This window comes from Rhinichthys klamathensis, unplaced genomic scaffold (genome assembly GCF_029890125.1).
Source record: "Rhinichthys klamathensis goyatoka isolate OS25496 unplaced genomic scaffold, OSU_Roscu_1.1 h1tg000209l_1, whole genome shotgun sequence".
Taxonomy (NCBI): domain Eukaryota; kingdom Metazoa; phylum Chordata; class Actinopteri; order Cypriniformes; family Leuciscidae; genus Rhinichthys; species Rhinichthys klamathensis.
This window is the reverse complement of record NW_026606734.1, coordinates 649,601-772,500: the sequence shown is the minus strand read 5'-3', so window position 1 is coordinate 772,500 and position 122,900 is coordinate 649,601. Positions and strand designations below refer to the sequence as shown.

At 37.7% G+C, this 122,900-nt stretch overlaps 3 protein-coding genes and 1 long non-coding RNA gene across 6 annotated transcripts in view; 3 read left to right on the top strand and 1 right to left on the bottom strand.

The window, feature by feature from the left end:
• Positions 1-1,735: 1,735 nt before the first annotated feature.
• On the top strand, positions 1,736-60,875 carry acvr2ba (activin A receptor type 2Ba). Its single transcript, XM_056263629.1, has 11 exons — positions 1,736-2,193; positions 39,852-40,059; positions 46,414-46,520; positions 47,644-47,792; positions 47,979-48,122; positions 49,082-49,225; positions 52,142-52,290; positions 53,845-53,959; positions 57,277-57,415; positions 58,211-58,341; positions 59,660-60,875. Exons 1-11 carry the CDS (start codon positions 2,142-2,144, stop codon positions 59,831-59,833), a joined length of 1,512 nt encoding a protein of 503 aa, XP_056119604.1. The 5' UTR covers positions 1,736-2,141; the 3' UTR covers positions 59,834-60,875.
• Positions 60,876-66,710: 5,835 nt separating this feature from the next.
• LOC130097077 (uncharacterized) lies at positions 66,711-68,412 on the top strand. Its single transcript, XR_008808255.1, has 2 exons — positions 66,711-66,815; positions 67,881-68,412. It is a non-coding gene; the product is annotated as an uncharacterized LOC130097077 (long non-coding RNA).
• Positions 68,413-73,423: 5,011 nt separating this feature from the next.
• Positions 73,424-84,345, top strand: LOC130096931 (nuclease EXOG, mitochondrial-like). The gene is made up of 6 exons (XM_056263628.1): positions 73,424-73,541; positions 74,464-74,613; positions 77,948-78,087; positions 78,913-78,989; positions 80,218-80,332; positions 83,886-84,345. Exons 1-6 carry the CDS (start codon positions 73,439-73,441, stop codon positions 84,336-84,338), a joined length of 1,038 nt encoding a protein of 345 aa, XP_056119603.1. The 5' UTR covers positions 73,424-73,438; the 3' UTR covers positions 84,339-84,345.
• A 19,049-nt stretch (positions 84,346-103,394) lies between these two features.
• Positions 103,395-122,900, bottom strand: part of scn5lab (sodium channel, voltage gated, type V-like, alpha b) — a 186,570-nt gene continuing 167,064 nt past the window's right edge. For all 3 annotated transcript variants that reach the window (XM_056263626.1, XM_056263625.1, XM_056263624.1), the window contains 8 exons: positions 122,708-122,881; positions 119,537-119,659; positions 113,901-114,173; positions 110,847-110,900; positions 110,623-110,764; positions 110,440-110,540; positions 108,403-108,673; positions 103,395-104,863 (listed from right to left, as the gene is read on the bottom strand). In XM_056263626.1, coding sequence (XP_056119601.1) covers positions 103,626-104,863; positions 108,403-108,673; positions 110,440-110,540; positions 110,623-110,764; positions 110,847-110,900; positions 113,901-114,173; positions 119,537-119,659; positions 122,708-122,881 — 2,376 coding nt within the window. In that variant the 3' untranslated portion in view covers positions 103,395-103,625. The remainder of the gene's footprint in view (positions 104,864-108,402; positions 108,674-110,439; positions 110,541-110,622; positions 110,765-110,846; positions 110,901-113,900; positions 114,174-119,536; positions 119,660-122,707; positions 122,882-122,900) is intronic.

Below are 122,900 nucleotides of genomic sequence, written 5' to 3'. Positions count from 1 at the left end.
TTATAACTTTATGAAAGGAAAAAATGTTTTTTTTTTATTGTTATTTCTAATGAGCTGAGAGCTTTGAGAGCCACAGTTTTGTAACCTTATCTCACCAATGACTACAATAAACTGAAGTGAAATATATATATATATATTTTTTTTAAATACCATCATTCCTGTAAAAGGTTTTAGATGCATTGCAGCAAAACATGATCCCATATGTTTTTAGAACGTTTCCATTAGGTTTTTAGAACATTCCAAACGTCACATTCCATTTTATCATCTTCAAACATAATGGGAATGTTACATTTGAAGGTTCTCTGAATATTTCGAAACAAGTAACATTTAAAAAATGACGAACGTCCAATTAAAACGTTTCAGAAAAGGTTCCACAAACGATGTATAAATAAAGTTTGTGCTGTTTTCAGACATTATTAAAAACCAGATCATTTTGATGAACATTCTAACGTTACTGGAAGAACGTTTTTCTGTAACTTTGAGAGAACCTTGCCAGAAAATTCCTCTATTATTTACCAGTCCCCTATACCCAAACTGTTTACCCAACCTTGTAAAATATTTATAAAAAGCATTAAAATCAGGAAAAAGCTTAAAACATATTTTTTTCAATGGATGCACATTTTTTATAACAAAGTATCACTTAAAGAAAAATGCTGTTTCTATCACACAGTATTAAAAAATCCACTAGTGTATTACAGTAAGAACATGATCAACTCTTTATTCCATGTGATGAGCTACTTAAAACATAGTTAAAGAAGTTTCATATCTTTCAAGATTTTAAGTAGTAATATATATGCTCTTGACGGAAGAATCATCATTTTAATGTTCTTCCATCTCCTAAAAAGTATACGGATCCACAAGCTTGTTGTTTAAATTAATTGAGAATTAGTAGTTTTAGAGACCTGCATTTAAGCAGTTTTACTGTCAAACTCAGTACAAGTCGTTTCTCAAGGATGCTATTGTCATCTGGCTCACAGTGTGTGAAGGTGAAGTGTTTTTTACACAGAGCATTACATTCTGTGATTATTAAAGCTCCAGATATTTCATTTTTAATATTAAACTCTAGGCACTTTGCCCAGTTTAATTTTGAGATTATTATCTTGAAATATGATCTTACGTTCTCTATTAATGTAACAGCAATATGATTTAGCTGCTTTGTTGTTCTTTTATGTTTAATTGTATACTATTTATCAGTTATTTTTATTTATTTGCCAATTTAGTTTGGAATTATGCTTCCAAAGGGCATTAGTTTTATCTCAGTAACTAATGTTCAGGTGAATCAATCAATTCACCCCAAATCAAAACAGTAAGAAATTTTGCAAGACAAAAATAAAGCACTTTCCTGTTCATATTCGCACCAAAATACCGCAGTGTTGGCCTTTAAAACAGGCGTGACGAGCAGTATGTGTGTGTATATTGTGTAGCCTCAGCATATGGACTCAAAGGCTTTGCATTTCTCTCTTTGTGTTTCAACATCCGGGTTTTCCTGCTGCGAAATTCCCAATCCTACTACGGAGAGGCCCGGCTCCTGAATATTAATTAGACCTTGATGACGTTTCTCGCCAACATTCCAAGAGCGTCCAGTCATGTGATTGATTAATATTCATGAGCCAGGGATTCTCAGCAGGCTCAGCCAATGAGGGAGCGCTGCTGGACGAGCGTCACGGTGCGTAGTTAATATTCATGAGCCGAGCCTTCGACTTAGTAGAACTGGAAAATTGGTTTCCCTGCTGGCTGTGTTTCGCTCTCCGAAGCCATTTTGGACTCAGTTCAGTTTCGTGCATGTCAGAATCGGACCCTGTCCAGCCATTCTCACTCTGAACAGGAGAAGCTTCACACACGGACTGGCTTTTGGGTGGAAATCACTCATTGTTTCATGCTGGAAGGCGTTTCTGTTGGAATAGCCGCTTTTCCTGATGGATTTCTGCATATGTTAAAGTTTGATTGGGTGGACATCAGGCCGACGGTCACTCGGGCTCGTGTGTGTGTGTGTGTGTGAGAGAGAGGGAGAGAGAGAGAGAGAGTGTGTGAGTGTGTGCATGAATGTGTGTGTGTGTTTCCACCGATCGTTTTAAATGTGTGCAAAGCAGAAGACACTAAAAAGGAGAAAACCTGGGGTGTTTTTGTGCCAGTAGAGGAATATGTTCGCTTCCTGGCTGACTTTTGCACTTCTTCTGGGAACTTTTTGTGCAGGTAAGCGCTCATTTATTCTTCTGACAAGACTTGGGTGAGATTTGCATGAATGCAGTTCTTACTTTCTCTAAACCATGCATTGGACATTTATTGCTAAAGCGCTTCTGTCGTTGTATTTGCATTAGGAAACCTGTTTGAGTTCCATCAGCGTTTGATGAAAAATTATAGTAGTGACAGATAATGTATCTCCGTTTTAGTGGTCGCATTCATTCATAACTACAAATACTACTCACTGTCCTTAACAATAACACAAGGACAGCCAACTCAGTCCAAGGATTTATAATACTTGTTACATAGTTGCATTTATGAATCAAGTGCATGCACGGTCATATTGGTGTAAATGATTTTTGCATCCATGTTAAATATGGATGGGATAGTGCGTGCTTTTATAGTGAGTGTAGTGATTTGTGGTAGTGTTCCTCAACCCATCCCACAGAAAGTCCTCTGAATGCAGTAAATGTGTGTTTGGCTGCTTCTGGACTGTGGCTTTGTTGTGTTGTGTTGGAGGGTTTGGGGGGAGGGGTGGATCTATACAGCTCAATATCATGCTGAATTCACATTAAATAACATCTAACATCACAGTGCACTTTAATAAACGATCTCAGATGAAATATATATATACGGATGCATTGTTTTCATTTCAGGGACAGATTTCCCAGTGTTTTACCTCCAGGAATGGCCTTGTTGGGTAAATACTGGGAATTTTGGAAGAAGAAAAAAACTTAGTTTATATATTGAGGTTTTGTGCCTCAGATTCAGTGTTATTATTATTTTTTATTAATATTGGAAACCTGTAGTAGCTTTTAATTGTTTTAGTTTTCATGTTAATTTCTAGTAATTTTATTATTTTTATAATTTTATTATGTGGTTTAGTCATTTTGTAAAGTATTTTGCTCTTTAAGTTTAATTTATTTTTTAATTAATTCTAGTCTTAGTTTAGTTTTATTTGATTTATTTCCAGTTAATCATTTTATGGTTCAACTTATTTCAGTTTATTACCAGGCAACATTTCTAAGTTTCATTTGGTTTTCCCCTAGTAATTCTATTTTATTCTATTTCAGCTTTATTCCAATTAAGATAAATGCTTGAATAGTTTTAGTTGACGATAATAACCCTGCTCTGAAGTTTCTGTTTCGTGAACATGAGTGTTTGAGTTCCCTGTTGAACAGACCAGCATATGTTGTGTCGTGTTCATAACTAGCTTAACCCACAAGCCTCCTGGTTTAGCAGACAGACAACACCTGGGCTCTTTCTGGTTGTTGTTTTTCCTCCAAAAGCAACTTTGGTATACGCTTCATACTCATAGAGTGAAAAGACACAAGAAGTTGTTAGAAATTTAGGTAAAAAGCAACTTGAGACGTGCATTCAAACGTCACATGATGCGTGTTTTTGGTTCAATAGAAGTTGGTCTTCAAGGATGTTTATTGTCTTCTATGGAGACTCACATGACAGAAGAAAGTTGGTGTTTTGTAGCTGTTTTACCCGGAACAGAAAATGTTCTTGCATTGGTTTAAATGAGATCCAGTAGATATGCTGGTGAATCTCACAAAACCTGTCTAAAACTTGTCCAACTTCGATGAATCGCTTGTTGTATTCCTGATTTGTAAGTCGCTTTGGATAAATCCGTCTGCTAAATGAATATGCAACACATTTCCCCCTAAAATTCTCATTAATATCATGCTGTATGCATTGTAATGCAGAATATGTGGCTGATATTTTATATTTTTTAATTAAATAAAAACATTTTCTATGGACAGAATGATTTTCATTATCCTATTACACTGTAAAAATTACTTTTCAAAGTTGTAAATAAAAAAGTTTGACAAGAAAATACTATTTCAGTCTTTCTAGTTCAAGCGTTACTTGTCATTTATTTGTTAAATTTGCTATCAGTTTCAGAGTGAAAATCGATTCAAAGTAAATCCTACACCATTGTATAGAAATAAGAATAGAATAGAAATAAAACATTACAATCATTAGAATTTTGGTTAAATTATCTTGTAAATAGTTACAATGCAAACAATCCTATTATCCCTTAATTTTCTTAATGCAAAATATAATTTCTTGATTGTTCCATCTGATTTCTTGGTGAAATGTGTCCCTGGTGTGTCTTTCTGTCATTGTTCAATGCTTTTTGCGATGCCGCGAGGGCTCATAAAGCCTGATGTTTTGTGTGTGTGTGTGTGTTGTGTAATAGTCTTTGCGTAGAGCATTCCAAGATTCCCCTGGCTGAGCAGAGGGTGCCGTAAAAAGAAAAGCAGGGCGGTGTGGCTTTTAAACACCCTTCTATTGGAGGAAACAAATGACTCTTGATGCTCCGTTTACTGCTCATATCTGCTTGAGTTTTGGGATGGGTTGTCAGTTTCCATCCGTGTGTTTCTGCTGAACGGTTCCCCTCGGATGGCCGCTGCATTACTGACCGCGAGATTCTTGTATGTGGTGTGTGTGTGTCGGGTTTGTTCAAAGGATTGACCACATGGTTGGACGGGGGGAGGGTGAAGTGAAATTCCTCTCTGGACTGAAATGGCCACCATATAGTCCATCAGCACTCCAATCAGAGGAGCTGTAGAACTGCCATGGGATCATCCAGAGGGACATACGGTGGTTTGCATGTTGCGTTATGGATGCAAGCTGTGGCGCATGGGTGGGGGGGCTAGTTTAGAGAGAGAGAGAGAGAGAGTGTGTGAGAAATGGGGGATGGGTCGCCTGAAGCAAGAACTGGGATTTAAAGCAACAGTATGTGTTTTTCTTGTGGTCTTTACCAAGTCAATCAACACTACACTGGAAAGAAATTTGGTGTAAAAACAGCTTTCACTCAGAAATGAGTAAATATCGCAAACATTTACAAAGAAACTGCAAGTAACACATTGAACGTGAAATTTTGATTAAAAAAACTGAAATGGTATTTTCTTATAAAACACACTCCAAAAATGTTTGTTTTATTATACAAAGACAAATTGGCATAGGATTTATTTTGAATACAATTTTACTAAGTAAACTACTAAGTAAAATTTTGGAGAAAAAAACGTGTTTTACAGTGTAGTACTGCTGCGCACGTAGTCATGTGATGTTTCCTCCAACACTGAGCATTGTGTGTGCTTCGTGAAATCATGTCTTGTTGAGGATAAGTGTGTAGTTTTTGCCTGGTGTACAAATAAATGGGTAAATAGATTAACTTTTACATATTGTGGCGTTGACATGTAGGAAATGTTGGTGTAGGTTATCCTTTGAAACAATTTTCACTGGTAAATTTCACAAATAATTATTAAATTATTACAAATAACAACTTAGATTTTCTGCAAAGCTTCTTTGAAACAATGTGTTTTGCAAAAATGCATCATTTAAGTAAATTTGACTAGATTTGAATTACAAAGAAATGGCAAGTAACCCATTAAAATTTTGAAGTAGAAAGAGTGAAGTATTGAAAAATGAACAATCAAGAAGTACTTGAATAATCTTATAGTTTACAACTTTGAAAAATCTTTTTTTTTTTACATGCATAAGTAGTTTGTAAACATTCATGTTATCCTGTGGAGAACAGCAGTAACGCAAGCAATGGCTTTGATTAATGTGCACACAGAGGTTGGGGTTGATATGAATATACTTGGGGTTGGGGTTGATATATCAGATAAGGACCCTGCGAATGAGGTTGTAAGTTGTTTTTATGGAATTTAATCCCAAACTGTCTGAAATGAAGTGTTGATCCCTCAGGAATATTCTGTTGAGCTTCTTACGAATTAATGTCCAGAAACCTGTTTGTCTCATGAGTGTTTTTCAAGATTTGTTTTGACAGTCAGTCATCACATTTTTATAGCGCTAGAACGTTTATATTTAGTAGGCCTGTAGCGGCGCGTCGATGACGTCGACGCTTCGACGTCAAAAATTCGTCGACGTCATATTTTTTTGTCGACGCTTCTTTATTTATTTATGTATTTATTTTTTTGCACCGTTCCCGGCGGTACAGCACACGTGGGAGACCGAAACATTGCAGAATCGAGGACGAAACAGCAACCTCTTCACAGAATTCACAACAAAGCCATGCAAAAGTCCCAACAAAAGAAAAAGTCCTAAAAAACCCCAGCTCGCACTAAATCATCGAAGGTATGGGAATACTTCAAATTTAGTCCCAAACGTAAAGGTGTCGTTATTTGCGCTCTTTGTCAAATGGAGTTGACATCCCAAGTCTCCCGCATAGTGATAGCGGCTCCCTGATGACCGCAAATTAGTTAAAATCTCCCGGAATCTAGAGCTCGCGAGCTCCAAACCGTGTAGCGCGCGGCAGCGAGGGAGAGAGCGAGAGACCTTGCGCGTGTGTGTGCAAATGTGCGTGTGTGCCTTATGAAGCGCATGTAAACCCCACCCCCGTCAACAAAACCGAAAAATCAGTCCGGATGTTTTTTATGAGCACTGAAAACATTTAAATGAGCACCACATCCAAGTGTGATAGGGCTCATTTGAGTAGACTACCAAACATTTTACAGTGTAGATACTCTGTAAGAACCAGATCAAAATTGTTGTGCATTGAATGTGCACTCCTGCAATTTCCATGTTACAAAAAAGAATCGTTCAATTAGTCGTTAGATTAGTCGACTAATCGATAAAATAATCGACAGACTAATCGTTTAATTAATAATCGTTTACCCCAGCCCTAATATTTATCCTACATACACATATGACATATGTTCCAGTTTATAGGAAGAAATGTGAATTTAAACTCATGTTGGCCCAAATGAATTTGTCCAAATTTCATATTGAACAATATTGATGGAATGTTAGGAATTCTGTTACTTACAGAAAATGGATCATGTTGCATTGAAGTTTTCTTGCATAATTTTTACTGTGTAGAGTAAAATTGAGTATTGCGTTTAAATATGCACTCTTGAATCTAGGCTTTTGTTAATTGGGAAGTGGTCATAATATCAAAGGCCAAACAATGAGCGTTTAATCCATCATCTGTCATAATTACTATTGGGAAGTTTAAGTTTTTCTTTGAGCCACAACTGTTGGAATCGTGTCAATTGAAGAAGCACAGTGGAAGTTAGCAATTGTTGAACATTAAGTTTCATTGCAAATATTTAAGGCACAGATTGTTTGAGGACGTGTTTGAGCCCGTAACATAGTTTGTGATTATGTAAAACAGCCGTATGCATGCTGAGAGAATCACATTGAGGTAGGGCCCTATGATTTCCGCGATTACGGAATCGCGGACGGAATTACGGAATTGGCAAATTAACGCGGAATCTAGTGTTAACGCGGAATTTTGTGGAATTTTACATATTTGGATTGAAATTCTGTTTTTGTGTGGGAGAAGAACGTATGTCTGGTGAAAATGCAGACCGGGGGAAGCAAATCTGGGCGACACAACCCCTCCCGTCATTTCAGCTCCAATGACGGCATCAAAACAATGAAAGCATGGCGAAGCGGCTCTCCACGACTCTGCTTTCCTCGGCGAAAAAGTTAAGAAACTCGACGCTATAAGCCCTCAGTACCGAGCCGAGCAGTTTGCACGTGACTTTTATGCAGTGTTTCCCACACATAGACTAATTCGCGGCCACAAAATCAACTCCGGCCGCCACATATTCCGTTTCGTCTCTCTAACACTCACGCGTCTCTCTCACATACACACACGCGCACACACACACACACACCGCGTCTGTCTATGAGGCGCCGGACTGGACAAAAGCGAAGCGAACTCCGCGAACGACACTGGGCGAGAGAGAGACAGAGTGTGACTTTTATTTAAACTAATATAATTTATTTTACTGGACAGTTTAAAGCTCATAACCATATTTTGTTGTTACTTGAAGAGTGCAGTACCATGTTGCATCATGCAGTATTTGTCCTGAAAAGGCTACTGAGTAAATGTCTGTAATTTAAGGTCATTCCTATTTTATTTGTATACATTTTAATCATTAACTTTAAAAGCACACTCTTTTTATGACTAAAATAACAGTAAAGGGTAAAAAAAAATGAATTCCCAAAAATTTAAACGGAAAAAACGGAATTTGGGAAAAAATAAAACGGAATTTGGGAAAAAATAAAACGGATTTCATAGGGCCCTACATTGAGGCCTTTATACAAATCTGTGTTAAACTGAACCGTATTCAAACCGTGTGTATTGAGTGCACTTCCATTAGCAATGCACTAAAAGCAAAGTCTGCTAGACCCTTGACAATCTCTCTATTGTGTTTTCCATTTACTGTGGCAGATCTTTGCGTCAGAACGTGAAATGTTATCCAAACACAAAGATGGTATGCTGGGATTTTCTCAAATTGTCCGTGATTGACTTTCGGTGTGAAGAATCGTGGAATTCCTGAATGTATTTTTCTTCTGATCCGTTGCTGAGACACCCGAAACTAAATTTGATAAGTGAAGATCAAAATGGTTGCATTCAGACAGAATATCTTCGGCTGTCTAGATTATTACCCATAATGCACTACTACACAAAGTCATTTTGGGCCACAGAAGATCAATATGAGCAATAACAAAGAGATTTATTTAAAGCATCATTCTCACTGTAGAAACCATTGGACAGCAGTTTTGCAGAAGCTTGTTCTAGGAATGATGGATCATCCTGTAACAAGATTAAACATTTGTAATGATTGATTGTGCCAGAGATTAAGCATAATCAAAATAACATTTTTGTGTGTTTAAGTCTCTAAGGTATTCTGGCATCTAAACATTGCTCTGGGATTTCAAGTCTTTGGCATTTTATCGTCGGTCCAGTGCGATTTTGTGTGATGAAGTTTAATACTAGTGTTGCAAGTTTGGTTACAGTGAGGACATTGCTGTGGCAAACAAAACTCACTACTGTGATTAATTGTGCCAGATATTTATAATCAAGTTTTTTTTTAGGTATGTTAGAACTTTTTTGTGTTGTCTGAAGTGTTTCTATGGCCAACTGCATGGTGAACTTTGTTTTTCAAGGTAAAGTGTCTCTTTTTATTCTTTTATTTAGGGACTCTCTTTTGGGAATAAAGAAAAAGCCAGCTGGCAATCATTCAGGCCTCAATTAAAATGTGTATTATTAGGTGATAATTTTTATATATTAGGTGCATGTAGTCCATAAGAATGTGACCTTTAAAGACGATAAACCTTCATTTAGCAGACGGAGAGTATAGGTGTTATTGAGTTAAAAGCAGTTTTTGTGAGGAATTCCTCTCGGATGAATCTGCGTGCTCATCTTCCTCTCCATCACGTGTCGTCGTTCTCTGAGGGACGTTTTCAGGGTCTCGTCTTTCACTCCGAGTCCACAGAGTGTCATGTACATTTCCAGAAACGCTCTGTAATTGCAAATGAAACGCTTGCTTGGCAAGTCTTGGATAATTTCCCAGGTTTGTTATTGTTGCACATCCAATTCTATTATTTTCTGAAATGAGGCAACCGTGTTTGAAGAGAGCGAGTCTCGTGCTGCAGAGAAGTCTTGCGTTCTCGCCGTGTCGTGTGTTTATCTTCACAGATAAGGCTTATCTGGGCTCGAGCTGCATGGTCAGAACGCCGTACGTAAACACTGATATTCTGCAGGCCTTATCTCTCGCACGGGACTGTCGTACATCACATGGTGTGTGGCGCTCGTGAACACACACAGGGTTCGGTTTAGCTCTGGGGTTGTTCAGCTCAGATATTCCACGAAATTATTGGTCTACGAATGTTTACAGTGCGACGACATGCTAATAGACTATTACAGTTCCTCACGTACTGAACACTAAATCTGCATGTGGGGTAGGGCGGTTGGAGCGAATACCGAAATTCAAATATAATTCGAATATTTAAAAAATCGATACTATTCGAATGCTGAAGTTACAATTCGAATATTGCTTTATGTATATTTAAAAAAAAATTAATGCAATCTTGCCTTTCTCGGCACCTCGGCTTACACGCATGTGAAAATGAAATGCTTTTGTTTCGTCTGATGAACAATATAAAGTTTTTGAATCGTAACACAATTGTGCACGTTATCCACATCAAAAATGGTAAATGTTTAAAAAAGCGACGTAAAAAAGCGCCCGCGAAGCTTTCAGGATTTTTGGTGGTGTTTTCGCGGAGATATTAGCCGAAAACCATCGAAAGCGCTTCAACCATATTCAGCACGAATAAAATGTTTATTGCAATGTTAGATGTCCCTCTAGAGGACAGAACGTGTAACAACAACCACATGCTATAGTGGCATTGGCGATCCATAAGCCTGAGTAATGTCGTAAATAGTAATAATAGGATGAATTTGAGCATATAATATTCAAATATTATTTGAATATTAAATAAAATAAGGAAATTGAATTTGAATAGTATTGTAGAGGAAGATTGACAGCCCTAATGTGGGGGTTATATTACAATTATAGATTAAAGGTGCTCTAAGCGATGTCGGGTGACGTCACTTCTTGTTAACGTTTAAAGTATTGTCAAACAAAATGGAGGCTAGCTCGACCCTCCCTCCTCCTCATCCGCGCACTAACCCCCCAACCCCCAGATCCTTCTAGTCGGTGATTGGCTGGAACTGTTTGTTTTGTTTCGTGGGGCGGGTTGGCCCAGTTTGTTGCTGTTTGTGGAGCCTGGGCTGTCTACAGAGACCCCGTTTCTTTACAGTGTGTTCAGGGGACCGGCAGCTAGCGGATAGTAAGGAGATGTTTGCTGTATGTGACAAAAATGTTTTGGCCTAAAAACGCTAGCCGCTCTGCTGAAAACGCCTAGCTGTGGGCGCTTGAGCGTTTTGGCAGCGCAGCGTTTTTTCAGTTGAGACGTTTTGTTGCTATGATACAGAATATCCGCAGCACAGTTTTCTTTTCGCAGATAATTTGTTTCATACTAAAAATTAATTTTTCATCCATTTTGTTCGGTTAGCTCTGCTGGTTGATGTCGTTGTACAGAAAGAATGTTGTGGCAGTTGGTCGGTGTGGCATTAGCCCCGCCCCTCCTCCACTGTGATTCGACGGCTGGGTAAAAAGTGACAGTGATGAGCGCTGCGTTTTACCCAAAGTTCAACATTCTTCAACTCTCGACGACCAGTATAAAACGCCGAGCGCTTCAGCGTGGAAAAACCACTCAGCGCCTCGTTACGCTCACTCCCATTGAAAAACGCGGCGCTCCCATTGAAAACAATTAAAAAAATACGCCAGGCGTGTGAAAAAAACGCTTTGGTGGACACACGGCCTTAGAGCACCTTGTATTAGAATGTTTATATATAAATATTCTAATGTATTTAATAAATGCGCATGCAAGTTCCTTTAATCACGTGAGTGAGTCATTGAAATATTAATTCAACCGATTTTAGCTCAAATGAATTAAATATTTAACATTTAGTCAGAAATTCTTGTAATAAATTGTTATTTTATTTGTCTATTCAGAATCGTGATCTCTATTTTAAACGAAAATCATGATTCTCTATTTATCCAGAATTGTGCAACTAGTTCCAGTGTTTTCTTTATTATATTTCCTCTATTTGTAAGGCGAAGGTTAGAACGTTCTCAGGTGTTGGTCTGTTATCGGTTTAGTTGTTGTGTGTGTGTGTGTGTGTCTCTTCACTTCACCCTGACATGGAGCTGATGTCTCAATGGCTGCGTCGTCGCGACTGACCTTGTTTGTCGCAGAAGTTTCTTTTACTCGCAGAGAAAAGCCTAGTGAGGGAGGCCGGGTCGCGGCGGCTTCATTCAGCAGCGATTGATGGCTCTTACGCTCCGCTCTGCTGAGAAGCAAGCAGTCTGGGTGTGTGTGTGTGTGTGTGTGTGTCTGTCTGTGTATTTGTGTCCCTTTCCCTGTGTGTTTGTTTCTTGCCTTTGGAAGGCATTTGTCGCGGGGCCGGGGCCCGTCTGCTTTGTGTGTGTGTGTGTGTGTGTGTGTGTCAGGGCTGTTTGTTGAGATCCGTCCTCATGCTGAGCTCTCGCTGCGCTGGACACACGGGGAACGGGAACTGAGTTTGTTTCTTCTTATTGATGAGATGTTTTAAGATTGCGTTGTTCTCTCATGGTAAAAGCGAGTCTGCATTTGTAGTCAACATTTGAAGTGGATCAAAAAAGTTTATCAAAGTTGTCCTAAGACAAGAACGGGTATTGTTCAAAATTGATGTGTAACTTTGATGAAGGGTTTTATCCACTTCACATGTTGACTGCTGTATTTGGCGGCAGTGAAGACGTTCAGTTTTTTAGGAAGCTTTTGTGTGTGCAGCTTTGAGTCAAGTCACATTTATTTCTATAGCGCCTTATACAATACAGATTGTTCAAAGCAGCCATACACTGTAGGGATGCACGATATATCTGCCATCATATCGGTAACGACCGATACATGATCTTTTCATATAACCGATAATGTTATCGTTATCGGCCCGATAAGAAATTTTGGCCGATATATTAAAGCGGATAAATAATGGATTATTTCCTTCAGATGCGCACTGTTCAACATGATGGTTTTAAAATGCTTGAAATATGATTGAAATCACTTCAAAAAACTTGCAGCGCAAGTCTGTCATATCGGCTATAAAATTATTATGAGAGCATTATAATTGAGTGCTTTGGACACGGCTTTTAATGGTGAGACTTGTAATCAGGCTCTCAAAAATTATATAAAACTTTGGATTTAGATTTACGTTCGTAAATGATTTTTAATAGTTTTAGTTAACAATAACAACATTATTATTTTACAATGTTAATCTTACGATGATGTGAATATTGTTAATATTTGAATGCTTTAGCCACTTTCATTCATCCCTGAGTTCACAGATGTGTGTATCTCTTCTCCGCTGTTTGCTTTCTGAAGGTAAATGATTATTTTGAGCACGTGAACACCAGAGGTGTGTGTGTGTGTGTAAAGTGTGCTTGGACCTCTACGATCACTCAAACCGGTTTGGGTTTCCAGCTGAGAGAGCGGATCCACACGCAGCCGTCTCTCCTCTCTGTGTGTGTGTGTGTGAGGAGGAATCATTATTCCGGCTCCGGGGTTTTTGAGATGGAGATGGGCAGATGTTTCCTCGCCGCTCCAGATGGAGGAATGTGTTGGATAATCCTGACTCCCAGGCTCCTCTCCTGACCTCTCCGTCTCCATCTTGACGTCCAGCTGTCGCCAGACTTCAGCTGTGGCTCTGTTCACTCCTGCCTCGAGCGCCCGTGAAAGAGAGAGTAAAAATACCTCGCGCTGGAGGAGCGTGGTCAACACACACACACACACACACTGATGTCTAGAGACGGGAAACGGAAGGAATTTCATGAAATGGTTCCGATTCCACTGAATTAGTCCGTTTCCATTATGATTGTTTTAGTACTTTCGAAGAAACACCAATTAAGAATGGATCCTTTTACAATTTAAACAAAAATGCTTTTTTTGGGCAACTATATTTACAATAAGGTTGTACTTTTTTAAAACACATGTTAATGTTTTGAAAGTTTTTTTTTTACCATTTAAATTTTTGTTTTATGGTTTTTAGTAACAATTTACAACAAGGTTTTAGATTTTAAAACACTTTTTTTTTTTTATACATTTGTTTTTATTTTATTTTTTTGTAACAACTTATCAAAGTTAAACTATTTACAATAAAGTTGTACTTTTTTAAAACACATTTTTAATGTTTTGAAAGATTTTTTACCATTTAAATTTTTGTTTTATGGTTTTTAGTAACAATTTACAACAAGGTTCTACATTTTTAAACACTTTTTTAAATACATTTGTTTTTATTTATTTTTTGTAACAACTTAAATCAAAGTTAAACATCTTTAAAACATTTTTTGTTTTTCAAAAGTTTTTAACACGTTTTTGTTTTATCTTTTTTATGAACAATTTACAGGAAGGTTGTATGTTTTTAAACACTTTGTTTTTAAACAATTAAAAAAAAAACTGTTTTTATATTTTAAACACTTAAACCCATTTTTTTGTTTTTGCTTTAGTAGCAGTTTACAACCATGTTAACCATTATTTATCATAAACATGTCAATTATTGTAACAACTTACAACAAAGGTAAATTTTAAAATCTAAGCATTTTTTATTTTATTTTAATAAAAGGTTGTTTGTTTTTGAATACGTTTTTATTTTCCGGTTTTATTTTTAAATACAGATTCAAACACTTTTTTTTTTTTTTTACAACAATTTACAATAAGTTTGAATGTTTTTAAACACAATTTTTATGTTTTTAAACATTGTTTTTCGAAAAAAAAAGAAGTTTTTTATGGTTATCAAATGGTTCATTCTTAGCTGCCGATGTTTGCTAGTCACATGTGCCTGTTGTTCCCTCTTTGGTGACTTTAATTTAGTCATTGATGGAAGTCAGATATGTGGCGTTTGTCTGTTTCGTTCGAGGCCCAGTCCTGAAACGTCGCTCCAGCCGACAGCATAATTAGCTTGTGGAGTGGAGTTTGCAGTCATTGTTGCAGTGACTCTGTGTGAGAAAGGGCGAGAGGACGCGAGACGGTGTGTGACGTGGGATCTCGGGGTGATGAAGGGCAGGCTTTTGTCATGGAAAACCCAGTCGTGACCACCTGCCGCGAGAGGCCGTCAATGACGCCCACGAGTGCGTGGGAAAGTGCTTCTTCCAGCCTCCAGAGACAATCTGCCATTTCTTTTTTTTAGCGTGACAAAATTCGATATTTTGTCTGAACTTGATGTCATTGTTAGTCAAATGTTTTGATGCTGGGTAAAAAGGGGCACAGATTGCTGCTGAAAAACTAATGGAAGTCAGGCTTAATGTGTGTTTTGTGATGAATAACTTTGACTTGACTGGCATCATCAGAACAAAAACAAATGAATTAATGTTCCCGATCTTAGTGTGAATTATTCATCTGTGTGTGTGTCATTCTAAAGTGTACATACTTTGTTTACATACATTGAATATTAGCTGTCAATTTAAAATTAGGGAATATTGTGTATAACGTATATATCGCTAAAATGTTAACGGTTTAGCTTATGAAGACATTTTTGATCATTTGCTTTTAATAACTAGGAGTATTTCCATCATTGTATTAGAAACTGTTATTTTTGTTTTTTCTAATATCAATTATTTGGTATTAATATTTTGAATTAACTGTATTTTCAATTTAAGTTTTAGAATGTTTTAGTTTTAGGTGCTTTTGTCATTTTATTAGTTATTTCTTGGCTTTCATTTATTTTATTTTGGTTTTAATTTGAGCTTAATTTAAACCAATTTCACACCAATTTGTTTTGTCTCATGAGTGGTGTTTCAGACGTTTCTGGATTGACAATTGCGGGATTGAATCTGAAAATTTGATGATGGACAGCGATATCTAATCTGATACTGTATGCTAAAATAGACACATTCTAAATAGACTATAGAATATAGAATCTAAATAGAATAGACTAAGTGATGTGTAATGTGTTATTTTATTGTTCTTCACTTTTTGTATAATTTCCATATTTGTAAATTGGTATTAGTGACGCACGATATATATCGGCCACCATATCAGCATCGTCCGATATATCATTTTTAATGTCATCGTTATCGGCCCGATAAGAAAATTTGGCTAAAATAATGGATACTTTTCTTCAGCCCTGAAATATGAATTGCTTGAAATATGATTGGAATCACTTCAAAAAAGGAAAATAAGGTTCAGTGCAACATGTGCAAGTCTGTCATATCGGCAACATAAATTTATAATCGTAACATTATAATTGTGTGATCGGCGCACGGCTTTTAATGCTGAGACTTTTGTTTTTGTAATCAGGCTCTCAAAAATTATATAACTTGGGTTCAGATTTATCAGCCAATATATCGGTTATCGGCTTTCCAAATATAAAGAATCGGCCAAAATGTTCACATCGGTGCATCCCTAATTGGTATGATAGTGTCTAAGTAAATAATGATTCAAATGTTCCTTTTGTGTTCATTTATTTAAAAAAAAGTGTTGTCACTATGTCTTATTTGTTATTAAGCTGTTCATTTTGCAGTAAACACTTTCTAACAGCAGCTGTTCTATAAAAATAGTCTCTTTTTCATTGGAGACCAAATATCGAGAGCAAATGCAAACATTTTTAGATGTATATTTATTGAATATATCTTCAAGTTTATCGCCAAAATGTAGATTGTTTTTGTCCCGTCCATTGCACTGTCAGTCATTGCAGTTATTATAATGTTTGAAAAAATGGGTTGAAATATTGGTATTGATATTGATTGAAAAAAAGTAAACTTTTAGCTTTTAAAGTCCCCCTGTGGTGAAAATCCAGCTTTTAATGTTGTTTATATGTTGTTTTTAATACGCTTTAAGACACACCATGAGTAAGTTCATAAGTCGACAGCATTGCTGAGTATTTTCTGCTTAAAACTGCAGTGAACCAAAGACAGTCTCAAAAACACGGTTTGAAATCGCTGGTGTTTCTGACGTCACAAACGACCTTGTAACCAATCAGATCAACGTGTGATCGTCAACCAGTGGATCTCTGAGCTGAGGGAGTGAGTGGAGGCGGGGCTCATTTGCATATTCATAGAACCGCGAATACTAAATGAGGCAAGGGTGTCGAGTTACATTCAAGAAATTAAGACATGACGATTTTTTTTCCAAGAAAAAAATGCTTATTTTGGTGATCAAAGATGAGTTTTAAGGGATAAAATGATGGACTACAGGGGACTTTAACTCCAAGCCCTGTCCTTGCATTAAAGTGTTGTTTCCTCCTTCACGTTTGGCTGAAGACGCAGCGCTTCACGAGTGAATGTTGAGGCACAGGAATGAGCTTATGAGCGGAGTGAGTGTGTTTTGGTGGTTGGTATAGCAGTTAATCTGCCTTTTATTCCGGAGAACTTCTCCCTTGTCTGCATGTATATCGTTCTTTATGCCATCAAAACACGTGATGAAACTCCCTCGCGAACGCGGACTCGAAATCCCTCCGTCTGTTGATATCAGGTTCTTCTTGAAGGGATTTTCAGACGCTCGAAATCAAACGCCTTCATGGCGAACTTCCTCTGGGTTTGTTTTTATGGCGATCTGGCTTGATGATGATGATTATTGCTCCTTGTGGTTTTGTGGTTGAGCTGCAGTTTCTCTCTCGCCAGTGGCTATAAATAGATTAGTGTTTGAGCATCTGAACGAGACGGAGCGTCACCAGAAGAAAAACACAAACGCTGGCGATGGAGTAAAGAGAGTTTCATTTATCTATTGTGAAGGAGTTCGCTTGTGTTGTCGTCTATCAGAACCTCTCCAAACCCGCTGAAGAGCATCTGTCGTTCCTCACACCAAAGTACACAAGTGTTTATGAAATAATAACTGAATTTGACATTTGTGCTTCTCAGCAAAGCGACTTGGAAAAGAGGAACAAAAGAAATTCCTCAACCGTATTTATACAATGCCAGGTTTATTAGACGACTGGATTAGGAGATCTTTCACATAATAATCATTTTTTGCAATAGAATATTTGTTTAGATGTTGTTTATGCACGAATAATCGTTAAAAGATCGCAATCTCGAATCAAGCACCCACACGATTTCATTTTCATTTCATTCCCATTGTATTGATTATATTGTTAGGCGACAATGTATTTTTCATTGAATCGTTCATTCAAGAGATTCGCTCAAAAATGCTGATTCGTCCGTCCAGTGATGAAACAAGTGAAGTCTTTATGAGGGAGTCATTGAATCTTTCACTCAACCCCATTTTATTTTTAAATTATTCATTCAGATTAATTTAATTAGATTGCAGCATTTTTTATTGTTGCTTATTCAGAATCGCTGGGCTGAATGGGTCACATGACCATAAATTCATCATTATTTTCCACTTTATCAAACGCCGTCTCGGTGTGGACGGAAGGTCAAATGGAGATTTTTTTTATTTTTTCAAACAAACTTATTTTTATTCCAAAACAGTGGTTTCTGAAAATGAACTAACTCTGTTTCCAACCCTTGCAAAGTTACCGAACTCAGACTTGTTGCAAGAAAAGCATACCAAAAAATACCATGGTATCACCATGTTTTTGCCTTGTATTCATTGAAGCACTTTTTATAGTACATAAATTGCTCAAATGTGAAATTCGATGAAGTCGCGTCAGATAAAAGCGTCTGCTAGAAGCATGAATGTAAATATTGTACTCAACCGGTGTGGTGTAAGAGTACATCAGGCACATGTGTGAGTGTCACTGTATGTGCTAATAGCAGAAGTGTGTGATGTGTGTTACAGTACGGTGTGGCATATGGTGGCTCATCACATCTATATGTCTGGGTCTTGTATTATCATGCAAAACATTGGTGTCTCTATTATTTGCAGGCTTTGTGGTCATCATCAGACACGGTCACATGTCTCATGCAAACGGGGTTTTGTAATGCAAAGGAATCTTCTTCTTCGGGACGTCCATGTTGGAAGATCATGAAGTATAAATGAAATCGGTTGGAAGTTAAGAGATTCTGTGTGTTGAGCTCTGGACAGATTGGGAAATATGCTTTTGGCTGTGAATCATGTTTGAATAATAATCAGTTTAGTCTTTATTCCAGAGATTCGCTGTAGATAAAGGATGAAAGGTTGAAGACCTTGATCTCCTCCAACGTTTCACTGCCGAAGAGCAATCCAAAACTTTCCCTTTTCATCATGACTCAGTTTAATGGCCAGTTACGACTCATATTGCAGATTTGTTTTAAAATGGAGGTGCTTGATGATGGATTATGAATCAGTGCTTCAGACTTCATTAAATGCAGCAATGAATGTACTAATTAAATACTGATACTGACAGTCCAACCAGCTCATAAACGGCCTTTTGTCTGCTTTAGTGGGTTAGCAAAGCATTATCAATTATTTAAAAAAAATATATATATTTTTTTTATGTTAATTTATGTATTTTAACATTATTAAATAATATTAAATATGTTATTATTTTAATAAATATTGTACTTTGTACATCATATTTTTATCTTTAAAATGTTTTTTTGTTTGTTTATTAGTTTAAATTTCAGTATTTATCATTTATATATGTATTTATTTAATTTAATATTTATCGTTTAATATAATGTATTCAAATAATGTGCATATTATATATTTATTATATTTAATTTTGTATGTGTGTGTAATTTTTTACACACACATACAAAATTGTTATTTTATTTTTTTACAATTTTTTGGAGGAGTTTAACCATTTTTGTTTATTAGTTTTTCATTTGATTTTCAGTATTTATTCATTATATTTACATATTATTTATTGAATTTAATATTTATAATTTTAATACTATGTATTAAAATAATATTATATATTTATTCTTATACTTAATATTGTATATATAAATTGCATTTATTTATTTGATATTTTCTTTCATTTTAAAGTTTTTATTTTCTATATTTCGCTTGATATTCATTCTTGTAAGTGATGCATAGAATTATCTTTTTCATTTGAATGTTTTTTGTTTTCACGTTAATTTTATTTGTTAAGGTTTTTGTAATTTCATTGTGCTTTCGTCATTTTGTAGGTTTAAAAAAATAATAATATTGCTTTTTATTTTATTACAGAAATGTTTTAATAGTTTTAGTTAGTGCTAATAAGCCTGGTTTGAGGAAATGCATTAAACACAGATTAGATTCTCCTTCAACATGATATCAAACATTAAACCTCGTAACGGCGTCAGTGAAACATCCTCTGAGAACATCAGTCATCTAGAGGGAAGAACCACTGAAGTTATAGAGGATCTCTGTAATCAGTCACGTGTGTGTGTGTGTGTGTGTGTGTGTGATTGATGGGAATCCAGCAAGTTAGAAGTAATTAGCCAGATGCCCAGTGACCTTTTCTTTCCTTAAAAAAAAAAAATCTCTCTTGAATATTGCGAGGGAAAGAATCGTCCCTGACCTGAATGTGCCTCGGTCACGCCGAGAGATTCCCGGACTCACTCCGGCTCTCACACACACTCCGGCTCTCACACACACACTCCGGCTCTCACACACACACTCCGGCTCTCACACACACCCTCCGGCTCTCACACACACACTCCGGCTCTCACACACACACTCCGGCTCTCACACACAGCGGGATAATGTCAAGCTGAAGTCCGCACGCGGATGCGCTTTAGTGGAGGCTGCTTCTGTACTTTTACACACTCTTTCATTGGTTTAAGTCTTTTCTTCTGTGTCGGATCGTGTGGTGGATGTTTGTGTGCTTCTCCTGGTTAGCCATCGAGGCTGTACTAAAAAAACCTGAAATTTATGGCAAAAAATGGCAGTTGCAAGAACTTTACCGTAAAAATAATACGGTAGCAAACGGATTAAACTTAAAATTTACAGTTGTTAAATTTACATTAAGGTTTTATTTATTAACATTATAGTTAACATGAACTAACAATGAAAAATTCTTCCAAAGCATTTATTAATATTAGTTAATTTCAGCATTTACTAATACATTATTAAAAACAAAATCTGTTAATATTATTTGCGCTAACATGAACTGCAGTTGTATTTTTTTTTATTAACTAATTATTAGTAAATAAGGCAACAATCTAAATGTATGCTTTTTGTTGTTGTTTTTTTTTACTGTAAATTAAGATGGCGTGTTCATTTTCACATCCAAAAACTGTAATCTTAACAGTATTTTACTGTAAAAAATGAAATATCGCACTGGATCTATTACAGTTTTTCACTATAGTAAGGAAACTAACAGTTAACCAGGTAACAGGTTTTTGCCGTAAAATTTTTACCATTAAAGATGGTCATTTTTACACTGCAGAGACAAAGGCCAAAATGAACTGAAGGACGGCATGTTGCTTAATATTCAGATGACGGCATGTTGAACTTGATGCAGGTGAATATAAACAGCAGTAATTAACATGTATTCGAGAACATTTTGTTGAGCACTGTAAAAAGTCTTAAAATCTTAAAAAGCCATTTGCACTTAATTTAAAAATTTATATATATATATATATATATATATATATATATATATATATATAATTTGATGTATTGAGGTTGATTCAGAGATGGTTTGACTTGAATAAAACCAGGTATTTTAGTTTTTTTTTTTTTTTTTTTTTGTGGTACAAGTGAATATAACAAAATGGTGATAAAACAACCCGATTGTTTAGTAACAGTTGCAGTGATGGCTTGTTACTGGCTGTTTTTTGGGGGGAATAAAGTCTATTGGTGAACATATAAAGATCAGAAGAAATACACTTTTTTTTATTTGTATTTTTGAGTGATTGGCTCATGGTTAAAGGCCAATTTATACTTCTGCGTCGGGTGCGCGCAGTAGGTACGGCGTAGCATACGCACAGACGCGTACCATACGCCGTACCCTTCGCCGTAACCTGACGCGCACCTCCTCAAAAATGTAACTACACGTCGCGACGACGCGGACCGCAAGATCTGTGATTGGTCGGCTTGGTAGCATCGCGTTTCCTCCTATGCATTTCCGGCGTGTTCTTCTGCACCGCCCGCCATTTTTAAATTCTAAGTACAGCGAAACTGTTAAAAAAACAAAAAATTTACCTTTTCCACCTCGATAAGCTCCAACTCCAACATGATCTGCTCTCTTTCAGTCGCCATTGCTTGTAGTAACTTAAACTCAAAACAGCCGCGAGGAATCTTCTTCTTCTTGCCGCGAGGAATCTAAACACAGTGGAACATTAAAACCCTCCGCCGCCAACTAGCGTTTCGGCGCTGTACTGCAGAGCAACGCAGACCTAAACGCAGAAGTATAAATGCTCATGACGCCGTCGCCTACGTGCGTAGCCTACGCCGTACACTACGGCGTACACTCGACGCAGAAGTATAAATTGGCCTTAACTCTTGAATATCCCTGAATGTCTCCCTCTGAATAACAGTCTGCCGCCGGAGTGAAGGGAACTCTGGAGAGCCGGTCAGACGTGTGTGATGGGATTCAGATGTGATCTCTGTGAGTGTGTTAATGGAGTCACACAGGGAGAATGCAGAGCAGTGTGTGTGTGTGTGTGTAATCCGTCTGAAACGGCAAAGACAGATGCTGCTAATTAACTTCTGCTGTCTTTTGTGCTAATGTGTGGCTGTGATGAATGGAGATATTGTTTAACTGTGAGGAATTAGGATGAGAGGCTCAGAGGTTATTAAGGGTCTCATTGTGTGTGTGTGGCTTCTGTTCTGTTTGTTGGTGCCGTCCATTCATCCTATCAATCCATCCGTCCATCCATTAATCCTTCTATCATTCCATCCATCCATCCACCCGTCTATCAATCCATGCATCCGTCCATCCCTCCGTCTATCAATCCATTCATCCATCCATCCATCTATCAATCCATCTGTCCATCCATCCGTCTATCAATCCATTCATCCATCCATCCATCTATCAATCCATCTGTCCATCCATCCGTCTATCAATCCATTCGTCCATCCATCCATCTATCAATCCATCTGTCCATCCATCCGTCTATCAATCCTTTCGTCCATCCATCCTTCTATTAATCCATCTGTCCATCCCTCCGTCTATCAATCCATTCATCCATCCATCTATCAATCCATCTGTCCATCCATCCATCTATCAATCCATCTGTCCATCCATCCGTCTATCAATCCATTCGTCCATCCATCCTTCTATCAATCCATCTGTCCATCCATCCGTCTATCAATCCATTCATCCATCCATCCATCTATCAATCCATCTGTCCATCCATCCGTCTATCAATCCATTCATCCATCCATCCTTCTATCAATCCATCTGTCCATCCATCCGTCTATCAATCCATTCATCCATCCATCCATCTATCAATCCATCTGTCCATCCATCCGTCTATCAATCCTTTCGTCCATCCATCCTTCTATCAATCCATCTGTCCATCCATCCGTCTATCAATCCTTTCGTCCATCCATCCTTCTATCAATCCATCTGTCCCTCCATCCGTCTATCAATCCTTTCGTCCATCCATCCTTCTATCAATCCATCTGTCCATCCATCCGTCTATCAATCCTTTCGTCCATCCATCCATCTATCAATCCATCTGTCCATCCATCCATCCATCTATCAATCCATCTGTCCATCCATCCATCCTTCTATCAATCCATCTGTCCATCCATCCGTCTATCAATCCTTTCGTCCATCCATCCTTCTATCAATCCATCTGTCCATCCATCCGTCTATCAATCCATGTATCCGTCTATCCATCCATCCGTCTATCCATCCATCCGTTCGTCCATCAATCACTCCTGAGGAAGACTCTGAGTACTAGCAGCGCTCGTATAATGATGGTTGTGTGTCTGTTTGCTGTAAATTCCCCATGTTTCGTAAATCAAACCGAAGTGACTTTAGTTGCGTCAGAGCAAGAGATGTGTGTTTAATCTGAGGATCTTGAGTAGTTTGAGTCTGCCGTCTTCCCCCTCCCGGTTTGACCCTCTGGATTCAGCAGCGTTGCTAATTGGGATATTTCCGTCCTTCTGTCAGCTAGTAGTTATTCTGCTGGAGCTCCTACACGTCCAGCACAGAAGCAGAAGAGCTGAACTCTGAGTGTTTGGACGAGAGTTCAGGTGAAGCGTCTGCCAAAAACAGCCCAGTGTCTCTGCTGGGACCCGTCCCGCCCGAGGGACTCAACGCTGAGGCTAAGATAAGCAAATACACCCGAACCAGAGCTGGCAGAGGCTCGATGATGACATGTGTTCATAAGCCGAGGGAAGGTGTGTGTGTTTCTCTAGTTCATCGCTGGATTCACTTCTGAAGGGATTCCTAGTCTCGTTCGGTTCTGCAAGCTTATATCGAGGAGTTGCTTTACGGCTACAGTTTGTTCTTGTTTTTGTTTTGTAACACTTTACAATAAGGTCTCGTTTGTTAACATTAGTTAATGCATTAGCTAACTGTGAATTTAATTTCTACAGCATTTATTAATCTTTGGTAATGTTAATGCAAATATATTTGTTCATTATGTTAGTTTACAGTGCATTAACTAATGTTCACAAATATAACTTTTTGTTTTAATAATGTATTATTAAATGTTGAAATTTACCTTAACCAAGATTAATTAGTGCTGGAGAAGTATTGATTATTGTTAACTAATGAAAAACATCTTTTCAACTTTTTTGTAGGGCTTCTTGATTATGGCAAAAATCATAATCCATTGTTTTTGGTCAATATTGAAATCACGGTTATTTAACACTATTATTGGGGAGCGATATGATCAATTATTTCACAATATGAGTCATTTTAAATATCAGTAAAACTTTTCACTTAAACTAATACTAGGTGAACTAATGTAAGAAAAAGATCCTCAAAACAATTACATAAGAGTAAACAATCAGCAATACAATAAGAACAAAGAAACCAATTATAAACAAAACAGACAAATAAATACAACAGAACTAAAATACAAATGAAATAAACAGTTTTAAGTTTTTCAGGAATATGTGCTAATAGTGGTATTCATAAGTAATAGCCCACAGCAAAACATTGAATAATTAAATGTAAAATAATAACACTGTATAGTCTTACAGCACACATTAAATATAGATTAATCCTTATTAAAGCTATAGTTATTCAGTCGAGATCAGCGAGTGATTTTCATTGGTCATTTGTTGTTTGATTATGATTAATGACGGACTGCAGTAGATTTCATAAATCGGATGCCCATAGTTTCTGATGTGTAGATCTTGTGTGTTTATTTATTCTGGTGTCAGAACGAGTTCTTCTGGAGCTTTGAGTCGGAGAGACTGCAATGATTGATTAACGAAATTCACTTTATTCAACTTTATTTTGTGATTGCATGACGTTCACATTGGAATTTTGGTTCTTTGTCGTCCATTAGTTTCAGTGTTACAACTTCCAATGTTATTGTGAACTCTTATCTCAAATGGAAAATAATGGGTCTTTAAAGGATTAGTTCACCTCAAAATGAAAATTTCCTAATAATTTATTCACTCACCCCAATGCCATCCAAGATATCCATGTCTTTCTCTCCTCAGTGGAAGAGAAAATACGTTTCTGAGGAAAACATTTCTGGATTTTTCTCCGAATAATGGACTTCAATGGACACCAACGTTTTGAAGTCCAAATCAATGCAGTTTCAAAGGTTTGTGAAGAGCTTTATTCGAAGAAAAATCCAGAAATGTTTTCCTCAAAAAACGTATTCATTCATTAATAACTTCCTCAGTGGAAGAGAAAATACGTTTTTGAGGAAAACATTTCTAGATTTTTCTTCGAATAATGGACCTTTCAATGTGATGCCGTAGTTCCCGGCGCGTTGCAGATCAGCTCAATCCGAACAATTATAGTTAAAAAGTATATTTTTTTGTTTTTGTTGAAAATGACCAATCGTTTGGCTGGATAAGACCGTTCCTCAGCTGATCGAGCCGGTTGAAGCTCTTCACAAACCTTTGAAACTGCATTGATTTGGACTTCAAAACGTTGGTGTCCATTGAAGTCCATTATTCAAAGAAAAATCCAGAAATGTTTTCCTCAGAAACGTATTTTCTCTTCCACTGAGTAGAGAAAGACATGGATATCTTGGATGGCATTGGGGTGAGTGAATAAATTATTAGGAAATTTTCATTTTGAGGTGAACTAATCCTTTAAAGACCCATTATTTTCCATTTGAGATAAGAGTTCACAATAACATTGGAAGTTGTAACACTGAAACTAATGGACGACAAAGAACCAAAATTCCAATGTGAACGTCATGCAATCACAAAATAAAGTTGAATAAAGTGATTTTCGTTAATCAATCATTGCAGTCTCTCCGACTCAAAGCTCCAGAAGAACTCGTTCTGACACCAGAATAAATAAACACACAAGATCTACACATCAGAAACTATGGGCATCCGATTTATGAAATCTACTGCAGTCCGTCATTAATCATAATCAAACAACAAATGACCAATGAAAATCACTCGCTGATCTCGACTGAATAACTATAGCTTTAATAAGGATTAATCTATATTTAATGTGTGCTGTAAGACTATACAGTGTTATTATTAGGACATTTTCATTTTGAGGTGAACTAATTCTTTAATGCAAAATGTCTTCCCTTTGACCTCTCCCTGAACTGTCGAGTGGAGTCGTGCTGTTCACACACACACACACACACACACACACACACACACACACACACACACACACACACACACACACACACACACACACACACACACACACACACACACCGAGACGGTTCAGGACACACATCGCTTCTCTCTGATCCCACAGATGCTCATTTACGATCCGTCTCACGATCCCACGTCCCTGTGTGTGTCTGTGTGTGTCTGTGTGTGTCTGTGTGTTTCTCTCTGCCAAGCTCTTACTCTGAGCACTCGTGGGAGTTTCCTCTTCACAGCCGGTTCATCAGCGCCGCGCTTCATCCCAAAACACACACGCGACGTGCCTTAAAACACTCTGACCAAAATAACGTGTGGGGTTTTGGAACGGAGCCGGTGTCTCTCTCCACAGCTTTCCTCTCTTCCCTGAGGAGCGATTAAATGCTTTCAAACTCTTGTTTTTTAGATAAAGTGCTGCTTGTGTATTTTTATCTAATTTGTTTGAGAGTGTAAACAGTTTGCCTCGTGTGGGAATAATACACAGTGATGAGGTGAAACTGTTTCTAAATATATCAGGTGTTGTGAGATCATTCCCACAAACTCTTTAGTGAAATGCCTTTTGAGGATTAAATCATTCACTTAGTAATTTTATCTCACAGAAGTTATAAAAACGGAGACGTCATAGAAATCGTTTTAACTGACGTCAGTGATATTGGATCTTTTCAGAAATCAAACATGTATTACAGTTTTCATCTGTCCGTAAAATCATTTATTCTGATGGAGTGATTTAAAGGTTCAGATGATGATGAGATTTTCAAAAGACTCTTGCATGTAAATTAATTGAAATATTTCGATATTTAAAGGGAACAGAGAACTGAATGTCTCTTCATTTTTCCTTTACGTTGACGAAATGTCCTTGTATATTTAGACATGTACTGGTTGGTTTGGGTCATGTTTAAAAAAAAAAAAAAAAAAAAAAGTTTATTCTGCAAGGATGCTTTATATTGATCAAACGTGACGGTTAAGACATTTATAATGTTGCAAATGTCACAAATAAATGCTGTTCTTTTGAACTTTTCTATTCATCAATAAATCCTGGAACATAAAATGTATCATAAGTGTTTCTTGAGCATCAGATCATCATATTAGAGTGATTTCTGAAGGATCATGTGACACTGAAGACTGGAGTAATGATGCTGAAAATACAGCTTTGATCACAGGAATAAATTACACTTTACTGTATATTCACATAGAAAACAGATGATTTACATTGTAAAAAATATTTCACATTTTTTACTGTGTTTTTCATCAAATAAATGCAACGTTGGTGAGCATATAAGAGACTTTTTTCAAAAACCTCAACTTTTTGTGTGTTTTGTCAGTGAAAAATGCCATCCAGAACTCCTAATGAACATGTGATGGAGTTCATCATGTAATCTATATAAAACTTCAGACTGCTGGTTGTGTGTAGGAGACGGACCCGCGGCTGTCGAGATGCAATGAACCCGATACACCCGTCACTGTTAGTTAGTTCGTCTCATCTCCAGACATCACGCCCACTGATGTAGATCACACACGTTTATATCACTCCGGCAGAAAGACAATCACACCTTGATTCAATAAGCACTTTGAGGAAGAACTAATCACTGGATTAGCCAAAGTTTGAGAGGTTAGTGGGATCAAATTGGGTTTGAGGCTGTAAACTAGATTTCCACAGGCACAAACATATTTTTGGATTTGTTTTCCAGGTTAAATATTCAGTGTTTATTGCTTTTATACTGTGATGGAATAAAGCTTCCACACATTACAGATGTGTGATGTATATGGGTGAAACTCGAAAAATTTTAATATCGTGCAAAAGTTCATTTATTTCAGTAATTCAACTTAAAAGGTGAAACTAATATAATATATAGACTCATTACATGCAAAGTGAGATATTTCAAGCCTTTATTTGTTATAGTTTTGATGATCATGGCTTACAGCTTATGAAAACCCCAAATTGAAAACTAGAATATTGTGAAAAGGTCCATAATCATCAAAATTATAACAAATAAAGGCTTGAAATATCTCACTTTGCATGTAATGAGTCTATATTGATTACTTTAATGCGTCTTTGCTGAATAAAAGTTGGCTATTACTTTCTTTAATTTCTTTCAAATGTAGTGTATAATGTTACAAAAGCTTTCTATTTCAGATCAATGCTATTATTTTGAACTATGGTTTGTGTGTAATATGACTTTTTTGTGTGACCTTAAAATTCGTTTTAGAATTAAATTGTAGGCTACATAAATAGTTTAAGCAAAACAAATTTGTTTTTGTCTGAGAACCTTTTAAACACATACGAACCTGAAATTACATTTACAGGTGAAACTCAAAAAATGAGAATATCGTGCAAAAGTTCATTTATTTCAGTAATTCAACTTAAAAGGTGAAACTAATATATTATATAGACTCATTACATGCAAAGTGAGATATTTCAAGGCTTTATTTGTTATAATGTTGATCATTATGGCTTATCTTATGAAAACCCCAAAGTCAAAATTAGAATATTGTGAAAAGTTTTCATAATCTGTAAGCCATAATCATCAAAATTATAACAAGTAAAGGCTTGAAATATCTCACTTTGCATGTAATGAGTCTATATAATATATTAGTTTCACCTTTTAAGTTGAATTACTGAAATAAATGCACGATATTCTAATTTTGAGTTTCACCTGTATGTAATATTATTGTAAACATTTTGCGGTTGTCCTCAAGGTTCGTATGAAGTTCATCACAACGTTCTTGTGGTCTTTTGTCAAGTCCAAAGACCTTATAATACCGATTGTTTCAAAGCAGCTAAACAAGAAAATAATCTTGCTGTTGTTAAATGAACCAGTTTCAGCTGTAAAGCTCGACAGAAGACTAGAGGCGTGATTCTGCTCAGTGTTGATCGATGAACTTTGCGGCATCGACACTGTTAAACTGAACTGAGTCGTGATGTGTGTTGTGCGGCTCAGATTGTGTTGAATGTTTTCTGTGGTTTGTTCACACAGAAGCTTTCAGGCGCCTTGATTTGTTCGCTGTGTTCGGTGGTTTTCCCTCGTCGTCTGGTTTTAATCACTATCCGAGGCCTCGTCAGGAATGTGGAGGTGGTATTTGGGGAGATGTGTGTGTGTGTGTGTGTGTCTGACAGTTAAATCAGATCCAGACCTCTCTTCATAAGAGCCGGTCGAGAGCTCTCTTCACTCCGGAGACGTGTTCGAGTTCAAGTACAAAAACAGCAAATGTTTTGGGGCTTCCACACACATTAGTTCGACTATAAAATCAATGTTTTGCAGCAGTCGCTGTGTTCGTTTGGCTCTGAATATCTTGCTTTCGCCACACAGGTAATTGGTCTTTCTATCCTGTTTGTTGAGACCCGCCGATCTGCCCTCTTACAATCATCATCAATTACACACTAATGAGGAAACAATTACTGTCATCGTTTAATTAAAAGAAGGAAAATGTGAGGCGGCGTTTTGAACGCGTCCCTGTAGGAATATGTTCACGTCTCACTTTCAGGAAAGATTTGTGTGTGTGTGTGTGTGTGTGTGTGTGTGTGTGCCTCTGTTTTGTCGGTTTGATTTAGTGATTAAAACATCTGGTGGAGAAATGTGTGTTTGGGGTTGAAATTATTCCGTTTCGAGCTGCTAAACTCTTGAAATGCATCGAATCTGCACGATATATGTGACCCTGGACCACAAAACCAGTCACGAGTCGCACTGGTATACTTGTGGCAATAGCCAACAATACAGGTGAAACTCGAAAAATTAGAATATCATGCATTTATTTCAGTAATTCAACTTAAAAGGTGAAACTAATAAATTATATAGACTCGTTTTAAGATGGTTTTCATAAGCTGTAAGCCATAATCATCAAAATTATAACAAATAAAGGCTTGAAATATCTCACTTTGCATGTAATGAGTCTATATAATATATTAGTTTCACCTTTTAAGTTGAATTACTGAAATAAATGCACGATATTCTAATTTTTCGAGTTTCACCTCTACATCGTAGGCTATGGGTCAAAATAATCGATTTTTCTTTTATGCCAAAAATCATCAGGATATTAAGTAAAGATCATGTTCCATGAAGATATTTTGTAAATGTCCTACTGTAAATATATAAAAAATGTATTTGTGTGAGTGAATGCATAAAGGAACAACTTTAAAGGCGATTTTCTCAATGTTTTGATTTTTTTGCACCCTCAGATTCCAGATTTTCAAATAGTTGCATCTCGGCCAAGTATTGTCCTATCCTAACAAACCATACATCAATGGAAAGCTTATTTATTCAGCGTGTACATCTCAATTAAAAAAAATTGACCCATGTGACTGGTTTTGTAGTCCAGGGTCACATATAGCTAGTTTTAGCCTTGATATAGCGATGTGTGCATCCTCAATGTCAAGGTCGCTGGTGATCCGTACGGACCAGACACGTCAGTTCGAACTGCATGTGATTCTCGGATTAATTGCAAAGTTTAACCATCAGAGAGTGAAAGATTATCAATTGCACACAATATACACAATATAATTAGCCTGGTTAAAACCAGAGCATTCTCAGTTGTAACTGAGTTATGGTCTGGCGAAGCGTCATAGACAAATCATTTCCAGAGGGGCGTCACCAACGGACGTCGCGGATAGACTTAAACCCAATCAGAGCGATGAAGGAGATGACGTATGCAGAGCGGCGGAGAAACATCTCCGAGTGTTGTTCTTTGCTCGGTTTTTAACTAAAAGGAAACGTTCAAATGGCTTAAAACAGACGCGATAGCTGATTGGAACGAGTGATGTTCGACGGCGGCATCCATCTTTGTAATGTAGGCTACAAAATCTGCTTCAAAATCCCAGCGCTGTCGCCATCGTGTAAACCCCGCCCCAATGCTTCCGATTGGCGCCTCGATTTCGGCGGATTGGAAATGGGCTTGAATGAGCTCTTCGCCAGACTAACTTTCAGAGCAAATCTAAATTTGCCCGAAGTTGTCTGGGTTTTCCCAGGCTACAATATAATGGAAGCGGGAACTTTATTTTATCCATCATGACATCTAATTGGCTGATAATATTTGATCCCGTCCACGAGACATTAGTTTCATCGGTTCATACCATAGATAGACTGTAAAAAAAGATGGACGACGCCCCTTTGCTCTCTTCCATTGGTCAGAAGTGAAGCCGCCAGTGTCCTGATATGGCGCTGACATCGAAATCAAGGCCCCGCCCTCACTCTCGCAGAATCAATCGCAAGCACACGCTCCTGCATATAAAAAAAATTAATTATAGAAATCTATATATTAAATTGAATGCTCCAATCTCCTCAGTCCTCCGAAGATCCCGAAAAAAAGTCTGTTGGTGCTTCAGTGACTACTTCGCTCAGAGAACCTGTCAATCACAGCTGTCAATCATGACGTCACCACCACCGCATCAAATAACTAACTAAAAACAAACTTATTTTAAAAACAAACACTTGAAATTACATCAGCGTGATAAAAACTACCGTTAATGACAGAAACCATATTTGGAAAAACGATATTTGAAGTGTAATTTAATTGTTTAGTTGGTCTCACGTGCCGTTGAATAACACAGGGAGGCGGGGTTTATGAGCAATACTGGGACCGGCCACCGGGGGGCGATCGAGACGCTTGGGCTTCACTTTTCAGGGCTTGTGCGGCACGCTTGGGTAAACCATAGATATCCATAATAAAGGCTAGATGTCTCGTCCGCGCTGCTGGCCAATGGAGGTCGACGTCCGCACCTGGCGGCCATCTTGCCACAGGCAGCTCGCTCACTCGTAACATTGTGTTTTAATGGTGCATGTACTTTTTTAAATAACCATAACTTGCTCAATTTTCTACCGTTTTTCAAATGGTTTGGTTTGTTATAAACGCCAGAGATGTAGTTATGACACTGCACACTTATGAATAATAAGTGTATCAATAAATAATCATCCAGAATTATAGCCACGTTAATAACGTTTGTAAGAAACCAAACCGTTTGTAAATCCGTCAAGATTTCAACGAGATAAGAGTATTTGTGTTTGTGCGGATCACTCATCTTACATCAGGCACCACAGAGCCCGCCAGAAAGCTTGCCTGTGACAAGATGGCCGCCGGTGATGACGATAGAGACTCCGCCGTAAGACATCTAGCCTTTATTATGGATATCTATGGGTAAAACACAATATAATGGAAGCTGGAACTTTATTTTATCCATCATGACATCTAATTGGCTGATAATATTTGATCCCGTCAACGAGACATGAGTCACATCGGTTCATACATGGAGCGAGTCGTTCCGTTCTCCGGTTTCCTCGTTAGCACTAATGAATCTTCTACAGTAAAAGAGCGGGAACATGGGAACTCGTCATTTGGCTCATCCAAACGCCCTCAGTGTTTTCCAGTGAATCCGTGCCAGCTGATGTTCATAAAACGAGAGCAAAAAAAGAACCAGTTACACTAAAATTATATTGCCTACATAATGTTAATATGCTAGCATGCGTCTCAAAGGCTCTCTTCCTGAAGTCGTGTTTTAGTGCGTACTTTCCTTTGTGTCTCTGACATCTGCTGTCGTCCATTAGGTGTAATGTCCCCATGGCAGCCTGTGAATGCTGATGAGTGCGCTTTAGGAGTTTAACACACACGCGGGACGCTGGCATCGTGTGCCCTCGTTTCTCTAGCACTGTCCGCGGTGTGTGTGTGTGTGTGTGTGTGTGTGTGAGGGTTTTGTCTACGGGGACGAGGAAAGGCGCTACTCCCACATTCGCCGTTGCTTAGCAACCGCAATGCACAGATTGGCCAGAACATCTGTCGCGGATGATGTTGCCAAACTCGTGCTGTATAGTAAACAGCAGTGCTGATCTGAGATCAGCCCGAGTGCTCGACTCGTGACCCTGACCGGCCTGTGATGGACTCCTTCTCAAGGACGTCACGTCCTTGTCAGGCGTTATCGCTTTGGCTTAAAAATATGTAAATATAAGAGTGTTATTTTTTTCTTTTCATTTGTAGCTGGATGATCGTCAGCTCATTATCTGATCCTGAAACTCTCGATGAAGAGATGCTTCGATTTACTGCATTGAGTGAAAAGTGTTTCCTAAAGAATCAGTGTTATATTTATATTTCTAGTCCATCGTATACTTTTTACATTGTGTATTGCAAACATTGAGGCTTTTATGATAAATTGTTTGTTGTATTCCTCATTTGTAGCTAAACTGTTTTGGATAAAAGCGTCTGAATAAATGTACAATGGTTAAAGAAAATAAGGCAAATTTAGAAATTCAGGCATATATAGCCTATATTTAATCACAAAAATGTCAATCCAATGAATAAAGGTAATTTAGGAAATAAATCAAGAAATAAATTGTTTTAATTGAAAAATTAATTGCAAATTGTCAAATATATATTTGACAATTTGCATTTCATTTTTCCATTAAATGTATTTCTTGATTTATTTATTTAATCTGAAATATTTCCTGATTTATATATAAAATTCTCTCTATATATATAATTTTGATTTATTTTGATTAATATCTATATATTAAATTCTATTTTAAATATTTTAGTAATTTTTATGAAAACTTTTCCCAGCTGTTAGTAATAAAATATGATTATTTAGTGACAATAAACCTCATATGAATAATAAAGGTAATAAATCAAGCAATAAATTCCTTATAAATTAGTAAAATTAAATTGTATACATATCAAATTCTCTCTCTCTCATATATATATTTATATAATGTATTTTTATTAACTTTTTTTTGGTGAATTATAGTAATAAAATGTGTTTATCATGAAGAATGTCAATCTTAATGAATTTTTCATAATTTTTCATAAGCTCATTTCAGTATGGTCTGAGTTCAAAGGTCGCTGACCTCAAACACACTGTCCTCTCATCTACCCTTGAGCTTTGCTCTGTGATAAACTCTCATCGCTCGTGTGTGTGTGTGTGTGTGTGATGCAATCCCGTCAGACGTTAACGTTCCGGTCACTGACGGTCATCTGTGTGTGTGTGTGTGTGTGTGTGTGTGTGTGTGTAAAGTTCCTGAACCTTCAGCTTTATGCATTACTGTATTCACAAAGAGCTTTTGTGGCATCATTAGTTCCCCGTGTTTGCAGGAACAGGCTCTGTCTGCTGTCCACACACACACACACACACACACACACACACACACACACACACACACACACACATGTTGTGTTTTCATGTTTTATGGGGACTTTCCATAGACATAATGATTTTTATACTGTACAGACTGTATATTCTATTCCCTTACACTAACCCTATCCCTAAACCTACCCATCACAGGAAACATTCTGCATTTTTACATTTTCAAACAACATCACTTAGTATGATTTATAAGCTGATCTCCTCATGGGGACCAAAAAATGTCCCCACACGAACAAGGATTTCGGATATTGCCATCCTTGTGGGGATATCCCCATAACGTAGGGTTTACCAGGCCACACACACACACACACACACACACACACACACACACACACACACACACACTCACTTCTAACACTGCAGATTCCTGAATGAAATGGAACCACAAAAGTGACTGATTTACATAAGTGACTAACATACAATTTCTTAAAAAGATAGTATTGAATTAGGCCAGTTTCAGCATCTCGGATGCGTTTCTTTCATTGCAAAACACTTTTAATTAGTCATTTTTACTTGTTTACCAGTAAAAAAAGATACATTTACTTCAGCAACACTGCATATTAATATATTAAGACTCATTGTGTTTATTATTACTCATACATTAATGTTCCAAAGTTTGGAATACTTCAGTTTCTTATGCTCATAAAGGCTGCATTTATTTGATCAAAAAATACTGTGAAAAAATGTGAAATATTATTACAATTTAAAATATCTGTTTTCTATGTGAATATATATTAAAGTGTAATTTATTCCTGTGATCAAAGCTGAATTTTCAGCATCATTACTCCAGTCTTCAGTGTCACATGATCCTTCAGAAATCATTCTAATATGATGATCTCATGCTCAAGAAACATTTACTATTATTATCAATAAACTGTTAATATTTTTGTGGAAACTGATTAATTTTATTTTTCAGGATTCTTTGATGAATGGAAAGTTCAAAAGAACAGCATTTACTTGAAAAATTATCTCATTATACATGTCTTTACTGTCACTTTTGATCTATTTAATGCATCCTTGCTGAAAAAAAAAAATTCTTTCAACAACAACAAAAAAAAATCTTTCGCCTGCTTTGTCTTGAACTGGCATATTTGTTTTAAATTAGTTTTTAACTTAATTCTCTGAAAATAAGTCTCAATATCGTATCTGTTGCTTTTTTATAGATATTTTACCTGTAAAATGCTCATTAAGAATATGATATTTGTCACTGTTGAGTGGCTGGGAACTCTGGGATTGCCGTCTCTGTGAAGGATGCATGTAGTGATCAGTCTTTGTGTCTATGATGACTTTATGATGCCGGTTTCGGGCCGGAACTGATGTTTTCCTGAACACCTTCTCATCTGGTTGCAGTTTTGCTGCTTTTTTCCGGTGTCATATGTACAGTGATATTTTCTCCACTGCTTTTGCCCGCGTCCGTGACGTGTGAAGTGCTGTTTTGACGGAGTGAGAAACGGTGTGTTTCTGCCTGTATCTGTGGCTCGTGTCCAAATGCAGGCGCTGGCATTGTGTGTGTGTGTGTTTGTGTGTTTGCATGAAAATAAAGTGCACGTACAAACAGCGGGCTGCTGTTATTCAGCTTATATTCCTGTGTTTTCTGTCAAACAATCCCTAACTGCGTGTAAATCTGCTCTTGAAAGCAGCTCATCCGTCATGATGCTGTTCATGAACATTACTGGATCAGGTCAAAGGTCTCAGATGTTCAAATACTGAACTTCAGATTTAAGTCGGTAGTTTGACTTCCTGCAACACTGAAACATACTGACGCTCATTGCTGTTTGTTTGACCAACATGCTAACTTCTGACTAGACCAATGATGCGAGTTTGGGGCGGGACTATCTGTTTAATTGACCAATGAGATGACTCTTGCTTTGATTTAATGCTGTTGATTAATGAACACATTTTTATGTATCGATTTTTACTTTTAGATGGATTACCTTTACTTTTTAAATTTTATACATAGATTTTTTACTTTTTTTGTTCATATTTTCATTCATATACAAATATTGATCTCATCATTACCCATTGCTATGTTTTATAATATGTTAATAATAATAATTATTATTATTATTATTACAATTTATTTAATGCCAATATTATTTATACAATGTTTTAGATTATATATTTAATAATACATTAAAAACATGAACATTATTATGATTAATGTTACAGTAATAATTATTATTATTTATTTCAATGTATTTGATAGTATTTATGTAATGCGTTATATTTAATAATAATAATTATAAGTATAAGTGTGTATATCTATATATCTATATATGTTTAAGATTTGGTATTGTAATAATAATTGATTATTTATTTAATATTATCATTAAATAGAATACAACTACTACTGCTGCTAGTAGTAAGACTACCACTACTAATAATAATTATTAATATTATTAATATGTTATTTAATGTTTTTATTTATTTAATATTGTTATTTTTTTGTTTAGTTTCTTCCTGCTTTAGGCTGTCAGCAACATTCAGACTTTAAATATGACACAAGTGTTTTTGACTCGATGGATGTTCCTTCTGCCGTTAAACAGTAACTTTACCGTCTGTCGTTCTCTTGTGTCAAACAGTAACTTTAACGCTGTCGTTCTCTTGTGTTAAACAGTAACTTTACCGTCTGTCGTTCTCTTGTGTTAAACGGTAACTTTACCGTCGGTCGTTCTCTTATGTTGAACGGTAACTTTACCGTCTGTCGTTCTCTTGTGTTAAACAGTAACTTTACCGTCTGTCGTTCTCTTGTGTTAAACAGTAACTTTACCGTCTGTCGTTCTCTTGTGTTAAACAGTAACTTTACCGTCTGTCGTTCTCTTGTGTTAAACAGTAACTTTACCGTCTGTCGTTCTCTTGTGTTGAACGGTAACTTTAACGCTGTCGTTCTCTTGTGTTGAACGGTAACTTTAACGCTGTCGTTCTCTTGTGTTGAACGGTAACTTTAACGCTGTCGTTCTCTTGTGTTGAACGGTAACTTTAACGCTGTCGTTCTCTTGTGTTGAACGGTAACTTTAACGCTGTCGTTCTCTTGTGTTAAACGGTAACTTTAACGCTGTCGTTCTCTTGTGTTAAACGGTAACTTTAACGCTGTCGTTCTCTTGTGTTAAACGGTAACTTTACCGTCTGTCGTTCTCTTGTGGTAAACGGTAACTTTAACGCTGTCGTTCTCTTTTGTTAAACGGTAACTTTAACGCTGTCGTTCTCTTGTGTTAAACAGTAACTTTACCGTCTGTCGTTCTCTTGTGTTGAACGGTAACTTTAACGCTGTCGTTCTCTTGTGTTGAACGGTAACTTTAACGCTGTCGTTCTCTTGTGTTAAACAGTAACTTTACCGTCTGTCGTTCTCTTGTGTTAAACGGTAACTTTACCGTCGGTCGTTCTCTTGTGTTGAACGGTAACTTTACCGTCTGTCGTTCTCTTGTGTTAAACAGTAACTTTACCGTCTGTCGTTCTCTTGTGTTAAACAGTAACTTTACCGTCTGTCGTTCTCTTGTGTTAAACAGTAACTTTACCGTCTGTCGTTCTCTTGTGTTAAACAGTAACTTTACCGTCTGTCGTTCTCTTGTGTTGAACGGTAACTTTAACGCTGTCGTTCTCTTGTGTTGAACGGTAACTTTAACGCTGTCGTTCTCTTGTGTTGAACGGTAACTTTAACGCTGTCGTTCTCTTGTGTTGAACGGTAACTTTAACGCTGTCGTTCTCTTGTGTTGAACGGTAACTTTAACGCTGTCGTTCTCTTGTGTTAAACGGTAACTTTAACGCTGTCGTTCTCTTGTGTTAAACGGTAACTTTAACGCTGTCGTTCTCTTGTGTTAAACGGTAACTTTACCGTCTGTCGTTCTCTTGTGGTAAACGGTAACTTTAACGCTGTCGTTCTCTTTTGTTAAACGGTAACTTTAACGCTGTCGTTCTCTTGTGTTAAACAGTAACTTTACCGTCTGTCGTTCTCTTTTGTTAAACGGTAACTTTAACGCTGTCGTTCTCTTGTGTTAAACAGTAACTTTACCGTCTGTCGTTCTCTTGTGTTGAACGGTAACTTTAACGCTGTCGTTCTCTTGTGTTGAACGGTAACTTTAACGCTGTCGTTCTCTTGTGTTAAACGGTAACTTTAACGCTGTCGTTCTCTTTTGTTGAACGGTAACTTTAACGCTGACGTTCTCTTTTCTTGAACGGTAACTTTAACGCTGTCGTTCTCTTTTGTTGAACGGTAACTTTAATGCTGTCGTTCTCTTTGGTTGAACGGTAACTTTAACGCTGTAGTTCTCTTTTGTTAAACGGTAACTTTAACGCTGTCGTTCTCTTTTGTTAAACGGTAACTTTAACGCTGTCGTTCTCTTCTGTTAAACGGTAACTTTAATGCTGTCGTTCTCTTGTGTTGAACGGTAACTTTAACGCTGTCGTTCTCTTTTGTTGAACGGTAACTTTAACGCTGTCGTTCTCTTTTGTTAAACGGTAGCTTTAACGCTGTCGTTCTCTTTTGTTGAACGGTAACTTTAATGCTGTCGTTCTCTTTTGTTAAACGGTAACTTTAACGCTGTCGTTCTCTTGTGTTAAACGGTAACTTTAACGCTGTCGTTCTCTTTTGTTGAACGGTAACTTTAACGCTGTCGTTCTCTTTTGTTGAACGGTAACTTTAATGCTGTCGTTCTCTTTGGTTGAACGGTAACTTTAACGCTGTAGTTCTCTTTTGTTAAACGGTAACTTTAACGCTGTCGTTCTGCTGTGTTGAACGGTAACTTTAACGCTGTCGTTCTCTTTTGTTAAACGGTAACTTTAACACTGTCGTTCTCTTTTGTTAAACGGTAACTTTAACGCTGTCGTTCTCTTTGGTTAAACGGTAACTTTAACGCTGTCGTTCTCCTGTGTTGAACGGTAACTTTAACGCTGTAGTTCTCTTTTGTTAAACGGTAACTTTAACGCTGTCGTTCTCTTGTGTTGAACGGTAACTTTAACGCTGTCGTTCTCTTTTGTTGAACGGTAACTTTAACGCTGTCGTTCTCTTTTGTTGAACGGTAACTTTAATGCTGTCGTTCTCTTTGGTTGAACGGTAACTTTAACGCTGTAGTTCTCTTTTGTTAAACGGTAACTTTAACGCTGTCGTTCTCCTGTGTTGAACGGTAACTTTAACGCTGTCGTTCTCTTTTGTTAAATGGTAACTTTAACACTGTCGTTCTCTTTTGTTAAACGGTAACTTTAATGCTGTCGTTCTCTTTGGTTAAACGGTAACTTTAACGCTGTCGTTCTCCTGTGTTGAACGGTAACTTTAACGCTGTAGTTCTCTTTTGTTAAACGGTAACTTTAACGCTGTCGTTCTCTTGTGTTGAACGGTAACTTTAACGCTGTCGTTCTCTTTTGTTAAACGGTAACTTTAACGCTGTCGTTCTCTTTTGTTAAACGGTAACTTTAACGCTGTCGTTCTCTTTTGTTAAACGGTAACTTTAACGCTGTCGTTCTCCTGTGTTGAACGGTAACTTTAACGCTGTAGTTCTCTTTTGTTAAACGGTAACTTTAACGCTGTCGTTTTCTTTTGCTAAACGGTAACTTTAACGCTGTCGTTCTCCTGTGTTGAACGGTAACTTTAACGCTGTCGTTCTCTTTTGTTGAACAGGACCCAGCCATGGAGAGGTGGAGACGCGCGAATGCTTGTACTTCAACATTAACTGGGAGATCGAGAAGACGAACCGCAGTGGTGTGGAGAGATGTGAGGGAGAGAAGGACAAACGCTCGCACTGTTACGCCTCCTGGAGGAACAACTCCGGGAACATCGAGCTGGTGAAGAAGGGATGCTGGTTAGACGACTTCAACTGCTACGACAGGTCAGTCATGTGACACAAACTGCTACGTCAGGTCAGTCATGTGACACGAACTGCTACGTCAGGTCAGTCATGTGACACAAACTGCTACGACAGGTCAGTCATGTGACACAAACTGCTACGACAGGTCAGTCATGTGACACAAACTGCTACGACAGGTCAGTCATGTGACACAAACTGCTACGACAGGTCAGTCATGCGACACAAACTGCTACGACAGGTCAGTCATGTGACACAAACTGCTACGACAGGTCAGTCATGCGACACAAACTGCTATGACAGGTCAGTCATGCGACACAAACTGCTACGACAGGTCAGTCATGTGACACAAACTGCTACGACAGGTCAGTCATGCGACACAAACTGCTACGTCAGGTCAGTCATGCGACACAAACTGCTACGACAGGTCAGTCATGCGACACAAACTGCTACGTCAGGTCAGTCATGCGACACAAACTGCTACGTCAGGTCAGTCATGTGACACAAACTGTACAACAGGTCAGTCATGTGACACAAACTGCTACGTCAGGTCAGTCATGTGACACAAACTGCTACGTCAGGTCAGTCATGTGACACAAACTGTACAACAGGTCAGTCATGTGACACAAACTGCTACGTCAGGTCAGTCATGCGACACAAACTGCTACGTCAGGTCAGTCATGCGACACAAACTGCTACGACAGGTCAGTCATGCGACACAAACTGCTACGTCAGGTCAGTCATGCGACACAAACTGCTACGTCAGGTCAGTCATGCGACACAAACTGCTACGTCAGGTCAGTCATGTGACACAAACTGCTACGTCAGGTCAGTCATGTGACACAAACTGCTACGACAGGTCAGTCATGTGACACAAACTGCTACGACAGGTCAGTCATGTGACACAAACTGCTACGACAGGTCAGTCATGTGACACAAACTGCTACGACAGGTCAGTCATGTGACACAAACTGCTACGACAGGTCAGTCATGCGACACAAACTGCTACGTCAGGTCAGTCATGCGACACAAACTGCTACGACAGGTCAGTCATGCGACACAAACTGCTACGACAGGTCAGTCATGCGACACAAACTGCTACGTCAGGTCAGTCATGCGACACAAACTGCTACGACAGGTCAGTCATGTGACACAAACTGCTACGTCAGGTCAGTCATGTGACACAAACTGCTACGACAGGTCAGTCATGTGACACAAACTGCTACGACAGGTCAGTCATGTGACACAAACTGCTACGACAGGTCAGTCATGTGACACAAACTGCTACGACAGGTCAGTCATGTGACACAAACTGCTACGACAGGTCAGTCATGCGACACAAACTGCTACGACAGGTCAGTCATGCGACACAAACTGCTACGTCAGGTCAGTCATGCGACACAAACTGCTACGACAGGTCAGTCATGCGACACAAACTGCTACGTCAGGTCAGTCATGCGACACAAACTGCTACGTCAGGTCAGTCATGCGACACAAACTGCTACGTCAGGTCAGTCATGTGACACAAACTGCTTCGACAGGTCAGTCATTTTCATGAAGGTGTTTATGACTTGGTGTTTTATTGTGTAGTTTTATCCGTCCCTGATCGGGGTAAGCTGAGCCAGCTTCATGTTTCGGGTCGGTCAGTGGCTTCACCAGCCGAAGCTGCTCATCGTCTTCATTTCAGGAGGTTTATGAGGCCATGCTTGAAAATATTCTTGTTTGCCGTAACCCGACCGACCCTGTCAAATTAGGACCGACCCAATTATTTATTTTTTTCCCCTTTTAGTCCGACCGACTTGCCGGTTGTAAACTTGCATTAAGACCGACCGATTTTTTTTTTACTCTTCAAACAACTAATACAAATGCAATAAAATAATATACATTTATTATAGTAAGTATTGTGAATATAAATTGCGTAGGCTACGTTCTTTCTTTTAAATAAAAACCCGTGGCGTCATCTATTATGATATGGCCTGTGCGTTCGCTTCGTTTCATTCACTGTCAATGGTTCGCGCTCGGTGATGATGGCTGCGGCGCGGCTGCTTGTGAAATACGTCTGTATGAGCCTACATTTAGTCGCTCATTATTCGAAATTCTTAATGGTCAAATAGGGAATCGATGTTAACGGCCTTTTCTCGGAGCCCGTCCAGCTCGTCATGACATGCCCACCGCGAACGCGCGTCACACAGCAACTGCAGGCTCTGACAAACAAACACACATAAGTGTGGGAAGCCAAACACACCGAAAGGGGGACGAAACGGCGCGGTGTGTTACAGAGTTCGCGCTGCGCTGACTTGTAATCTGCGTGGCTCAATGGACCGAGACTCGACAGCGCAGGGAGAAGTGTTTGCTTGCGCCAGCCAATGGTCAGAGCGGCGCGAATTAATCTCACCAGCGCCGCGCTGACCAATAAAACAGCACATCCCATACCGAAATGTACTAAATTGCACAAAAGAAAATCGACCATTCCATAATATGTCAGGACTACTTAATCGGCCTATAGTTTCCTACAATGCGCCTAGCTATTTGACCTCACTGATTTCCGTTAATAATAGCAGATGTTTATGGGTCAAATCTCTCACTCTCTCCCTGCAACTTTTTGTTACCCTCCTTTCCTGCCCCTAGACCAGAAAGGGGGCTTGTAACAGTATGGGTCAAATGTAAACGAATGGTGCCAAACGCGCTGTTTTATTGGTCGGCGCGGCGCTGGTGAGATTAGTCATTTTAATTTATTTGTTTCCCTCTGAAAATCCACTTTCATTGAAATCTAGTGGCTCCTTTTTTTCTTTTGATTCTGCCTATTTTTTTCCAAATGAATGCAGCTGGAATTAATGCAATAAATATGTTTTTTTTTTTACAAAGATTTCAAATTGTTTGTGGTCTATAACCTGTATCAGAATGAGGTTCGCAATGGTGCGCCCGAAAGCATGGGGGTTGAAGACCCAGTCAGTGACGTCACGATATGCAAATTTGTTTAAATTCATACCGACCTAATCACCATGACCAAAATTATCCTTTTTTTTTTACATTGAATCTTGAAAAAAAAAAATATAGACCTACCTACCGACCCTATTTTTTTTTTTTTTTTGCTGTTACTGCAAACCAAAATATTTTTAAGGATGGCCTGAGACACAATTATTCTTCAGATGTCATGCATTCACTCAGTTTGTAAAAGGAGAGGAATCGGTTTTGACCTTCGAGTTGTGTGTGTGTGTGTGTGTGTGTGATTGGAGGGTTGTGTGTTATTGTGCCATTGAGAAAGATCATATATTTCCAGCTCTTGCATTGCAATGAAAAGCGTCTGCTTTAGATTGGATTAGGTCACGGAGTCGGAGGAAGTTTTGCAGCCGTCTTACATCATCATGTAACAGAGCGATTGTTTCTTTCTAAGAAGAACTCGATGAGCGTCTGAAGAGGAGGCGGAGGACGTCTCGGGATGTCTTCTGCTCTGTGCGCAGGTTCAGGCTCATCATTTAATGTTTCTTATCTCCGTTTGTCCTGAATTAATTTCACCGCTGACCTACTTACAGCGTCCCTGAACGCGAGGACTTCCAGAAGCAGATCGCTGCGGATATTGATGAGGCTCTATAGAAATAAAGGGAAGTTGACATTGATTCAATCACTAGTTGACCAGTCATTATTTCAGCCAAATCTTTTATAACGGTATAATTAATTTGATTTAAAATGTTGTTTAATGCAAGTGAATTTAAACCCAGCCATGTTTTCCACACATATTTGGATCTGTTGCCTATTTTTTTTTTTTTTTTTTTTTTTTTTTTTTTTTTTAGATGTTGCATTGATTTTTTACTCTATTATTTCACAAGGTCATTAAGACACTTCAGAGCAAACTGCGAAATATTGAGAAACTTTGCGAATACTGTCAATAGACTGATATACAGTATATGATATCAATATCTGCTTTTATTAATTTAGTTATATAGTCAGTTAGTTGATTAGTTAAACTTGAAAAGTCGTAATTTCAAAGCAAATCAATCTTTATGGCCATTTATTAATATTTAAAATGTTTTAATGCAAGTGAATTAAAGGTCTAGTTTTCCACTCGATTAACATATTTTTACTCTGTTTTGGGTATTTTAGAGCAAATGGAGAAATAGCGAGAAACCGCAGTTGTCCGTTCATGCATTCATTCATGCATTCATTCATGCATTCATTCATTCATTCATGCATTCATTCATGCATTCATTCATTCATTCATTCATTCATTCATGCATTCATTCATTCATGCATTCATTCATTCATGCATTCATTCATTCATGCATTCATTCATTCATTCATGCATTCATTCATGCATTCATTCATGCATTCATTCATGCATTCATTCATGCATTCATTCATGCATTCATTCATGCATTCATTCATGCATTCATTCATGCATGTCATCATTTCAACCAAATCAATCATTATGGCCATTAATTTATCTAAAATGATTTAGATGTTTAATGCAAGTGAATTAAAAATCTATGTTTTCCTCTCAATAAACACAAATGTTAGATTTATTTTAGTTGATTATTTGTTCATTTGATTATTTATGTGGTTATATATTTATGCATTTATTATAATAATAACAATAATAGTAATGAATGAATAATTTTATTTATTTTTTTATTTGTTTTATAATGCCTTTTATTTAATTTAATTTTTATTTATTTATTTAGAATTATTTATTTTATGTTTTTATTTATGATGTTATTTTTAATTTAATTAATTTTTTTTTTTATATATATATATTATATATTTATTTTTACCCAGCCTGCCTTTAGGCAAAGTTCCCTTGAATTATCTTACAGAAATAAGATGATGCTAGTGATCTTATTTAAAGCTGTTTTGCATTGCTACAAACACACATCTGATGTGGTAAATGTTTGTGTGTGGCGTTTCTGTTCTTCTGAATGAGGCTTCATGTTGTGAAGGTCATGGACGCGTCGCTCGGCTCTCCCGAACATCACTTTATTGGCAGAACAGTCTGAGCGATTGCGTTTGAGAAAGTGGGCCAGTCTCTGTATCGGCTGCTTAAAAAAGATTCCCGCAACAATCCTGCGTTATCTAATCTGCAGGGATTTGCTTTTAAAGACGGCCCCAGGTAAACGCTTCAGATTCCCCACATTTCAGAGGCTAAATTGGGATTTTAGAGAAACAGACTGAAGTTGGCAGTGAAACTGGGGTTTTGAGGTTTGCTCACGTTGGACTTTTTGAATTTATTATTATTATTTATTTATTTATAATGTATTATTTACTAGAATAGTTCCAGACTTGTATGACTCACTCTCTTTAGTGGAACAGAAAGAAACCGAGATCACTTCCACACCGGGATCCGAGGCTGTCGAGAAACATTCAGCTCATAAATGCAGTGCTTCTGTTTCTATAATAATACATAAGTTATATAGACTCATTTTATAATTATCTTTATAATAATTGTTTTTGGAGCAGGATAGTCTCGGTCACTCTCAGCTGTTGTTGTATAAAAAGTTGATGTTTTAAAAAGCTTGTTTTTATTGGCATTGGGTATTATGATTTACAGTAGCTTTTTGTCATGTTTTTTATGCAATGTATTTCTCCTTACAACACTTTAGCAGTTTTCAAAGAGCTTTATAAATAACATTGATTGTGCCGAAAGTTGCATAAAGATTTTTCAAATCTTTTCCATTTATGTATTTCCATTCAATAAATGTTAGTTCCAAACAAAGAAACAGGATATTTTTGCGTCTCTGAGTGACACACTGCGGTGTTTCATTACTGAATGAACGAATCGTTTGAATGAATGATTCAATGACTCATTCATTAAGACAGTCAAATGCTTCTTTCCTGAATGATTTAGCTGTTTGAATGAATCGGTTAAATGAATGATTCAATGACTCGCTCATTAAAGGGATAGTTCACTTTGAAATTAATTTTTGGTGTGTTTTAGCTTACCTCAAGGGCATCCAAGATGTAGGTGTCTTTGTTTCCGCAGTAGTTTCAATTTTGATATTTTTAGGTCAAACCGTTCTTGTCTGTCAGTCATATAATGCAGATCTATGGTCACCACCTCAAAGAGCATGCACAGAGAAGTCCAAATTAAACATGATTTAATGACTCGTAAATGTAAGTACACATTGATGGCCTAAGACACGAAACGAGCGGTTTGTGTGAGAAAACGAACAGTATTTATATCATTTTTACCTCTTGTAACGCACAGGCCGAAGCGCCGGCGCCCTCAGATCACTTGGACGTGGCTGTGGTTACAAGAGCTCTGTTCATTAGCGCTGGAGATCTTCCACTCAGCCTCTATAATGAGATGTTGAACTAGACGAGAGGATCTTACACGCGTGTCTGTCCGACTCTCACGAGTGTGTCGTTTGTGTCTCGTCATCGCAGACAGGAGTGTGTGGCCACAGAGGAAAACCCTCAGGTGTTCTTCTGCTGCTGTGAAGGAAACTTCTGCAACGAGAGGTTCACACACCTGCCCGACGTCAGCGGACCAGGTGAGAGACGTCCCTGCTGTTCTGCTGCTCTACCCCTGAGCTTCAGTGTGAACGCCAGGCCATCATGAACATCTCAGTGCTGACATCACTCATTACGCATCATAATCATCCTCAATGATGACATCACTCAATACGCATCATAAACATCCTCAATGCTGACATCACTCAATACACATTCAACTTGTTGTGTCTGAGGGTAATGGTTAATGCACAACAGTTATTTATTCATTTATTTATCATGCATTTATTTTTTATTTGTTTATAATTTATTTATAATTTTATTTTTTATTTTGAATGAATTATTTTTCATTTTTATTTATGTATTATGCATTTATTTATTTCACTATTTATTTATAATTTTTTTGTTTATTTATTTTAATGCATGTATTTATTATTATTTGTTATTTTAGAATGCATAAATAAATGCAAAAAATAAATAAATACATTAAAATAAATATTCATACATTTATTTTTTTTACATTTTATTTATACTTTTTTATTCATTTTTGTGTTAATTTATTTTAATTAATTATTATTTCAAATTTGCTAGTATTTATTTATATTTATTTATTTCTACATTAATTCATGTTTTTAATGCATGCATTTTTAGAATTTGATTATTTTAATTTTTAATTATTTATTTGCTTATTCGTTAATATGTATTTATATTAATTTATTATATATATATATATATATATATATATATATATATATAATTTAATATATATTTTTGATTTATCTATTTTATACATTTATTCGGTCATCATATACAGGTGAAACTCGAAAAATTAGAATATCGTGCAAAAGTTCATTTATTTTTGGTTTGATTATGGTGTACAGCTTATGAAACCTTTTCACAATATTCTAATTTTGAATGTGGGGTTTTCATAAGCTGTAACCCATAATCATCAACAACATTATAACAAATAAAGACTTGAAATATCTCACTTTGCATGTAATGAGTCTATATAATATATTAGTTTCACCTTTTAAGTTGAATTACTGAAATAAATGAACTTTTGCACCATATTCTAATTTTTCGATTTCACCTGTACATTTTTTGACTGGCCTGTGTGTCTGCTCAGAGTTCAGTCTAACGTGTGTGTGTGTGTGTGTCCGTCAGTGATCGAGCCTCCTCCTGCCCCCCCGTCGCTGCTGAACGTGCTGGTCTACTCTCTGCTGCCCGTCACCATGCTCTCCACGGCTCTCCTGCTGGCCTTCTGGATGTACCGGCACCGCAAGCCTCCCTACGGACACGTGGACATCAACGAGGTCGGTCCACCCGCTTTACTCTGATCTCACACACTCCTTACAGTTCGTGTCCTGTGTCAAGCGTTGTTTCCTGTTCTCTGCCGCCACCTAGTGGTGCTCTTCACTGCATTGTTTGATGTCTTCGTTCATGTGTGAAGTGCAGTATTGAGGCGTTGAGATGTTGATGCTGTGTGATGTGTCCTGCAGGACCCTGGCCCGTCTCCTCCTTCACCGCTGGTGGGCCTGAAGCCTCTTCAGCTGCTGGAGGTTAAAGCCAGAGGACGCTTCGGATGCGTGTGGAAGGCACAGATGATGAACGAATATGTAGCCGTCAAGATTTTCCCCATTCAGGTTCAGATTTGTTTCTTTTCTGCCTTTATAAATGCAAGCTAGCTCACTAGGCTTTGAGAGAGTCGCAGAAGGCTTCATGTTAATGCTGAACAGATACAGCAAATGCACTGTTCATTTATTTTAGTGCATTTATTTATTTTTATGCATGTTTATTTATTTTTTAATTAATTAATTTATATTTAATTTTTAATATGCATTTATTTATGAATATGTAGTCTGAACAGTGACACCAAAAGCATTTATTTATTAATGTATTTTATTTAATTAATTAATATTATTTTTTATTTTAGTTTAATTTTTTAATTTTTTAATTTTAATGCATGTTTTTATTCTTTATTTTAATTAATTAATTATGAATTTATTTAACATTTTATTTGTTTATTTGTTTTGATTGTATTAATTTATTTATATTTAAATGCATTTATTTATTTTTAAGAATTTTATAATTTTTCATTTATTTTTATTTGTATTTTATTAATTAATTTGTATTACTTTTTTTACATTTTATTTATTTATTTTAATGCATTTTTTATTTTAATTTTTTTAATGATTTGATTTATTTTTATGTATTTATTTTTTATGGTTTTATTTATTTTTATTGAATTAATTTATGTATAATCATTAATGTATTTATTTATAATTATGTAAATGTGAAGATTTTCAGCATTCAGGTTCATATTAGTTTTGTTTGCTTTTACTTAAAATGCTGCCTATTTATACTACTGTATAGATGCTAGATGGCTGTGTTTGTTTATTTATTTATTTTAATGATTTTATTTAATTTTAAGTATTTATGCATTTTTATGTATTTATTTATTTATAAATATGAAGCTGTGAAGATTTTCAGTCTAAGTTTCACGAAACCAGTGTTGACAGCAGTCACCATCAAATCTGTGTCATTACGTAAAGTTGTTTTTTTACATTACTTTTACATTGACATTACTTTACTGTGTCGACAGGACAAGCAGTCGTGGCAGAACGAGTGGGATATTTTCTCTACGCCGGGCATGAAACATGATAACCTCCTGCGCTACATCGCTGCGGAGAAACGCGGAAGCAACCTGGAGACTGAGTTCTGGCTCATCACAGAGTTTCACGAGAGGGTGAGGGGTCAAAGGTCATGAGACCTTAAACAAAAATATATGCAGGGTAAAAACACACCAGAAATCCCCAACTGACCCATTAGAAGCTTTTATGCATGCAGCCATGGACCTAAACTTAACCCTGTAAAGCTTGATAAATTTTAAAAAAATGGAAATGGAACAGTTTATTGAAACTTTGGACAAAAAAAATAATAAAAAGTGTCCATGTGTTTTTGTATCATATTTGATATATCAGGCTTTTATGGCTCGTATAGTATGATATAGTGAGAATATGAAGCAAAAAAACGCTATTAAGCCCAAACTTTGAAAACTTTGAAAACCTTTCATTTTGTGCAGATGCTAATATTAATATGGCAAAATCGAATTATGAAATTCTGATAGCTTGTAATGTAAAGGTCCTTGCACACTGAGTCCGAAATATTCGCACGTTAAAAAAAAACTTCGGATCGGGTTTGATTTTCTGTGTTTTCCGCTAGGGCTGCACAATATTGAAGAAAAATGAGATAACTCATTAAATAATGCGATACGATGATGCTTAAAGTGTGTAAAATAAACTTAAATGATCTATTATATAACCTACATGCGTGTTTCTCATTCTTTTTGTGACAAGAAAACATCCCTACAACTTCTGAAAGTGAACAGCAGTGTTTTACTGTCGCATAAGACGTGTTATTAACATCAGTGTAAAGCTCGGGTTCAGGTTATCCTACATCAGGGTTATTTAACAACAGAAACTGAATAATCAAATGTAAAAATAAAACACTGCTTAGTTTTCACTGTGTGATTTAAATATATACTGATTCTTATTAAAGCTAGAAAAGTTATTCAGCCAAGAGCAGCGAGTGATTTACTCTCTTTTGTTCATGAACGCAGTTATTGCAAGCCGTTGCGATATGATTATCGCGATATATACATCTGCAATATTTCGATATATTGTGCAGCCCTATTTTACGCATCCGTAGTGAGCGTTCTGAGAGGTGTGTGTGTGACCAATACGAAAAAACACACAAAAATTTCGGACTCAGTGTGCAAGGACCTTAAATCAAATTTTAAAGGTGCAATGTGTAATATTTCTGAGGATCTATTGACAGAAATGCAATATAAGATCCATAACTATGTGTTCAGTGGTGTATAAAGACCTTACTCAATGAACCGTAATGTTTTTATTACCTTAGAATGAGACATTTATATCTACATAACCCCTTCTATGAAGGGCGACATGTTGTGTCGTCATGTTTCTACCGTAGCCGACAGCGAACACACAGCGCTACAGAGCGTGTTTCCTCACTACCTTGAAAGAGAAGCCGCAGAAACCTAGAAGCTAGCCATAGACACCGCGAGTAGTGACTTTTCCCGTGTCAGTGGTGTAAAATATGTAGTTGGACTGTTTCATGTAACTTAGTTCTTCTCCCTCGCTGTGTTATGGCTTTGACAATCAGCTGATCACTACTATTGACCGTAAAACAGTAACGTTACAGGAGTCACCAACCCGTCGATCGCGGTCGACAAGTCCATCTTGGAGGCATTTTAAGTCGATCGCGAAGAGTTTTCAAAACCAGAGGGAAAAAAAACAATATTATTATTTATTAATTTGTGTTTAGTAAATGGTGTCTAGGGGATGCGGAGGCGCACGCGCTGTTACAATCACGTCATTTCTGCCGCGCGGACCGTTGCCAACTTAGCGCCTTTGTCGCTATTTTTAGCGACTTTTCAGACCCCTTCAGCGACATTTTTTCAAAGAAGCGACTAGCGACAATTTTAGCGACTTTTTGGACAAACCTCAGTAACCTCCAAATGTTGCCAGTACTGTCCTGCGAGCGCGAGGCCGTCACTCTCTCTCGCTGCGTCTCCCCTGTTCAGTGACTGGCTGAGAGGAGCGCACGGCCGCTGACAGACGCAAATGAGCAGTGTTTTTCCACGGACTTATCACTTATCTGCTTTTCTTTTGTTTTATATTTAAAGAATTTAGTTTCGACCATTTTCATTTTATTTATTTTCTTGTGCTTATTACTTGTAACACTCACTATCACATAGCTTAGTTCATCCGGTTCCCTAACTCTCTCAATTCAGATAATGTTCCACATAGGCCTATAAAAAATGTAGGCCTAATCATTCACTATATTATAGCTACTCGTTCTATTGTCTGACAACAAAAAAATAGGAAATGAGAACGGCTTTATTTGACATTCGGCTATGTTATATTAAATAGAGCATTAATTTAGAGAGAAAACGCACTAGGCTGACAGAACGCAAGTACGACGCGATGACGTAATTAATATGCTAATTGACGTATGATGTCATCTATTGACATTTAGCGACTTTTAGGGAAGGCGTTAGCTACATTCCTCTGAAAATAGTTGGCAACACTGGCTCAGCCACAGTAACAGCTCATATTAGCCAGCTAAACCTTTACTACCCTGTTAGAAAAAATATATAGTTGCATAGTTTCATGTGGTTCTTCTCCCTCGCTGTATTATGGGTTTGCTATGTGGGGAGAAATGTGCTGGTTACGTTCGTGAGACAATCAGCTGATTACTATTATTATTATGTTATATATTAAGACCCTTGATCCTCACCTGACTATGGCTTTGTAAACTTTATCCATGATGTGGTTTATAATGGACTGTGGTACAGAAACAGTGACGTACACTCTTGGCTTACTCTGGCTATTCTCTGCCGTCTCAGACGACGATACGTTTGTCCCGTTTGAGCCACCGTAGCTTCTTTGAAAGGGAGGGGTGAGCAGTGGGCGGAGCCATTAGTGCAACTCGCAACCGAACCACTAGATGCCGCTAAAATCTACACACTGCACCTTTAAACATTATTACTTCAATATGTTACAATATTGCACTTCATATTTTTCGCATTAGTGCAAGTGTTGAGTGTTTGGATGTGTTTTCCTCCGGCTCTGGTCAGGGTTCGCTGACGGACTATCTGAAGGGGAACGCGCTGAGCTGGAACGACATGTGTCACATCGCAGAAACCATGGCCTGTGGCCTGGCGTACCTTCACGAGGACGTCCCGCGGTTTAAAGGAGAAGGTCCTAAACCTGCGATTGCACACAGGTGAGTTTAACCTCTGATGAAGAAGACATTAATAATCATCTATACACTGTTTTACTATGAACAGTGTTTACAATCATGCACGTCCCTGTAATGCTGATGTTGTTTTTAAAGTACTCTTAGTCCAGTCATTTTAAGCCAAAATGGGGGTCAACCTAGAACAAGTTGCGACAGAAGCAAACTCAACTGATTTTGTATCCTCAATATGTCCTGAGTAAGGGGGAAAAAAGCCCAGAAGAATCCCATTAGGGGAAAGTTTCGAAATAAGTCCCTCCAGAAAAACGTGATTATGCGATCGCATGATTCAGTGCATAATCAGCCAAAGTCTGCATATTTATGCGGGGGCATTTTTTCAAATACGCCGCACTTTCGCCGCATAAATTGCTGATTTCCGTGCAAAATATGCGGGGCTTGCATGATTTCATAATCCTCGCATTTTCATTGCAAAAAAGTCACATATATCTCAGCAGAAAGTTGAAAAATGTTGCGTTTGCGTCACGCAAGAGCCGTTTCCCCCTGTTGCCATGGGAACGTTATGAAGTGACGTAATCACGCAACGTGAACATCATCGAAAAGCTGTAAAACAGGAGCACACTTTATTTTTATATTTTATTTATTCATTTTTACAGAAGTTGTAGCATATTCCTTTAGTAAAGCTACAGAACTCGTTTGACTCAATGTTTTGTAAGTTTGATGTGTTTATTAAGATCTGAAATAAATCAAGATGAACTGAAATATTCCAGCTCTTTCTGTGATGTAGTTATGCTTGCTTATCATAGGAAGGAATAAGAAATGACTCTTCACAGTAAGGTAGGAGCCTAGAGAGAACAGGGTGTTGGGGAATCACTTTATTCTCTCTTTTTCATCAAACCGCAATTTATGTAAGTTCACGCAATTTCATAATAAAATTGCATAAATATCCCGCATATTCCATCGTATTTTTCAAGAAAACGGGCCGCATAATCAAGGATTTTTTCCAGCAACAATCACAAAAAAACTTGCCGTTTTCTGGAAAGACTTCTTTTTCTCACGTGAATAGGGTAAAAATTGTAACCTTTAGATATCACCATGAAAATTTCTGAGTTGATTACTTGCATCAAGACAAACAAAAAATGTATTACAAATTTTTTGAAATTGTTTGTTAATATGGGCAAATGGTGCATAATCTAATTACTTATGTTCTAATTTGCATAAATAACACAACATATCTAAACATTGGGTGAACATGTCTTGTTGAATCTTGTTGACCTCTTACAGCATCTTATCAGTTTGCTTCTGTTGCAATTTGTTCAACCTTTTTTCATAAAATGACTGGACTATCTTGCACTACCTCACTTTAGATAAACACTACACTGTGGTTGCACTACTGTGCATTGTTTAAATTATATTTATATTTTTTATTAGATTCAACTAGTTATTTATCATTACTTTTATGCGTCTTTTTTTTTTTTTTAGAGCTGCAAACTCCATTTCGTTGATGTGTTCTACTGTATGCATACAATCACAATAAAGATTCTTATCTTAAATGGCTCATTATAATGCAAACATCTTCCACAGAGACTTCAAGAGTAAGAATGTGATGCTGAAGACCGATCTCACCGCTGTTGTTGGGGACTTCGGCTTAGCGGTTCGGTTCGAGCCGGGTAAACCACCGGGAGACACACACGGTCAGGTGAGACGCTTCTGCTTATAGGAGTTAAGAGTCGCCCTTATTATGCTTTTTTGTGAAATTGCCTTTCATGTAGTGTGAGATAAAGCTGTTCGTGAAGGTTAAAGGTCTGCAAAGTTTCAAAGATAAATGGAGTTACCATCTCCCAAAACTAAGATTCGATTCTGAACTTCCTGAAGCGATTCGTCTAATTCCAGTCTTACTTCCTGTTCGAATCTGCATAGGTTTGTAACTAATTTGCATAATGCCCGGTCTATGGTTTTCATTGGCTGTCGGCAAACAGCGTCTCTTTGCCCCTCAAACACTCTAGAGCAGGGGTGCCCAACCCTGCTCCTGCCGATCGACTGTCCTGCACAGTTCATCTCCAACCCTAAGTAAACACACCTGCCTTCAATTTTCAAGTGAGCCTGAAGACCTTAATTGGTTGCTTCAGGTGTGTTTGATTAGGGTTGGAGATGAACTGTGCAGGACAGTCGATCGGCAGGAGCAGGGTTGGGCACACCTGCTCTAGTGTATCTGAGACTGAAGAGTTCGGTTCGTGTTGTTCGTGTCGAGAAGTCGCTGTTTTCTGCTGACAAAGCAAATCCACTTTGATGAGATTGATACGGTAAAACCCACGCCATCGTTACTGTTCGAATCACTGTGATCAAGAGCTGAGATTCAGATATGATCATGAGCTTTTGGTTTCTGATATGAGCTGTAAGCGGTCGACCAATCACAACAGACTGGGTCATCTGACCAATCAGAGCAGAGTAGACCAATCACAACAGACTGGGCCATCTGACCAATCAGAGCAGAGTAGACCAATCACAACAGACTGGGCCGTCTGACCAATCAGAGCAGAGTAGACCAATCACAACAGACTGGGCCATCTGACCAATCAGAGCAGAGTAGACCAATCAAAACAGACTGGATCATCTGACCAATCAGAGCAGAGTAGACCAATCACAACAGACTGGACCATCTGACCAATCAGAGCAGAGTAGACCAATCACAACAGACTGGGCCGTCTGACCAATCAGAGCAGAGTAGACCAATCACAACAGACTGGGTCATCTGACCAATCAGAGCAGAGTAGACCAATCACAACAGACTGGGCCATCTGACCAATCAGAGAAGAGTAGACCAATCACAACAGACTGGGCCATCTGACCAATCAGAGCAGAGTAGACCAATCACAACAGACTGGGTCATCTGACCAATCAGAGCAGAGTAGACCAATCACAACAGACTGGGTCATCTGACCAATCAGAGCAGAGTAGACCAATCACAACAGACTGGGCCATCTGACCAATCAGAGCAGAGTAGACCAATCACAACAGACTGGGTCATCTGACCAATCAGAGCAGAGTAGACCAATCACAACAGACTGGGCCATCTGACCAATCAGAGCAGAGTAGACCAATCACAACAGACTGGGCCATCTGACCAATCAGAGCAGAGTAGACCAATCACAACAGACTGGGTCATCTGACCAATCAGAGCAGAGTAGACCAATCACAACAGACTAAGAGAAAAGAGCTGATTCTGCAATGTATATTATGAGAAAATGCATGTTAACCTGTTAAGCTTCAAGCCCACTTTTGAAAAATCCCCAGAAATGACATACCCAAACTAAAACAGATACAGTTCATGAACCCTTTGCACTAAAAGCACAAGTATGATCTCATTTGAAAGCTGACACCTGGTTGTTTATTGTAAATGTAGAATTAATTATTGTCATAATGAAAAAAACAATTTTAAATAGCTTCAAAGTTTTGTAAAGTTATTAGAAATTTATTTTTATGAAACATCTTCATGAAAATAAAATTGAAGTTGGCCCTGGAGCAATCTAGAAATGCACTGCAGCTAAAGCCACATGTCTGACCATTTTATATTTAAAATCTGAAAATGATAAGTATAAAGCTCTGTATTTAGTTCAATGTTTTTCAAGATCATGTCAAATTACTTTATTTTGATTAGACTCTATTAGCAAACTGATGTTTAGTCATCTTCTGAGTCATCTATTCAGTCTATTGTCTCTATTGTTTTGTGGTGCCCCATTCAGTCTCAGTCTCCCCTGCACACATTTACACCTCTCCAGACTGGTTTTTATGGCTCTAAATATGCATTTCTTTTGTCTGCATTATAGCTACTAACGACTGGCTATTCACAAGCTATTCATAGGGTTTCAAACCCTAATTTCTTTTATCAAAGTTCTCACTAAATATTTGAAACTGGTATCAAATGCACTGAAACATTTCAGTAAGCATTCCTATTTAGAAAAAAATCATAAAACAATAACTGCTCGTGGCAGGTGCGCCTGGGCTCGCTAGCATGTTAGCTTAGCACACCATCAATACACGACCATTTATGAGATTAAAACTATGTTTGCGCTCCAAACTCACTATATAACGCAAGTCTAGTGTTTTAAATAATCTTCTGTGATCTAACTTGGCTTCAGATAAAAAAAAAATCAGACAGAAAATGTATTATTTAGTGTTCTGAACGATGATGAAATCTATATCGATTAGCATTACATTATAAATATAATCTATTATTATGAAATACCTGGCATGGCTTGAAGAACACAGGTAACTCAAATATCATTGCAATCATGTTTATTGTCTTCAAAACATCTTTATCTGCATGTTACAGCGATCTCTGTACTTTCTGTATCACTCAGTGACGTCCTGGAATGTCACATGACTATGGGTCTTCTTCATGATCCATATATGGACTTTTATTGGACATAATAGCGCCCCCATGCTATTGGTATGAATGGAAAACACAGCACATCTCAGTAAGAAGCGATCATTATGATTACATCGACGCATTTGGGTATAAATTCAATAAATATTATTCCTGTCTATAGAAATATGATGTGAATCTATGAGAATATATCAATATTTCTCCACATCTGCACATTGTTGAGCTAAAAGCCCTCAGGGACGTTGTTTTGTGAATCGCTATCATGACGACAGCACGGAGTGTTTTTTATGAATGGACCAGCTGACGCTCATAATTCATATTAAAGGTATCGACTCATTTTTTTCATTTCATAACTCCTGACACAAATTAAGACATAACTGTCACTATAAGTTTCTCAGAATACAATAGTGGTCAAATACTGAATCTTGAGTCTTATATCTTTTTAATGATGTATAGTTTGTCAAGGTATAACATTAAATCTGATAGTATATTTGAACTAAATAAAAAAAAAAACGCTTCAGTGCGCCGACGCTCTGGAGAAGGTTAAGAGGTTAACCTTTTAGGAAACAAAATGGTAAACCGCATAATAAGGGCTTGTTCTGTGAAGCTGATCGTGTCTGATCCCTCAGGTCGGCACGCGGAGGTACATGGCGCCGGAGGTTCTGGAGGGAGCGATTAACTTCCAGCGGGATGCGTTTCTGAGGATAGACATGTACGCCATGGGGCTGGTGCTGTGGGAGCTGGTGTCCCGGTGCAAAGCCTCCGACGGTGAGAGCGCTCACACACACTTCCTCACATCTCAGTCTCCAAGTCTACACACACATCGAAACAGCCTCGTTTGTTTTCTGAAATGACACATGAAAACTGAACTATCTTGCCTTAAAATGAATATAAAATTATGTTCTGTAACAAGAAAAATCCATTTTTTTTTTTTAAAATTGCTTGCCAACAATGACGACGAACTTCATTGTCAATAAGTGTAACCATCTCACCTGACCAATCAGAGTCGGTTCTGAGCCACTAAGCTCCGCCTACTTTAGACACGTTGCTGTTCCTTAGTCGAACCAGAAATTATTCAGACTCCAGATATCATTTTTAAAATATTGTTTTACTAGTGGGTGCAGGACACTATAGTTCATTTATGTAAAATAAAGCAAATTGTGACATATTATACCCAAAAATTATTCATACAGTAAAATGTATACAAATTTGGGACCAAAAAATGATTCCTCCACTTTGAGCTGATGATGTTCTGCTGAAGTGTGTTTTCTGTAATTGCTAATGCTCTTTTTACACACAGACTGAACAACATGAAGCATTGCTTGGTCACTGGTTGAGCTAAACTGGTATTATCTAATTGTGTAGTTAAATTTAACAGCTGACAGATATTCAACATAATTCATGAGAGTCTAAGAGAAGGACGGACAAAACCAGTCAAATATCCACTGAGTTCTGCTCATATTTATTACCATTTTCTAAACTATAGTGAATAAACTGTGATAATGTGAGAAATGTTGAAGGTGTCTGAATAAATGTTGGTTTGACTGTGGTGTGCTCCTTCAGGTCCTGTAGACGAGTACATGCTGCCGTTTGAGGAGGAGATCGGCCAGCATCCGTCGCTGGAGGATCTTCAGGATGTGGTGGTGCATAAAAAGATGCGGCCGGTGTTTAAGGACTGCTGGCTCAAGCATTCGGTGAGTGTGTGTGTGTGTGTGTGTGTGTGTGTGTGTTCATGCTGTTTCTCTCCCCGTGTGTGTGTTCATGCTGTTTCTCTCCCCGTGTGTGTGTGTGTGTGTGTGTGTGTGTGTTCATGCTGTTTCTCTCTACAGAACATGATGTTCTCAGTGCTGTGATGTTTCAACCCGTGTGTGTGTGTGTGTGTGTGTGTTTCTGTTTGTGTGTGTTTCTGTTCGTGTGTGTGTGTTTGTTTGTTTGTTTGTTTGTTTGTTTGTGTGTGTGTGTGTGTGTGTTTGTGAGTGCAAATCATGCTTAGGTTTATCAATAAAAGTTTAATAATTCTACAGAACAGATGTTCTCAATGCTGCGATGTTTAAACCCCTGTGTTGTGTGTGTGTGTGTGGGGGGGTGTTTGTTAGTTTGTATGTGTGTGTGTGTGTGTTTGTGAGTGCAAATCATGTTTAGGTTTATCAATAAAAGTTTAATAATTCTAGAGAACAGATGTTCTCAGTGCTACGATGTTTAAACCCGTGTGTGTGTGTGTGTGTGTGTGTGTGTGTGTGTGCGCGTGTGAATGTGTGTGTGTTTCTGTTTGTGTGTGTGTGTGTGTGTTTCTGTTTGTGTGTGTTTCTGTTCATGTGTGTGTGTGTGTGTGTGTGTGTGTTTCTGTTTGTGTGTGTGTTTGTGAGTGCAAATCATGCATTAGGTTTATCAATAAAAGTGTAATAATTCTACAGAACAGAATGATGTTCTCAGTGATGTTTAAACCCCTGTGTGTGTGTGTGTGTGTGTGTGTGTGTGTGTGTGTGTGTGTGTGTGTGTGTGTGTGTGTGTGTGTGTGTGTGTGTGTGTGTGCGCGCGTGTGAATGTGTGTCTGTGTGTTTCTGTTTGTGTGTGTTTCTGTTCGTGTGTTTGTGTGTGTGTGTGTTTCTGTTTGTGTGTGTGTTTGTGAGTGCAAATCATGCTTGGGTTCATCAATAAAAGTGTAATAATTCTACAGAACAGATGATGTTCTCAGTGCTGTTTACACCCCTGTGTGTGTGTGTGTGTGTGTGTGTGTGTGTGTGTGTGTGTGTGTGTGTGTGTGTGTGTGTGTGTGTGTGTGTGTGTGTGTGTGTGTGTGTGTGTGTGTGTGTGTGTGTGTGTGTGTGTGTGTGCGCACGTGTGAATGTGTGTGTGTGTGTTTCTGTTCGTGTGTTTGTTTGTGTGTGTGTGTGTGTTTGTGAGTGCAAATCATGCTTAGGTTCATCAATAAAAGTGTAATAATTCTACAGAACAGATGATGTTCTCAGTGCTGTTTACACCCCTGTGTGTGTTGTGTGTGTGTGTGCTCAGGGTCTGGCTCAGATGTGCGAGTCGATCGAGGAGTGCTGGGATCATGACGCCGAGGCTCGTCTCTCTGCGGGGTGTGTAGAGGAGCGTCTCTCTCAGATCCGCCGGATCTCCAGCTCTTCTACCTCAGACTGTCTTCTGTCCATGACCTCGGTCACCAACGAGTCCAGCATCTGAAACTCCACCGCAAAACACATTCAAGCAGCTGCTATTTTATCACAACGTTTTTTTAACTTTATTATTATTATTATTATTATTTGTATTTTTTTTTTCTGATCGGATCAGTAACTACCAGCACACTTCTCTACTGTATTTTTATCATTAGAGCAAAAACGCGAAAGATTTTTTAAAATACGACGCGCATTCAGGTGCCGACAAATGAATGCTGACCGGTTGCAGGTACCTCAACATTTCACTTGGTTTTTCTCCTCTTTTTTTGCGTTCTGTTCCGTCTGTCGGACAGGATCGTCTGTGAAAAGCAACCGATACATGACGGCTTCATCTTCGCCGTGTCGGATCATTCAACAGTGCTGCAAAACCTGCGAGGATCATTATGACTGTTACACGCGCAATCCAACCTCCTCGCGGGATCTACCTTTTTATTTCTCTCTCTCTCTCTCTCTCTCTCTGTGTCTCTCTCTCTCTCTCTCTCTTTCTGAAAGTGTGCTATTCGAAATTACAGAAAACGTGTCTTTTACGGAACTAACGGGTGTTAAAGAACACGGAAAACGCAACTGGACTAATTTCTTTCTTTCTTTTTTTTTGTGTTTTTATTTTCATTTTTTTCTTCATGCTGTTGAAGTTGGTGACTGTGAAAAGGTTGGTTGGGGATTTTATTGAGTGGATATGAGTGAAATCTCTCGCTGGCTTGCATGTGGAAATGTCGGACGTCATGAGAGCGTTTAGTTTGGTACGGGAATCTTTCTCAGGTATCCAGTGTCAAAGGTCCATGACTGCCTTTCCCACACCATTATAGGACAGAGACAAGTATAACAGTGCCCTGATCAATTTAACACTAGTTACCTACACGAAACATGCAAGGCCGTGTGTGTGTGTGTGTGTGTGTGTGCTGAGAGTTTGATGAAAAAGAGAAAAAAAGACCATAAAAAGTGTTTGTTTCTCCTGTCTAGTTTCTCTTGTAATAATGCAATGTGTTGTGGAGTGAAGGACTCGCACGGCAGAGGCATTCTGGGTCACATTTTACCTCAAAACCCAAAGAAAAAAATAAGAAATGAATTAAAACGCCTTTTTTAAAAATATATATGACAATTAAGCACATTTTCTCTCAAATTCACTCGACCGTTATTATGCGTCCGGATTATTTACCTTTATTTATGGTGTTTTTCATTTTTCTCAATGTTGATTTTATTACTGTAATACAGTGATTTTAATTAAGAAAAAGTTGATGTATAAAACTGTGTTTTCCTCCAAATTCTCATAAAAGTAATGGATCCAGATCCAGATTTAATTTTTTTTATTAATTCTCATCGTTCTAAGTAGATTCTTAATAGTTTAATTTAATAATTTACGCTTGTTTTAATTAATAAACTCAATACAGGTATCCAACAAATAATGAAATGATTGTATTACACCCAATTATCTTGACCAGATTTCATCCAGATTTTTTTTTTTTTTGTGGTAATTCTCATTAATCTTAATGTTGATTCTAATTAACATCTTATAAATCTGTAAAATAATAATTTACACTTGTTTTTATTAATAAAATCAATCCAGGCAGTCCAACAAATAATGAAATCATGTATAAAAAGATGTTTTTCTCCAAATTATCTTGACCGTAATGCATCAGGATAAAAAAAAAATTTATTTGCATTGTTTTCAATGTTGTTTCTAAGTAGATTCTTATTACTGTAATATAAAAATGTATGATTATTTTAATTAAAAAAACGAATACTGCAATAATCTATAAATTGAAATAGTAAAAAAAAAACTGGCAGAAAATGTGCTTTATAGTTGTGTGTGTTAATAAAAAAAATATATAGGGTAAAGCAAAATATTTTTTCTTTGACTTGAGTGTGAAATATGACCCGGTCTTGTGCGCTTCACGCAGGAAGTGTTTAGTTTCGTGTGCTTTTGCTCGGGTCCCTTCATGCATTACCTCTTTCTAACAGGGACCAAATCTGAGATCTGACCGGCGACATTCAGACTTCAGTTTGGGGCTGCAAATTTGAGAACGTCAAACTAGGTGGCGTTTGACTAATTAGCAAAGAAAAGAAGAAAAAAAACACCACAAGAATGATATTTATTTCGTCTTAAAAGTGGCAGACGGTGATCCACATTTCCATATGCCATAATTCAAGAGTGAATTTCCACAGTGCTGCTGCTCGGATGAAAGAAATGTCCCGTATCTTCTCAGTAAAGTTCATCCTCAGATGCAACCGCGCGTCACCAGACATTCAAAAGCTTCCGAGACGAAAGAGCGCAACTCGAAACAATAAAAATTAGTTATGAAAGGACAAAAAAAAAAAAGCATTAAAGATATTGTTCATAAACCACAGACCACCTCAGACCAGAAATACCTCAGATTTTCTACGTGTTTGACTTCTGTTATATATATTTTGTTAGTTGTGTTGACTTGTAGTAAGTATATTTTGATGTAAGTTGACTTTTATGATTAGGGAAGACGTTTTGGAGAAGTAAAAAAAAATACAAAAAATACAAAAAAAGTCAAATCTTTAAAGAAGTGCTACCAAGTTGTGTTGTATAAATGAGAGAACCCATGATGTAAATAGCTGTATACAGTTGTAGAATCGTGCCGATCAGTCAAACAGGGCATTATTCTTCCTTTCTCTTACTTCACGGGACATTGAACCTTATAACTTTTGGCGCTTCTCCCAAAAAAACTTGCCCCGTGTTTACTTGCACAATTTTTTACGCACCCCTCGTTACTCACGAGGGACGAAATTGAACTTGTTAACTTAAGGATTGACTGTGAACCCTCTGCTTACCAAATGATCTCGGCCAAATTAATGCGGCGAATTCGCAAAGATGGAGCTTTTATTTCAGGGCCAAATAAAGGTTTGGTGTCCCGACCGTCTGTGCCATTTCTGCTCCCTCCCATGATGCACTGCAGCGGTTGCTTCGACTTCCTCTCAAGCCCAGCTTTAAGTTATCTTTTATAGTGGCATATATATATAATATTTAATAACAGGAGATCCGTCTTTGCTCTCGCGGCCTGGCGTGTTTCGTCATACTGTGTTGTGAGTGATGTCATAGTGCGTTCTGGTTGGCGACGCCCATTTTTTTTCCACGCTCTTGCCAATTTCTGGCACGTTACGAGTCCGAAAGTGCCAAAGTAGCGCGTTTCCCAGTGGATCGCTTGGTACGCTTTAGCTGACGTGCATCTGCTTTCCATCTCAGACATCGATACTTTCAGGAAACTGCATTTTCTTCAGGTTAACCGGGAAAGTTCGGATGGTTGTGAGTTTCCAACTGGCTCAGACGATGTAGCAAGCAATATCTCCAGCAATAGTCTGTGCAGACTGAACTTTTGGGCATTGATATATCCACATCAGGCGAACTACCAAAATCATGATAAATGCTGTTCGATCACATCGTAGGCCTTCGTGGCGCTTCAATCAGCTGACCTCGTTTTGTTGGGAATAATCAAACGATATGTAGCCAAATTCCTTCGTCGTGAGGATAACCAAAGGCTTTGATTCATTTGAACATTTGTTGATTGTGATTTACAAGTGTCTTTGTAGCTTAGAAAAGCCAGGTTTTATTATCTGTGAATGTTGATGTTCTGTTGCCAGCCTGTGATCAGATGACGTGAAAGCGTTATGGTTTGTTTTATAAAAGCATCATATTGTGGGCGATTTTAAGGACCGTGAGAGATTGTGATTTATGCAATACGCTTCCACGCTTCATTATGCACTAAAGACAGTGTTTCTCTCCTCCGCTGCCTTGCCAATTACACCTGATCTTCAGCCTCGAAATACTTTTGTATCTCATGAAACATTTCACACCAGAACCAAGTACAAAATTATATTTTAATTGTCTATTTTAGAAGCCTATTTTTAGGATAATTAAAGGCACACCATGTACGATTTTGGGTCTTCAAAATATCCAAAAACCACTAGAACATTAACAATGTTATATATTTTGTCGACTTGTGTACTTGCAGTATCTCAAATGTTTCTAAGAATGTTTAAATCCAGAGAAATACGCGGTTTTAACCGTGCGTCGCCTATCAATGACATCACACCCGCGTTACCCTCGATTTCCGGTTTTATTTTGTAGAAACCATGGAAACACCAGAGAATGTCTAATAGAGAGCCTAAGCCCCTCCCCTTCTGGTCGACCACCACGGGACCTTATTTCGGAAAAATATTGTATGGTATTCAATGGCGAGAGACAACAAATATTTTGATCTCGTTTGAATTGTGCCCTGAATTACACATATGATATTTGTCAATTTAAAAGATACATTTTAAAGTCAAGAAAGTCGCAGTTTGATGTGAAACTGTTGAGGTGTAAGACTGTGAAAATTCGTAATTACAAAGACTACAAACCCCAGAGGCGCACATTTTCTCTCAATGAATGAAGCTAACTTTACTGACGCTAACTTTACTGAAGCGTGTTATGGGCAACAACAACTCAACCTGTAAGAAATCGAAAGGACATAAGCACTCCTTCATTCAACTTTCGACCTATAACCCAGCCTTTCTCAAACTTTTTTCAGTCGGGGCACCTTTCAAAAGTGCATAAAATCTCAAGGCACCCCAGTGTAAAATATAAATTAAAAACACTGCATAACCCAAATGTAAATGCAAATGTCCTGTTTATTTAGACAGAACAGTAATGAACAGAGCATAATACGAACTGTAAATAACAATAATAATAACAACTTTACAGGGCTATCACTTTTGTGAAAAAATCCTGATCGATTTTTGAGACATAAACGTGTCTAAAGACGTTTCCATTTTCAGCGCCAAATATAGGCAAATCCACGGACAACTAACAGGCATTAGCACGAGCGAAAGAGTGCGCTTGAGACGCGCACAAGTCAGCAATATTTCTGATGATTTATTGGCATGAAGTTTCGTGCACAATGACAAACAGGAGTGCAAGATTCTCGAAAAACAATAAGCAGAGTGGACTGCCATAACATCAATGAAAAACATTACTGCAGGCTTCGACATGGCTGTGTTTACGATTAGAAATGTCAAACAAATTTCGCCTACGTAGGCGATTGTAGGCCGGATCTGTATCTGTATGCATGGGACTGTCTGAATACCGGCAGAATTCACATTTTTGTTGTAAAAAGAGACACGTTATGCAGAAGTATAGTATAGTTTGTATGTGTGTTTGTCAGAGCCTGCAGTTGCTGTGTGACGCGCGTTCGCGCGGTCGGTGTTGTTGCTATAACGCGGTGCTATGGGTTGCGTCACTTGCGTCAAGTTGTGTGTGTGTGTCTTGCTTCGGTCTTGTGAGACGGATTTTTATGGTTAATTTTATATATATATATATTTATCTAAAATGAATTTACAATTTTATTAATACGTTCATATGTTTAAAAAGAAGAAGAATGTATTTATGTAAATTCAAATATATATATATATATATATATATATATATATATATATATATATATATATATTTAGCCTACGTAATTTTTTGGCGGCACCCCTGACAAAGTCAGGAGGCACCCCAGTGTGCCGCGGCACCCACTTTGAGAAAGGCTGCTATAACCCATGTTGAACTTGCAAAACCTACAATCCAATCTGAGATTTCTCAACGCCAATCGGGTGAAAGAGACATTTAGCCGTCTAGCTCCATAGACTCCCATTCATTCTGCACTCGGGCGATCGCCCCCAGTGGAACTCTGGTGGAACTACAACCACAATTCGGTACAATCGGACTTAATAGGGTTAATAGTCTCTCCGTAGACGAGCTCTGGAAACACCAAAGACGCTAGACAGGTGAGCAACAGAAAACTAATCATTGTTGTACAGCTAAACACAGTTAGTCTTTTAGTTTAAATCTCGTTTTGTTGATTTACCGCGAATACCGTGTTTTACCATGGCTAATATCGATCTAGTTTACTGCAGTGTGCAACAAGAGTCTCGTATAGTAGCCTAGCCGCCGAGCGAACGCACAGAGTAGCATTATAACAACTTTCATAACTAATATGATAAAACAGCGCTGTGTTATTCCACATATGCGGGATATTAAAAGCTCCACCGCTCTCGAGTCGTGTCGCGCTCGTCTCTCATTAGCAATCGCTCCAGCGGCCTTCGTAGCGTTAATAAATTACCGATCATCCATGAATATGATTCGAGTCCCGTCGTATTCTCCACCGCCTTTGTTTTGAATAAACGACCTCTAGTGGCGGAAAATTACATAGTGTGCCTTTAAGACTATGATGCAAAATTATTTACTTTAATAAATATATATAACTTTTTACAGTAAATAATAAAGTGTGTGTATTGGGGCTGTCAATACTTAAATAAATGGTGCTGCATCTGAATTGGTTTTTGGCAAAACCAACATTATTCAAAATAGTGTGTTCCGCAAAAGAAAGAGAGATTTTTAAACGACAGTAAATGTTAATAAACAGAATTAAAATTTTGGGCAAACTATCCCCAAAATATGAAATAATTTTTTTTTAAGTAAGTGATACTCTAAATAAGAAACTAAAACTGCCAGTGTGTGGCGGTAAACGTCTAAATAAGTGAGCCATTGATTCATTTGATTCGTTCACACGGCTGATTCACTCAGGAATGAAGTAAATGACTCTCTTTATGAACGAGTCATTGAATCATTGGTTCTCCCGGTTGATTAGTTCAAACCGCTGATTCACTCAGAAACGAAACAACAGTTCTACTCTGGCTTTGTAGGTAATATTTTCATTGGAAAAATTTAGCAAAAACAGACAATATTGCGTGTAAAACAACACAAAATGAACTTCTTACTTATTGAACTGTTGATATAAAATCAATATCACATTTCGCGTTAAATCGACAGCCCTAATATATAGGCTATATATATTATTATTATTAATATTATATGCACATATAGTATTATATATATATATATGATCTGGATGTGATTTTTTTTATTTTTTGGTTGTTTTGTGTATGTTTTGTGAGATTCCCTCTTAAACGGACCGTGTGTTTGGAGGGTTTTCCCTGAAAAGGTTTGGTTGAGTTGCGGCTGAGTCTCGGTGCGGATGCGGCTGAGTCTCGGTGAGTCTCGGTGCGGATGCGGCTGAGTCTCGGTGAGTCTCGGTGCAGATGCGGCTGAGTCTCGGTGAGTCTCGGTGCAGATGCGGCTGAGTCTCGGTGAGTCTTGGTGCAGATGCGGCTGAGTCTCGGTGCAGATGCCCTTGAGTCTCGGTGAGTCTCGGTGTGGATGCGGCTGAGTCTCGATGCAGATGCGGCTGAGTCTCGGTGAGTCTCGGTGCAGTTGCGGCTGAGTCTCGGTGAGTCTCGGTGCAGATGCGGCTGAGTCTCGGTGCAGATGCGGCTGAGTCTCGGTGAGTCTCGGTGCAGATGCGGCTGAGTCTTGGTGAGTCTCGGTGCAGATGCGGCTGAGTCTCGGTGAGTCTCGGTGCAGTTGCGGCTGAGTCTCGGTGCAGATGCGGCTGAGTCTCGGTGAGTCTCGGTGCAGTTGCGGCTGAGTCTCGGTGCAGATGCGGCTGAGTCTCGGTGAGTCTCGGTGCAGATGCGGCTGAGTCTCGGTGAGTCTCGGTGCAGTTTACGGCTGAGTCTCGGTGAGTCTCGGTGCAGATGCGGCTGAGTCTCGGTGAGTCTCGGTGCAGTTGCGGCTGAGTCTCGGTGAGTCTCGGTGCAGATGCGGCTGAGTCTCGGTGAGTCTCGGTGCAGTTGCGGCTGAGTCTCGGTGCAGATGCGGCTGAGTCTCGGTGAGTCTCGGTGCAGTTGCGGCTGAGTCTCGGTGCAGATGCGGCTGAGTCTCGGTGAGTCTCGGTGCAGTTGCGGCTGAGTCTCGGTGCAGATGCGGCTGAGTCTCGGTGAGTCTCGGTGCAGTTGCGGCTGAGTCTCGGTGAGTCTCGGTGCAGATGCGGCTGAGTCTCGGTGAGTCTCGGTGCAGTTGCGGCTGAGTCTCGGTGCAGATGCGGCTGAGTCTCGGTGAGTCTCGGTGCAGTTGCGGCTGAGTCTCGGTGCAGATGCGGCTGAGTCTCGGTGAGTCTCGGTGCAGTTGCGGCTGAGTCTCGGTGCAGATGCGGCTGAGTCTCGGTGAGTCTCGGTGCAGTTGCGGCTGAGTCTCGGTGCGGATGCGGCTGAGTTTCCCGCTGGTTTGTGAGCGCAAAGACGGCTTGACGTGATTCATACGTGATTTCAGGAGCGACTCTCTCATGTGCCTGTGTTTTCTGACGAATACTGAAGCGACCGCTGCCGTGTTTTCATCATCTCTCTCTCTCTCTCTCTCTCTCTCTCTCTCTCTCTCTCTCTCTCTCTCTCTCTCTCTCTCTCTCTCTCTCTCTCTCTCTCTCTCTCTCTCTCTCTTTCTCTCTCCCCCACTTTCTGTTCTACCTTGCAGAAAAAGCTATAGAAAATATATATGGAAAAAAAAATCTATATAGATATATCAAATATGAAACTCTAAAAGTGACCAGCTGTAACTCTGGATGCAAATCTTTGGTCCAGGTTTTCAGGAAGCCGATACCTCAGAACTCATGTGAATCAGTGTTGCTTAGCTGGACATTCGTGACACGAACGAAACACGAATCACAAACCTCTTTTGTACTGGTGTGACGATGATGATGATGATGATGATGATGATGAAACAAACCCTTGACAAACTCCTCAAGCTCTTTCCTCCGTGTTTCCTGCAGAAGTTAAAACTCAAACAACTACATGAATTATATTTGACTTGAAACTGATCTATGAGTTATCTGTTAAAAAAAACAGTATACAGTAATAAACAAGCAACTACATAATCTGCGAAACTAATTGTGTAAATTAAGGTTTTTTAAAGAAATTGAAATGTAATAACCTGCTTGATCATGTGTCTTTCCTTCTTTATTATCCATAATGATTTTGAAAACGGGGTGAAAGTGTTTGGGAGTTTAAGATCACGTGTCAAAGTCAGCTGTTAATATTTAGTTTTTATTTGTTACTTTATTTTTATGTTTTATAAATTCAGCTGGAGTTATATATTTATATATATATATATATATATATATATATATATATATACATAAAAAAGCTAAATTTAAAAATAAATACAAATAATATATATATATATATATATATATAATTTAGTTTTATTTGTATTTATTTTTACATTTTTATTTATGTGTTCTTTATTTTGTATTTATTTTTAAATTTAGTTTTTTTATAGAATATTTTATTTTTCATAGAAATATAGTAAAATAAAAAATGTTAACAGCTGAGTTAACATTTTATTTTACTGTATTTTTTTCTAGAATAAAATATTTTATTTTTATTTATGAAACCAGCTGTTATTTTTTTTTCTTATTTTTTTTTTTATTTTTGAATACACTTTTATTTTTAAAGTCAGTTGTTAATGTTTTATTTTTTTTTAAATTTTTTTCCTATTTTAAAATATTTCATCTTTATTTATAAAGTCAGCTGTAAATATTTTCATTTTATTTTAATTTGATTTAAAATTTTACTTTTTTTTTTTAACTTTTTTCTCTCACTTTGGCTTAAATTGAATCTTGTCCCCGACCCGGCGAGTGCATGAGTCCAGGAACACGAGATGAGGAGTTTGTCAAGGCTGATGTTTGAAATGCTGTTTCTTTACCAGAATATGTGAACTGTACATGTTGTAGGTTATCTTTCACTATTGTAGCTGAAACTGTAGAACAGACATGGCTTGTACTACTGATTTTAACATAAATATACTAAAAAGATCTGTATAAGACGAGATGTTTAGAGAGAGGAGCTTGTTGCTGTAAATCCCTCTTGGACTGAAGAGTATGTCAAAGTTTTATCTCTATCAATGCCCTGGTGAATCGACATCCATCGTATCGCCGCACCGAACCGAGGATTTTCTTGAACGATCATTGTAACATAGTTCTTTAATTTGCAGTGAATCATTGTTCCTTTTTACTGTGGTAATCTAGACTCGGTATCAGAGTTTGCAGTAGATCTAGATGTCGGGCTGTGGCTGTTTCTCCTCCGCATTGGTGCCAGAATAAACCAGTATGAATGTAGAATTTGCCCAGTGTGAAACAGCGACACCCCGACTGTTAGAGAAAAAACACTAGAAAGGATTATTTCAATTTTATCTTTTTGTATATGAAAGTAACAATAAATACTGATAAAGCATCATTTGATCTTTGTATCGTCTTTGAAATCTGATTTGCCCTCTTTAGCCACAACGTTTCTAATCAAACACCAGTAAAATTATTTTATAATTAGCCTATATATATATATATATATATATATATATATATATATACACTCACCGGCCACTTTATTAGGTACCCCATGCTAGTAACGGGTTGGACCCCCTTTTGCCTTCAGAACTGCCTCAATTCTTCGTGGCATAGATTCAACAAGGTGCTGGAAGCATTCCTCAGGGAGTTTGGTCCATATTGACATGATGGCATCACACAGTTGCCGCAGATTTGTCGGCTGCACATCCATGATGCGAATCTCCCGTTCCACCACATCCCAAAGATGCTCTATTGGGTTGAGATCTGGTGACTGTGGAGGCCATTTTAGTACAGTGAACTCATTGTCATGTTCAAGAAACCAATTTGAAATGATTAGAGCTTTGTGACATGGTGGAAGTAGCCATCAGAGGATGGGTACATGGTGGCCATAAAGGGATGGACATGGTCAGAAACAATGCTCAGGTAGGCCGTGGCATTTAAACGATGCCCAATTGGCACTAAGGGGCCTAAAGTGTGCCAGGAAAACATCCCCCACACCATTACACCACCACCACCAGCCTGCACAGTGGTAACAAGGCATGATGGTTCCATGTTCTCATTCTGTTTACGCCAAATTCTGACTCTAACATCTGAATGTCTCAACAGAAATCGAGACTCATCAGACCAGGCAACATTTTTCCAGTCTTCAACTGTTCAATTTTGGTGAGCTCTTGCAAATTGTAGCCTCTTTTTCCTATTTGTAGTGGAGATGAGTGGTACCCGGTGGAGTCTTCTGCTGTTGTAGCCCATCCGCCTCAAGGTTGTGCGTGTTGTGGCTTCACAAATGCTTTGCTGCATACCTCGGTTGTAACGAGTGGTTATTTCAGTCACTGTTGCCCTTCTATCAGCTCGAACCAGTCTGGCCATTCTCCTCTGACCTCTGGCATCAACAAGGCATTTCCGCCCACAGAACTGCCGCTCACTGGATGTTTTTTCTTTTTCGGACCATTCTCTGTAAACCCTAGAGATGGTTGTGCGTGAAAATCCCAGTAGATTAGCAGTTTCTGAAATACTCAGACCAGCCCTTCTGGCACCAACAATCATGCCACGTTCAAAGTCACTCAAATCACCTTTCTTCCCCATACTGATGCTCGGTTTGAACTGCAGGAGATTGTCTTGACCATGTCTACATGCCTAAATGCACTGAGTTGCCGCCATGTGATTGGCTGCTTAGAAATTAAGTGTTAACGAGCAGTTGGACAGGTGTACCTAATCAAGTGGCCGGTGAGTGTATATATATAATTATTTATAAAATACAATTATTAATTATATATATATATATATATAGCCTATAAATTAATAAATAGGCTATAATACACACATATATACAGGTCCTTCTCAAAAAATTAGCATATTGTGATAAAGTTCATTATTTTCCATAATGTAATGATAAAAATTAAACTTTCATATATTTTAGATTCATTGCACACCAACTGAAATATTTCAGGTCTTTTATTGTTTTAATACTGATGATTTTGGCATACAGCTCATGAAAACCCCAAATTCCTGTCTCAAAAAATTAGCATATCATGAAAAGGGTCTCTAAACGAGCTATTAACCTAATCATCTGAATCAACTAATTAATTCTAAACACCTGCAAAAGATTCCTGAGGCTTTTAAAAACTCCCAGCCTGTTTCATTACTCAAAACCGCAATCATGGGTAAGACTGCCGACCTGACTGCTGTCCAGAAGGCCATCATTGACACCCTCAAGCAAGAGGGTAAGACAGAAAGAAATTTCTGAACAAATAGGCTGTTCCCAGAGTGCTGTATCAAGGCACCTCAGTGGGAAGTCTGTGGGAAGGAAAAAGTGTGGCAAAAAACGCTGCACAACGAGAAGAGGTGACCGGACCCTGAGGAAGATTGTGGAGAAGGACCGATTCCAGACCTTGGGGGACCTGCGGAAGCAGTGGACTGAGTCTGGAGTAGAAACATCCAGAGCCACCGTGCACAGGCGTGTGCAGGAAATGGGCAACAGGTGCCGCATTCCCCAGGTCAAGACACTTTTGAACCAGAAACAGCGGCAGAAGCGCCTGACCTGGGCTACAGAGAAGCAGCACTGGACTGTTGCTCAGTTTTGCATGTCATTCGGAAATCAAGGTGCCAGAGTCTGGAGGAAGACTGGGGAGAAGGAAATGCCAAAATGCCTGAAGTCCAGTGTCAAGTACCCACAGTCAGTGATGGTCTGGGGTGCCATGTCAGCTGCTGGTGTTGGTCCACTGTGTTTTTTCAAGGGCAGGGTCAATGCAGCTAGCTATCAGGAGATTTTGGAGCACTTCATGCTTCCATCTGCTGAAAAGCTTTATGGAGATGAAGATTTAATTTTTCAGCATGACCTGGCACCTGCTTACAGTGCCAAAACCACTGGTAAATGGTTTACTGACCATGGTATTACTGTGCTCAATTGGCCTGCCAACTCTCCTGACCTGAACCCCATAGAGAATCTGTGGGATATTGTGAAGAGAAAGTTGAGAGACGCAAGACCCAACACTCTGGATGAGCTTAAGGCCGCTATCGAAGCATCCTGGGCCTCCATAACACCTCAGCAGTGCCACAGGCTGATTGCCTCCATGCCACGCCGCATTGAAGCAGTCATTTCTGCAAAAGGATTCCCGACCAAGTATTCCCGACTATTGAGTGCATAACTGAACATAATTATTTGAAGGCTGACTTTTTTTTTTGTATTAAAAACACTTCTTTTATTGGTCGGATGAAATATGCTAATTTTTTGAGACAGGAATTTTGGGGTTTCATGAGCTGTATGCCAAAATCATCAGTATTAAAACAATAAAAGACCTGAAATATTTCAGTTGGTGTGCAATGAATCTAAAATATATGAAAGTTTAATTTTTATCATTACATTATGGAAAATAATGAACTTTATCACAATATGCTAATTTTTTGAGAAGGACCTGTGTGTGTATATATATATATAAAATTATAATTTATATATAATGAATTTATATATATTTATATATATTCGTTAAATATAAATTATTTGTGTGTACAGTCAGTGTGTATATGTATATATGTGTATATTCACAGGTCCTCGGATCTGATTGGCTGAGAGGCGATCAGCCCCATGCGAATCACAGCCGTGCTGATAGTTATATCACACGGCTGCTTGTGTGATATTGCTCATATAATAATCTTTATTTAAATGTAAAATATTTAAGTTGTACATTTTCTTCACCCATGCGTGAGTTCTTTCTGATGTAGTTCTGTGTTTCAGCCGCTAGACGGCGGTGTGATGAAACCGGTCTGATGTTCAGCGCTCATGCGCCGCTCTTCACTCACACACACACACACACACTCTCACAAACGCAGCTTGTGTTCGTGTGTATGTGATGTTATATTTCATTTAACGTTAATGTTATTAACCGTCATATATAATGATGGTGTCAGTGAGGTTCATCAGCGGCTTCGTGTTCGGCGCTGGTTCCGGTGTCGCGGCTCTCAAACTATATCAGTATGAAGAAGAGAAAACACACACAGGTAAAACTAACGTTACTCTCAAACTATATCAGTGTGAAGAAGAGAAAACACACAAGTAAACTACTTTATGAATCACAAATACATTACTGATTAATAAAGAGATGCTGAACAGATCAATAGTTCATGTACAATCTCACACAGAGAGAGACGGAGAGAGTGTGTGTGTATATATATATATATATATGAGTGTAAGAGAGAGTGTGTGTGTGTGTATGTATGAGTGTAAGAGAGAGTGTGTGTGTAGGGGAGACCGGGGCAAGTTGTCACACGGTTACTCCAATGATATTTTTGAAGTTTGTTTCTGTACAGGAACAAACATTAAACTCTTTTATTTCCATTCATTGTTGCCCAGGGAAAATAAGTTACCTTTATTTATTTTGTATATTATTTTTATTCAATGCCTACATCATTATTATGTCACTAATAACAACATTAGCTAAGTTACATAAATTCCAGTGCTTTTTTACTTCATTCCAAAAAGGTTTATAGGTATAATTTATAATCTGTAAGTTATTTGGTTTCCACAGATCCCACTTCTTCTTTAAAATGTATATGGTGAATTTCTAATAAAATTAATTATTGCTTAAAGTATTACATTCTGAAAATAATCATATCAAAAACACTCATTTCTGTTGTTTGTCCCATTTAATAAAGATTTCTTAGTTCTTCCAAAATGCTAAATAAAATGCTAAATTGTTTCTTTTTCCCGTCATACAAAATTCTCAGGTAAATAATAATCTCTCCAAAAACATGGATAAATCCTGTGTAGTATTTTCTTCTTTAATTTGTTAGACTGTTTTGCATGTGCTTTAATCAGGGACGTTTAAATACTGTATTAATATTCATGTTGTGACATATCAATGAAAGTTTTGAAATATGTTACTATGTGTAAGTCCTGTGTAAAATCTGCTGTGATCTGCAGGAAGCTCCGCCCATCGCCTGATCGAGCGCTTCGGTCTTCCGCAAACCGGCGCCGAGACCCGGTTCTACATCAACCACGTGTTATCCTACGATCAGAGCCGGCGGACGCCCAGATGGGTGGCAGAACATCTGTCGGGTCAAAGGTTACTGGGTGAGTCGGGTCAAAGGTTACTGGGTGAGTCTGAGGTTACTGGGTGAGTCTGGTCCTGTCGGGTCAGAGGTTACTGGGTGAGTCTGGTCCTGTCGGGTCAAAGTTTACTGGGTGAGTCTGGTCCTGTCGGGTCAGAGGTTACTGGGTGAGTCTGGTCCTGTCGGGTCAAAGTTTACTGGGTGAGTCTGGTCCTGTCGGGTCAGAGGTTACTGGGTGAGTCTGGTCCTGTCGGGTCAAAGTTTACTGGGTGAGTCTGGTCCTGTCGGGTCAGAGGTTACTGGGTGAGTCTGGTCCTGTCGGGTCAAAGTTTACTGGGTGAGTCTGGTCCTGTCGGGTCAGAGGTTACTGGGTGAGTCTGGTCCTGTCGGGTCAGAGGTTACTGGGTGAGTCTGGTCCTGTCGGGTCAAAGTTTACTGGGTGAGTCTGGTCCTGTCGGGTCAGAGGTTACTGGGTGAGTCTGGTCCTGTCGGGTCAGAGGTTACTGGGTGGGTCTGGTCCTGTCGGGTCAGAGGTTACTGGGTGAGTCTGGTCCTGTCGGGTCAGAGGTTACTGGGTGGGTCTGGTCCTGTCGGGTCAGAGGTTACTGGGTGAGTCTGGTCCTGTCGGGTCAGAGGTTACTGGGTGGGTCTGGTCCTGTCGGGTCAAAGGTTACTGGGTGGGTCTGGTCCTGTCGGGTCAGAGGTTACTGGGTGAGTCTGGTCCTGTCGGGTCAGAGGTTACTGGGTGAGTCTGGTCCTGTCGGGTCAGAGGTTACTGGGTGAGTCTGGTCCTTTCGGGTCAGAGGTTACTGGGTGAGTCTGGTCCTTTCGGGTCAGAGGTTACTGGGTGGGTCTGGTCCTGTCGGGTACTGGGTGAGTCTGGTCCTTTCGGGTCAGAGGTTACTGGGTGGGTCTGGTCCTGTCGGGTCAGAGGTTACTGGGTGAGTCTGGTCCTGTCGGGTCAGAGGTTACTGGGTGGGTCTGGTCCTGTCGGGTCAGAGGTTACTGGGTGAGTCTGGTCCTGTCGGGTCAGAGGTTACTGGGTGGGTCTGGTCCTGTCGGGTCAGAGGTTACTGGGTGAGTCTGGTCCTGTCGGGTCAGAGGTTACTGGGTGGGTCTGGTCCTGTCGTGTCAAAGGTTACTGGGTGGGTCTGGTCCTGTCGGGTCAGAGGTTACTGGGTGAGTCTGGTCCTGTCGGGTCAGAGGTTACTGGGTGAGTCTGGTCCTGTCGGGTCAGAGGTTACTGGGTGGGTCTGGTCCTGTCGGGTCAAAGGTTACTGGGTGGGTCTGGTCCTGTCGGGTCAGAGGTTACTGGGTGAGTCTGGTCCTGTCGGGTCAGAGGTTACTGGGTGAGTCTGGTCCTGTCGGGTCAGAGGTTACTGGGTGAGTCTGGTCCTTTCGGGTCAGAGGTTACTGGGTGAGTCTGGTCCTTTCGGGTCAGAGGTTACTGGGTGGGTCTGGTCCTGTCGGGTACTGGGTGAGTCTGGTCCTTTCGGGTCAGAGGTTACTGGGTGGGTCTGGTCCTGTCGGGTCAGAGGTTACTGGGTGGGTCTGGTCCTGTCGGGTCAGAGGTTACTGGGTGAGTCTGGTCCTGTCGGGTCAGAGGTTACTGGGTGAGTCTGGTCCTTTCGGGTCAGAGGTTACTGGGTGAGTCTGGTCCTGTCGGGTCAGAGGTTACTGGGTGGGTCTGGTCCTGTCGGGTCAGAGGTTACTGGGTGAGTCTGGTCCTGTCGGGTCAAGGTTACTGGGTGAGTCTGGTCCTGTCTGGTCCTTTCGGGTCAGAGGTTACTGGGTGAGTCTGGTCCTGTCGGGTCAGAGGTTACTGGGTGGGTCTGGTCCTGTCGGGTCAGAGGTTACTGGGTGGGTCTGGTCCTGTCGGGTCAGAGGTTACTGGGTGAGTCTGGTCCTGTCGGGTCAAGGTTACTGGGTGAGTCTGGTCCTGTCGGGTCAGAGGTTACTGGGTGAGTCTGGTCCTGTCGGGTCAGAGGTTACTGGGTGGGTCTGGCCCTTTCGGGTCAGAGGTTACTCGGTGGGTCTGGTCCTGTCGGGTCAGAGGTTACTGGGTGGGTCTGGTCCTGTCGGGTCAGAGGTTACTGGGTGGGTCTGGTCCTGTCGGGTCAGAGGTTACTGGGTGAGTCTGGTCCTGTCGGGTCAGAGGTTACTGGGTGGGTCTGGTCCTGTCGGGTCAGAGGTTACTGGGTGAGTCTGGTCCTGTCGGGTCAAGGTTACTGGGTGAGTCTGGTCCTGTCGGGTCAAGGTTACTGGGTGGGTCTGGTCCTGTCGGGTCAGAGGTTACTGGGTGAGTCTGGTCCTGTCGGGTCAGAGGTTACTCGGTGAGTCTGGTCCTGTCGGGTCAGAGGTTACTCGGTGAGTCTGGTCCTGTCGGGTCAGAGGTTACTGGGTGAGTCTGGTCCTTTCGGGTCAGAGGTTACTGGGTGGGTCTGGTCCTGTCGGGTCAGAGGTTACTGGGTGGGTCTGGTCCTTTCGGGTCAGAGGTTACTGGGTGAGTCTGGTCCTGTCGGGTCAGAGGTTACTGGGTGAGTCTGGTCCTGTCGGGTCAGAGGTTACTGGGTGAGTCTGGTCCTGTCGGGTCAGAGGTTACTGGGTGGGTCTGGTCCTGTCGGGTCAGAGGTTACTGGGTGAGTCTGGTCCTGTCGGGTCAGAGGTTACTGGGTGGGTCTGGTCCTGTCGGGTCAGAGGTTACTGGGTGGGTCTGGTCCTGTCGGGTCAGAGGTTACTGGGTGGGTCTGGTCCTGTCGGGTCAGAGGTTACTCGGTGAGTCTGGTCCTGTCGGGTCAGAGGTTACTCGGTGAGTCTGGTCCTGTCGGGTCAGAGGTTACTGGGTGAGTCTGGTCCTGTCGGGTCAGAGGTTACTGGGTGAGTCTGGTCCTGTCGGGTCAGAGGTTACTCGGTGAGTCTGGTCCTGTCGGGTCAGAGGTTACTGGGTGGGTCTGGTCCTGTCGGGTCAGAGGTTACTGGGTGGGTCTGGTCCTGTCGGGTCAGAGGTTACTGGGTGGGTCTGGTCCTGTCGGGTCAGAGGTTACTGGTTGGGTCTGGTCCTGTCGGGTCAAAGGTTACCGGGTGAGTCTGGTCCTGTCGGGTCAGAGGTTACTGGTTGGGTCTGGTCCTGTCGGGTCAAAGGTTACTGGGTGAGTCTGGTCCTGTCGGGTCAGAGGTTACTGGTTGGGTCTGGTCCTGTCGGGTCAGAGGTTACTGGTTGGGTCTGGTCCTGTCGGGTCAGAGGTTACTGGTTGGGTCTGGTCCTGTCGGGTCAGAGGTTACTGGTTGGGTCTGGTCCTGTCGGGTCAGAGGCAGAACCATCGCTCTGATTCTGATGCTCTTCATCTCTTTATCAGGTCAAGCCGACAGAAAACACTGCAAATTTAAACCGGATCCCGAGATTCCCGAGGCCTTCACGGCCCGGAACGAGGATTACCTGAGGAGCGGCTGGTCTCGCGGACACATGGCTCCGGCCGGAGACAACAAGATCTCTGAGGTCCAGTTCATTCAGAACAATCAAACAGAATATATATTATTTTAGAGAGTTTAGAGATTAGCGTGATTCAACCCTATGGATATGGAGGGACAATAGTACTCAATTAAATCAATAAATAAATGTTGAGATGTTGTTAAATGCAAAAATATATTGTTAATAAAACATAAAAATCATTTAATTATGAAATCACCAAACAAATTAATAAATATATTTTATTTTAGCATTTTTACACAGCAAAAAAAAAAAGTATTAATTTGTTTGGTGATTGTTTTATTAACATTTTTTATTGTGCATTTAATCATATATTTCTAATGTAGTTCTGTGTTTTGGCCGCTAGATGGCGGTGTGATAAATTATTTTATAAATCCCAGAATATTTATTTTTATACATTTTTTATTTTAATATTATTTATTTAAATATAAATGTACAATGAAATGAGGCATGAAATACATGTATTTGTTTATTTCATGTCAAATGAAAAAGGACATGCAATACCACTAAAGAACTCATGAAGTACAAACTGAAACACCTTGAAATAAAATGTAGTTGATAACAAGACAAATGAGTATATCATGAAATTGAATAAATTATTAAATGTTGCAATTAATATAAGCATAATGAAAAGTGGATACAAATAATTGAAATGTATTTATTTACCTAAAATGAAAAGTGACCTGAAATATGACATGCATTTCATTGTACTTTTAATTATTTATTGCAAGATTCCATTACTTATTTTCATGATTTAATTTAGACTGTATAAATCGCTCCATAAAACAGATTAATTTCTTTCTTATTGAAATATTATCATTATTCTGTCCACAGCAAGCGATGGCAGAGACTTTCTATCTGTCCAACATCGTCCCACAGAACTACGAGAACAACGCAGGCTTCTGGAACAGGTGTGTGTTTCTGTCAGTGTGTGTGTGTGTGTGTCTGTCAGTGTGTGTGTGTGTGTGTCTGTCAGTGTGTGTGTGTGTGTGTGTGTCTGTGTGTGAGAGAGAGAGAGAGAGAGAGAGAGTGTGTGTGTGTGTGTGTGAGAGTGTGTGTCTGTCAGTGTGTGTGTGTGTGTCTGTCTGTCAGTGTGTGTGTGTGTGTGTGTGTGTGTGTGTGAGTGAGTGTGTGTGTCGGTCAGTGTGTGTGTGTGTGTGTCTGTCAGTGTGTGTGTGTGTGTGTGTGTGAGAGAGAGTGTGTGTGTGTGTGTGTGTGTGTGTGTCTGTGTGTGAGAGAGAGAGAGAGAGAGAGAGAGTGTGTGTGTGTGTGTGTGAGAGTGTGTGTCTGTCAGTGTGTGTGTGTGTGTCTGTCTGTCAGTGTGTGTGTGTGTGTGTGTGTGTGAGTGAGTGTGTGTGTCGGTCAGTGTGTGTGTGTGTGTGTCTGTCAGTGTGTGTGTGTGTGTGTGTGTGAGAGAGAGAGTGTGTGTGTGTGTGTGTGTGTGTGTGTGTGTGTGTGTGTGTGTGTGTGTGTGTGTGTGTGTGTGTGTGTGAGTGTGTGTGTCTGTCAGAGTGTGTGTGTCTGTTAGTGAGTGTGTGTGTATGTCTGTCAGTGTGTGTGTGTGTGTCAGTCAGTGTGTGTCTCACGGTGTCTGTTGGGGTGAGTGTGTGTGTCTGTGAGTGTGTGTGTGTGTGTGTGTGTGTGTGTGTGAGTGAGAGAGAGTGTGTGTGTGTGTCTGTCAGTGTGTGTGCGTGAGTGTGTGTGTCTGTCAGTGTGTGTGTGTGTGTGTGTGTGCGTGTGTGTGTGTGAGAGTGAGTGAGTGTGTGTGTCGGTCAGTGTGTGTCTGTCAGTGTCTGTGTTGGGGTGAGTGTGTGTGTCTGTCAGTGAGTGAGTGAGTGTGAGTGTGTCGGTCAGTGTGTGTCTCACGGTGTGTGTGTGAGTGTGTGTGTCGGTCAGTGTGTGTCTCACGGTGTCTGTGTTGGGGTGTGTGTGTGTGTGAGTGTGTGTGTCGGTCAGTGTGTGTGTCTCACGGTGTCTGTGTGTGTGTGTGTGTCGGTCAGTGTGTGTGTCTCACGGTGTCTGTGTTGGTGTGTGTGTGTGTGTGTGTGTGTCGGTCAGTGTGTGTGTCTCACGGTGTCTGTGTGTGTGTGTGTGTGTGTGTGTAGCAGCACTCCTCATGTGCTGGTGTTGTCCTGTCAGGTTGGAGATGTACTGTCGAGATCTGACTCAGAGGTTCAGTGACGTGTGGCTGGTGTCTGGACCGCTGATGCTGCCGCAGGTGCGCGAGGACGGACACAAGAGCGTCTCCTATCAGGTGAGCGGCAAGAACAACACAACAGAAAATACATGGCAGAAAACGTTACACACACATTGATTTGCCACATATCAAAATACCTTTAAAATCATACCTTTTTATCAAATTTTGTCTGGTTTCATAGCATTTTTGTTTTTTTAATAAAGCATATGAAGGATATTAGTGCAAAAATGAGGCAAATAACACACGCATCATTCAGTCCCTCCAGAAAAACGTGATTATGCGATCGCATGATTCAGTGCATAATCAGCCAAAGTCTGCATATTTATGCGGGGGCATTTTTTCAAATACGCCGCACTTTCGCCGCATAAATTGCCGATTTCCGTGCAAAATATGCGGGGCTTGATTTCATAATCCTCGCATTTTCATTGCAAAAAAGTCACATATATCTCAGCAGAAAATTTAAAAATGTTGCGTTCTCGTCACACAAGCCGTTTCCCCCTGTTGCCATGGGAACGTTATGAAGTGACGTAATCACGCAACGTGAACATCATCGAAAAGCTGTAAAACAGGAGCACACTTTATTTTTAAATATTTTATTTATTCATTTTTACAGAAGTTGTAGCATATTCCTTTAGTAAAGCTACAGAACTCGTTTGACTCATCAATGTTTTGTAAGTTTGATGTGTTTATTAAGATCTGAAATAAATCAAGATGAACTGAAATATTCCAGCTCTTTCTGTGATGTAGTTATGCTTGCTTATCATAGGAAGGAATAAGAAATGACTCTTTACAGTAAGGTAGGAGCCTAGAGAGAACAGGGTGTTGGGGAATCACTTTATCCTCTCTTTTTCATCAAACCGCAGTTTATGGAAGTTCCCGCAATTTCATAATAAAATTGCATAAATATCCCGCATATTCCATCGCATTTTTAAAGAAAACGGGCCGCGTAATCAAGGATTTTTGCCCGACACAATCACAAAAAAACTCGGTGTTTGTCTGGAAGGACTGATCATTAGAGAATCTCATTAAGATAATGAACACATCATGGAAAAATTATAATTCTTATTATTATAGCATATACCGAAAATATCTTCAAAATCCTACATTTTTATAGAATTGTCAGATTTTTATATTAATTTATACTCCTAAAGGAAATTCTGAATTCTGTATTTTAGCCATAAACACTTTAGTTTCAGAAAGATGTTTGTTTTCCTCTCTTGATTATTCTGAAAAATATTATAAAAACTGAAACTGTAATGATAACGTTTGTCCAGCAGGTGGCGCTCACGCACCTCACACACACACACACACATCAGCTGACTCCGTCTTAAACTATACGAAGCCTCTCTTTTCAACCTCAAACAGACCTTTAATCGATGATTTCTGCGTGTATCGTCCCTCATCGATGACGCTTTTATGTAATAATATTAACGACTGAATGAAAAGGATGTTTTGCGTAACAGAAATGACTCCAGCTGGCTTCACAGGGACAGATTTGGTTTTGCGCGTGTGTAAATGGACACAGACAGGTTCCCCGAGGCTCTGAACTCTTGCAAATGAGCCGAGACAGAAGCCACGTCACCTCCATCTAAACACACACTGCACTCCGGGGACGTGTGTGTGTGTGTGTGTGTGCCGATCCGCTCCCGTTTCAGGGAATTATGTGCTTATTCAGCGAGCCGTCTGATGGGAATTTGGGTAACCGTGAATGTGCGGGCGGTTCTTTGAGAGGAACTCAGTCTAACCATGACAGCTCCAGTTTTGCTTTGTCATTCTGATCTGTGTAGTTTCATCAGAAATAATAATAATAATAATCGGTCTCATTAACCATCAACTGATGCTTGCTTTCATAGTCCCGCCTCTCCATCAGCTGTCAGAGTAACAAAATACACATTCAAAAAATACATGTTAAAAAGATCATTCTGTCATTATTTACTATGGAGCACAGAAAGCAGATGCTTGGCAGGATGTTCATGCTGCTCTTTTCTTTATAATGAAAGTGAATGAGGACAAAAAATGCCTCTATTAAATATGCTTTTTCACGTTCATCTTTCTTCACTGTGTAATGTTGCTGTTTGAGCATGAAGAAGATCTTCTCTATATCAGTGTCAGTGTTTCTGAACTCCTGAAACGCCTCCATTGTAGTCTTGAGTTTCTTCCGGGAACGAACACGTCACAATATTCCTCATTATAATAATTCATACGCAGAATAAAGGGGCGGGGCCTGGTTGAGTGAGTCAGTAGTGTGTTAAACTGGAGGTTATGGAAAGGGGCGGGGCATTTCCCAAACACACTCGAAGCGCTCGACCAATCACAGCACACTGCTCCAGCCGACCAATCAGAGCACAGTGTGCTTTTCAGGAGGAGGGGCTTCATAGAGACAGGAAGTAAACAGAGCGTTACTGACAGACTGGGAAGAGAGGAGCCGCAACAATGGAGAATATGAGGAGAATAATCAACATTCAAGCAGGAAAACCTGTTCTAGTAGAGCCTGAAACTACATTAAGATTTTGAATAGGGAATAATATGGATCTTTAAGTCATATATAGTGCATAAGTCGTATGGATTACTGTTATGACACATCTATGTTGTCTTTTTTGTTCTTATTAAAGCCTGGCAGTGTTCAAGCCCATTCAGTTTTAAATGTATGGAAAAGACCATCTGGGAAAAATTTTACATAATCATGTTGTATAAATTTAAATCAAAGTTCAGTATGTTGACAGAACTTGCATGCATGAACTAACTCTTTGATTAAATTTTTTTTATTTTTTTTTTATCCCAGAATATTTTTTTTTATAAACACCTTTTTTGAAAGAAATTAAGGCTTTTATTCAGCAAGGATACATTACAGTAAAGACATTTATAAAAGATTCTATTTAAAAATAAATGCTGTTCTTTTCTATTCATCAAAGAATCCTGAAAATAAAATGTATCAGTTTCCACAAAAATTAACATTTCAACACTGATAATAATCATAACGGTTTCTTGAGCATCAGATCAGCATATTAGAGTGATTTCTGAAGGATCATGTGACACTGAAGACTGGAGTAATGATGCTGAAAATACAGCTTTGATCACAGGAATAATTTACACTTTACTGTATATTCACATAGAAAACAGATATTGTAAATTGCAATAATATTTCACATTTTTACTGCATTTTTGATCAAATAAATGCAGCCTTGGTGAGCAGAAGAGACTCTTAAAACACTCACGTCCCCAAACTTGTGAACACTAGAGTATATATTTACCTTTTATTTATTATTATTATAGATATCTGTCCATCTTTATTCTGCCGGAGTGTAAATTGCACCAAGCACTCACATTGATAATCCAGAATGGGAAGGTAGTTAAAAAAAATCAAATAAAAACCTCATATATATATATATATATATTATTATTATTTTTTTCAATAAATATATGATATAAAAAAAATAAAAAAAACATTCATAATCCAGGATGGCAAAGTAGATAAAATATATATAAAATGTATTTTCTTTGGATATTGTCTTATCTTCCTTGTTGTTTTTTCAATAAAAATATGTTATAAGTTAAATATGGTCAGCCTTGGTTGTTGTTATTGTATAATAATCCCTGATTCCTGTGACAGCTGATTGGGAAAGACGACGTTGCGGTTCCCACACACCTCTTCAAGATCGTCCTCGCGCAGAAGGACTTGTCTCCGGACTCTCTGGCTCTCGGGGCGTTCGTGGTCCCGAACTCTCCGATCGGGTTCGAGCGCCCCCTCACAGACTTCCAGGTGAGCCTGACGGACTTACAGCGCATGTCCGGCCTGAGCTTCTTCCCCGCGCTGGAGCGGCTCGAGGAGCCGAGGAACCTGTGTGAGGTGGACTCGTGTCGGCTGATGGACTTCACGCAGTTCTCGCTCTACATCAGCGGGCGGAAGGTCACGAGCGCCAGGACTCTCTCTCGCCTGGAGAAGATCATGGCGGAGCTCACACACGCAGGCATCACACCCGACGAGCATCTCCAGACCCTGTACCTGGAGAAGAGACGAGAGCTGGTGGAGAAGGAGCAGCGCGAGAACAAGCCTGAGCTCTGAGCCGTCCGGGTTTCGTTGTGTTTTACTTGTTAATGTCGTTTAAAAGTTACATTGCAATCTTACTTGAAATCCGTGTGCAACGTTTACACCAATAAAGTGTTTTATTTCTCATTTGCTGTTGTTGTTGTTGTTTTGCTTTCATATTTATCATCCAGGGCTCTGTCATAGTGATTTTAAGACCTAGAACAGTCTTGGAAATTAATATAATCTTTCATTAGTCAATATTAGTGTTATTTTTGTTGATTTAAAAAAAAAAAAAAATTGGCGTTGACCAATAACCACTGCCTAAAAGTGGCTGAATTTTGAGTCAATGTTAATATTTTTTGGGGATTTTATGGATCTTTTTTGCTTCTCGTTGTTTCATAACTGAGGAACTTTGCAAAATTGACACTATTATTGAACGAAGTTGAGCTTAATAATGACCAGTGTTGTTTTAGTATTATTGAGATATTGTTTATATATATATATATACACTACCGTTCAAAAGTTTGGGGTCGGTACGATTTTAAATACTTTTAAAAGAATTCTCTTCTGCTAACCATGGCTGCGCTTATTTGATTAAAAATACAACAAAAATCAGTTATAGTATTAAATATTATTCCAGTGTAAATCAGCTGTTTTCTGTGTGAATATATAGTAAAGTGTAATTTATTCCTGTGATCAAAGCTGAATTTTCAGCATCACCAGTGTCAGTGTCTTCAGTGTCAAATGATCCTTCACAAATCAGTATAATATGAGGATTTGATGCTCAAGAAACATTTATTATTATTATCAATGTTGAAACAGTTGTTGGTCTGTCAGTTGTACAGTTTTTTTTAGTTTTTTTTTTGGATTCTTTGATGAATAGGAAGTTCAAAAGAACAGCATTTGTCTGAAATAGAATCTTTTGTAACATTATAAATGTCTTTACTGTCCTTGATAAATAAAAGTATTGATTTCTTTCCTCCAAAAAATATAAATAAAATTCTCACTGACCCCAAACTTTTGAACGGTAGTGTATATAATTTATTCATTTTTAATTCATTTTTGGTTTGTATTTTCATTTAAATTTTTCTTAAAGTTTGTCATTTTTTTTGTCATTATTATCTTTTTTTTCTCTCTATTATATCTGTATATTTTATTTTATTTTTATTTATTGTTGAATTTTAAATAAATACAAATATTAAATAATAAACATATTATTGTTATATTTATATTGATTCATTTTTATTTTAGTTATATTTTAGTACAAAATTAAACTAAATGAAACGCTGATTTTTAAAAATATTTAATTTTAAATCATTATCTTAATTATATAGTAAATAATTTAATATTTTTAGTTTGTTTTAGTTGACCCTGATTGTCTTCTGCAAATGAATTGAATTTGTTTAATAATTAATGAATTTTACAATATTAACACTGTTATTATCCTGTTCATAAGCAATCAGCATTACATAAAGTGCAGTAGAAATCACTAAACGGTATCTGTATTTGCACTCGCCCACGATCAGTATAAATGTGTCCAGTTGTTCCCCGTCTTTATAAGTGCCTTGCGTGACGATACACTCATTATCGCGTCACAAACGGCTGTAAATGTCACCGGTTTCTTTATGAACATGACTGAGAGTGTTGGCTTTGCGTGAGGGATGTGATGTGATGTTGAGATGGATGTGTTCAGCGCTCATGTCTCTGGTCTGATGAAGGACTCCTCATCAATAACTCCTCAGATGCACTGCACCTCCTGACAGAAGCCGCATGTAATTGCGTTTGACGTCGAGATTGCGGCGCAGTAAAACACAGATGTGTGTGAGTCCGCTGCACTTGTCAGTGTTAGTCTGGGGAAACCTGCCGTTTGACTGATGGAGCATCAGAAGAAATTAACATACTAAGTACAGAAGGATAGGAAGTAAGCACTTATATATATATATATATGCATAATTTAGTGTGTTGTGTTGATTAATATCAAACATCAGATGCATAAACGTGATTTTTTTAATCTTGCAGAAGTGGAGATTGTTTGCTGCATTGTGGCTGACTCCTGTATTCATGTGACCTCTATGTGAAATGCTCATTAAAGGTCAAAGGTCAAGTGAGGCGGGTAAGTGTATCTGACCTTTGACCCCCAGAGCAGCGTCAGAAATCAAATGGGATGTTTTTATCATTGATAATGATCATAAAATGCAAATAAAACAGGAACGTTTATTTTTTTTTATATTTAAGAACATTGCGTACTTTATGAGGAACATTTAATAGCTTCATTAAATCATTTGAGGCAAATGTTCAGACTGAGCCAGTGTGACTTACTATGGCTATCAGTCAGCATCACGGACAAGAATAGCTGTGCTTACATTTAAAATAAGCACTGCTTATTAACAACTTGCATGAGTTTACAGTCAGATTAGGTCTTTAGTCGTTTATTATCTTTACCTCGTCAGAGCTGATTTTATTTTTTTCTATTATTTTTAAAGTAAACATCTATTTATATTAGTTAGCTAAGTAGGTTAGACCTATCTAAGTAGGTTGCTAAGATGTGTTCTAGGTGGTTTCTAGGTGGTAGCTAAGGTGTACTGGGTGGTTGCTAGGAGGTAGCTAAGGTGTTCTGGGTGGTTGTCAGGAGGTTGCTAAGATGATGTTCTGTGTGGTTGAAAGAATAATGCTAAGGTGTTCTGTGTGGTTGCTAGGAGGTTTCTAAGATGTTGTAGGTGGTTGCTATGAGGGGTTTTTTATGATGTAGGTGGTTGCTAAGGTGTTCTAAGTTGATTATAGATTGCTAAGATGATGTCCTGGGTGGTTGCTAAGGGGTTCTGGTTGGTTGCTAGGAGGTTTCTAAGATGTGGCAAAGATGTTCTAAGTGGTTGAATGGAGGTTGCTATGATGTTCTGGGTGGTTGGTAGGAAGATGCTAAGGTGTTTTGAGTGGTTAATAGGAGGTTGCTAAGATTTTTTGAGTAGATGATAGGAGGTTGCTAAGATGCTGTTCTGGGTGGTTGCTAGGAGGTAGCTAAGGTGTTCTGGGTGGTTGTCAGGAGGTTGTTAAGATGATGTTCTGTGTGGTTGAAAGAATAATGCTAAGGTGTTCTGTGTGGTTGCTAGGAGGTTTCTAAGATGTTGTAGGTGGTTGCTATGAGGGTTTTTTTATGATGTAGGTGGTTGCTAAGGTGTTCTAAGTTGATTATAGATTGCTAAGATGATGTCCTGGGTGGTTGCTAAGGGGTTCTGGTTGGTTGCTAGGAGGTTTCTAAGATGTGGCAAAGATGTTCTAAGTGGTTGAATGGAGGTTGCTATGATGTTCTGGGTGGTTGGTAGGAAGATGCTAAGGTGTTTTGAGTGGTTAATAGGAGGTTGCTAAGATTTTTTGAGTAGATGATAGGAGGTTGCTAATATGCTGTTCTGGGTGGTTGCTAGGAAGTTGCTAAGGTGTTTTGAGTAGATTATAGGAGGTTGCTAAGATGATTTTCTGGGTGGTTGCTAGGAGGTTGCTAAGGTGTTCTGAGCAGTTGATAGGAGGTTTCTAAGATGATTTTCTGGGTGGTTGCTAGGAGGTTGCTAAGGTGTTCTGAGCAGTTGATAGGAGGTTTCTAAGATGATTTTCTGGGTGGTTGCTAGGAGGTTGCTAAGGTGTTCTGAGCAGTTGATAGGAGGTTTCTAAGATGATTTTCTGGGTGGTTGCTAGGAGGTTGCTAAGGTGTTCTGAGCAGTTGATGGGAGGTTTCTAAGATGTTGTAGGAGGTTGCTAAGGTGTTCTGGGTCATTGCTAGGAGGTTGCTAAGGTGTTCTGGGTCATTGCTAGGAGGTTGCTAAGGTGTTCTGGTTGGTTGATTGCAGTTTTCTTCCTGTCTTGCACGTCAAGACTACTTCAATTTGCTTCAGTGAGATTTTTTTAATCGGTCTCACTTAATACTTCTGATCTCACAGACCTTCATCAGAGAGAAATGATGAGGATGATGTGTGTTATGCTCTTCATTCACACAAAACCTTTAGACCTTTCAGCTCGGCCAGCGTATAAAAGACTTTAAAGCGTCCTGTTTAACGGTGATATCCACATGAGAATACACTTCTTTATATGAATAAGTGGGTCACGTTGAAGGCCACGGTTATGTAAATGCACAGATAACGGATTTGTTTTTCAGTCCAGATAAATCATGTGTGTGTGGTGAAGAATCGCTGCTGTCTGTGTTCAGATGTGTGTGTTGTTAACCCAGTTACACAGAGAGAAATACAGCTCCCATGATTCCGCTGGGCTATTTTCACGAGTCTCGGCCGGTGTGTTTGCGTCAGCGTTCTGTGAGCGAGACAGTGATCAAGCGCACGACTCTTTCTGCAACACACTCACATTCAAAGTTTGTTTGCCAGCAGGGCAATTTTAGTAATTCCTCTCCCCAACAGAAACCCTTTCTAAAGACTTTTTGCTTTTCTGGAAGTCACCGCTGTTGTGCGGGAACGGCACATTTTTCTCTTGCTTTGCAAATCGGAACTTCGTGTTCCAGAAATTAACATTGATTTTTTTTTTTTTAAACACTGGGAAGTGTTTCAGTCGTGGTGATGATGTTCGGTTAGTAGAAGAAGTCCTGCAGGTCGTGTTTCTCATTTCTTCACAGGAAAGTTGTATTATATAACCTCCGTCCTAAGTATATGTTTTTTGAGATGGGTCCAAGAGATTTTTTTTTGTCTCTTCTGCTCATAAAGGCTGCATTTATTTGATACAGTAAAAACAGTAAAAATATGAAATATTATTACACTTTAAAACAGCTAGGCTGCTGTGAATATACAGTGTAATTTATTCCTGTGATCAAAGGTGAATTTTCAGCATCATTACTCCAGTCTTCAGTGTCACATGATCATTCAGAAATCACTCTAATATGAGGATCTGATGCTCAAGAAACATTTATGATTATTGTTTGAAGGGCGTTGTTTGGCACGAGTCTTCCTTCCGCTGAAAAAAATAGTCCCCGACCGTAAACTGCAACATAAGTTAAATTATTTCGCCAATAGATGGCGGCAAAGGCTGTCTTTATGAGTTAGTCAGTCAGTAGAGAAGACTTTTACATTGAAAGGACTCAAACTTCGAGTTTGAAAAAGATCGACGCAACTGACAGATGACGCACGGGAAAATCCCTTAACTGTTAAAAGGACCAGATATCGCAGCGGACATTCAAACGGATTTTTTTTATTATGAATATAGGACTGACCTGAAGGAAAATGCTACTGTAAATGCAGGTACACTCGCTTACTCGATCTCAATGAGATCAAACATGTGTTTAGTTGCTATAGTGGTTGCTAGGGGTGTTGTACAGTGATACATAGAACCGTTGGGTGAAGCGGCCGTGTTTTATCGTGAATAAAACACAGCTATTGACCAATCAGAATCAAGGATTGAAACTAACCGTTTTATAAATTATAATAATAATTAACCCCTTAAAGGGATAGTTCGGCCAAAAATGATATTTAACACATGCATTACTCACCCTCAAGCCGTTCGAGATGCATATGTCAATCTTGTTTCAGACGAACACATTTTCAGTTATTTTAGAAAATGTCTTAGACCCTTCAGTGGATATAATGTGTCACGACGGTTCCTACGCTACGTCCTACCTCGTGCGCCGAATTCCATCACCCGTGAACGCGCGTCGATTGTTGCCGGAAGTCAGATATTTTCATTTATAAAGTTTCAAATATGTATATTTTTACACAAAACCGCACGGTTTACCCTCAGAAGGCCTTCGTTTATCCCCCTGGAGCCGGATGGATTACTTTTGTGAAGGATGTATGCACATTTTGGGACTTGAAGGAGGTGGACCCCATTGCTTCACATTATATCCACTGAAGGGTCTAAGACATTTTCTAAAATAACTGAAAATGTGTTCGTCTGAAACAAGATTGACACATGCATCTCGAACGGCTTGAGGGTGAGTAATGCATGTGTTAAATATCATTTTTGGCCGAACTATCCCTTTAAGTGTCACCGGCCCACCGGTGGGCCCAAATCCATTACATTTTTAAAACAGTAATATCCTATACTAATCCTAAACTAATCTTGACAAACTATATATCATTTGAAAGCTTACAATCTCTAGTTTCCATATTTGATTTTCAAAATAAATTACAGAGGAGCCGTAATTTATCAATTTGCAACAAGAATATTTTCATACTCCTAAAGCGTGTTTAGACCTTTATTTTGAAATAGTGATGAACATGAAAAATCATGAAAGAAGGGTAGAAACCTCAGTTTGTTTTCATGCCAAGAGTTCAAAAGATAGATCCATTCAATTGTTTTAGAAAAAAAGGTCTGAATTTGTTTTTAACTACATGTATTTATAGGGTTTGGTTTAGGGTTAGTTGCAGGTAATTATGTAAGGAATAATTGACACAGGCCATTGAATTAATAGAAAAAATAATGCACACCTGAGGTAACGTGGTAATGCGGTAGTTTTCCTATAATTAAACGGCCCAGAGCCAATTCTCCCGCTTATAGCCTACTAAAGTTACCACACCTCAAAACATTGTTTAGATGATGTATTTCAAGATGTTTGTCAGGTTTTTGTCCTTAAATACGCTCTTGTGTGTGGGACTAATTTCTTACTCATCTCACCCCAAGCCTCCATTGCTAATACCAAAATGTAATTTTAGAACGAGTAACGGATGCTTGAGCCACTGATAGCAGACCAATGCCGTTATTAGAGAGAGAGAGAGAGAGAGAGAGAGAGAGAGAGAGAGAGAGAGAGAGAGAGAGAGAGAGATGGTTCTGTATGGACCTTTGAAATAACTCAAATCATTTGGTGAAGACAAGTGATATTGAACTGTAATGCGGTCAAAACCAGCCTGGAACTACTTTAGCCGTGCGTTTCCCTGAAAATAATTGCACACCTTAGAACGTTCGTCAACCAATCAAAATCAAGCATTCAACAGCCTTGTAGTAAAAGCATCATTTAAAGTTATTACCACAGTAACTTATGTAACATGTAACAAGCACACTGTAAAGTGTCTCCCAAGCCTCCATAATGTTGCTATAAACCGTTGTTTTCTGTTGAGCTTCCAGATCATCGTTTCTGTCCTTATTTGAGCACATCATGTAAAGCCTGTACAGTCTCCAGTCTCGTGTATTTGTGCTGTTGATCTGATCTCTCTGTTCAGCGGCTCTCTGAGGACAGAGCCTTGATCCTGATGTGTTTCACTGACCTACTGACCTTCATATAGTGACTCCAGCGTCCAGTCTCATTCATCAGCACAGAGCTGAAGCTTATTCACAGCCTTACACACACTGTCCTTTAGTGTACCAGAACAAGCCCAGCACTAAACAGAACATGTGCTCAGGTGTTGTGGATGTTTGCCAGGCTGCTGTTATTTGGTCTCTGGATGTTTTCAGAGCGATGTTATTTGGTCATAGAGATATATAGGCTACATAGATGCCTCATTAGTGTGTGTTTCTATCTATGTGCTGCTGTATGTCATATCGGAACGGGGCAAATCCGGTCTAAGACACTCGAGAGCACGTTGACTGTGTCTGTGCAACCTAGTTATTCACATGTATGAATTACAGTCATGCTCAAAAGTTTACACACCCCTTGCAGAATCTGCAAAATGTGAGGGATCATACAAATCTTATTTTTTATTTAGTACTGTCCTGAATAAGGTATTTTACAAAGATGTTTACATATAGTCCACAGGACAAAAAATAGCTGAATTTATAAAAAAATACCTGTGCAAAAATGTCTGAACCTTTGATTCTTAATACTGTGTGTTGTTTACCTGGATGTTCTGTTCTGATGGCTGTTCTTGCACCCCGCGGCTCTTAATGCATGGCGTTTCCTTCCGGAGCATCAGTGAATGTTTGAACCTTCTTTAATAGTTGTGTTTGAGTCCCTCAATTGTCCTCAGTGTGAAAAGATGGATCTGAAAATCATACAGTCCCTGCTGGAAAGGGTTCAAATATGCAAAAAATGCTGGAAAACCAAAGAATCTTTGGGACCTGGAGGATTTGTCTTAAGAACATTGGCTAGTTTAACGACAAGAACAACCAAATCACAAAACCAAAAAAAAAAAACCCTTGTGGATCATCCAGGGAATGACACACAATATTAAGAATCATGGGTTCATAAACTTTTGAATGGGCTCATTTTTATAAATTCAGCTGTTTTTTTGTAAACATCTTTTATGTCAAATATCTCATTCAGGACGGTACCAAATAAAAAATAGCGGTAACGCTTCCTTTTACAGTACAGTACTTCTGTGTACTTACAGTGTACTTAGAAAGTACTGGCTAATATAAGGTAAGTATGGGTTAGGGGTAGGTTCAGGGTTACTACCTACCTATTACCCAGTAATTATAATTACTTTAATAAGTACATAGTAAGTACATGGGTAACAGGACTGTAAAAGGAAGCGTTACCAAAATAGCATGCATTTTGTATGTCCCCTCTTATGGCTAAAATAATGAACATTTTACAGATTCTGTACGGAGTGTGTTAACTTTTGAGCACAACTATATGCCTGCAAAAGACATTAGCGGATGATTTTCACAGCATTGATCATTTCTGTGATAAATCTGCATAAAAACACCAATCTGTGTACTTATAACATCTACGAATGAGGTTTTGTTTCTGACACTTATTGTGATGGTTATCAATGTTTCCCTGTTTACGAAAAGCAACAAAAAAAAACACCAATCTGCACATTCTCGCCTCTGAAAGGTTGTAACATTTCATCTGGAATTTACAGCTTGTGGTTTTTACAGCCATGTTGTGATATTTGTGATGAACATGCATTGATTTGTAAGTGTGAGTGAGGAACTGCCTCATGTTAACCGATGCATTGAATGTGGATCATATATATCTGTGTTATTAGGATGCTTTCTGGTGTTTCTACAGTGTGTGTTAGTTTGTGTGTTCTGGGTTTTTGCTTTTTGGTTGCTAAAGTGGCATTTCAATGTGGTTTCTTACTGTCTCGCTGATGATCACATCACTTACACTAAATATAAACAATAGGCTAATAATAATGCTTGAAACACAGTGACATTGATCACATGTGGTCATGTAAAGGTCATCTGCTGTGTGTCGAGTTGTTCTGCGTCTTTATTACGTATGTAAAATAGGGCAAAAAAGCTCTTGTTTAGGAACTGCCATCCTTTACCTCTGTTTTTTTTTTTTTTTTGCTGTGCTGGACAGTTTCGCCCAATTAAATTGATGTATGGCGCGCGCACACACACCTGCTAACACTCTCGCTGTGTGTTCTGGTTTTGCAGCTAATGTGGAGTAGCACATCTCTGCTCTTTCTTTCCTCTGAAACGCATGAGTCACTAGAATGACGACTTGTTCTGTGAACGCACGGTTGCTAATGCGTCTTCTCCAAAATACATCTTTCTGAAAAATTGTCTTTGTGGGGTGTAATGCGTCTGGGGTGTAACATTAAAAACGCTGAGCAGGCGCTGGAGACTCAGAAATGACTGGAATGGCTCTTTGATTTCCTCCTGCGATGAATACATATAACAGCAAGAAATCGATTTTATTTTAATTTATTTTTTATTATATTTAATTATGTTTCATATATATATATAGTGTGTATATATGTGTGTGTGTATATAAATTAAAAAATAATAATGAAATACATCAAATAAAATTGTAATACATTTTTATGAATATAATTATGAAATATATATATACACCCTAGCAGAAGATATATATTGGTCAGCAACACAAAAGATTTCTATTTTAAATACATTCTGTTCTCTTTTTTTAAATTTGACTTTTTTTTTCATCAATGAATCCTGAAAAAGTATCAGAAGTTATAAAAAAATATTAAGCAGCACAGCTGTTTCCAACATTGATAATAACAGATCATCATATTAGAGTGATTTCTGAAGGATCATGTGACACTGAAGACTGGAGTAATGATGCTGAGTTTTTTCTGTAGTTTTGATCAAATAAATGCATGCTTTATGAGCATAAGAGACTTCTGTCAAAAACATTTAACATAGTGAATGTGTCCAAACTTTTGACCGGTACTGTATGTAGCCTTTATAATATATATATATATATATATATATATATATATATATATATATATATATATATATATATATATATATATATAATTTTTACAATACACAGTTCAGCATGCATGATAAATAGACTAACGTGTATTTATGACTGTGTGAGATTTGGCTCTAATATGATTGTGCGTGTGTGTGTGTGTGCATGCGCGTGTGTGTGCGCATGTGTGTGCACATGTGTGTGTGTGGGCGTGTGTGTGTGCACGTGCGTGCGTGTGCACGTGTGTGTGTGTGTGCGTGCGTGCGTGTGTGTGTGTGTTCTCCGTCTTCATCCAGAGGGAAACAGGAGGGTGTGTATCGTCGGGTCACTTCTGCCCTCCGGGAGATCGAGCTCATCCTCTCTGGTATCCAGAGACCTCATCAGATCCCGCTGCCATGGCAACCGTACACACACACACACACACATCACAGCGACAGGGAAGATGCAGAGAGACCGAATCATTGTCTCGTGTTATTTCGCATGGCTATGAGTGTGATATTGCTCATAAATATCCAAGTATATGATTCAGCTTTTATTCTTCAGGTCATTCATATATTCATGGGAGAAAAATCAGTTTGAATAAGGAAAGCGATATCTTTATCATAGTGTCCTTTCAGTGGTGAAAGTTTCCAGTCTTTGCATCTGCTGCACTTGATTTCTACCATTTTCTTTTATTGGTTTATTTTTATTTATACCTTTTTTAGAATTTGAAAGATAATATAGATATTGTTTGATAAGTGAGATCTCTAATTTGAAGTCCTGGAAAACCCAAAAAGTAGTGCTTAAAGTCCTGGGATTTCATTTTCCAGTGTCTGTACGAACCCTGATGCTTTCCCGGCTCCATAAACAGGGGTTTACATTACTGAAGCATCGATAAACATTACACATCACACACACACACACACTCATCCATTTCCTGAAGAGTGATGCTAATCGCAGTGAGTGCTCATGGGAAAGACTGGCCTGAGATCAGACGTGACCAAACGCCAGATGAGATTCACCTTCCTCCATCTGTCCCTCGCTCTTCCTCTCACATCACTTTCATTTAATAAAAGTTTTCTCTGACACATTCAGGCTTTTAAATGCTTTGAAATGTGACTTTACAGTTACAGAAAGTCCAGATACTGTTAAGTTTATAAGTGTGCTATCAGCCTTGGCTCTCATCTTGTTATTATAATTGCAAAACTGATTTCTTTTTGTGTTTGTGAACTTTGTCCTCCTGTTCACGGATCATCTAATGCATGTTGCGCAAGAAATGGCAGCGCTGAGAGAAAATCTGAAGTTTACAGGTCAGTGAAATAAAAGTAGATGTAAATCCTTAGTAAAAGTGAACGTGAGTCCGAAAGACAAAAATGGCGTACGGCAAAAATATTCAGACTTACACTACCAGTCAAACGTTTTGGATCGGTAAGATTTTTTATGTTTTTAAAAGAAGTCTCTTCTGCTCACCGAAGCTGTGTTTATTTGATTTTTAAAAAAAAAAGATAAATACAGATAGGAGCCATCTTTGGAAAACAGTCTCGACTAATCAAACCACGAACGACGTGCTAAGCTGAACTGTTTGAAGTTCATTGAACTTCTGAACTGTATGAATGGCGTTCGTGGTTTGATTAGTCGAGTCTGTTTTCCAAAGATGGCTGCTGTCTGTATACACGAAGTGGACTGTCTTTATCTTTATCTTCTTATTAAACGGTCTGTACACTTACAAAGTTCTCAATGCTTCGTTTTGCATGTAGAGACCCTCATTATGTTACTGTGTTAGTGTGGGGCTATTTTGAGTCTTGTTAGTGGTATAAACTAGCGATTTATTTTTACTTATTAAATGCCCCCATTACTAGCGTTATACGCTAAACAGTTTTTAGAGATAAAACTCTTTACATTCCATTATCATGAAAACAAATCTCAGAGAACGGTCGACTAGGTACCAATGTTTTATTAGACCAAAGGTTCATTTTGCGCTGGAGTTCTCCTTTAAAGGGATAGTTCGGCCAAAAATGATATTTAACATTCGAGTTTTTGTTTTGCTCTGCTCTCTGCATAGCTCTCTGGCTGCGCGGGCGCGTTCGTTCTACGTCACGACGCTACGTCCTACCTCGTACGCCGAATTCCATCACCCGTGAACGCGCGTCGATCGTTGCCGGAAGTCAGATATTTTCATTTATAAAGTTTTAAATATGTATATATTTACGACAAAACCGCACGGATTACCCTCATAAGGCCTTCGTTTATCCCCCTGGAGCCGGATGGATTACTTTTGTGAAGGATATATGCACATTTTGGGACTTGAAGGAGGTGGACCCCATTGCTTCACATTATATCCACTGAAGGGTCTAAGACATTTTCTAAAATAACTGAAAATGTGTTCGTCTGAAACAAGATTGACATATGCATCTCGAACGGCTTGAGGGTGAGTAATGCATGTGTAAAATATCATTTTTGGCCGAACTATCCCTCTAAGCGAGTTGCTTTCAAGCTCTTCCCATTTATGCTTTTATGGATAGTGTGTCAATCATATCAGTCATGTTAGATGGAATAAACAGCTCATGATATCTCTCACACTAACAGTACATTACAGTTCATACATGAGCTATGAAAGCATCGCATCAATTACATCCTCATCATCACGAGAGAAGAGAACTGAGCAGAGAGCATCATGGGAAGAGCTGGCTGATGGCGAGCAAGAAAGCAGAAAGTAGGCTAGGAGTGCGTGATAAATATCGTAATTGTTGTTTTAACGATGTGCGATCTGACATTATTGAGTATAATCCCTCACACACATCCAGAGAGCGCATTCATAGGCTACTCTACGTGATTTAGTCTATATTTATATCATTTAATATAGTTAGTAAATATCACACGAAGAGTGCTGTTTTTCTCCAGATATATTGATTTTATACATGTTTAACAATAAGTTAATAAGCGGCCTTACATTTTAGACACAGTATTGCATGTTTGCTCTATTTCGCCAATGAAAATAGTCATTAGTAATTGCGTCTCTGAGCAACACACGGCTGTGTTGTGTGTGTGTCTGTGAGAGAGTGTGTGTGTGTCTCTCTGTGTTTGTGTGTGTCTGTGTTTAATTACATGAGCCAGTGTGTGTGAGCTCATATGATATGTCATGTTTTAATTACATTCAGTACAATCTCACATGAGATTTTCCTCATGCACATAAATATGATTTAAGATTGTAACTTGTTTGCAAAATGTGCACTGTGAAAAATGGATATTTTCATGTATAACCCCTTGATCATATTCTGTGTTGCTCCAGCGCACACGCTGAACGGGCCTGAATCCACAGAACTGACATCAGCACTCATTTATTTGACTTTTTTACATGTTTGCTTTCAAGTTTGTGGTAAGAAATTAATACTTTTATTCTGCAAGAACACATTAAACTGATCAGAAGTGACAGTAAAGACATTTATAATGTTACAAAAGATTATATTTCAGATAAATGCTGTTCTTTTGAAATTTCTATTCATCTCTCAATCCTGAGAGATAAAATGTATCAGTTTCCACAAAAATATGAACTTTTTCAACATTGATAATAATCATAAATGTTTCTTGAGCATCAGATCAGCATATTAGAGTGATTTCTGAAGGATCATGTGACACTGAAGACTGGAGTAATGATGCTGAAAATACAGCTTTGATCACAGGAATAAATTACACTTTACTGTATATTCACATAGAAAACATATGATTTAAATTGTAATAATATTTCACATTTTTTACTGTAGTTTTGATCAAATAATAAAAATGTGTATATTATTTATATATTAGTGTTTTTATTAGTGTAAGACGTTTAAAAACCGCATGAAATCAAAGTTTTGGTGATTTGACTCACAAAAGAAAAGTACTTGTCAAACTATTTGATGGTTTAATGTGTTTATTCCAGAGGGACTGATCCGGAAAGCTGTTTTGGATAAAAGCATCTGCGAAAATAATGACTTAAAGTGCATTTCAGTTACTTCACTTCAGTCTCCATCTGAACATCTTTAGTTTGATCTTTTATTTATTTTGATCAGGTGTCTTTTTGTAATTTATTTCTTCTTCTCTAACTGCTGATTTATGAATTTAATGTTTAATGTGCCAATTTTTTCACTGCTATATGCTATATATATATAAAAAAACACTCAAGTAAAACTTTTTTCAAAAAATAAAATAAAAATAAAATGGCAATATTTAAAAAAAAAAAAAAAAAAAAAAAGATAAAAGCACATAATGAAATGACAAAAAATAAAACTAAACCAAGATAAATAAAATCTGAATTGCAATATTAAAAGTAAAAAAGCACATAACGAAATGACAAATTAAATGACTTAAATTTAAATTAACATGAAAAATAAAAAAATAAATATAAAATAAAATATCAAAATATGAATAAAACTAAAATAGCACTGCATTTTTTGGATCTTCTGTCTGTAAATGATTGACTCAAGATCACACACACACACAGAATGAATCCTATTGTTTATTTGACTATTGATATACATGGTGTTCTAATTGGCAACAACGCTGATCCCTCTTTCCTCGTCTTTCCATCAACACGTCCTCGTGACGAGAACTACAGTTTCCCATTCACTCCGTATGTCGCTTCCAAACAAACAGGGGAGATTCCACGAATTGGAGAAAAGTCCCATACTGCTGCATGCAAGTCCTAATAGTGTACAAAATAAATCATCAATAAATAAACAGGCACAAAATGATTGGAGGGGTCGAATGTTCAGATGTCGTCTCGTCCTCAGACTCTGAGGATAAATGTGTTGGGAAAGCAGGTCTCCAAAAACTGACCCAGGACCTGTTTGGTCCTCTATACTGGCTTTAACCTCTGGAAACCTGATCCCAGATCAGCTGTCGTCAAACACACTCCTCGCGCAAAGTTGATCATTTGAAATTTTTTTCTTACAAAAAAACAAAACAAAAAAAATCTAAATAAAAAACAGCAAGTAAATACAGCAAAGTCTACCATTATAAAATACACTTGCTTCAAGATAACTGATATTTTTACATTACATACATGTATATATTTATATATATATAAAGCATAGATAAAATATGCCTTTTAATTACCATATCTGACATATGCTCTTGTATTGCACAAATTTGTATTGTTTCGAAACAAACAGTAGATAGAAAAATTTCCCTGTGCTTAATTTGTGGGTGATAAAATACATACTGCATGAATCATATTAATTCAGAAGTTCAGCATCAATGCATGAAAATAAACATAAAGACGATGGATGACGAGAGGCGTGAGGTACATTCATTCGTTAATTCGGCAGCCAATTAGATCTATGCATGTGATTCGCTGACAGGGTTTACAGTTCAGACCGAATGAAACGCTCATAAAGTTCAACATTTTGTGTTTGTTAATTAAATATTTCATTTAATGTGATGCTTTCGGCTAGCAATAATAGTTCAGCGCTCTCCGCTTCATTGAACATGTTTCCATCCCACAGATTTCCCTTTAAATCATCTCTGATCTATAGTTTTAATGAAGACCGTCTTTCTGCATGCGTGAAGCTCCTGAAATCATGGCAGATTATCGAGGTTTTTCTAAACGCGTATGATCTGGGACTCGTTATAAGGTATTATAAGGTTAAAATGTTCTTGTCTTCTGAGAATGCAGCAAAAATTAGTCATTATCGTAAAGATTGTTCTGAAAACATGTGAGCGGCCTATAGGGTTAGGGTTAGGGTTAGACAGCATCTTAAGACATCATATTATATATATATACACACACACACACTGTTTCAACTTAGTTTTTGTGCTGCCTTAAAATTTCAAGTTTAGTGACTTTTTAGTTTACGTTTAATTTAGTCAACTTGAAAAGTAAAGTTGTACTAAGTGACAACTTGGATATTTGAGTTGACTAAACTTAAAATTTTAAGGAAGCACAAAAAACTACTTTTTTAAAGTTAAAACTTAGTTTTTAACTTTTTAAAGTTGAAACAAAACATTTTCACAATGATATATATATATATTATAAGATGTATGTAGCCTATTTGAATTGCAAATTTCCATCCATTTGAATTACAGTTTTAACATTAACAAACTAATAAACATCATGTGATTCATATTTGTCAGTCAAACATTAAATGACATGGCTCATCTTCATGTGTATAACTGAAATAAATCAATAAATTGTTTTTATTTAAATCATATTTTCAAACTGCATTTATTCAAATTGTTTAAAATCAGCATGAATCTGTTCAGTGTGAAAACAATAAATACATAAATCCTACATTTAAAAAGACAAACCTACACTGAAAAAAAATAAAAAAAATAATTGATTTTAGTAAACTAAATTAAACTTAATTTACTGTCTGTCCAATGTTTTTAATTGGCGAAGTCTCAGATTTAAAAAGTTCGAGTTTTTATTTTACACAGTAGAATGCAATATATATATATATAATGCTCTATTCATTCAACGAATAAAGTCTCACTAAAAGTAGTCCAGTTGAATGTGAAGGTGCTGATTATGACCGTGTGTTTATCTCGGCTGAGTTGCACCAGGATCGTGTGTATGCAGACGGCAGACTCGGGTTCGTAACAGAGCATTGTTCTGAGCATTGCTCTCGTTACAGTAATGAGGAAAGACTCTTTGGCTTTGTTTGACGAGGAGAGAGAATGTGTTCAACAGAAGGAGGTCTGAACGTCAGAGCAAATCTGCTGCGCTTCCTCGACACACGAGCCGTCCGAAAGCATCACGTCAAACGGGTGAACCACGAGAAACAGCAACTCAACCCCAGCGTCTCACACACACGTATGGCTCCTCTCCTGTGCAAATAGAGTTTGACCAAAGGCAGTTCATCACACACTCCAGATGTTGCTCGTTAGCTCGTTCGTCATTAGTTTAATATGCATATCATTTGTGTTTCCATTTGTTTCGCTTATAGTCAATATGAATCTGGCCGATTTAATTCTGCAATGTGACATTTCTGAGTGAAACTGAATATGCAATTGATTGATTATTCTACTCAAGGAAAGTTTTTACATCTGGATGAAACACTGATGAATCAGTGACTGATATATTTTGATTAGATGTTGAGCATGTGATGCACACGCACCAGATGTGGGCCGGATCTGTGTTGCTGTCTGGGCTGTAACATCAATGAAATTTGATTTTATGGACAGAAATGTCTGCATGTTAAATCCAAATTAGCTGCTTTTTAAGGTATTTCAGTCAGTCTAGACGCCATATTTCATTTAATGCATATAAAATGAAGATATTCAATGGATCAGTTTCTGAGTAAATCATTTCGGCGACCCCAGATGCAAAATCTATCAGAAAGAAAATACCCGAAAATAATTCTAAACTGCATGTAATTCAAGTGAACATAGAAACGTGTTTAATAAATGAGCCTCAATGTATTATACCGCGTTGTTCAGCCGATTTCCGATTTCATTATTTGCCCTCACAGCCTTGCTTTGCCCAATTAAATATGGCATCCAGCCTGAATACGGGCCATATTAACATGTTCAAATCTAATGCAAACAAACCCAAACTGAGAAATGCACAAGTGTGATGAAAAATTGCATTAACAATTAATTACCAGAGCTTGAGTTTATTTTAGCCACTGAGCCTTTGTGTGTTTTTTAGGGCTGTAAATGTAGTTTGCGCTTTAAATTAAAGCCTCGTCGAGTGCCATTTCATCTGTGCAAATGTACACAGTGACATCTGATACTTATATACAGTTCATCGGGTCAGACGACACACAACAGCGCTTTAAACTGAAACACGAGCTTCGCTTTTACATGTGAAGGTAATCAATCAATCTCAGGTGTAAAATGAGTTTAAATCAGTTTGAGGCACTACTGTTCAAAAGTCACCATTTATTTGATCAAAAATGTGAAATATTATTATCATTTAAATCAGCTGTTTTCTATGTGAATATATAGTAAAGTGTAATTTATTCCTGTGATCAAAGCTGAATATTCACATGTCACATGATCCTTCAGAAATCACTCTAATACGATGATCTGATGCTCGAGAAACATTTATGATTATCAATGTTGAAAACACTTCATATGCGTTGTCGATACATTTTTGTTTCAAGATCCTTTGATGAATAGGATCTTCAAAACCTTCGTCACTTTTGAGGATTTGAATGCATCCTTGCGGAATAAAAGTACTAATTTAAGGATTAATATAAACCAACTTTTGAACAGTAGTGATATCTGGAAAGGTTTGCTTGCATCACAGTTGATTCAGATGAATTGATTTGTATGATACATTTCCCAAGTTAGTTCATATTTACCGCCGGTGTTTTTGAAAGAATCTCTCATTAAACGAGTGCTTGATTTCCGTTGGAACGGTGTGAGTTTGATGCTATTCTCGGCGATGATTTCCAAAAAGCAAAGGAAATGCATGAGCAAAGATGAATGATAAACACAGGATTTAGTTCTAGCAGGCACACTTGGGATCTATTGCTACATAAAACAGCCCTTCACCAAACCTGCCAACCCGCGTTCAAGCGGACTGATCTCCTAACGTCAGTTCGAGATAGAAAAACACATGTGCTATAATCGTCACTAGTAATATAAGCCAGTTACAGCTGGAGGCCCTTACAGTAGAAACTTTGACACCTTTTTAATTCCAATAAATATCATTATCATCCTACCTAAATGTAGCAAATTATTGCTGAACGTGTGCAAAACGATTATTTTCAGCCTTGAAAAGAAAGTGTTCTTTTAACCCCTCCATACCATGCAGTTTTTCTCATGCAAAATAAATACTTCACAATAGAAACAAACGTGTGGTTTTGAAAAGAAGCGTGTGCAATCGTTTGCTAAAAGACGAGTGACCGTTTCAGGTGCGTGTCTGATTGTCTTTGTCTAGTCGTCTCGATAATGACGACGGTCAACGCAAAAACATGGTGAGCGAGCAGAGAGTGCAAACAACCGTGTCGATTATTACCGCTGCCTTTTCATCGCTAGCGACACACAAAGAGGTAATCGTCATGCTTTCCAAGATGGACGTGTGAACGTATGACAGACGGGTAACGTTTAAATGGATGCACCACCACTAAGAGTCTTCTACGAATAATCTCAAATCTTGGGAATCACGCCATTTTAAGTAAGACCTCTTTGATTAAAATGTGTTATATATGATCATTAATTGCAACTACGGATCTCATTCATGCATTCAAACTGTGAAGGTGTGCATGGTCAAAGAGCAACTTTCCCCTTCGTATCTTCAACCACAAGAGAAATCAAAACAGTCTACAAAAACCTTCGACGTCGAGCTATGGTACATTCGGTAAACAAAGGAAAAGGCGTCACAGAAACGTCTCACGATCTCGGTCTGTGTTTGGAAAGGGTTCGCTGAGGTCCGTGTTCGTGGCCTCCGGGATCAGAGCGTGAAAAAGCTCGCTAGTCACTCGCGTCACGCTATCGTACGACGGCGGAGACGACGTAGCCGACAGCGTCTCCGTGACTTCGGCCTCGGTGCCGTAGTTCTCCATTATCATGGCGACTATAAGGCCTTCGTTCTCCGGCAAACTGTCGTCGTCTTTATCGGCGTCCGTCATGTTGATCTGACGGTAAAGTAACGAAGCTTGTTTCATCTGCCGTCGCAGTAAGTGCCGGCGATACGAGCGCTGGATCATGGTGGCGGATACGTCTTCTTGTTTCCGCCGCAGAGTCGTGGTGATCGGCTCGTACGAGATCTTCGATGGGTTCGCCATCATAAACTTCTCCTCCATTTGCTGCTTAAGAGCGTCCATTTCTCCCGACTCGCCCAGAACGCGTTTGGTGAAGGCGAAGAGGATGTCCAAGCAGTGGATCTTGTCTCCGCTCACCATCGGCAAGTCCATGTTGATTAGCTTGATTTTGTTGGGTTTGGCGATTCGAAGCGGCTCGGAAAGCGTGTCCGCGAAGTCCGAGAGTTTCGAGTACTCGATGAACTGCGTCGCTTCCGGGTCGAACTTCTCCCAAACCTCGTAAAACATCTCGAAATCGTCCTCGCTCAGCGGCTCGGTGCTTTCCTCCGTCGCCACGCTGAAGTTCTCCAGGATGATCGCGATGTACATGTTCACCACGATCAGAAACGAGATTATAATGTAGGTCACGAAGAAAGTGATTCCCACGGAAGGGTTCCCGCAGTTTCCCCGAGCGTTAGTCCCGGTGTGAGGCACGTCCGGGTCGCACTCCTCGGGAGAGTTGTTCAGGATGGGATTGAGGAGGTTGTCCCAGCCGGCAGAGGTCGTGATCTGGAAAAGGCAGATCATGCTGTTCCCGAACGTCTCGAAGTTGAACATGTCGTCGATGCCGCCTTGCTTCTTGACGTAGGCGAAGTTAGCCATGCCGAAGATGGCGTAGATGAACATGACGAGGAAGAGGAGGAGGCCGATGTTGAAGAGCGCCGGGAGAGACATCATCAAGGCGAAGAGTAGCGTGCGGATTCCCTTCGCCCCGCGGATGAGCCGGAGGATCCGACCGATCCGAGCCAAACGGATCACGCGGAACAGCGTGGGCGAGACAAAGTACTTCTCGATGATGTCCGCCAGAACGATTCCTGCCGTGAGGAAGAGACACGGATTAGAGCTCATTTGCTGACTACATCAACTAACAGTGATTTAAAACTATTAACCATTTCCACCAAAGCTGAAATAAAATCAAATGCACATATTAGTTAGGAAAATTAGAAACGGCCTTGGAAATAATCTGAAATGAGTGAAATAAGCTCTAAAATAATTAACTGGAAATAGAAACTAAAACTGAAAATGAATTAAAAATAAGTTAAACCTATAAAATAAGTTTTTTTTTCTTTCATTTTTTTATATTGCTTTTTATAGCAATATAAAAATAAAAAAAATGAAAGAAAAAAAATGAAAAAGCACATAAGATTTAAAATTACACTAAAATGAACATGAAAACTAATTAATACACATATATATATAAAACACTTATAAATATATATAGTATATATAGTCGTCGTGTTTCGAGAAAAAAACTCGTTAAATTTCGAGAAAAAAGTCGAAACAATCGTGAGAATAAACTCATAAAATTTCGAGAATAAAGTCGTTGTGTTTCGAGAAAAAAAAATCGTAAAATTTCGAGAAAAAAGTCGAAATAATCGTGAGAATAAACTCATAAAATTTCGAGAATAAAGTCGTTGTGTTTCGAGAAAAAACTCGTTAAATTTCGAGAAAAAAGTCGAAACAATCGTGAGAATAAACTCATAAAATTTCGAGAATAAAGTCGTCGTGTTTCGAGAAAAAAGTCGAAACAATCGTGAGAATAAACTCATAAAATTTAGAGAATAAAGTCGTCGTGTTTCGAGAAAAAAAACTCGTTAAATTTCGAGAAAAAAGTCGAAACAATCGTGAGAATAAACTCATTAAATTTCGAGAATAAAGTCGTTGTGTTTCGAGAAAAAAAAATCGTAAAATTTCGAGAAAAAAGTCGAAATAATCGTGAGAATAAACTCATAAAATTTCGAGAATAAAGTCGTTGTGTTTCGAGAAAAAAACTCATTAAATTTCGAGAAAAAAGTCGAAACAATCATGAGAATAAACTCATAACATTTAGTCATTTAGCAGACGCTTTTATCCAAAGCGACTTACAACTGAGGACTAAACCAAGCGAGTCATTGTGAAGAGGCAAAAACAACGCAAGAAGTGCTCAAAATACAAAGTTCAGACATAGCTCGGAGTAGCATAAGCCAGGCAAGCGAGGATTTAGAGGAAAGGATTTTTTTTTAAAAAAAATTTATGTTAAGTGCTCCCGGAAGAGATGAGTTTTCAGTTGTCTTTTGAAGACAACTGAAGACAAATCTTTTGAAATTTTATTCAGTTGTCATAAAATTTCGAGAATAAAGTCGTCGTGTTTCGAGAAAAAAAAAACGTTAAATTTCGAGAAAAAAGTCGAAATAATCGTGAGAATAAACTCATAAAATTTCGAGAATAAAGTCGTTGTGTTTCGAGAAAAAAACTCGTTAAATGTCGAAAAAAAAGTCGAAACAATCGTGAGAATAAACTCATTAAATTTCGAGAATAAAGTCGTCGTGTTTCGAGAAAAAAAAAAAACGTTAAATTTCGAGAAAAAAGTCGAAATAATCGTGAGAATAAACTCATAAAATTTCGAGAATAAACACAACGACTTTATTCTGATATTTAATGAGTTTATTCTCAAGATTGTATTTCACGTTTTTTTTCTGGAAATTTAACGGGTTTAATTTCGCATTGTAATGACTTTAATCTCGAGATGGTTTTATTTTTTTATTATTGCTTGGCCCTAATCCTCTTCTGTATCTCTCTCACTCTTTCACTGTTAAAAAATAAAGTGCAGGAAATGAATCCGATTGGATTGTGTAAACAGTAACGCCCACCTTCTGTGATCTGATTGGCCGTCTCAGTCATTTATAAGAAAGTGCTGTTAGACCAGCCTAAAAGTTGAACGTTTAATACTTTTTGTCATGCAAGAATATTAAATATTGGCGCTGAGAAACGGCCTGCTGTTGAGTGGAAATATCTGAAAGATGATACTTTTTGTTTTCCGTGGAAAAAAATAACATCATGTGGGTTTGTAACGACATGAACTATTCATCTGAGTGTCGATACAAAACAACATATTAAAACTAGACGTCATATCATGACCAGATCAATTACTAACCATGACCACTCTCGGTTTATGGTCAAGTTGGTCCCGTTAGGAGTTAAATTACTCGTTTATAAATCCGCGACGTGTGTCTTTTAGAAGCTCAATCCCTGGCCAATCACAGCAGCTGACAGCCTTGATTGCTCAAATTACCTTCACCTTAAACCATCCCGTTCTTTAGAGACGCCACTGTTGACCTTTGACCTTTCTCTCGCGCTCATCAGGGTCGAGTCTGAAAAACGCCTCGTTGCATCACTTAAGCAGCGGCTCACTATTTATTACCAGGTGAAGTGCTACACAATTGCATTGGATGTCTTTAGACCTTGAGATGTAATGCCAAGGAGAGATATTACAGAATTTAATTCTATTTGACAACTGTTATATGCAGAAATATAAAAAAAAACTACACAAATATAATATTTTACATTTGTTTTACTTTATTTTGCTTATTATATTAAATTATTATTTTTAACATTAAGTTGAAAGTGGGTGACAAGAATAAAATTATTATTAAAGTCATAGTTTTTCAATCTAATTTTAATTATTAAGCTGAAAAAGTGTATGTGGCATGAATGTTGTATATTGTATGGTCATTAAAATAATTAAAACATTTATAATATTAAATAATATGAAACATGTATTTTACGGCATTTTATTGTTTTTTTTAATAACAATAAATATTTTGATAGATTTTTCATGTCACCCAAACTTATTCAAGTTAAAAAATAATAATTTAAATCATTTTCTTAAAATATAAAATCTAATATATATTTTAATTGTTAGACTAAAAAGGTGTAGGTGCCATGAAAATTGTACATTTTATGGTCATAAAAAAAAGAATAATATTAAATAATATAAAACATTTATTTTACTGCATTTTATTATTTGAAATAACTATAAATATTTTTTATACATTTTTCATGTCACCCTTACACCCATACATTGCTAAAAAAAAACAATAATGTAATAATTTTTAAACAATTTACAATAAAATAATTCAAAGATGCATAGTATTAAATATTGGATTTTTAACTATAATAACTGTATTTTATTAACTATAAATATTTTTACATTCGTACTAATCCAAATTATGGTTAAAAATATTTATTTAAATAATTAACATTCTACCATATATTTTAATTATTAAGCTGGAGAAAGTGTAGGTGGCATGAAAATAGTATATTTTATGGTCATTGAAATAATTAGAAGATGCATAATATTGAATAATATAAAAATTTAACATTTTAAAAAATATTATTTTTAATAACTCATTTTTTTTAAATACATTTTCATCCCACCCATACCCGACTTAATTTACAATTTACACAAAAAGTGTTAATAAGTTTAATAACTTGATTTTTTAAAAGAAAAACATTTTTCTTTTTTCGCAGACGAGCCCTTGCTGGTGGAGAAATATTTGATGAGTTTTTATTGATTATAGTATTATATCCTTACCCACAATGGAGAGGATGACGACCACAAAGTCAAAGATGTTCCAGCTGACGGTGAAGAAGTAGCAGCGCAGAGCGATGATCTTCAGGATGCACTCGGCGGTGAAGACGACGATGAAGGCCAGGTTGATGTAGTAGAGGATGTACTCGACGCCGGGAGACTGCTCGTCCGTCTCCACCATCATCGTCACCATGTTGAGGATGATGAGCAACATGATGATGATGTCGAAGGCCTGTTTGGACACCAGGTCGAAGAAGAATCCCTGCACTGGGTTCTGAGGAGATCAACACACACACACACACACACACACACACACACACACACGTGCAAGACTGAGAAAGGCTGGTGAGTGTGTGTGTGTGTGTGTGTGTGTGTGTGTGTGTGTGTGTGTGTGTGTGTGTGTGTGTGTGTGTGTGAGAGTGTGAGTGTGTGTGTGTGTGTGTCTAAGACTTTGTTGTATTTCATTTTATTCATAACATTCATTTTAACAATTATTTTTAGCATTAAGTTGAAAAAATGAGGTTGATGTGAAAAACTATGGTAACACTTTACTTGAACAGTGCATAAGACTGACATAAGACCTTCATAATCATGACATGACACAAGTCATGATGAATATGATGGAGATTTTATGCATGTTTATGACAACTGTCATTAAGTGTCATTCAAGTCAAGTCATCCTCATTTATATAGCGCTTTTAACAATGTAGATTGTTTCAAAGCAGCTTTACAGAGATATAATTTACGGTAACAGAGATGGTTTGAGGGTTTGGTTTTATAGCGGTTCTTGAATAATGTTATTTCCAGCTAAAGTTAGTTTTGATTGATTCACTTCCGTCGAAATGAATTCGCTCAATTATGACATTTTTAATGCAAATATGACATTGTTTGAGATGTGACATAAACTTGACATAAACCAATACATCATAACCTGTCATACACATGACATAGCAGATTAATTATCAGACTTAAGAAACCACTTAGCTTTATGGGTTAACATTACATTAAACTGTCATGTGATTGGTGGTTTTGACATTGGCTGTCATGAGGCATTATAACTGTGTCATGAATATTTTCTTGAGCTCAACTACAGTGGTACACATTTAATTTGTCATTAAAATGTTATAATTGCCTCATGACAGCCAATGTCAAAACCAACCGCATGACAGTTTAATGTAATGTTAACCCATAAAGCTAAGAGCTTTCTTACGTTTCATAATTAATCTGCTATGTCATGTTTATGACACATTTATGACAGGTTGTGTTGTCTTAGTAATGTCAAGTTGTCATGACAAAGACACTGACAGGTTATGATGTATTGGTTTATGTCAAGGTGTCATAACAAAGACATCTCAAACAATGTCATATTTGCATTAAAAATGTCATAATTGAGCAAATGACACTTAATGACAGTTGTCATAAACATAAACATGCATAAACCCTCCTTCATATTCATGTCATGATTATGAAGGTGTCATGTCAATCTTATGCACACCCCTTCAAGTAAAGTGTTACCAAAATGATAGCATGAATATAAAAATATAAAACAATTATAGTCATTAAAATGATTTAAAAAATGAATAATAATATTAAAAATATATTTTAACTATTTGTTTTAGATTTTTATGGCATGGTCATTATACTACATTTATTTTTAACATATACATTAATTTATATATATATTATTATTTGATTATATATATAAATTTTATATATATAAAATTAAAATATATACATCACATAATGATATATATATATATATATCATTATCACATATATATGTATAAATATATAATCATATATATCATTAAATTAGTGATTAGTGATTATATCATTAAATTAGTGACAAGTGATTATATCATTAAAATATGCTGAAAAAGTGTGGGTGTCATGACAAATGTATATTTTTGTTATGGTCATTATACCACATATAATATAATATAACAATGTAATGTAAAGTCATAGTCTCAGGTCTAAAACTGCTATATTTCTGATCCCCCCAGCAGATTATGATTATGATTATGATTATCTGTTACTTACAGGAGGTCGTGGGATCGGTTTCTGCGGTTTCTTGGATCCCAGTTTCTTCATGGCATTATAATATTTCTTCTGTTCTTCTGTCATGAAGATGTCCTGTCCACCTAAGTACACACAAACACTGCTGTTATTATCCCCGTCCACATCACACTCATAATCACACGCACACCTTTATGACTTTAATACTTATCTTTCGCTTCTGTTGGTTGAAATTGTCAATGATGACACCGATGAAGAGATTGAGCGTGAAGAAGGAGCCGAAGATGATGAAGATGACGAAGTACAGGTACATGTACAGGCTCTTCTCTTTAATGGGCTGCTCTTCCACCTGTTTCATCACATTACAGACTCTCACATACGCAAACATAACTTTCATATGCGTTTGAATATGGGATTTATGAAGTGCTTACGGATCGCGAGTCGACTGCGGCGTACATGATCTCCATCCAGCCCTTGAAGGTGGCCTTGAGAAGAAGAGGAGAGATTGTTAAACGCATGTTTCTGCTAATCGTGGGCGGGGCTAGAACCTGTCACTCACAGGAGATCCACCAATAGCAGACCACAACCGTCCAATCAGTTCCTCAGACACAATCAAGCCCCGCCCACATCTGTTATTGTTCCTGAAGTGTTTTACTCGGATATACGAAACAATAGAGAATAAAAGATGAGCGCAACTTCTGTTTCATGCCGACTTAAATTATGACACATTCACATAAATACTTTATTTTATTTTTAATATTAATTTAAATGATTATTTTTAACATTAACTTGAAAAGGTGTGGGTGACATTTTTATATAAATATGTGTATACTTTTTTCATGTCACCAATAGTTTTTATATATTAAATTATTAAGCTGAAAAACTGTGGGTTAATTTTTTTTTTATAATTTCAATATCTATAAATATATATATATATATATATATATAATTTTTTTTTTTTACAATTTTTCATGTCACCCTTACTAAAGTTAAAAATAATTAATTTTGATTAAAAAAAAAATCCTAAGGCTCCAATTTCTTTATGTAATTTTCTAAAATATATTTTGGGCTGAAATGAAACATTCTCGACAGGTTTCGTGAGATTCGCAGATGAATATTAAATAACATGCTGCACATGCTTTGCAAAATGTAATTAATAATTTAATTAATTTAAATAATAAAAAAGTACAATCTAATATATATTTCAATTATTAAGCTGTCATGAAAATTGTATATTTTATATCCATTGAAATAATATGAAGTGATATCAAAAATGTATTTTCCTACATTTTTATTTTATTTTCAATTACTTAATATGTTTTATACATTTTTCATGTCACTCATACTTATCCAACTTAAAGTTAAAAATAAGTATTTTTTTTAAAGTATAATCGAATTTATATTTTAATTATTAAGCAAACTATATTTTAAATCCATTAAAATAATAAAATCTATTTTATTTTTTAATAACTATAAATATTTTGTATATATTGTTTATGTCACCCATACTTATCACATGCACATAAAGTTAGAGAGTTCAAAAGATTACTAATACTTTCTTGTACTTATGCTCTTGTAATCTTTAGATCTTTTGTACTCATCAAGAATAAGATTTGCAATAAAAGCAGGAGAAACGTTTAATTAAGTAGTGATGTAGAACTGGGCAAACATGTGAATCCCTACGGTTGCTCTGTTCTAGTTCCTGGCCATTAGTGACAGGTCTGGGCGCAGTCACAGGAAGGGGACGGCAGGGGTCAGGTGACGTGTTGCTAGGCGACTGCATCAACTAACTTCAACTGAAGAATGAAGTGCAAAAGCTCTCGCTGAGCACAACGTTCGGGATAAAGACTAAATATAATCTCCATTGATCCGCGCTCTCGGACACACAGAGGTGGGAAGTGGCCGGAACAAAACCAACAACAGATCGCAGCTGAAATTTACAGTTAAAAAAACTGCTAAATTTAGCCATCATAGAGGGAAAGTTTATAATTTGGACGTAGTTCGGGACTCGCGCGTCAAGCCACGCACACTCGAAGCATGCAGAGAGAGAGAGAGAGAGAGAGAGAGGATTAAAGTTTATTATTATTACTTATTATTACAATCGAATTGCTATTACAAAAGATGTAAAAAATTTTTTACAAAGTACATAAAAATGAATAAATTACACTTTCTTTCCTTCTTTTTTTTCTTTTCTCCCTTTTTTAAAACCTCATTATCATACAATGTACATAATACTTAATTCATTCCCCATAATTCTATAAACTTTGGTAGAGATTCCACAGTATGCGTACTCCACCCTCAATCGAGAAGCTGCCGAGCCTAAAAACAGGCACCGCGTTTATTGAACAGTCTGGTCTTCCTTGTCTTCCAATTAGCCAATTTTGCAAATTAATTAAAACCAACACAGTTTTCTTTTGAAATGAATACTTTGAGAGAGGGAGAAAGAGAGAGAGACAGAGTGAGTGAGTGAGAGAGTGAGTGAGTGAGTGAGTGAGTGAGTGAGTGAGTGAGTGAGTGAGTGAGTGAGTGAGTGAGAGAGAGAGAGAGAGAGAGAGAGAGAGAGAGAGAGAGAGAGAGAGAGAGAGAGAGAGAGAGAGAGAGAGAGAGAGAGAGAGAGAGAGAGAGAGAGAGGTGTGTTTCAGACAGCGTTTGATTCCTCGTTGGCGTTTCCTTGCCCTTGAACGACACACACACACACAACATTATGTCTATACACCCGTCTCTGCAAGTGTTCTCTCGGTTCTGTCATGAGGGAACAGTTGAGAAAGAAACCGGATGTTTGTCAGTATATTCGGTCTTAAAGTGACAGCACTAATATTCCTTCTGTCATCTGTGTCATTAATATTAATAAAACAACAAAATACAGCTTTAACAAAAATGAAACTATATTTAATTTCTACAGTGAACAAATAGCGTTATTTTACATTCAGGCTTAATTATTAATTTCTGCACCTGAATAATGTTAGACTTTGTTATTTAGTATTCATCTCTGCTTGTAATTTGTGTATTTGTAATTTTATTACTGACTGTTCACTTATCTTTAATAATGTGTGAACTTTATCAGTTAGGCCGGTAGTTTTGATGAAGAACTTTAGTGAGCTTTAAGTAATAAATGAAAAGCAAAGCCCCCCCCCCCCCCCCCCCCCATAAATATATATATATAAAATTTGTCAGGTGTATTCTTTGGCTGACAAATATGAATCACAATATGTTTATTAGTTTGTTAAAACTGTGTAATCCAAATGCATGGACATTTTATATGCAATTACAATACATAAATCATATTTTGCATTACAGTAATAAGCAACTTCGCATTTTCGCTTTTTGTCATAAAAATGTTTTATTGCTCCTAAATAAAAATAAATATTTTGATCGATTTTTTACGTCACCCATCCTTGTCCATCTTAAAGTTAGAAATAATAATTGAAATAATGTCCTAAAACTGTCCGATGCAGCATGTGTGTTGATGAGAGTGTGAAGCTCACCACTTGCAGGAGAGCGAGGTACCCCGCGCCCACGTTGTCGAAGTTGACCTTGACTTTGGTCCAGTAGAACTGTGTGTTGTTCATCTCCAGGCACTCGGACTTGTTGTTGATGTGGGAAGCGTTGTAGATGAAGCCGGTTCTGTTGACGCAGCGCCCGAACTTGCCGGCGAACAGGTTGACCCCCATGATGCTGAAGATGAGCCAGAAGATCAGACACACCAGGAGGACGTTCATGATGGACGGGATCGCCCCGATCAGAGCGTTCACCACCACCTGGAGAACACAACACACACTTCAGACCGGGATCGACACACACCAGGCGCTGTCAGTCCAGCTCTGCTCCTGATTTATGAATGGCCTTTGGCGATCGGCATTTATGCTTTCGTGTCAGCGATCTCAAACTCGTGATGTGACGAGGCGGTTTAAATGTCATTTACGGCCATTCATAAAACATGAACATTATTAAAAGCTGAACTCTACAGGATTAAATGCATCAGAGGATTTGAATTCACTACAAATTCAATTAAAAAAAGTATTTCCAAATGTGAATGTGAATGCATTTCATGTGCATTTAGCAGTTTTGAAAGTACTTGATTTAATATATTCTAAATATTAAAATCGTATAAATTTCATATTCAAAAATGATCAAATCTTCTAAGAATCTTTCACTGTTAATGTACAATAAATTGGCATATTTTTGCCAATTTAACAGTGAATCTCACAAAAGCTGTCAAGTCTACATCACATTTCTCTTCATAATTTGCATGCAAATCAGTTTTTAGGAGCAATGTTAAACACTTTTTTAGTTTAATAATTAAAATTGACATTTTTAGAATATTATTTAAATTATTGTTTTTAACTTTAAGTTGGACAAATATGGGTGACATGAAAAATCTATCAAAATATAATTTTTTATTAAAAATAATACATTTTTAGGAGCAATAAAACATTATTTTTATGACAAAAAGCCTCATTGCGAAAATGCTCATTATTGTAATGCAAAATAAGTCAATAAGAATATAACCAGATTTGTGTATTGTAATTGCATATAAAATTTCAATGCATTTTGCCTACACTAATAAACATATCGTGATTCATATTTGTCAGTCACACATAAATGAAACGGGTCAGATTTCTGCACTGCAAAAAAACATAATGGCATCGTTTATTTGCAACTATTTGAGTTGATTTAAATAATCAAATAAAAAAAAAGCATTTATTCCAATTTCCTAGAATCAGCATAAATGGATGAAAATTTGTATCTAATTTAAATACACAAGTCTTACATTTAGGCCTAAATATTTTGATTTAAATGCAACATATAAATAGAAAACAATTTCTTAAATTTCTTTATGTAATTTTTTTAATTTATTATAGGCTGAAATGAAACATCCTCGACAGGTTTCGTGAGATTCGCAGATAAATATTAAATATCATGCTGCACATGCACACATTTTTCTGAACACTGTATGAAATAAGCCTGGGAATAATCACAACAACACCACATCATCGTCAACATGCAGGAGATATTAGCTGGATGTAAAAGTGCTGAGACTCATTCAGCGGGTTTAGCTGTGTGTGTGAGCGAGCACTTCTCTCTGCTGTCGCTCTAAAGCGTGTGAAGTTTAATATGATTTTCCAGATTTATGGCCAGCGGACGGGGAATTCCTCGCCTCTCAGACGCACTTTCACTGAGCGTGCAAATCTAAACCAATGCCATTCAATTTGCTCGCGCTGGCGCTGGACAGAACTGCAGACTAACAGCAAATCACACTGTACCAGAACATAAGCATATTTCTTTTTGATTGATTTCTTGTTATTTCTTTATGGAAGCTTGTTTCCGCCACGGGACAACATTTTGAAAAGATAATTGCCACTTTTGATCTCGCAATTGCAAGTTATAAACTCGAGATTATATCTCACAGTTCTGACTTTTCTTTCTGACAAAGTTTACATCTCACAGTTCTGACTTCTTTTCTCAGGGGTTTATATCTCGCAATTCTGACTTTTTTTCCTCAGAATTCTGTTTTTTTCTCTCTCTTAATTCTAAGTTTACATCTCACTATTCTGACTTTTGCCCTCAGAATTCTTTTATATCTCGCAATTCTGATTTTTTTCTCTCACTATTATGACTTTTTTTGTTTCAATATTCTAAGTTTACTTCTCACTTTTCTTCCTTTTCTTTCAGAATTGTAAGTTTACATCTCACTAGTTTTCTTTTTTTTTCAGTATTCTAAGTTTAAATCTCACTATTCTGAATTTTTTCTCAGAATTCTACGTTTATATCTCCCAATTCTGAATTTGTTTTAAATTTCTAAGTTTACATCTCACTATTCTTCCTTTTCTTTCAGACGTGTAAGTTTACATCTCACTATTCTTCCTTTTTTCAATATTCTAAGTTTAAATCTCACTATTCTGACGTTTTTTCAATATTCTAAGTTTACATCTCACTATTCAGATTTTTTTCTCAGAATTCTACGTTTATATCTCCCAATTCTGAATTTGTTTTAAATTTCTAAGTTTACATCTCACTATTCTTCCTTTTCTTTCAGAATTGTAAGTTTACATCTCACTATTTTTCTTTTTTTCAATATTCTAAGTTTACATCTCAATTTTCTGATTTTTTTTCTCCGAATTCTACGTTTATATCTCCCAATTCTGAATTTATTTTAAATTTCTAAGTTTAAATATTGTAATTCTTTCTTTTTTAAAATATTCTAAGTTTAAATATTGTATTTCTTTCTTTTTTTAAATATTCTAAGTTTACATCTCACTATTCTTCCTTTTTTTCAATATTCTAAGTTTACATCTCACTATTCTTCCTTTTTTTCAATATTCTAAGTTTACATCTCACTATTCTTCCTTTTCTTTCAGAATTGTAAGTTTACATCTCACTATTTTTCTTTTTTCAATATTCTAAGTTTACATCTCACTTTTCAGATTTTTTTCTCAGAATTCTACGTTTATATCTCCCAATTCTGAATTTGTTTTAAATTTCTAAGTTTAAATATCGTAATTCTTTTTTTTTCAATATTCTAAGTTTAAATCTCACTATTCTGATGTTTTTTTTCAATATTCTAAGTTTACATCTCACTTTTCTGATTTTTTTCTCAGAATTCTACGTTTTAATCTCCCAATTCTGAATTTGTTTTAAATTTCTAAGTTTAAATCTCGTAATTCTGACTTTTCTTTCAGAATTTTAAGTTTAAATCTCACTATTCTGACTTTTTTCTCAGAATTCTAAGTTGTATACATTTAGTGTTGTATACAATGACCTTTTTTAAATGCCATGGCGAAAACAAGCTTCCATGTTTCTTTAATCCATTTTAAATCAAACTTTTATTATTTTTGTCTGCATGTTTATGTTCTTAAATGTTTAAATAGCTGAAATATGACTGTGGATGAAATGTGCTGTATGATAATATTCCAGCACAGCATGTCGGCCTATGCACATGGTGTTGTCTGGATGAAGATGAAGATAACACTGAGTGGGTGAGTGATGAAGAGAACAAGCAGGCGGCGAGGCGGCACTGGCTTCCCACATGCTAAAAGCACATTTCTGACATTCAATTATCCAGAATACTGATGGTGTTTCCCAGCGGACAGAAACTAGCTTCATCATCTGGCTGTTTCTCCTCATTCAGTCTGTTTAATAATCTACCACAGCACACACACTACTCTACACACACATCACAGTAACACCCTGTAATACTGGCAGGAAATCAAACAAATTAATACATACAAGAGAAGGAAAAGAAGATAACACTGTAAATGTAACACTGAAAACAAGAAAAGGCAGTCCATCTGAACCCAGAGGTTCTCCTTCGGTTCGTTTATTCCAGTTTTTTATATGCTAACACAATTTTAAGAGACAGTAGATGTATCAAACGATCATTTAATAATAATACATTTTTATTTAGTTACATATTTTATTCTTAAATAATTAAAATCTATTTAAAAGGTCACTGTATTGTGTAATATTTTAATTATAATACATTTGTAGTTATATATTTTATTCTTTATTTGATTAAAATTCACTCAAAATGTCACTGCATTAATTATGTAATTTTATAAGGACTTTATGACAAAATAATCCTAGTTTATATCTCCCAATACTGGAAAGTCTTTCCCCTGTAAAGCTTCCAGCAGAAACCGAGACGTCTCCCTTCAGAGTCAGTCTGCATGAAGATGAAACGGATCAAATTTGATTAAACAAAAGTGCAGTGAGAATATCCCCGAGATGGAAGCAGCTTTTAAAGCAACCACTAATGCTGTAAGAAACACTTCACATCAGGAGCACGTTTAGATGTGGGTTAGTGGAACTACTGGGGGATTGGTGGATGGAAGTTCATAAACACAAACAAAAACATGATCATGTTGGGCCGATGGGGTAAATCTGATGAAAGCACGTCACATTTCAATCAAAAAAATCAATTACACTTTGTATAAATTAAATTAATAAAAAAAAATGTTGTGCATTGTCTCATTATTAATAACAATGAAACTTTTTTGTTTGTAATTCTCATTATTCTTAATGGCGATTCTCATAAATGTTTTACTAATATCAGCATTTTTATTAATATCAGCATAAATTATAACAAACACTACCATGACGTATAAACACTTTGCCAATGAAATAAATTAGCCTTATTTTTTTTTCACCATTACTATGAGATTTTTGGTTGAAAATGTTTTTTTTTGGGGGGGGGGGGGGGGGGGAACCCGCCCCCCCCCCCCCCCCAAAAAAGAAACTGATGTATGACCTGAACATCATTTCACGCCCACAAAGACAAAGAAAATGATGTATGACCTGAACATCATTTCACGCCCACAGATATTTTCTTTATAACTCACAAATGAGATTTTAATCAGCTATTCAAACAATCTAATGTAATTAATTAGCAGATTAACATAGTAACCCTGCTTAAACCAGCATAAAGTGGTTAGTTGGTCTGGTTTGATTACAGTACATTAAGGAATAAAAAAAAAATGTGCAAATGTATCCATTGGTTGTGTCTTTTGTGTTCATCATGTGAAAAGGTTTGTGAAACTGGGGAACCACAAGCAACATAACTTACCAGTTTTGGAAATGTTGTTTTGAATTTATTGCACCAGTGTGTAAGACTATGTTGTAGTGTGTGTGTGTTGTAAGGGCTTGTGTGTGATGTCTGAGGGCAAGGTTGAGTGAATGTAGTGCTTCGTTTTGACCTGAAAATAGGATGTTTGGGGAACTGGGAGAGACGTTATGGATTTGTGTTTATAGTTTTAAGAATATGAGGCATAGTTTGAAGAAATGTTTTTAGGCAATCGAGAAAAACTGTAATAAAATGTTCTTCGCACTAAGAAAAAACACAGTAGGTCTTTTAAGAACTGATCACTGAAAGGGAAGCAAAAACGGTAAAATCAACTTTTAAAAAGCTTTATTTTCAAGAGTGTTTGACCTTAACACCACCTCAGGCTGGTTTAAGAAAAGACTTGTGAAAGTGTCGGTTTAATATTTGTATTTCTGTCCTCAGCAAATTCCCTATTTTCTGTTTTGTTTTTGTGAAACTTCCTGTCTCTGAGCATAAAAAGAGAGAAAAGGCCTCTGGAAATGGAGCATTCACAGATGTGACAGAGAGACGAGTATATCTTACCCTCATGCCTTCAAACCGGGACAGCGCTCGCAGCGGTCTGAGCGCTCTGAGCGTTCGCAGAGATTTGATGGCAGCAAAGTCGGAGTATCCGAGTGTGTTTGCTACGAGGCTAACTAGAGACACCTATGAGTGACACAGAGCCGAGGACAAAGAGAAGATACAAATGCAGCGTTAATAAAACACACCTGCAACAGTCCTGAGGAAGGAAAACACACGCTTCTTCTCTGTGCTGGGAGGAAAAATGAGGATTAATCGGGATTCGTTTTCTTTCAGTTTCAGCAATCAAAGCCGGACCTGTCAGTGATAAATGTTGCTTTAAACGGCGTGGGTCATTGTTTTCTCCCGACTCTTTGACCTGTTAAGGACTGAAGGGCAGTTTAGTGGGCATCTTTGAGCCGTCTACTGAGTGCACTCAGACTCGGGCCCGTTCGGAGCGGGTCTTACCCTCATCCCAGCAAAGCGAGAGACGGCGCGGAGAGGCCGGAGCGCCCGGAGAGTCCGGAGAACACGCATGGTTCCGATTTGGTCATAATTGAACGCACTTGCCACCAGACCAATCACTGAAACCTGTATGAATTGAATTCGTTTAGTTAGAGTTTCTCATGAATTTCAAATTATTCATATTAATCAAATGGGAATTTCAATGCCAATGTAAATGCATTTCATGTGCATTTAGCAGTTTTGAATGCACTTTATTTAATATATTCCAAATATTAAAATCTTATAAATTTCATATTCAGATATAATAAAAATCTTCTCTAAGAATCTTTCACTATTAATTTACAATACATAAAATATTTTGAACCTAAAATATGATGCTCACTACAAATTAAATGTAAAAAATATTTCAATGCCAAAGTAAATGCATTTCATGTGCATTTAGCAGATTTGAAAGTACTTGATGTAATATATTCTAAAAATAAAAATTGTATAAATTTTATTTTCAAATATAATCAAAAATATTATAAGAACTTTTGACCTTTAATTTACAATACATCAGATATTTTGAACCTAAAATATGAGTTCACTACAAATTAAATTCAAAAAGTATTTCAATGGCAAAATAAATTTTATTCATTTCATATTATTCTAATAGGAAAAATTTAAAAAGACATTAAAATGACTTGTGTCTAAAACATATATAAATATACATTACTATATAAATTAAATCCTTTTTTAAAAACAAGTAAATTTTAAGATTTTGGGCTATTTGGCATTTCAAAATGTGTTGTTTCAGATTAGTGGAAAGACATCCAAAATGTACTCTTAAGTGTTTATTTTATTGTTATTTATCTATTTGTGTCTGTAGATTTCAATTTCAATTCATATATTTAAAGGCCGTTTTCACAAAATGAGTTTTTTTCTCCACTTCAGAAGCACTTATATTCATCAAAATTTACAGTTTTATTCCTATCTATATTCTGAAGGTTTTTACTGAGGGGTTTGTTTATATATCATTTGCCTCATTTTTTACAACATTTTATTCCTGAAAGCATGTTGAAAATTAAGTACTTTCTGTCTGTTGACAGTTTTTTCTGATTTATGGAGTGATAAAAAGAGAAATCAAAAATCCCCTCAGTAAAAAACGTTAACTCTAATATGTTAACCAAATCAAATTAGTATTTTAAACCTGTTTTTATCCAATGTTCAGATATTTGTTCTGGAATTGTATGCATATTTACTTAGATAATGCATATTTCCGAAAACTTGTAACACAAATTTTTTTTTTTTGAAATTCTTTCTGTTCTAAAAACATACATTTTAAGCACATTTTCTACATTTCATGTATTTCAGGTGAAGGTGAAGTGTGTAATTTCTCCAACCCTTCCATCCCCAAACAGATACGAGAAAGTATTTTAAAGTATTTTTACCTTTCACATCACATCTTTAGAACTTAGTTTCAAACTCACAGCCCTCCTCACCAGTATATAAGTATTTAACCACATACTGTATATAAAACTCAAATCCATATTTATAAAAGCACAGTACAGTAATGATTATTCCATATACACTATGAAACATTGCAGTGCAGTATCTGAACAGTGATGCAGTTGTGGTTGTTTTGGCTCTTTGGTCACAGTAACAAATGGCATTTATAACTGAATAGATAAAGAATTCTCTACCACAAATATAGAAATGCAGCTTAGAAATGAGAAAAATACTGAACTGCTACAATGATCTATTGTAGCAATTATCCTGAATTAACCCCTAATTTTTTTTTTTTATATAATTATTCTATAAACATTAAAAATGCTTTTTTTGGACTAACTCTTTCAAAGGAAACAACAAATTATAGATTTTTTTTATTAATTTAATGTGCATTTAAAAGCACTCAATATATACAATTAACCTATATGAATTCATTACTTTGAACCTAAACCCTTAATATTTTAAAAGTTGTGCATAAATTGATATAGAATCAGCCAACCCAAATATGTACATACTTTACGTATGAATACCTACAAATATTAATGAGATTGTGATCATGAATAAAATGAAAAAAAAGAGATTAATTTAATGTGCATTTAACACTTTATAAGCGCTCAAAATTAAAATTAACCTACACTATGAATTCAATACTTTGAACCTAAACCTTTAATATTTTAAAAGTTGAGCATAAATTGATATAGAATCAGCCAACCCAAAATTATGTATGAATACCTACAAATACTAATGAGATTGTGATCATGAATAAAATAAAGAAGAATTTTTTTTTTAATTTAATGTGCATTTAACACTTTAAAAGCACTCAATGTTAAAATTAACCTATATGAATTCAATACTTTGAACCTAAACCTTTAATATTTTAAAAGTTGAGCATAAACTGATATAGAATCAGCCAACCCAAATATGTACATACTTTATGAATACCTACAAAAACGAATGAGATTGTGATGTACTGAAATACAGGACCAAAACAAACAGCACCGTATCACTGGACTGCATCTGGAGTGCGAACAACAGCAAAACAATATGACAATTATGATAAATGATCTTTTGATAACACTCACAAAATGCTGAAACGCATTTATTTGATTATAACCTAAAAGTTGATCTCTGTAAAACTGGCCTCATTCAATCTTCCTGAGATTTGAAATGTTTCATAATAAAGCTCTATGGCTGTTATTCATATGCAGTTAGACGCTGGTAAAAGTTAGCTGATGCACTTACATCCACGATGAGAAAGTCCAGCCAGCACCAGTAGTTGGTGAAGTACTTCTTGAAACCGTAGGCGATCCACTTCAGACTCATCTCTAAGATGAAGATGTAGGTGAAGATCTTGTCTGCGTATTCAAGCACCACTTTGACCACTTTCCTCTGTTCAATGTAGATGTCTTCAAATGCCTTTCAACAGAAGAAGCAG

Coding starts and splice junctions, on each gene's coding strand:
- acvr2ba (XM_056263629.1), top strand. CDS start 2,142: ATGTTCGCTTCCTGGCTGACTTTTGCACTTCTTCTGGGAACTTTTTGT. Junction 46,521..47,643: donor GCCCGACGTCAGCGGACCAG/GTGAGAGACGTC, acceptor TGTGTCCGTCAG/TGATCGAGCCTCCTCCTGCC. Junction 47,793..47,978: donor GACACGTGGACATCAACGAG/GTCGGTCCACCC, acceptor TGTGTCCTGCAG/GACCCTGGCCCGTCTCCTCC.
- LOC130096931 (XM_056263628.1), top strand. CDS start 73,439: ATGATGGTGTCAGTGAGGTTCATCAGCGGCTTCGTGTTCGGCGCTGGT. Junction 78,088..78,912: donor GAGACAACAAGATCTCTGAG/GTCCAGTTCATT, acceptor TTCTGTCCACAG/CAAGCGATGGCAGAGACTTT. Junction 78,990..80,217: donor AACGCAGGCTTCTGGAACAG/GTGTGTGTTTCT, acceptor TTGTCCTGTCAG/GTTGGAGATGTACTGTCGAG.